The sequence below is a fragment of the Solanum dulcamara genome, chromosome 4 (genome assembly GCF_947179165.1).
Source record: "Solanum dulcamara chromosome 4, daSolDulc1.2, whole genome shotgun sequence".
NCBI lineage: Eukaryota > Viridiplantae > Streptophyta > Magnoliopsida > Solanales > Solanaceae > Solanum > Solanum dulcamara.
Genome location: NC_077240.1, coordinates 66,856,079 through 67,000,257, shown reverse-complemented (window position 1 = coordinate 67,000,257; position 144,179 = coordinate 66,856,079). Strand labels below are relative to the sequence as shown.

Genomic DNA, 144,179 nt, shown 5'->3' with positions numbered 1-144,179 from the left:
TAGCTTCTCATTGAAAATCATAGACATAATGCATTGTTCATGTGAAATCATGCATAATCAAGTAAAACAATATCAATTAAATCAATATAGAAAAGTCCCATGAAAAATTGACATGGAGCCCTCTTGAATTGGGTATAAATTAACTTGGAGAATTAAGATCTTTAGGGACCCAACTAAAACCAAGCTCTAATTAAAGTAGACTTAGACTTGATCTTGAAACCCAAGCATTTTCTTCCTTGAGCTTGAGATAAGATGGTAAAGAGAATATTTTTTATTGTAATAGGTTGTGAGGAAATGAGGAGAATTTGAAGGGTAGGTAGTTATAGGTCTTTAGGAGTAGGTCCAAAACAACATAGCTTAGTAATTAAATGAATCACAAATGAATGAAATACCCTTGATAACATAACTGTCGGGGCTTATTCAGCAAGGTCGACCGTGCTCGTTGTCCAAATTTATGACTCGTGCGATCTCTCCTTCTCCTCGCCAAAGTTGATGAATCCTGGTAGAAATTTTTTTTGAATATTTTTGGCAATAAATCATCAGCTCGCCGACTAGATTGGAGAGTTGCCATTTCCATACTTTCTCTCCAACATGGCTTCAATCTTGAGTGAAATTCTAAGATCTTTTTGGCGAGTTCCTTAGCTCGCCGAACTTGTTCGGCAAGTCGCCAAGGTCCTTTCTTCTCGCCAAAATTCTTTGTTCCCTGAGCCACACTTTCATAACATTTGGGCAAGCTCATGTGCACTTCGTTGAGTCTCCAAATGAGTCAGCGAGTCGCATCCTTGCCAATTCCTTTAAAAACGTGACCCAAGCTTAGAAATTTCTAGGGCGTCACAATATCTCCCCCTTGTGAACATTCTTCCTCGAATGAGACTCAAGCTAGCATAAATAAAGTAGGGAAAGGGACCATCAACCCAACATGAATGCAGTGACACATTTAAAATGCATAAACCAAGGAGTATTCAACCCCAAGCTAAAACATAACTTAAAATCAATTTCATGAATAGGCATGCATACAAAAGACATGGAAAAAGCTAAAATGTAGGAATTCGTAATAGTGAATCATGATGAAAATAAGTACCTCAAGATGAAACAGAGGGAAAGAGATAGGGATAACGTGACATTATATCATCCTCGACCTCCCATGTAGTACCCTCAACTTCTTGGTTCCTCCACAATACTTTAACAGATGTGACTTTCTTATTCCTCAATTTCCAGATTTGACGATCTAGGATTTTGACCAGAACATCCCCATAAGATAGGTTCTCCATCACACCCACACTCTCCAAAACCACAATAGTCTTAAGATGTGTAATACACTTTTTCAACAAAGAGACATGAAACACCAGATACACCGATGCCAATTTTGAAAGCACATCTAACTCATATGCTACCTTTCAACCACACCTCAAAATATTATATGGGCATATATATTGGGGACTAAGGTTCCCTTTATTACCAAAATACATCACACCCTTCATAGGTGAGATTTTCAAATAAACCCAGTTATTAATCTCAAATTCAAGCTCTCTTCTCCTTACATTTGAATAAGACTTTTGTCAGATATGTGCAGTTTTCAACCTCTCAAATGAGTCTAACTTTCTCCATAGTCTCATGAACCAACTCATGTCATATCAGGTGACTTCACCAACCTTGAACCATCCAATAGGAGACCTACACCTCCTACCATAAAAATCCTCGAATGGAGCCATTTGGACACTAGAATGATAATTGTTGTTATAAGCAAACTAAACAATGGAAAATGGTCTTCCCAATTACCTTTGAAATCTATCATATAATCCCTTAACATATCCTCCAAAGTATAAATAGTCTATTTGGCTTGTTGTCGGTCTGAGGGTGAAAAGTTGTACTAAGCTTAACTTGAGTACCAAGATTCTTTTGGAAAGACCTCCAAAACTGAGATGTACACTGAGTACTTTGGTCCAAAATGATAGATAAAGGAACCCTATGAAGATTAACCAACTCACAAATGTAAAGTCTAGCGTAATTCTTGGCTTAATAGGACCATGTTGCCCATGTTTCCCACGAGTACGAGGAGAACCTGAAATGAAGTTCATATTTAAATCTTCCCATTTCCAAGTAGGAATCTAAATGTCTTGAGCTAAACCTCCCGGTCTTTGATACTCAACCTTCACTTGGTTACAATTCAGACACTTAACCACAAACTCTGCAATATCCTTCTTTATGCCATTCCACCAACACATTTTTCTCAAATCATGATACATCTTTGTGGATCTCAGATGAAAAGAATACCGTGAACTATGAGCTTCGAACAATATCATTTCCCTCAAGCCATCAACGTTGGGAACACATAGTCGACCTCGATATCTAAGCACACCATATCCCCAGGGAGAAAGCTTCATGGATATTTTGGCAAACTCTTTCTTCAACTCAACTAAAGTTGGATCATTCTCTTGATTTGCATTCACATTCGACACAAGGGACAATTTAGAACCATTCTTCCCAATAATATCACCATCCTCAAAATCAACCAAGAGGACACCCAAATAAGCTAGTCTATGAACATCATGAACTAACTCCTTCTTTGCATCCTCAATATGGGCAACACTATTCATGTAAAACCTACTAAGAGCATCGGCAACCACATTTGCCTTTCTCGGACGGTAGAGAACACTCATATCATAGTCCTTCAACAACTCAATCCATCTTCTTTGGTGAAGGTTCAAGTCCTTTTGGTTAAATACATGTTGCAAACTCTTATGGTTGGTGAATACATCAACATGTACACCATAGATATAATGCCTCTATACCTTCAAAGTAAGAAAAACCCTCCCTAACTCCAAATCATGAGTTGAATAGTTCTTTTCATGTACCTTAAGTTTCCTAAAAGCATAGGCTATCACCTTACCATTTTACATCAAAACAAAATCAAAACCAATCCTAGAAGCATCTTGAGACACAATAAAATCATTGGACCCTTCTGGTAAAGTCATCACCGGAGCGGAAGTGAGTTGTCTTTCAACCCTTGGAAGCTTCTTTCACATGCCTTAAGATCATTGAAATTTCACCTTCTTTTGAGTCAAAGTAGTCAAGGGCGATGCAATAGAAGAAAATCCTTCCACAAATTGTCTATAATAATAGGCTAAGCCTAAGAAACTTTGAATATCAAAAGGAGATAAAGGTCTAGGCTAATTCTTAGCTGCCTCGGTCTTCTTAGGATCAACTTGAATACCATCATTAGAGACAATATGGCCAAGGAATGCAACTAACCTCAACCAAAACTCACATTTGCTAAACTTAGCAAACAATTGTTGATCCTGGAGAACTTGCAAGATAATCCTCAAATGATCGACATGATCATCCTCACATCGAGAATAAATCAATATATCATCGATGAACACAATAACAAACATATCCAAATATTGCTTGAACACTTTTATTCATCGGATCCATAAAATCTGTAGGAGCAATTTTTAGTCCAAAAGATAACCAAAAATTTAAAGCGACCATATCGAGTCCTCAAGGCCTTCTTTAGAATGTCATGTTCTGTTACTCGAAGGTAATGATAACCTAATCAAAGATCGATCTTTGAGAAATAACTTGCTTCTTAAAGTTGATCGAATAAGTCATCAATCCTTGGGATGGGATACTTATTATTAATTGTGACATTGTTCAATTGCCGATAGTCAATACACATATGAAGAGAACTATTCTTCATCATAACAAAGAGAATCGGAGAACCCTATGGAGAGATACTCAGTCTAAAGAAGCCCTCATCCAATAAATCCTTTAACTGATCTTTTAACTCTTCAAGTTATATTGGGGTCATTCTTTAAGGAGAGATAGAAATAGGCTGAGTATCCAGAAAAAAATCAATACCGAAGTCTATTTCCCTTTTGGGAGAAATACCTGTAAGATCATCGAAAAACACTTCTGAAAACTCATTAATCACCGATACTAACTCAAGAATAGGGGCTTCAGAATTTATCTCCCTAACCCATACAAGATGATAAATGCAACCTTTAAAACTTATTTTCCAAAATTTAAGGCATGAGATGAATTTCATAAAACATGAAATTACTACATTTCCATTCTAGAATTGGATCATTCAGAAACTGTAACTTAACCACACGAGTTCTACAATCAATGGAAGCATAATATGAATGAAGACAATCCACATCAATAATAACATCATAATTTGTCTTATCAATCTCTACAAGATTAACTAAGGTGATTTTACTGAAAAATGTGACTGGAAAAAATCTATAGACACCTTTAGCCAAGAATGAATCACCAATAGGAGTATAAATCAAAAAAGGATCTAATAAAATCTCGGGACAAACATCAAATTTTATGGAACATAAAGAGTAACAAAAAATAGATTAGCACCTGGATATAAGAATGCATAAATATCAAACTCAAAGAATCTTAGCATACCGGTCACCACATCAGGAAAATCCACCAAATTTTGTCGATTCTGTAGAGCATAGAACCTGTTCTGACGTTGAGTACCACCAAAACCTGAAGCGGGAAAAAATGGTCAAGAAAGGTATCTTTGAACTCCTCCCAATCAAGAGGACCCGCATCTCTAGGTCTTTCACCTTTCTATTAGTTGAACTATATTTGAGCCACACCTTTTAGTTACTAAGCATCTAAGTCCACCTATTCCACCAGACTAGTTCCTATAGTGTCCACAATTTTGTGAATGCCCTCTATAAACTCTTTCGGATCTTCGTCTGCTTTTGAACCATGGAAATCTGGAAGGTTCATCCGAGTGAAGTCAAAAACTCTACTAGTCACTATACCCACATTCGAATTCATGGGAGCAACCACATCTCAGTTGTCTTATGCCACCATAGAATGGGCAAGCACTTGGAAAGCCTCTCGGAACTCCATATGAGAGACTTGCTCGGCTAAGGGATCATTTGGATCTTGTTTCTACTCTTTAATATTCCCTCTTATGGGAGCTCATTATAAGGGCATGATTCTATAAATGAAAAGAACAAGTATTAGGAGAAAAATCTTAGAGTTTAACTCTATTGAACGACTCAAGAATGAAGAAAGAAGTGAATTTTCCTAAGTGCCCTCATATCCATAGATGTGGCGCGCTTCACACTCATGAACAAGACTCTACTCGATGCAGCATTTCAGAAAACCTAGGACTCTTGAACTTTTTGCTTTGATAGCAAGCTTTTTACAACTCAATGTAGGCCCTAGATGTGACATGATGCTTAGGATCTCGAGGGTCCCAAAACAAGCCTCTTAGCATAACAAACATAAGGTAAGTAACAAATATTGAAACAAAATCATAAATGCGGAAGATAAGTCTTACATAAAAATCTTGGTAGAAGAGAAAATTCAAACACAATGTCTGAATAGATGGAACTACAAGACTATAGTCTAACGATACCTCTACTATATTGGACGGGGGCTTAGGACAAGTGCTAGATCACACAAACACAAGAAACTAAAAGTCATGAGAGAAAACAGTAAACTCATAAGGGTTGTATCCTCGAAACATGAGGACTCACTAATAATATACTCAAGAGATATCCATAACAAGCCACATGTGGGAGGATGAGAGTCAGACCTTACATAATGAGACAATGTAGGCAAAAATATGTATTAGTACATGGAATGCAGTAAGTATGTGAGAACATGCGTAAGCTTAACATAATATCGGAATGAACATAAAACATGAAATGCAAAAGCAACAATCCTTTAAAACTTGAAAGTAAATCATAAATATGAAATAAAGTCAATGCATCATTTAAACGACACAAGAGAGCTTATAGTAGACATAGTGCATTTTTGTAGGGTGTTAACCTTAACTGACATTTAAGACCATGCGAGCTATAATATGAAATCCGATGTAACTCCCACACTGAGAAGAGAGAGGCTTATTTCCAAGGTAGAATCTGTATCATAATCATCAGCATGTGCTATATGTGGATCCTCTATCTAGGACAATTAAGAAAAATCCACGGGGGCACATTATTTAGGACTAGGGGTTGATAATAGATACTACCTTACCATGTCTCCACCATAAAGTGTTTTCGGTGCTAAGTTAATCCTAAAAAAATAATTAAATTTATCATTCATATTATTAGGAAAGCCAATAATCAGTATCAATCCATATCATAAAATATATCATAAGAATAGCTTCTTGAAAATCATGATTATAACATAATTCATGTAGACACTTATCTTTCTAAGCATCTAAAATCAAGATTCCTTTATATTGTGAGAAAACCTTTCACAATTCATTCATTTGTACTTGAAAACATACTTGAAACGTAGTTCATATATTTCATAAGACATGTGTAAAACCTTCATAAAATTCATGTTCATAAATCATAGCTTCTCATAAAAAATCATAGACATAATGCAGAGGTCCATATGAAATCAATTTAAAATCATGTAATAATGTAAATTCATGCATAATCAAGTGAAACAATATGAATTGAATCAATATAGAAAAGGCCCATGAAGAATTGACATGAAACCTCTTGAATTGGGCATAATTAAACTTGGAGAATTAATATCTTTTGGGACACAATGGATGAAAGAAATCTATTGGTGAATTGTCACATACCTTAGCTATCAAAGCCTAAAAGAAAGCTCTAATTAATAGAGACTTAAACTTGATATTGAAACCCTAGCCTTTTCTTCCTTGAGCTTGAGGGAAGATGGTAAAGAGAAGATTTTTTATTGTAATAGCTTGAGAGGGTATGAGGGGAATTTGAAGGATTTAGGTAGTTATAGGACTTTAGGAGTAGGTCCAAAAAGACATAGCTTAGGGATTAAATGATTAGAAACTACTAAAATAACCATGTTAACATAACTGACGGGGCTTACTCGGTGAGGTCGATCATGCCAGTCGTCCTCGGCGAGACGCCGATCCCTCCTTCTCCTTACCAAAGTTCATAAATCATAGGAGAAATTTTCTCTGAATATTTTGTCGATAAATCCTTAGCTCGCCGACTAGTGCCATTTCCATCCTTCCTCGCCAACTCAGATTCAGTCCTGAGTGAAATTCTTAGATATTTACAACGAGGTTTTGTAGCTCGTTGAAATGCCAAACTCCTTTCTTCTCTCCAAAATCATTTGCTCCCTAAGCCAAACTTTTAGAATATTTGGGCGAGCTTATGTGCACTTCGACGAGTCGCCGAATAAGTGTATGAGTTGAAGCCTTGCCAATTTCTTTAAAAATGTGATCCACACATAGAATTTTTTAGGTCATCACAGAATCAAATTTGTATGGTAATGGTATAATAGTTTTAAAAACTCAATATTGAAATTACCATACCAAAATTTTAAATACCGCACTATACCATACTATGCCCACCACTAGCCTCTTGTGTCATAATACTCAAGAGTTATAGATTTCAACTGCATTTACCATATCAGTACAAGTAGAAGTTGTAGTCCAGTATAGACCACAACGTTTGTTACCATAAGCCACAATCAAGGAAGCCTTAATGAGTTTACATTTTCCATCATCATTGGTACTAATATATCCTTCATTATTTAGAACACCGATAGAAATTAGGTGCAAACAAACATCAGGGTTGTGTTTTACATTATTCAAAACTATTTTAGTTCCAACATAGTTTTCAAACAAATTAACTACCCTAGATAAAATTTCATTACTCGTACTTATGGTTCCAAAGTCACCAAGAGTATAGGAAGAGAAAAAAATCCTTCATCGATATCACATAAGATACGGCACCAGTTTTCACAACCCAACTTGACTCATCACAAGTAATATTTATCAACTCTGCATCAAGGATGGTAATAATATCTTCAGTGGTGATGGTGGCTTGGCAATTTATATTGCCATCTTCTAAACTTTTCTCTTTGTATTTGTTCTCCTTCTTTAAATTCCGACAAAACTTCTTTGTGTGCCATTTAATGTCACAATGATAGCACTCAATATCCTTAAGTATGCCTCCGATTTGCTAATATTATGTTCTCTATTTTAAGAACTATGATTCTTGCTTCTTCTCCTAGAGCCAGTCACCGAGACATCCAATGAACAGGAACCTTGAGATTTTCTTCTCATTTCATTGTTCAAGACACTGCTATTGGCGAAATTCATTGTAATCACACCATCTGAAGAAAAATTTGACAATGAATTTCTAAATATTTTTCAAGAGTCTGGTAGGGAACCAAGTAAAAGCAAACCTTGAATTTCTTTATCAAATTTAATCTTCATAGGAAATAACTGGTTCATGATCCCTTGAAATTATTCAAGATCTGTCAATGGAGAATTATCATGGAATTTTAAGCTTAGCATCTGCTTTAGCAAGAATATTTTATTGTTTTCAGTCTTTCTAGCATATAAATTTTCAAAATTCTCTCATAGTGTCACGACCCAAATTTGCTTGTGATGGCACTCGTCTTAACCCACTAAGACAAGTCAGCTTAGAACCCAATGGAAAGTAAATACGAAAGTAAATAAAATGAAATCTAACTTAATCAAAAAGAGTTAATTAATCTCAAAAATTCCTCAAGATTGGTCGTCACGTGTGCAAGTCTCTAGACAATACATAGAATGCGGAAAAAAAAGTCTCAATGTCTTTGTCTCAAAATAGGACTAAAACTTATATTAAGAGTAAAGGTGTCCGCCGAAGTGATATAATAGCTGCCTCAATCACTCTAGATATTAGCCTCAAAGATGGATGGAAATAAGTAGATGTCACACAGATCCAGGCTCACAACCTACACAAATATAGAAGCAAGGGGTTAGTACCAACAACACGGTACCCAAAAAGTGCACAATTAAACATAAGAAAAGCTATATAGAACTCAAACATTCCTGCCACACAAATTGAACCTCCATAACTATTACCAGTAGCACAAAGATTACAATAGTTCTCAATCCTTCAATTAACCCAGTCAAGTGTCAAGGTTTATCAGTCACAATGATATCAAAGGGATAAATATGAATCCACAGACAAGAAATGAAATGCAATACAATGCAATAATGTGTCAAATAATATGATGCATGTCTGTCCTACTGGTACACATTCGCTAAATCTCAGTCTGAAACTCATGAGGGACATATATGTCCATATAACCTACCTCAAAGCCTATGGCTCGATCCCTCATATAATACCTGCCATGGAGCATGTGACCCAACCCTTATTTCTCATAATAACTGCCACGAAACATATGGCCCATCCCATATTTCTCATTGTTATCACATGTGTCTCATTTTAGTTATGCCATACAACCAGTACAATATAGGCATGATCACAGATATAGAAATATACAATGATAATCATAGAAACTCATGAGTCATATCAATATAGTCAAGGCACATTATCTCAGATAAGTCAATATCATCAATCATATCACACATAATGCTAGAATTCATCAAATTTCCTTTTATTACCCCATTCGTTATCCTTAAATCATCAAAAGTTAACAAGTTATTCCTAAATCCGATTCAACATTACTCACCAATACACATAGTAAGTATAGAATTCTACAAACTTAAACGAAGGTTTAGAAATACACTTGCCTCGAATTTGATCAAAACTAGTCTAAAATTGGAGTCTTGCTCTCACATCGATGCTCTAAATCAACAAAATCTAATCAAATATGAATTTCCAATAAGAATATGGGTCTAACGATACCCAAATCATAATTTTTAAAAATTAGACTGAAATCAACCCAACAACCGATTCTGCAAATGAAGGGTAAATCTATAAAATTTTCACATGAAAATGTTCCTTGAAGCATTGGAAATCTATTAGCAAAAACCATTTTGAAAAAGGAATTCAAATCAGTTTGGAATCATAAATAATCAAATTTTCAATGTTCTTGAAAAATCCCAATTTCTTCAATTGTAAAACCTCAAATTCAAGTTAAAATCAACAATTAATCAATGGATAATAATGACTTCAAGTTAAAATCACGTACCCAACTGATCTCACGCAAGAAATCCCCTTGAAATCACCTAACTTGAGCTCAAGAACTCAAAAATAGAGAAAATGGCTAAAACCCAACTTTTGGAAAGAGGTCATTGTTTGGGGGTAAAATACCCTTCGTGAACGCATAAAACTTACTCTGCGAACATGAAGGCGTAAGCCCTAACCCTTCGCGAACACGGAGGATCATTCAGTATCCTCTCCACGAATGCGATACCACCTCCGCAAACATGATTGCCAAAGAGTTGGACCTTCGAGAACGCGGGAAGGGTGCTACAAAAGCGAAGAATATCAGACCCTCGAGATTTGTTCGTAATCTTGTGCACACAAACCTTATATGCCACCCTACTAAATTAAATATTTTGGACTCAATAGAATCATCAGAATTTTAACTCAATGTCTCCTTGACCCGAAACCTAAAAAGTCGCAACTAAACTAATTTCAAGCCTCAAAATATCAAAACGAGCTCGAAACCTCTAAAAATTCAACCAAGACTACTCCTAGGCCTAAAATCATTCTCCGAATCCAACAGAGTCCTCAAAATATTATTCCGAGTATCAGAACTCTGAATGTTGACACAAGTCAACTCTATGATCAAAATTTCAAGAATTTCCAACTTAGCACGTCAAATTTACCTTAGGACCTCAAATTTACATTATAACTCCAAATCTAATTCCATCAAATCTCCTAGACCAAATTCTACATTTCAGAGTTGATGGAATCAACAAAATTCCATTTCGAGACTCGTAGTTTTTGTTGGTACCAAAAACCACTTTTGAACACTTTAAGCCTTTAAAAATCTCAAAACTTCTAAACACTCAACTTTTCAAAGAATTTCCCTAAAATAACACCCAACACTGATAAAAAATAACTTGAGGCAACTAATGGGGAGGGTAAAATGGTTATTTTACAAAAGAATTCAGAAATGACCTTCAGGGTCATTACACATGGGGTCCATGCATGTGTCTCTCCAAAAATATGATTCAACACATTGTCATCAATGTAGTCTTATAAATCCATAAATCTAACTATGCAACATATTTCACTTTTTATCTATTTTATTTTCAGGTTTTATAGTGGTAAAAATTGGTTGATAAATTTTTTTAACATAGAGCATATCTTCATTTGTTGCCTTTTCAGATGGCATAATTAATGTCATTCAAATTAATCATTCCACCTGTGTTGGCTTCCATCGTTTCCCCCAAAAATATAGATATTGCAAATCAAAGCTTTAACACCACCTTGTTGGAAATATGCAAACTAACACAAAAATATTCAAAGTCAAAATAATGGAAATAAAAAGAGAATGATAACACCAAGAATTGTACGTGGAAATTCTTTTAAATAAGGGAAAAAACACGGATAAAGAGGAGCAACTATAGCACTATAGTAAAGAATTTTACATTGTATAGTCACGAGTACAATACTCAAATTGAATACTACACACGAAAAATAAATAACCCTTTTTTGATTTTTTACCTTACTAAAATATCGCTCACACTTTATTTTTCCTTCATAAACTATTTTCTTGTATAGTCTATGATATACCTCATTTTGTTCTCTAATATTTATCTTTCTATTTTGGTGTGTTTACAAATAAGCAAAAGCTCTCAATTTATTAGGAAAAAATCTTCCCCTTTTAATGTAACTGATGACACCAATGAGAAACAAAATTTAATGTATTCATTGTGAAAGTGTTCATTTACAACTTAGTAGTAAATGAGAACTTTTGTTCTAGCAACAAATGAAGACTTGTTCCAACAATAAATGTGAACTTGTTCTAGCAGCAAATGAGGAATTATGTTACATGAGATGGACTCCCATGAAATATGGCAGAAACTCAAAGTGGTTAAAACATAACTAAAATGATAGAATAATATTAAATTCAAAGTGGTAACTGAGAAAGTGAAAGGATATTAAAACCAAGTTATAGAATATACTAGAGATTATGAGAAATCCAACAAGGGTAGCACCAAGTAGGCAGAATGAAAAGGAGTTTCAGGTACAGTTGGAAAAATGGAGCATGATTGAAGAGAATGTAATGGAATAGAAGTCTAGAATATAATGGTTGAAGTTGGGAGATACTAACACTGCTTACGTTTTTTGCAAATATGAAAATAGGATGGATCAAAATACTATAACAAGTCCCACAAATTCAATAGGCACCAAAGTATACATATGTTAGGATATAAAAAAAGAAGTTAAATCATTCAATAAAGAACTGCTTGGAGAGTCAGCACCTTACTAGCGTTAATATAAGACTTATGAGTGGTTAGACTTTAATGGAGAGCAATAGATGCAATTACCAGTAGGAGTAACTAAACAGGAAGTAGAACAAGATCGAAAGGCTCCTGAATGTGATGGGTTTAATGCCTATTGTTCCAAAAAGGCTTGAACAATAGTGGGAGAGGAGATCACCAATACAGTACTGCAGTTTTTTTAGATTGGAAATTGTACACTCCCATCAATTACACTTTTGTTACTCTCATTCCAAAAGTTGACCATCCCACTAGAATTGGAAATATAAATCATCTCATATTGCAAAATAGTGTATAAATTCATATCAAAAGTGATCACTACTAAGTTGAAGAAGGTGATGAGTTCAATAGTAGATGCTAATCAATCAACTTTTGATCCATGAAAAACAATCAATTATAGCATCTTGAGACATGAATTGGTTAAGGAATATCGTAGAAAAGTTATATTATCAAGGCATATGGTGAAGGTTGACATGAAGAAAATTTATGTCTCCTTGAAATAGAGTTTTTAGATGGAATCTTATGTGAACTTAAGTTTTCAACATTAGTAGTAAATTGGATAATGCATGGTGTTACCGCTATCACTTATTCAATCATAATCAATTGGAAAGCTTCTGCTCTTTTTCTGGTAAAGAAAGGGGTTCTGACCATGTAATACCTCACAAGAATCCTGAAGACTTTACATACAAATTTAAAATTCCATTATCATCCCAAATACAAAAAATAGAGAATAATCCAACTGATTTTTGTTGATTATTTACTACATTTTTGCAAGGGTGATGTGAAGTTAGTTAAATATCTTTATGAATACTTTCATATGTTATCTTAAGATTCAAGGTTGTTGGCTAATGTTGACAAAAGTAGCATATATTTGGACGGGTAGAGATGAATGTCCCAAACCACATAATTCAGCAGCTAAAGTTTGCTAAGGTAGAACTCCCTTTGAGGTATCTTGGAGTACCTTTAAGTACTAAAAGAATGTATATAGTCCAATTTACACCTTTTATTGATAAAATATTGGAAAGAATTACAAGTTGGATAACTAGATTTTTGTCATATGCTGGCCTTTTTGCTATACAAATATTTTACTCACAAATCTTTGCACTGCCTATGAAGATCATCAAAATATAGTCCAATTTACACCTTTTATTGATAAAATATTGGAAAGAATTACAAGTTGGATAACTAGATTTTTGTCATATGCTGGCCTTTTTGCTATACAAATATTCTACTCACAAATCTTTGCACTGCCTATGAAGATCATCCAAACCACTGAATTTATATACAAGAGGTTTTTATGGACAGAAAATGTTGATGCCTCTAAAGAAAACACTGATTGCTTGAGAAAAATTATGTTGCCCTAAATCCACTAGAGGTCAACTTCCTAGATGTATACATTTGGAACAAAGCTTCTCTTGGAAAGCTACTGTAGAACTTATGCAAGAAAAAAGAGACAAGCTGTAGGTGATATGGGTACATAGTTATTATGGGAGACAAAATTTTGTGGGAGGGCATGCAGGCTCAACAAGCCTGGATGGTTCTGAGGATCTTGAAGGACCATAAATATCTCTAAGAAGCTAGTTATTATGAATAAGATGTAATGAATATAAAGAGGTTATCTATCAAGGATATATATAAAAATATGAGGGAATATATAACTCAATTGAAATGGTGAAAACTAGTGTGATCTAATCATGGAGCTCCTCTATATTGGTTTGAATAGGAGGTCATTGACTAAGGAGAGATTAGCAAAATGAGAATTAACAAAAACTTTAACATGTCCATTATATCAAATGATGGATGAAGATATAAATCATGTGTTCTTTCAATGCTCATATGCTGCTAGTTTGTGGACAAAGCTATTGTTATGGCAAGGAATTCAAAGGCAAAGTATGAATTGGCACGAGTAAGTCAAATAGGCATTGAGGCATATGAAAGGAAGAGTAGCAAAGTCCAGATTTATAAAATGACACTTGCTAGAATAATCTACTGCATATGAATAGAGAGAAATTGCAGAAAATTCAGAATAGACAAAAGATAAATGAGAGTATTGTTAGACAAGTAATTCAAGAGGTACATGAAAGAGAATCATGTCAACCTAGATTATTCAGTAAATTACAAGAACTTAATATATATCCCTAAATATGATAGATAAAATTTAGCTAGGGTGCTAATGGTGGTTAAGGTGCTTGAGCAAGGCTTGGTGTTGTCTATCCACATTTGCTAGTTTATGGTTGTAATGCTCTTTTGTAAATAAAATTTACTTACCAAAAAAATATAGACTTTATAAGCTATCTAATAGTCATAATTGTATTTTGCACGATTAATGAAAAACTAAAATTTAGATGAGCAGAATATAGGAGTTGAAGTTCAATTAGAAGAGAGTGATATAGATCTTGACAGATTGTCCCAACATAGGTGTTGGAAATTCGAGAGACACCTAGATCGATAAGGAAAGTCACTTGATGATTCACTTAAGGTTTATCTTGATTATGCTCATGGTAGTAGTTTTAGCTAGTGTGTGTCAAAGGTCGTATGACTAAATCAAGAAAGAATAAATGTTTTTTGATTTGTTAGATGAACCACTATATTTTGATTATAGAATGAAAGTCTATATCATAGCCTTTCAGTATAATTATTTAGTTTCTATTCTTGTTGTTCTCTACCAGAGGTTAGTTTCATATCTATAACACCCAAAAAAATCCCCACTCAGAGCAACTAAGAAAAACCTATAAGAAAGTGAGAAAATTCCCTTAGAACTGTGAACCACGAGTAGCACCTACGGATCGTAAATGGAGCTATGGGTCATAGGTGGGGATCGTAGCTCACTCCTTAACTTAGGAAAATTTGGATTATCTCCCAAACTTTTCTATGGATTGCTTCTATGACCTATATGAGTTCCTACAAACTGTAGGAGGTGCCTGTAGTAAAAGTTCAAAGACTCAAAACTTTAAGTGTGCAGGACAAAGGACTTCTACGACCCGTAGAAAGGAATAAGGATCGTAAAAGGTCCCATAGACCCACCCTCAGACCCCTTTCCACGATCAGGGACTATGATCCATAGAATGGACAGTAGACCCAATACTGCAAAGACCCGAGTAGTTTAGTCAGATTCCTACGATGGGTCTTTTACGGACTTTTGAAGGTTCTACGATCCATAGGTCGACCCGTAGATGACCAAATCAACTTTTAATAAGGTATATTGTCGTCTTTTCTCACCCTTTCCAAGTCTAAGCCTTGATGTTTGGGACCAAATTAAGTCGCTTATCAGTATCATTCAACCATTTTCTTGCCATAATCACTTTCAAGACTTAGCACAAGGATTTAGGAGAGAAAATCTAGGGTTTTGAGCATATTCTTCGGTTCTTCAAGAATAAAATTTATCAAGGTCTGTAAGTCTACTCAGAATGTTAGACTTGGTTCGTCCTATTTACTTACATCTAAAGTCAGTCACTAAGAGTTAAGTAGGGTTTTAAACCTGATTCGTATTGATTTTTTGAATGAGTAATGATTTTTTTCATTGAGTTCTATGTACAATTATTGGGATTGTGTTTAATTATGTAATTCTGATCCTTAAATTGCCGTTCATGCTATTTTTGCATGAACCCTGATTGAGTCATTACATTGCTACATATTATGTATTATTTTTTGTTAAAGAAAGAGTATTTCAATTTATGAATAAAGGAAGATTTTTGAGGAAACTCGAGTGTCCCAAGTGCATTATTTGAATTGTGAAACTTTGCATTACTAATTATTATGCATGATTTTCAGAGTTGAGTAAGTTAAGGTATTATGCATTACTTATATTTTGAAAATGAGTTTGAGGAGACATTAGTAGTTCCAAATGCATGTTTATTTTGAAGAAACTATAAAGTGTTTGAGTAAGAGGTTTGAGATAATCAGAGTAAAGTTCAACGAGACTTAAAAGAAGCATTTTGAGTATTTTACTCATAAGCTAATCTATGAGCATAATGGCATATTTTTAATTTTGAGAGTAGTATTGAGCACTGATTTGGGTAAGAGTTCATATAACTCAAACCCCATAAACCACGTAGCCGGTATTTGATAGGATCGTATCATTAGTTCGAGCAACTCCTCACTTCAGTCCTTGATAAGGACTTTTAGATGGATCCATAAGTTGGGTTTTTGTCCTATACTCTGGAAAGGTATAGGATGGCTCTGGAACATGGGCAAGACATTGTATCCTCACGAGGCTCATAGAGATGGTTGTCAATTGGAGAAACTCCCCAAGAAGTAAACTATTTAATTTCAGATTCTATATATATATCACTTGTGGAGTTTTACGTGTTTTACTTTACATTCATGTTTCACATTTTAATCAAGTTATTATCAGTATTTTCCTTTCAGTTTAGTTGTTGTTTCATTAAGTTATTTTACATACCATACATTCCATGTTCTGGCATTTTTGATGCTTTATCATTTTATGATGAAGATACAGATGTTCGAGATCATCAATAGGCGCTTTGTTAAGATCACATCTTCATCATCCTTTTGTGAGGCCTCGTTACTTTTGAAGGACTCTTTCACAGTTATTTATTTTAGTATCAGTAGTTCTTCTGAGGTGGTCCTGGGTCTATCCCAGCACCTATTCCTAGTTATATAGGCTTCATAGATAGAGTTGAGATTTTCTAAACTTTTTTTAGATTATGTTTTAAACTTTAATTTTATTATATTCAAGGATTATTTCAGACATGCATGAGTTTACATTTAAGTATTTGAAATGCTCGCCCTTTTTAAATGTGTTTGCTATTGAGTTTAGTCTTCCGCTAAGTAGTCAGTCAAGCCAAGGGTTTGCTTAGGTCCACTAATGGTTTTCGAGTGCCGTTCATGCCTAGGCTGTAGACTCAAGAATGACAAACTTGGTATTAGAGAATGGAGTTTAAGTCTCCTAGGTTGTCTATGAATTCGTGTCTAGTAGAGTCTTTCTTATCGGTGTGAAGCACACCACATCTACAATAAGGATGCTATAGTACATTAGGAATTATATCACTTCTTTCATACTCCAGATTTGTTTGATAGAGTTTAACTCTGTAAAAATTTCTTTTAACTTGTGTGTTTACACATTTTAAGATCATGCCTTCAAAGAGTACAATCAGTTAGAGGAACATTTCTAGTACCGAGGTGCCATCTACTACTATGCCTCCACTTTTGAGGATGGAGACTAGGAATAGAGCTTAATTAGTCGATCAAGGAAATGATATTGGAACACGAGAGGTGCTTGTTAAGACTATAAGGGTTCCATAGACTCCTGCTACTCAGCCTTCTCTCACCTCTGGAGAAGAATTTAGAGGAGCTATTTCTATGTTTGCTCAGTTGATGGCTACTCAGTCAGGCTGTCAGAGCACTCCAGACCCTCACTCTGGTCCCCAAGAATCTTCAGCTGCTACGAGGATTAGAAATTTCTTGAAGATGACTACATCAGTGTTCACAGGGTCCAAGGTGAAGAAGGATCCCCAAAACTTCATTGATGAGATATTAAAAGTTCTTAAGGCTATGTATGCTATTGAGGTTGCAGGAGTTGAACTTGTTTCTTACCATCTCAAGGATATCGCTAATGTTTGTTATAATCAGTGGGAGGAGAGTCATGGTAAATATGTTGAATCAAATATTTGGGATGACTTTGAGAAAGTATTTTTTGGACCATTTATTCCCTCGAGAGCTAAGGGAGGCGAAGGTAGAAGAGTTTGTGAATCTGAAACAGGAAGGTTGACAATGAAAGAGTACATCCTTAAGTTTATTCAGTTATCCAGATATGGTTCTAGATGTGAGGTGTCAAATAAGAAAGTTTATCTCTAGTCTGGGTAAACATGTGAAGAAAGAGTGCAAGGCCACTTTCCTAATTTATGACATGGATATCTCCAAGCTTATGGTTTATACACAACAGGTTGATGAGGATAAAAATAAGGATAGGGAGGAACATCAGAACAAGTAGGCAAAGTTGGAAGGACATGAGCCTGATCACCCAAAAAAATAGAAACAACAATTGGTCATTCTTCTAGAAGTGGTCTTCTAGTCATACGCCATTGTCATCAAGTGCACTGTCACTAAATAACATAAATGGTTAGAGGTACTTGAATAGTTAAAACTTCATAGCTCAGGGTTATCAGTCCCATGGTAGTGTGGCACAGGGGATTTTGGACACCCACCTTATGGTGAGTGTGATAGGCCCCATTCGGGGGGTGTCTTATTGGCATAAATGGTTACTACAAGTGGGGTCAGATGGGTCATTTCTTGAAGAATTTTCCAATGTTGAAGCAGAGTAATGGGGGTAACAAGGCCCAATCTTCATCAGCAGCACCATTAGGTAAAGCATCCAAAGGGGTACTACATCAGGAATAAGCAGAGGTTCAAATCATCTGTATGCTATGGCTAGTCGCCAAGACCAGGAGAACTCGCCAGATGTTTTCTGGTATGCTCAAAGTCTTTTCCCTTGATTTTTATGCATTACTTGATCCAGATGCAAACTTGTCTTTTGTGACTTTATATATAGCCATGAAGTTTGGGATTGATCGTGAAAGTCTTCTGGAATCTTTCAGTGTATCTACTCCAGTTGGTGATTCTGTTCTTTCTAAGAGAATATATTGAGATTACACCATCTCATTTTATCATAAAGACATCATAGCTGACTTAGTCGATTCAAACATGGTGGATTTTAATGTCATTCTAGGCATGGATTGACTTCATTCTTATTATTCCTCAATTAATTATAGAACCCGAGTAGTCATGTTTAGGTTTCCTAATGATTCAGTCTTAATGGAAGGGTAGTCTAGATGTGACTATGGGTCATTTCTTTTCATACCTTAAGGCCAAAAAGTTAGTTTCTAAGAGATGTATCTATCACATTATCCGAGTTAGAGACTCTAGTGTTGAGATAACATTTCTTCAGTCAGTTCCAGTTGTGAATAATTTTTTAGAAGTTTTTCTCGAAGATCTACCTACAGTCCCTCTGGATAGGGAGATAGACTTTGGGATAGATATCCTTCCTAATACACAACCTATCTCTATTTCTCCATATAGAATGGCTCTAGTCGAGTTGAAAGAGTAGTTGAAAGATCTTTAAGATAAGCATTTTATTAGGTCGAGTATCTCACCTTAGGGCGATCATGTCCTATTTGTTCAAAACAAATGGTTCCCTTAGAATGCATATTGAATATCATCAGTTGAACAATGTCACTATAAAGAATAAGTAACATCTTCCTATAATTAATGACCTGTTCGACCAACTTTAGGGTGCCACTTGTCTCTCTGAGATAAACCTTAGATCTGGCTATCACTAGTTAAAAGTGAGAGATAGCGACATCCTGAAGATAGCTTTCAAAAGACATTATGGTCACTATGAGCTCCTTATCATGTTTGTTGGTTTGAATAATGCTCCAGCTGCATTCATAGATCTCATTAACCAAGTATTTAAGCAACATCTGGACATGTTTGTTTCATGTTCATCGAAGACATTTTAATCTATTCTAGTAATAAGGAAGAGCATGCAAACCTTCTCAAAATTATTATCTAGACTCACAAGGATCAGGAGTTATATGATAAGTTTTTGAAGTGTGAGTTTTGGTAAAAATACATGGCATTCTTGGGTCACATTGTATCTGAAGAAGGGATCCAAGTTGATTAAATAAATTAAGGCAGTAAAGAATTAGTCAAGACCAACATCCCCAACTGACATAAGGAGTTTCTTGGGTTTGGTTGGTTACCACAAAAGGTTTGTGGAAGGATTCTCATCTATTTTATCTCCATTGACTAAGTTGACCCCAAAGAAGACTAAGTTCCAATGGTCCGAAGCTTGTGAGAAACATTTTCAAGAATTGAAAACTAAATTGACTACTATTCTTGTGTTGTCCCAATCAAAGGGAACAGATGGCTTTGTTGTTTATAGCAACACATCCAGAGTTGGACTTAGTTGTGTGTACTGATGCAAAAATTTAATGTTATAGTTTATGCCCCTAGATAGATTAAGATTCATGAGAGGAATTACTCGACTCATGACTTAAGGTTGGCGATAGTGGTATTTGCTCTAAATATATGGCGTCACTATCTCTATGGTGTGCATGTGGATGTATTTATTGACCACGAGAGTCATCAGTATGTCTTCAGTTAGAAAGTGCTAAGCCTGAGGCATAGGAGGTGCTAGAGTTTCTCAAGGACTATGATATAAGCATTCTTTACCATTCAGGTAAAGCTAATATTGTTGTTAATGCTCTTAGCAAGTTAATCATGGGTATCTTTGCTCACGTTGAGAAAAGACAGGAAGAAGTTGGCTAAAAAAGTGCATAGGCTTGCACATTTGGGAGTTCACCTAGTAGACTCATATGAAGAAGGTATTACTGATCGAAATGGGGCTGAATCATCACTAGTGGTAGAAGTGAAGAAAAAGCAAGAAAAAAATCCTATCCTACTTCAGTTAAAGGAAGATGTTCATAAGTAGAAGGTGATGTATTTTTCTTAAGGGGGAGATGGTGTGTTGAGATATCAAAGAAGATTGTGTTCTGAATGTTGATGGTCTCTGAGATAAGAACATGGAAGAGGACCATAGTTCTAGATATTCTATTCACCTAGGGTTTACAAAGATGTACCATGACTAGAGAGAGGTCTACTGATGGAATGCTATGAAGAGAGATATTCCAGACTTCATTTCTAAATGCCAAAATCATCAACAAGTCAAAGTTGAGCACCAAAGACCATATGGTGTGGCTCAAAATATAGGGCTTCCCAAATAGAAATGGCAGATGATCAATATGGATTTTATCACAAGCTTACCATGATCTCACTGACAGCATGATTCAATTTGGGTAATTATAGATCGGATGACTAAATCAGCCTATGTCTTGCCAGTTAAGACTACAGATTCAGTAGAGGCCTATGCTAGATTGTACATCTGTGAGATAGTCAGACTTTATGAAGTTTCTTTCAAATAGAGGTGTTCAGTTCACCGCCCAGGTTTGAAAATCATTTTTAAAAGGTTTATGTTCGAAGATTAATCTTAGTACTGCATTCCCTTCGCAGATAAATGGTCAGGAAGAGCATACAATTCAGACCCTAGAGGATATGTTGAGGGAATGTGTTATTGATTTTAAAGGTAATTGGGATGAACATTTTCTCATCATCGAGTTTGCATACAATAATAGCTACTATTTGAGTATTCACAAGGATTCATACTAGAATCTTTATGGGCGAAGGTATAAATCTCCTATTGGTTGGTTAAAGGTTGGTGAAGCCAAGTTGATAGGGCTAGACTTGTTCATCAGGCTATGAAAAAGGTGAAGGTCATACAAGAAAGGTTGGAAACCCTACAAAGTCATCAAAAGTCCTACACTATGATTTAGAGCTTGAAGTGGATGATTGAATATATTTGAAGGTGTCACCCATGAAAGGTGTCATGAGGTTTAGGAAGAAAGTAAATATTATCCCCCTCTTACATTGGTCCCTATCAAATTTCGAAGAGAGTTGTTAATATAGCTTATGAGTTAAAGCTACCATCAAAATTAGCGGTTATCCATCTAGTATTTCACATTTTGATGCTTAAGAAGTGCTTATTATATCCTTCTCTTATTGTTCCTACAGAAAGCATTGGTGAAAAATATAGTTTGTCCTATGAGGAGATTCTAGTCCAATCCTTGACTGTCAGGTTCACAAGTTAAGAACCAAAGAGGTTGTATCAATCAAAGTTTTATGGAGGAGTCAGTTTGTTAAAGGCTACATGGGACATCGAAGAAGATATGAAAGTTAGATACCCTCATTTATTCATTCCTCCTAGTGTCGATGTTAAAGGTAATACTTATTTTCCCTATTTCAGATTCAGTGCCTATACATGAGTTTGAGTGTTTCAATTCTTGGATTATATTCGTACCTCGTATAATTTCCTATCTTGGCCATCATTCAAGGATGAATGATCCCAAGGAGGAGATATTATAACACCCCAAGAATCCTAACTCACACCAACTAAGAAAAGTCCAGAAGAAAGTGAAAATGATCTCTCAAAATTATGAACCACGATAGTACCTACGGATCATAGATGGAGCTAGGGCTTGTAGATGGGGCTCATAGCTTACTCCCTAACTTAGGAAAATTTGGCTTATCTCCCAACTTTTTTATGGATGTCTTCTACATCCCGTATTAGTTCCTACGAACCATAGGACCTACCCATAGGTAAAGTTAAGAGACGCAGAACTTCAAGTGTGCACGGTGAAAGTCTTTTAGGGTTCATAGAAGGGTCTATGAACTGTAGAAGGTCCAATAAACCAAAGTCCTAAGACTGATCCTCAGACCCCTCTCCAGCATCAGGGTCCACGATCCATAGAAGGGCCTATAGACCTAAAACTTTAGAGACCCAGTACTTCAGTCATCATCCTACGACCAGTCTTCTACAAACTGTGGAAGGTTCTATGCTTTGTAGGTCAACCTGTAGATGTACCAATCACCTTTTAATAAAGGGTATTTCGATCATTCTTTTACCTTTTTTCACGACCAAACCTTAATGTTTTACGACCAAATTAAGTCTCTTATCAGTATCATCAACCCTTTTCTTTCCATAATCAATTCCAAGACGTAGAGCTAGGATTCAAGGGGAGAAAAACTAGGGCTTTGAGTGTGTTATATTCGAGTTCTTCAAGAATCAAAATCTTCAGGTATGTAAGGCTACACAGAGTGTTGGACTAAGTTCGTCCTCACGCCCTACATCTAAAGTCATTCAGTAAAAGTTAAGTAAGAGTTTTAACCTAATTCGTATTGAGTTTTCGAATGAGTAATTATTCTTTTCATTAAATTTTATGTACAATTATTGGGATTGTGTTTAATTAAGTAATTTTGATCATTGAATTGTTGTTCATGCTATTTCCACATGAACCCTGATTGAGTTATTACATTGCTACATATTATGCATTATTTTCGGTGAAAGAAAGAGTATTTCAAGTTATGAACAAAATAAGAGTTTGAGGGAGCTCAAACGTCCTAAGTGCATTATTTGAATTATAAAACTTTCCATTACTAATTATTATACATGATTTTTCAAAGTTGAGTAAGGTAAAGTATTAGGCATTACTCCTATTTTGAAAATAAGTTTGAGGGGACATGAGTAGTTTCAAAGGCATGTTTATTTTAAAGAAAGCATAAAGGGTTTGAGAAAGAGGTTTGATCTAGTTAGAGTAAAGTTCAATGAGACTAAAAAGAAGCATTTTGAGTACTGTACTTACAAGTTAATATATGAGAATCATTGCATATTTTGGGAGTAGTATTAAGCACCAAATTGGGAAAGAGTTCAGACAACTCAAACTCCATAAACCACGTAGCTAGCATAGGATATGATTGTGTCATTGGTTTAGGAGACTTCTCACTTCAGTCCCTGATAAAGACTTTTAGCATCATCTCAGTTATGGATATTTACATGTTTTACTTTACATTCATATTTCAATCAAGTTATTATCATTACTTTGCTTTTAGTTTAGTTGTTGTTTCATTCAACCACTTTACATGACGTACTGTCACGCTTCGATTCTATACCCTAGGCATTGCCAATACTCAGAAACTATTGTTGGTTCCAAGCAAATTCTTGGTCTGATTGACTACTTAGCAGAAGACTTAACTCAATAAAAAAAGCATTAAAAATAGTGAGCATTTAAAATACTTTAATATTAACTCGTCTACTAGCTGAAATAATCTCTAAAATATAATGAAAATAATGTCAAAACATATTCTGGAAACCTGGACTGACTCAACTATATCTATGAAACCTCTATAACTATGAATAGGTACTAGGACAAACTAACAACTACCTCAAAGGAACTACTAATAATGAAAGATATAAATTGTAAATGAGCTCCTCCAAAATCAAAGAGGTCTCACCAAAATCTGATAAAAAGTGATCCTCAACGAAGAGCATATTGATGATCCCTAATAGTTGTGTCTGCATCATAAAAAGATGCAGCGTCGAATGACATCAGTACATGAAATGTGCAATATGTAATATGGCTGAATGAAATAAATAACTGAACAGAAAAATTGAACATAACTTGACTAAAATGAGACATAAACATGTAGTAAAAGCCATTTAAGCTTACACAATAAAATATGCAATAGAAGAAACTTTTAAAATAAGCTAACTTTACTTTCTTGGGGAGTTTCTCAAACTGACAACCATCACTATGAGCCTCGTGATGATATAATGTCTTGCCCACATTACCAAATCCAACCTAAACCTTGTTGGGATATAGGATAAAACTTTAACTTATGGATCCATCTAATGGGCCTTCACGGAGGCAATAGGAGTCACCCAAATTTTGGTACGACCCTATCCTATGTTATCTATGTAGTTTATGGAACTTGATTTTTCTAAACTCTTACCCAAATTAGTGCTCAATACTATTCCCAAAATATGCAATTAAATACTCATACTATAATTGTGAGTAGAGCACTCAAAATGCTTCTCTTAGCTTTCTTTGAAACTTAGCTCAGACTGACTCAAACATCATTTTCAAACTCATTCTCTAAATAGAAGTATTACATAATACATTAACCTAACCAACTCCAAATATTATTTACAAAATCTGTAATGCAAACTTCATGAATTAAAAAATCCACTTAGAACAGTCGTGTTCCCTCAAAAACTCTTCTTTTACTCTGAAGTTTTTATTCTTTTAATCTGAAAATCAATGCAGAATAACAAGCAATGAAACAACTCAATCAAATTTCATGTGGAAATAATCACGAATTAAAATTTAAGGATCAGAATTATATAATTAAGCACACTCCCAATGAAAGTAAATAAAACTCAATGGGAAGAACTAGAACTCATTCGAAAAAACTTAATATGAATTGGGTTGAAACCCTAACTTGAACTCTTACTAACTGAGTTTATATGTACGAAGTGAGGATGAACTTAGTCAAATACTTTGATTAGCCTTATATACCTGGAAGAACAGTTTTCTTGGCAAAACTTGAAAAACTTGATAAACACTATTGGAACCCTGGTTTTTTCTCCTCTTGGAACATTTCTCTAAGTCTTGGAAGAAATTATGAAAAGGAATGGGTCGAATGTTACTATTAAGGGAATAAATTTGGTCCCAATATGTCAAGGCTTGGACATGGAAAGGATGGGAAAAGACCCATTTACCCTTCACTAAAACTAATTGCGGCCATCTATAGGTCGACATATGGAACATAGAACTTCTATGGGATATAAAGACCTCTCATAGAAGGGACTTTAAAATTTAGGGGGGATTGGATTTGGGGTCTACCGACCCCTCTACGAATCGTAAAACTCTTCAATGGACCATCCTTCCGATTTGTAGGAAAAGTACTAAGAGAGGGTTCTCTGAAGTTGGGTCTACGAGACCTTTTACTGGTCATAAGAGTAGCTGTCTTGCACCCTTGAAAATTACAAGTCTCAGGACTTGGTCTACGGCTTGTATAAGCTTCTACAGTTAATAGACTTGGTCTGTAGTTCCTAGTCTAAGTTCCAGTGGCTGAAGTTCAACCCCATGAGACCATCTACGATTCGTGGAAACTTCTACAGGCCATAGATGGTGCCCACACTATCATACTTCAGTAAACCTTTCTAACGTTTTCATGGGCTTTCTATAATAAACTGAGTTAGGATTTTATGGGGTGCTACAATATCTCTCCCTTGGAATCATTCATCATTGAATGATGACCAAGCTACAAATTTACACAAGGCATGGATGCAATGCAAGAATTAAAACATTTAAACATACGAATAGACACTGAATTTGAGATTGGAAAAGGAATATTACCTTCATCATCCACACTAAAAAGAATGAATAGATGGGGGTATCTTTCTTTCATGTCTTCTTCGGCATCCCATGTAGCCTCTTCAACAAACTGATTCCTCTATAAAACTTTGCATGATACGGCCTCTTTGCTCCTTATTTTGTGAACTTGACGATATAAAATATGAATCAGAATCTCCTCATAAGATAAACTATCTTCACACCAATGCTTTCTGCAGGAACAATAGCGAAGGATCTCCTAAGCACTTCTTGAGCACAGAAATGTGAAATGAACAGTCGCTAACTCTGATGGTATCTCTAACTCATAAGCTACATTACCAATCCTCTTTCTAATTTTATAGGGACCAATGTAAAGGGGATTTAGCTTCCCCTTCTTTCCCAATCGCATAACACCCTTCATGGGTGAGACCTTCAAATACACACAATTATTTACCTCAAACTCTAAATATCTTCACCTAACATCAGTGTAGGACTTTTGATGACTTTGTGTGGTCTTTAATCTCTCTTGGATTATCTTTACTTTCTCATGGCTTGATGAACCAAGTTTGGATCTATCAACTCAGCTTCACCAACTTTGAACCGAATAATAGGTGATCTACATCTTCTCCTATAAAGAGATTCATAAGGAGCCATATGAATAACTGAGTGATATATATTATTGTATGCAAACTCTATAAGAGGTAAGTGATCATTCTAATTACCTTTAAAATGAATAACACAAGCTCTCAATAGGTCCTCTAGAGTTTGAACCGTACATACTGCCTGACCATCTATCTGAGGATGGAATGCGGTATTGAGATTCACCTTTGAACCTAGATCCTTCTAAAATGACTTTTAAAATTGGGCAGTGAATGAAGAACCTCTATCTGAAATGATAGCTAAGGGAAGTCCATTAATTCTGACTATCTCGCAGATGTACAATTTGGCATAGTCCTCTGCTGAATATATAGTCTTAATCGGGCTAATTTAGTCATTGATATACAATCATCCACATGAAATCATGTTGTCCTCAAGATCATTGTAAGCCTGTAATAAAATCCACATTAATCATCTCCCATTTAATAGCTCTATATTCTGAGCCACACCACATGGTGTTTGGTAAAATTCAAGCATTTAGAAACAAAGTTTGTAATATCTGTCTTCAAATCATTCCACCAATAGAATTCTCTCAAGTCATGCTACATCTTGATTGAATCTGGATGAATAGAATATCTAGAATTATGGGCCTCTTCTATGATCCTATTTTGGAGACTATCACTATTTGGAACATACAATCTACTTTGATATCTTAATACGTCATCTCCCCTTATACAAGAACCATCACCTTCTACTTGTGAAGAACCTCATTTAATTGAAGCATGATATGGTCTTGGTCTTACTTTTCCTTCACTTCTACCATCAGTGATGATTTCTCCCTATTTTGAAAAGTAGCACCGCCTTCATCAGAGTCCACCAAGTGAACTCTCAAACATGCAAGTCTATGCACTTCCTTAGCCAGCTCCGTTTTTCCTTCCTCAACATAAATGGTACTCCCCAAGGCTAACCTGCTAAGAGTATCAGTAATAACATTAGCTATACGTGGGTGGTAGAGAATGCTCAGATCATAGTCTTTGAGAAACTCAAGTCTCCTCTTCCTCATGTTCAACTCTTTTTGATTGAAGACATACTAAAGACTCTTATAATCAATAAATACATCACATGCCCTCCATATAGATAGTAATGTCATATCTTTAAAGCAAAAAACCATTGTTACCAACTCAAGGTCATGAGTTTGATTATTTCTTCCATGGATTTTAAGCTCCTGGAGGCATACGCTATGACTTTATCTTTCTTCATCAATACACAACCAAGTCCAACTCTAAATGCATTAAAGTAAACAATAAAACATTATGTTCCCTTGGGTAGGGACAATATTGGAGCAAGGTCAATCTGGTTTTCAATTCCTGAAAGCTTCTCTCACAAGCTTCAAACCATTAAAACTTAGTTTTCTTCTAGATAAACTTAGTCAATGGAGAAGAAATGGATGAAAATTCCTCTACAAAAATCTCAAAAAGTAAGACAGACTGCTTCAGCGGTTGCTACACTTGTTGAGAAAAATATCAGTAAGTAGACAATGTATAGCAGTCTGCTTCAGCACGTGCTCCACTTGCTGGAAATGTTTTCAGCAAGTAGGCAATGTAAGGTGGTCTGTGTTCTGAAAAATGGCATCGCCTTTATCTAAATCCATAAAGAGAACTCCTAAACGTTCAAGTTTATACACTTCCTTAGCTAACTCCTTTTTTCCTTTCTTAACATGAGAGGAACTCCCCATGGCTAACCTTCTAAGAGTATCAGCAACAACATTAGCTATACATGGGTGGTAGAGAATGCTCATATCATAGTCTTTGAGCAACTCAAGTCGTCTCCTCTACCTCAGGTTCAACTTTTTTTGATTGAAGACACACTAAAGACTCTTATAATCAATAAATACATCCAGATGCACTCCATAGAGATAGATATGTCATATCTTTAAAGCAAAAAACCATTTCTTCCAAATCGAGGTCATGAGTCTGATAATTCCTCTCATGGATTTTAAGATGCCTGGAGGCATATGCTATGACTTTATCTTTCTGCACCAATACACAACCAAGTACAACTCTAAATGCATCAAAATAAACAATAAAACCTTATGTTCTCTTGGGTAGGGACAACATTGGAGTAGTGATCAATCTGGCTTTCAATTCTTGAAAGCTTCTCTCACAAGCTTCAAACCATTGAAACTTAGTTTTCTTCTGGATCAACTTAATCAATGGAGAAGAAATGGATGAAAATTCCTCTACAAAAATCTCAAAACGTAAGGCAGACTACTTCAGCAGCTGCTATACTTGCTGAGAAAAATCTCAGCAAGTAGACAATGTAAGACAGTCTGCTTCAGCAAGTGCTCCCACTTGCTGGAAAAAATTTCAGCAAGTAGGCAATGTAAGGTGGTCTTCTTCAGCAACTGATGCACCTGCTGAAAAAGTTCTTAGCAAAGTAGAATGTCTTCTTCAGCAACTGTTGCATTTGTTAAAAACAACTCTTAGCAAGTAGGTTCTTTGATTCAACAATTGATGTAATTGCTGAAATAATTCTTAGCAAGTAGGTTATCTCATTGAATAACTGGTGTACTTGTTGAGCAAATTCTTAGCAAGTTATTGAATAATTTGATTGTGAATTGATTATATCAATCATGTTATATGATAAATGAATTTATTTAAATATATTATAGTACTTACACTTGATTTTAGTGGTGATGTTATAAAATTTCACAGTAATTTATTGACAACAGATGATAAATTGAGTAATTGCATGCGTAGTCAACCTTAATTAAATAATTTGATTCTCAATTGATTATATCAATCATATTAAATGATAAATAAAGTGATTTTGATATATTATAATACTAAGACTTGATTTTACAAATTATCTTATATAATTATAGAGTAATTTATTCATAATAGACGATAAATCAAGTCATTTCACGCTTAGTTAATCTTAATTGAGTAATGTGATTGTTAATTGATTATATCAATCATATTAAATGATAGATAAACTGATTTTGATATATTATAGTACTTAGACTTGATTTTATTAGTAATATTATACAATTACATAGTAACTTATTCATAACAGATGATAAATCGAGTAATTACATGTGTAGTCAACCTTAATTGATTAATATGATTATGAATTCGTTATATCAATCATATTAAATAATAAATAAAGTAATTTTGATATATTATAATACTAAGACTTGAGTAATTACATGTGTAGTCAACCTTAATTGATTAATATGATTATGAATTCGTTATATCAATCATATTAAATAATAAATAAAGTAATTTTGATATATTATAATACTAAGACTTGATTTTTCTAGTGATCTTATACAATTACATAGTAATTTATTCATAATAAATGATAAATCGAGTAGTTGCACGCGTAGTCAATTTTAATTGAGTAATTTAATTTTTAATTGATTATATCAATCATATTAAATGATAGATAAAGTTATTTTGATATATTATAGTACTTATACTTGATTTTATTAGTAATATTATACAATTACATAGTAATTTATTCATAACAGACGATAAATTGAGTAATTACATGTGTAATCAACCTTAATTGAGTAATTTGATTATGAATTAGTTATATTAATAATATTAAATAATAAATAAAGTAATTTTGATATATTATAATACTTAGACTTGATTTTAGTGGTGATCTTATATATAATTACATAGTAATTTATTCATAACAGATGATACATTGAACAATTGCATGCATAGTCAATCTTAATTGAGTAATTTGATTGTTAATTGATTATATCAATCATATTAAATGATAGATAAATTAATTTTGATATATTATAATACTTAGACTTGATTTTATTAGTAATATTATACAATTACATAGTGATTTAATTAACAGATGATAAATCGAGTAATTACATATGTAGTCAACCTTAATTGAGTAATTTGACTATGAATTAGTTATATCAATCATATTAAATGATAAATAAAGTGGTTTTGATATATTATAATACTTAGACTTGATTTTAGTGGTGATATTATATAATTACATAGTAATTTATTCATAAAAATGATAGCAAACATCTATATTGTGGTGGTAAATTCAATAACTTGCTAAGAATTCTCTACGAAAGTACAACAGTTGTTGAAGTATACTGCCTACTTGCTTAGAATTTTATCAAAAAGTAAAGCAGTTACTTACGCAGACTGCCTACTTACTGAGATTTTTCTCAACAGTAACAACAGTTACTGAATCAGTCTGTCCTACTCGCTAAGCTTTTTCTCAGCGAGTTCAGTAGTTACTAAAGCAGATGTCATAAGTTCAGCAATTGTTGAAGCAGATATGCTACTTGCTGAGATTTGTCTAATCAAATGCAGCAATTGCTGAAGCATACTGTCTTCTTGCTAAGATTTGTTTCAGCAAGTGCAACAATTGCTGAGAAAATACATAGCAAGTACAATAATTTCTTAGGCATAATATCTTACTTGTTGAGATTTGTTTCAGCAAGTGTAGAAATTGTTGAACCATACTTCCTACTTACTGAGAAAATCCGCAACAAATACAGTAGTTGCTGAAGTAGACTACCTACATGTTAAGGATTCAACAATCTCACATGCAATTTTTGGAGAACTGAAGCATTCAATAAGAAAATTGTTTAACACCAACATTATAGATTAATTAAAAAAAGTTCACTTACAACAAATGGTAGTTAAGATATCAAATCTATTCATATGAAGTATTTCAGTCCCAGCATATTATTCTTTTATGCCCAGCCCTTTTACATATGTATATTTATTTTTCTATGTTAGAAATGATTCTCATATTCCTTTTCATATCTTCTTGGTCCTTCTTCTCACCTTTCCTAGCTCAACATGCGAAGGATGTATTTTCCTCTCTAAAAATTCCATACGAATTTCCCAAGTATATTCGGGTGGCACAGATTTAATTTCTCCAAGTATGCAAAAAGGTATGTCTTTACCTTGTAATATGGAGATGGGTACTCATAAATTCGCCCTCTATAATCATCACCATATTGACATCAGAGCACTTTCATAGCATGTGGACATGATATATTTTCAAGATCAAAGACTCTATGGGTGCAAGAATTACATTGTAAATAGACCATTACAACTTGATTATGTTTGGTGACAATGTACTCATAGTTGGCAGTTTGATGAAACTATAGCTTGTTTCCAAAATTAACATATTCATAATTTTTCGTTCTATCTTAGGAACAAAGATGGTTGATGCGTTGATGAACATATTGCGCCTCTCATAAAAAATTTCTACATTTCTCCGATTTATTTCATCAAAAAAATAACGTGATATTCTCTTTCATCAAGAAACATTGAGTAAATCGACTCAGCAAAGTTTGATGTCATAATTTTGTACCTATAAAAATAAATAATCAAAACTATTAATCAAAATTAAAATTACTGAAAAGTCTTACACAAAGCAGCAGTTTCAACAGTTGTTGTATTTGTTTCAACTATTATTGCACTTTATCAATTGATGAAACATATGCATCAGTTGTTGTAATTACTGTAAATTCAACACACAACTATTTAAATAGATATACAACAAATTCAACACATGCAAATTTACCTGTTTTTCAGAAAAAATGCTTGCTCCATCTGTGAAATCCACATGCTTCAAATATGTGGCAGTCCTTGGAACCATATGTTATACCCCGTACTTTTGTACCTTGGAAGGTTCTCAAGCTTCTTGAAAGGCTCTTAAGTTTCTTGAAAGGTTCGTAGGCTTCTTAGAAGTTACCGTGTGAGCCGGATAATCTATAACGCTACCAAACAACTCTAAGGAAGGGAGAATGTGACACCCCATAGTAGGAAAGATTGGAAATATGATTATAAGAATCTGGAAGAAGTTGGAGGCTTAAGTAATGAGTCGTAGGACACGACTTATTTACGTAAGCTACCAACTTGAAAATCTTACATACTTAAACTACTTAAGTACATACCAAGCTTATGTAGCAAGGATTACATAGGTTCGTAAAGCAAGATGAGATTACGAACTCATGAGGAGGAAAAGAGGGTGACACGTGGAAGCAAGAGGGAGTGCCATATGGCAGAAGCTGGGAGTGCCACATGGAAGCAGCTGAGAGTTCCACATGGCAGCAGCTGCAGCAAGGGGATGGGTCCCACCTACCACGTCGCAGCCCAAGGGTGGAGGAGGGGGTGTGTTGGCCCTATGAGGGATTCACATGTGTCACCACTTAGGGGTTGACACGTGTCACCACTTAGGGGTTGACACATGTCACCCCTAAGGTGGCCTATATATATATATATATGTTTTATGACTTTTAATTTATCCTTATCCTTTAAGTTTCATCCTTATCCTTTAAGTTTCATCCTTATCAAAACAAAAATCAAGAAAAGAAGAGAAGAGAAACTTGAAGCTAGAGAGAGAGAGAGCTACGGTTTTAGAGGAGAAAAAGGTGAGCTCTCTGATTTCATTCCGTGAATTAATTATCTAGGGTATACCAAAAGGTTATGAGGGTATTATTAATATACATTTATGTCTTGTAGAAGCACCAAACGGACAGCAAATAACTACGAAGTTTCAGCCGCGCTAGAAGAGCTTCCGAGGTGAGTTTTGGCAAGTTTTGGGCAAGGTAAGGCTTTACCTTTCAAGTTGGAGTTTATGATTTTTTTAGGAGGTATATTACATGTCTTAAATGAGGCTGGAAGTTGGAAAATTGTATAAGGATGCTTGACATTAGAAACAAACTAAATTGAAGTCGTTATAGTTAAATCAGAGTCGAGTAGTGTGTTGTGATTGTGGTGTTGCGGATGAAGCTGGGTTGATTGTGTGTTTCAGGGCTGGAAAGTGTTCTAAAAGGGGTGTGGGTACTTCTGTTTACAGACACATGACCCTCCATTTTGTATTGTTAAATGTTTATAAAATAAAGGTTAAAAACTCTATTTTGGTATCGTAGTTTTGAGTTAGTGGTTTGGAGTTGTATTGAGTAATGTTAAAGTGATATAATTGTATATATAGCTGCTGGTTGTTGTTGGTAATATGTCTGCTAAGATTAGCTATTGGACAGGGCAAGTTATAAGGGAGATGCTGTCCGATTTCTGCCAACTTCGGAACTAGTAGTAATCTAGTCGAGGGAAATGGATAAGGAAATAATTCCTATGGATACTTGGTTGTGGATTTGGAAGTTGGATATTGGGAGGTTATTAATCTTAGTATTGCTTCCATGTTAAATAGGTTCAAAAGACGACGAGGCGAACGTGGTGAAAGGTAACCCATAAGAGGTATGTGAAGCCCTTTCTTCTTTTGGCATGTCTTTGGCATAAGTATGTGACGCTACCTTCTTCCTCTTGCATGTTTTTGGCATAAGTATGTAAAGCTACCCTTCTTCTCTCTTGATATGTCATTTACATCATTTATGATGTTATGATAAAATGTTTATGGTACCGAGTCCCTTGATGGGCCAAGTAGGATATATGTTACTATCTACGGATCAGGCCATACATTCCATGGCACATATGTGTATGACGACTATATGAGGGGAAGTAGAGAGTATATAAAGCTTATCTCTTCTTTTCTCTTGGCATGTCTTAGTCATAAGTGGTTGGTATATATACTGTGGGGATAATTCCATTCATAGAACCCCGAGTATGGTTCATAAATTTTATTCACTTCTTGATGTTAGAACTCCTGCAATAGTTGAGTTATTGTCTTGTAAGTCTTCTACATGACGAAAGGTAGTACACGTGAAGCCTATCCCTTCCTTCTCTTAAAATGGCTTAATATAAGTGAAGTGGTATACGATATGAGTTAGAGGTAAATCCATTTATAGGTTCCGGGTGTAACTCATGGCTTGTACTCACTTCTGAATGTTAAAGGTCCTAAAGTAGTTGAACTACTACCCTCGAGCCTTCTATATGTTGGGTAGTAACTGGATACGCAAGCTCGTATTCCTAAGGGCTCTAGGACGATGAATGTCTTTGATTGCATAAGCTATGTAGCATTATCTTGATGCACGTCTATGATGCCTGAGGCTCCACTTAATATGATCCCTAATGACCCTCAGAGGGTACTCAAGACAATTATTACCCGGATCTTCAAGTGATGGTTCACTTAGCTATTTTATGGAGTCTCAGATAATAATTTAGCTTGCATATGGTTACTCACTACTCTGCTCGTGCATATGGTTAATATATCTTCCACCGAGTCCCTCATAAGAGGGTTGGGTACGACTGAGTCCCATAAAGGGTCGGGTACGATATAAGATGATATAAGTATTCACTGAGTCCCATAAAGGGCCGAGTATGACCGAGTCCCATAAAGGATCGGGTATGATATATATATATATATACGATGGTAAGATGACATGATTATTGACCGGGTCCTATAAAGGTTCGAGTTCGGTATATATCGCATATGATGACATAATGATACATTTATAACACCGAGTCCCACAATGGGCCGGGTACGGAATATGACATGGAGATACATAACATCGTTTTACAAGATGCAGCTACAGTGATTTATTAATTATTATACTTGTTCAATGCATCCCTATGTCAATTGTGCGCTTCTTGTGATATTTTATGCTTTACATACTCAGTACATATATCGTACTGACCCCCTCTTTCTTGGGGGGCTGTGTTTCATGCCCGCAGGTATAGATACACACTTTGGAGATTCGCCAGCATAGAAGTCCCACTCAGCAGTTCAGAGGTGCTCCATTATGCTGGAGCCTAGACTTTGGTACTAACCCTTGATGTATATATTTATTTATTCACGGATACGGCGGGGGCCCTGTCCCGCCTTATGTTACTATTCTTACTCTTAGAGGTCTGTGGACATGTATGTGGGTTGTATATGTACGTGTGTATAGTTGGCCTATATGTCTTATGTTGTGGGTCGTTCCCTTTGTCGTGGAAGCCTTGTCGGCTCGCGTGTGTGTTCATTATGGAACGACCCTACATGTTATGATAGCCTCGTCGGCTTATACGTTGTGTTGCCTTGTATTATCTGTTGGTGCGTTATAACTCAAATAGGGGGCAGGTTTACTTATAGTTAGCAGGGGTACACATGAGTGTCCAATTCGGGCACCCGTCACAGCCCGCGGGTTTGGGTCGTGACACCATATCTCTTATTTGATTGAAGTGATCATTGAACTCAGCTACGCTATACGCTTTTGCTACCTTATAAAAGTGGTAGACAACTTTTTCATTGTAAAAGTTATTTTGAATATTTTCTACGATGTACCTCATGCATCAATCATAATGAGTCAAAGGAAACACAATTTTAGCCATCTTTTTAAAAATTGGATGTCTATCAGAAATTATGCACAATTCAGGGGTATCATCCACAAAGCTGTTTATTTTCTCAAAAAAGTAATGGTAGGAGACACCACACTCAGTTTCTGCAACACAAATGCCACCGAAAAAATATGATCCTTTGTATCTTGTGCTAGGAAAGACAATAACACTCCTCCATATTTACTATTGAAGAATGTCCCATTCATAGCTATGACTCTTTGAAAATGTTGAAAATCATGAATGGAAGCTCCATAGGTACTAAAAGGATACTTGAACCTATCATGTTCATCAAACTTCAGTTACATCTACTTTCTGAATTTATCATCGTAAGCATATAACGGTTAGCATCAAGCATTGCATAACCATGCTCATTTATTCCCCTTACGAAAGCCTCTCCAATCTTACTTTTCCTCCAAACTTTTAAATAACTAAACTTGCAGGCTAATTCAATATAGATTGAATTCTCAATATCTTTTGTAGAGGGGCCTTTACCTTTGGGAAACCTATCATTGAAGTATGCACCAACGAATTTTATCGTGGCATGTGAATTATGGCTAGTAAGATGTTGGGAACCACATTTATATAATTTTTTTATAATTTCTAATGTAAAATCTATCAGAACTTTTGGGCTCTACAGCTCTCAGCCACCACTGGCATTCGGGATGTATACATTTGACCCAATACATAATACGCAAGTTGATCACCTTCATCATTATAAAATCTTTCTTCACACAAGCAATTTTCAAGGCAATATCAAGCTCTTGCTTATTCTTGAATGGCATACTAATGTAAAAACCTAATTCGTCATCTTGAGCATGACTAGACTGTACTGATTATGCAGTTCCTGGTGTATTATTGGAAACTTTAGGAGTAGAAGTAGGAGTAGAAGTAGGAGTATGAGGAGAATTATGTTCACTGTTACTTTCTTTGTTTGGAATATTCATATTGACCCAATCACATTAATTATTTAATATTTGTTGGTCTTAACAATTCTTGATCAATTTTTCAACCACATATACCCTTAAAATGGGTTTACCTTCATCTTTCAAATAAGTATGCAAACTTATTAGATTTTTTATCCTAAAAGAAGTCATTTTTTGCTTTTCACTACAACTACGCATGTAGGTGATGACAAGATCTTTCAACTCACAATTTAGTTAACAACAGGATATGATTTTGTTTCCAAAATATGCATACATGACATCTTGATCCACAGTCATCACTATCATCTCTATCATTTCTTTGTTTTGTCAACACCAAATGTAACGATTGTTGGACTCAACCTATTCACTATAGCAATCAACTCCTATTGTTATTTTACCCCTCATTGATGGTATTGAAGATAAGTATCTATATTATGATTTTTTTAAAATGGTCATAATTTTTTTCTGGTTGTATTTGCAGTTGATGCAGCAATTGCTGGAAAATGTACAATAATTATTGTATCAATTGAGGTAGCAACTGGAACACCTACAAAAGTTGTTAAATATGTTTCAGCAAATCATAGTCAGTAATTGATATAGTAATTGCTACATCAAATGATGCAGCAGCTGGAGCACCTACATCAATTATTGAATAATTGATGAAGCACATTCAGCAATTATTGCATCAATTGCTGTAGCAACTAGAGCACCTACTACAACTGCTGAATATATATCAGTAATTTTTAAAATATGAGCAGCGATTAGTATAGCAACTGTTGAACATATCCAATAGCTGCATCTATATCATCACTTGCGGCATTTGTTTTAGCAGTTAATGAAGCATATGCAGCAGTTCGACAGAAGTATAGTATGAGTACCAAATGAATGATGCTCAGTAGGCATAGATCGACTGAGCTCCACAGATAAAGCAAGTATAATTCACAAGTAATCAGGCAAATATAGCACAAGTAAACAATTAAGATCTACCACAAAGTGAAGCAGGAAATAAGCGTAAAGAGGTAGGATATGTATATAACTATAGAAGATAGAGCCAAACAATGCACCTGCATGCGCAAGCCACAACTGTTCACAGAAAAAAGCACTAAAGGAGCCAACTAAATAAGGATGGAAACAATGTCTATCACAGCTAATCACATATCAATTAAGAACCAAACCAACTGAGTCTAATAGGAAAACCCCAACAACAAAAACCCAGACTAAGACACCCTTCAACCCAACTACAAGTACAACAAGAGGTGAGAACAAGTAAAATCAGATAATTACCAACCGAACGCCTATACTCCCAAAAAATACAAACAATAACAAGCATACTCTCGACCCTCATAAAACTAGGGACTACACCATACAAGTGTGCTGGTGATAGGCAATGCTAATAGATGCAAGTTTGTATTAAAAACCTGTGACATCATCGGTGGCTCTCAAAGATCAGCAACAACAACAAGTGTATAGACCCACCCCGGCACCTGGCCTGCCAGGTGGGACCATACGACTCCCTTATTTAGTTTAGTGGTGCATTGGCCAGAGGGGCCCATAGAGGATACGTGAGTATACACTGCATAGGCCCAAACTAGGTCTTAAATAGACATATAGAATCTCTGTAGTGGTGTAGGAGAGCGAGCAACCAACATAATGTAGAGAGGGAGATGTTGCGTCAGATAATCAATAAACTGAGCGTATTCTCGATGCCTCTAAAACTGTCAGTATAAAGGACCACGTCACCTATGCCTCATAGATCTCAAAACTGGTATCCAATATCCCAGGTGTTACGAGTCCCTTTAAAATCAGTTTAAAAGTAGTAAAAGTATGAGGAATCCTTCTCAAACACAATATCAAAAACCAATAAAATACCAGGATCCTACCACAAAATGAGTGAATATGCTCAATCAATGCAAGCATGTCATCACCAGCATCCAAAACAAGAAACACACAATATAGATAGTAACATCAAGCTAAACCACACTATCAGGCAAAAAAAGACTAACCTGGGATTAGTCACTCCTCGAACACGACCTCGGGCCCAATCAAAAGGTAATAGACAAAGAGGTATCCTAAGCTTACTACTAAACAAAGCGAACAATTGAGATATAGCTCAAAATAAGTAGGGGAAGAAATATCTCTAGGGTCGACGTCTTACCCCAAAATATGCCACCTCAGCTCCCAACGAGCACAGCTAAAACAAACCTATGGCTATGACGAGACCCAGAGGTCTCAGGCACTAGCATAAAGGGTATCATATCCATAATAAGCCCTATCAGAAGCTACGCCTAGCTAAAAGGAAAACAAACACATGATAAAGCACCTAAGGTTCAAACCTAGCCTAAGGCCATCAATATCAGTCCTAAACAAGACAATAATACTAAGTCAACACCACAACAAAGGCCCACAACCTAATCTAAGGATATTACGGGACTATTCTAGCCTAAAGCTTACCTGGAAACACGAAAACAGAATTGGTTGAGGAAAATGCTAAGCTCATCAAATACACACCTAAGTCACATGGAAAATATACTACACAATATCTAATAGAGTTCAATCAAAAGGGGGGAGACCGAAGCCTACCTCGAAGCCAAACATAAATGCTCCAACTCTACTTTTCGATAGCTTTTCACTCCAAAAATGACTCCAAATGCTTCGACACTATCAAATTTTTGATCTACACATCAATATGAGAATTTCGACACAAGGAACATAATTTTTGGAGTCAGATACAAAATTGGATCTAAAAGAGAATTGTGGGACCTGCGATGAAAATCTTGAAAATAACTCTGTGAAATGGTGCATTTGAGCTTAAAGAACTTGTGTTACCAATTACAACACATTCAAATGCTCAAAATTAAGGAAAATAGTCCATGCCTAATTTTCACCATTAATGGAGAATTCAAGAAAGAGGGCAGTCCCGTAGGGATGAAATTTACCTCAAACGACACTTCATCGAATGAAACTAATCACACCACAACGTTCCTTGCAAAAAAACTATAATTTAGCACCAAGAATCATTGAAAAAAATGTTAAAACGGCCACAAAATAGAATTTCAAATTTCATAGGAAATCTTGCTCAAAAATGAGAAGAATAGCGGATAAATTTGAGATTTTATCTCACAAACAACCCTCACCTCAAGATTCTGACCTCACCAATGGATTCCTCGCGAAAATCTCTTGAAGATAGACTCTTGAATGGCCAGACTTGGACTTGAAAAGCTCAAAAAACTGAGGTTCAAAGTTGAGAAAAAAGCTAGAAAAAAATCTACACTATACACCAGATTTTCTGGGTTTTTCTATATTTAAAGTCTCTGAACGGACCCTCGGGATTCATTCAAAACCTGATAAAAATAAACCAGATATTCTACCCCACTAAATTTGATATTCTAAACTCAATGGCACATTTAAAATTCTCATACGAGGTCATTTTAATAAAAAGTGAATCCCACACCCAAGTTTTATTTAAAGCCAAATTCCACAATGGGCCTCGATATTAGACCGGAAGACTTGGAAAGCAAACCAAGAGTCGCGCTAGACCAAACTCAATATTCCAAAATCAATCGAGTTGTCAGAATTTTCATCTGAACGTGTTTTCCAAAGAATGTAGATCAAAGTCAACCATAGGCTAACTTTCAAAGTCAAAAGAGCCAAATGGCCCCAAACTCACATTGTTTGTCTTGATACTCGTGCCGACCATGCTTCTAGTTCAATTTGGCCATTCTAGAGATAATGAAACCATCAGAATTTGAATTTGTGGTCTCCTTGATCCGAAACTCAAAAAGTCACAACTAAACCAATTTGGGCTTTCAAAATACCAAAACGGGCTTGGGACCTCTAAAAATTCAACCAAAACATCTTCTAGATCAAATACCATCCCCCGAATCTAAGAGTTGTCAGAATTCTATTTCGAGCATCGAAACTCCAAAAGTTGAACAAAGTCAAACCATGGCCTAAAATTCATCAAATTTTTAATTCAAGACCTCAAATCTTCGTTAAAATTCTAAAACTGATTCTGTAAACTCTCGTAGACCAATTTTCATATTTTGGAGCGGCTGAAATTGACAGAATTCCATTCCGCAACCCGTAGCTCTGGTTGATCCCAAATACCACTTTTGAACACTTAAAGCCTTTTAAACTCAAAACTTTCCAAAACTCATCTTTTCCATAAAATTCCCTAAAACCCACACCTGGTACAAATAAAAATGATACGGGGTAATTATAGGGAGGGATAAATTGGTCATTTCACAAAATTACCAAAAATGACTTTTAGGGTCATTATATCATCCACCACTAAAGGAACTTTCGTCCGCGAAAGTAAAAGTACAATCGCATCCTGGAGGCATGAAAGGATAAGGGTATTGGCCTGCATGCTCCGCTATACCCTCGGACACCATCTCGGATCGAACAATGCTTTCACAGAACTCGGGCTAAGAGGAAAATCCTCAAATTCCATTCAAACTCCCAAAACTCCTCCAAATCTCTTTATGGGCTCCACTCTTGCTCGTTTAGCCCAAACTTGACCACAAACACCGGGTTTCAACTAAGGTCGACCAAACTAAACTAAATCAGAATCACTAATATAAGCAATACAAGACCATGGCAGATACAACTCACTCAAAATTCCAAATACTTGTCGTATGCTTCCAAATCCCTTCCTCCAAGCCACCAAGAGCGTTCTACTGGTCTTTAACTATCCTGAGTACTACCAATACCATGTGAAACTTGCTTATCAAACTGCACTGAAAAACCTCAAGGAAGTCATATAACTCAACTGAACCTCAAAGGATGACAACAACCAAAACAGGGAAACTGAACTGGGCCAAAGCCCAAAATTCCAATCTTAACTTCAAAATCCAAAAACCCACTAAAACTCACCTTCTGAAACACTTCGATGGAAGTTTGATTTTCCCAGAATGTAAACACTCCACTCCAAAAGACCAGTTTACCCTATGAAGGACAAGATCGCATTGTGTCCATCTCCTCTAACTTATTCTTATCATAGGAACTTTCAGAACACCGACACTAGGTGCCCACAAACCACTCTTCTACCTTAATGAACACCACAAGAACACAAGCGAACCTCACACCCTGAATAAGAAATCAAGAGATGATTCCACGAATTCCTTTGACTTCATTCTGAAGGAGAATCATTTGAGAAATTCCATTCGCCTATGGAATCAAGGGTCTGAATTAGTTAAAGCACACCACAACAGAAGACCCAATTTAATAATCTGATTCTTTGAACCATCGAGACACATAGTGAAGCTTATCGATAGAACCAAGGCATGGCACGGAATGACCAAAATTGAAGGTAGTCCTAGTTGTAAGGTAGAACAAGCCTGTGACTGAGATTTTTAGAACATATTAACAAATCACCTAAAAGTCCAATAATCACAAGAGTGCTACAAGGCAATTTTAATAAACCATGGCTCATCAATATGAACGCTCTCTCCCCACAATCATTCTTTTTTGTTAATTGTTGGTCAGTCATAAGAATAAGAAAACCACCATTTGCATGAACCCAATAGAACCCTCATGACATGCCACTTCAAGCTAAAACATCACCATACTTAGAATAACCAGAGACAATTCATTCCAGTTTTCTCAACTTAGACATAGTCATCTGACACCGCATCACATAACTAGTTGAACCGATAATTAAACCATCAAACTTACCATAAAAAGACAACCCAACCAATACGAAGGGAAAACCTTATCTTCGCCACCTTAGAAACTAAGAATAGGAATTCGAACAAAGAAAGAATTAACCCACAAGATCTACAGTAGAATGCAAGGGCCACAACTACTGACACGCCCTTCTCTCAACAGCAACCTCACACAGCTAAGCACACAAGAGGGGCAAGCTAGGAAGGAAAAAGAACTAAGCCCAGAAGATCTAAAATAGCTGAACAAAGCCCACCAGAGCAATCAACTAATCTCAACATCCACAAGGTATAACTCTACCACTATTGCAACATAACACCAAAACCAAAATGATCCATTACTAAAAGAAATCACATATATAAGATAAACACATACACGTAGTTTCAAGTAAAACTATCATAGCAACCAATAGGCAAGTAATCAAGCTAAGTAAGCACACCCACATACGTCTAAGTAAAGAAATCATCAGACTTACAAGATGAAAATAATGGGTCAAGTAAGCAACAATAGGTACGAAAATCCCAACACCCAAGAACTACAAGCAAGGAAGGTCCTAGAAATAAAATTTATGCAATTTGTTTGATACTTAGATCCTCGACTTCAGACTGACTTGTGGAAGCATGGAATGGATCGTGAATGACCTCGGGCTGAACAACTGAAGCATCACCAGCAACCCTCTAAGCTTTACCTCTAATAAGATGTGGTATAAAACCTTGATACTAACTTGGCTGAGCAAACTGTGCACAAGTCCCATGTCGAGAACAATCTTTAGATTGATGTCCAAGCTCTCCACAAGTAAGACAAGATCCAATAACTTTGGTCTAGTGAGTATGAGGAGTCTAAAATATCAAATCTCGCTTAGGGAACTCCCAGGACCAGTGGTCAAGTGAACTGTAGTCAAAACACCCTAATGTTGAATATCTTGTAATCACCCGATTGTGATAGGAAGGGAGCGAATATGATCCTCTCGAGCGCTAGCCCGCTCAGGGGTAGGCTGCCAGAGGTGTCCCCTCCCCTGGTGGACTGCATTGGGGTCTTACGATGCTCCCTAACCAAGTGGCCTTCCTCACCAGCCTCACAACAATTATCACCAATAATGTCTCATTAAAAGGACCTAAATGGTATAAGATAAGCTCCAACACCTGAAGGCCCAATATGCTCACCCCGAAAAGTCTGACCTGAACCCTGTCCATTGTAAACCCCATATCCTTCTCAAAAACTCTTGGGACCTGAGGTACTATCGTTGTGGGCCTGATGGATCGAGAAGGAAGATGACCCTTACCAAACTGATACTGGCCTTGAAGTGGGATGTTATTGCCACTATGCTGATGGAGAGGCTTATTACCACTATCTTCATGCACCTCAAAGCATGCCTGCTCCACTTCCCTTACGTGGCTGACAATCTAGGAAAAGGTAGAATCAGTTGTTATAAAATGCTCTGATGCAAAATAAGGCAATAAAGACAACTCCCTAACAAACTCTCAACTCATATCTCGATCCATAAGGGATAATGTGGAGTTATTCCCAGACCATTTAAGAAATTCCATGACATACTTCGATATTGATGAAGAACCTTGCTGGGGAACTCCTAACCTATATTTGTCTTGAGAACCATCTGCCGAAACTCGGGTAAAACTGTTGACGTGCCGACCGTGTCCACTCAAAAACTTGCATTATCCATCTAGGAAAGAATAGATTCCAAATGATCAGTTTAGAGGCTATTCAAAGAAAGGACACATGATAAGGATTCAAGAACAGAATTATCTAAAAATGCCCCCATAGCCTCCCAAAGATAGGGTACGGACGTCTTCGCATCGATTCGTAGGACTTTACTAGGCATTGTCCTAATACCAACGATATCGATCACAAGTACGGTTTTATTATGCCATCAGCCCGCATCCTCTTTATTTGATCCCAGCTCCACATATTTTTATATATCTATATATTGTGCCCTTCGACTGAGTATGAGTCTAAAGCCCTTAGTTGAGTCGTTGCGTGTTTTGACCACAATTGGTGATTCTTTAGTAGTGGATCAGGTCTTTAGATCCTGTGTGATGACTATTCAGGGGCATGACACTAAAGTAGATCTCATCTTGCTTGATATGGTGGATTTTGATTTTACTATGGGCATGGACTGGTTATCTCCTCACTATGCAGTCTTGGATTGCTATGCCAAGACTGTTACCTTAGCCGTGCTTAGTAATTTATCGGTGGTGTGGCAGGTCTCTTGTAGTCACATGCCGGTTAGGGTGATCTTTTTTGTTCAGGCTTAGAGGTTAGTTGCTAGTGTATATTTGGCATACTTGGTTTTTGTTAGAGATGTGAGTAAGGAGGGCCCTACAATTGACTCAGTACATACAGTCCAAGAGTTTGCAGATGTGTTTCCTGTCGATCTAAATGGCCTCCCTTCTAACCGTGATATCGACTTTGCCAATGATGTAGAGCTGGGTACTCATTCTATTTCTATCCTACCATATTGTATAGCCCCCACAGAGCTCAAGATGCATAGTGTTCAGCTTCAGGATCTCTTGGATAAGGGATTCATTCAGTCTAGTGTATCTTCTTGGGGTGCCCTAGTTCTATTTGTTAAGAAAATGGATAGTACTATATGGATGTATATCGATTACATGCAATTGAACAAGGTGACAGTGAAGAACCATTACCCCATTTCTAGGATTGATGACCTATTCAACCAGCTTCAGGGTGTCATGGTATTTTTTAAGATTGATTTGAGATCCGGCTACCACCATTTGAGGATTAGGGTAGAGGACATCCCGAAGACTACATTTAGGACTCGTTATGGCCACTATGAGTTCCTTATGATATCTTTTGGGTTGACTAATACCCCTGTCACATTCATGGACTTTATGAATTGGGTGTTTAGGCCGTACTTAGACTCATTTGTTAGACTTTATCGATGACATTCTAGTATACTCGCGGAGTTAGGACGAGCATGAACAGCATTTAAGAGTAGTGCTCTAGAGTTTGAGAGATCAGGGGCTTTATTCCAAGTTCTCAAAGTGCGAGTTTTGGCTTGAGTCCAAATTATTCTTGGGACACGTGGTGTCCAAAGATGGCATTATGGTAGATCCGACGAAGATTAAGACTATTTATGTTTGGGCCAGACCCACATCTATGACTGAGATTCATAGCTTCGATAGATTGGCAGGTGTAACATCCCTCAAAAATGCTCACAAATACCTTAAGAATGCCTTGGGAATAGGCCGCTCATATAATGCATTATCCTTAATCTTTTTGAAAAATCCGAGTTCAGAATATCGATCAGGGGGTCAAAACCTGCGGGAAAATGGTCTCAGTGGATTTTTAGGACCCGTATATCAGAAGATAGATTTTCAAAGAATTCACAAAACAGAAGGGTCTGCAACAGGTCCGCGTCGCAGAACTGGGAGGGTTTTCTGGCCGAGTTGATTTTTTTAAGGGGCATTTTAGATCTTTCTCAAAGTATTAGTCAATGAACCTAGACTTTTTTAGGATCTAATTCAACTCTATAAATTAACCTAAACCTCTAATTCTATTCATTCTTCTACAATTCATCTATCAAATATTTCTCTCCTACAAAAAGGGCTCTCAAGGGTTTCCATTGAAGAATTCAAGTAATCTACTCAATTTCTTCATCAAACTCTCAATTTTTTCCAATTATTTGGTTTTCTCACTCAAAGTATGTGGGTATTGATTCATGAATCCTTTCATCCATGAAGCCCAATCAATTTCTCAAGGTTTTCTATCAAATTAAAGTATGGTATTTTATGGATTTTATGATCTCTATTCCTATTGCATGAATTATGATTTAAAGTATGATCATTAGTCTATTTAGATATAAATTGATGGTTATTGAATTAAATTGAAGAGTTTTTCCATGAATTCTCCTATTTTGATTTCTGGGTTTTATGATGTAAATTATGAGTATTTTCAATTATACTTCCTAATGATATTACCTATATGAATTATGTATGGGATGATATAAAGTTTATGATCATGCATGTTTTCAAATCAATTTCATGATTTCCAAGTCAATTGATCATACATTCATGTCTTACCCTAATTTCAAGTATAAGCTATGATCATGAATTTTCAAGTATGAATTATGATTATGTATTTCAATTATGATCATGAACTATAAGTATGTTTCGAATAATGAGTTCCTTGCAAACTATGGAAAGGGGGACTTAGGGCCCAATGTGGTGCCTTAAGGCCAAATGATATGAACTATGTAAATATGATTGTAATGATGAAAGAACAATTCTCACATTACAAGTATGTCATAAAAATGAGCTACTCTATGATTTCAAACCTATGATCTTGACTATGATATGTCATTGTGATTTCTATGTTATGTATGTATTCTGTGGGATTTGACTTAGCACCGAGTGGACTTGAAGTGGGGGCCCTACCAAAAGCCTTAGTAGCATCTTCATGTCCCATAAACTACCTGCCACCATAGGAACAAAGGGATTAGAGGTGAATACCCAAATCTCTAAGAGGTGAGTACCCGAAATATCAAGGTTTGGAGGTGAGTACCCGAATCTAAGAACTAGGAGTGAGTACCTGGTTCACACGACCGCTTAGTGGATCCACTTAGGCATATAGGAGTCTACCTTGGCAAAGTAGCCTCCTCCTTTTCGATGTGGGTATCATTGGATTCCATGTTATAGCTTGCATGGTCTTATTATCGGTTATGGTTCCTATCCCACATATGTATGATCTCTTAAGTATGCTATGATTTTAAATTATATTTTTTAAATGCTTTGGTCAATATGATTTTCTCAAGACTTTACCTATTTCATCTTATCATGTGTTTTACTTGATCTTTGCATTCCATGATTTACTTTGCATGTCACGCCCTCATACTTAGTACATTCCAACATACTAATGCATACTTTTTGCCTACATTGTCTCATAATTTAGGGGTTGAGGTTGAAGATTATACTCATCTACGTGGCTAGTTAAGCTTTTCTTTCCGGCGGTGGTTGTGGTGAGTCCTCATTGATCGGGGACTAGTTTCAAGTTGCTTACTATTTTCTTTTCAAAAGACTTATGTTTATGTTGTATATTGAGGGTGATCTAGGGACATGTCTTATCCCCCGCACATACTCATGTTTAGAGGCATCTAGTTGGACATATGTTCAAGTCTATGTTGTCATAAGACATTTTCAAATTTCTATTCATGTTTTAGACTCTCTTATGATGTTTCCGCTTTTACATTTCACCTTATGTATGCTTATAATATGTACAAGAGGCTTGGTTGGAGCCCTTCGGGTTTTCGATCATCATGTTATGACTAGGCCCTAAGTCGAGTCATGATAGCAGGGTACTACAGGTGCTGTGTTGAGGGGTTTTCTACTATAGAGGAACCTCTGACTCGATTGACTCGCCAGAATGTCCATTTTGTGTGGTCAGAAGAGTGTGAGAGAAGCTTTCTGAAGCTCAAGGAGTTTCTTACTACCGCTCATATATTGACTCTTCCAGTTGAGGGCGAGGGATTCACCATTTATTGTGACGCATCCGGCATTGGATTGGGTTGTGTACTGATGTAGTAGGACCATGTTATTGCTTATGCATTGAGGCAGCTTAAGTTGCACGAGCACAACTACCCCACTTATGACTTAGAGTTGGCAGCGGTAGTATTTGTACTTAAGATTTAGAGGCACTACCTGTATAAAGTTTTATGCGAGATTTACACTGATCACAGAAGCCTTCGGTATATTATGAGCCAGAGGAATCTTAATTCAAGGCAGCGCCACTGGATTGAGCTCCTGAAGGACTATGCCCTCTCTATTCTCTACCATCCGACATGGCGAATATAGTAGCGGACGCCTTGAGTTGGAAGGCAGTGAGTATGGGTAGTCTAGCCTTCTTTTCTACTATGGAGCGACCATTAACTTTGGGCATCTAGTCCTTAGCTAAACAAATAATTTTACTTGACATCTCTGATTTCGGTGTGTGTTAGCTTATGTGGGAGCTCATTCATCTCTGTTGGACCGGATTCGCAGCCGTCAGTTTGAGGATGAGGATTTAGTTGCACTTTGATATTAGGTTTTGGAAGGTGATGCTAGTCTGGCTACCTTAGATTCAAATGGGGTTTGATTCAGATGATCATTAGCGAGGCCCATGACTCCAGATATTCTATCTATCCGGGCACCGCTAAGATATATCGTGACTTGAGGCAGCACTACTGGTGAAGTGGCACGAGGAGAGATATTGCAGATTATGTGTCGTGTTGCTTGAATTGCTAGCAGGTTAAGGCCGAGCATTTGAGGCCTGGTGGCGAGCTTTAGAGATTACCCATTCTCGAGTGGAAATGGGAGCGGATCACAATGGATTTTATTGTGAGGTTGCCTCGCACTTCCTGCGGTCTTGATAGCATTTGGGTCATTTTGGATTGATTGACCAAGTTAGCACACTTCCTTCTCATTCATACTTCCTACAGTGCTAAGAGGTTAGCTCTTATCTGCATTCGGGAGGTGGTCCGTTTTCATGGGGTACCTATTTCTATCATCTCAGATCGGGGCTCATAGTTCACATTTAGATTTTGAAGGATTTTTTAGGAGGAGTTGGGTAACCGTGTCGACCTTACCACAGCTTTTCACCCGCATACTGATGGTCAGTCAGATCATACTATACAGGTTCTTGAGGATATATTGCGGGCTTGTGTTATGTATATAGAAGGTCAGTGGGATCAGTTCTTTCCCTTGGCGGAGTTTGCGTACAACAACAGCTACCATTCTAGTAATCAGATAGCCCCATTTGAGGCCTTATATGGCAGGCATTGTCTCTCTCCATTTGGTTGGTTTGAGTCTATAGAGCCCAAGCTGCACGGTACAGACTTGATGTAGGAGGCCTTAGATCATGTGAGGGTAATTCAGGATAGGCTCAAGACGGCTCAGAGTAGACACTGGAGCTATGCGGATCATAGGCATCATTTTTTGAGGTTTGTCGTGCATGATAGAGTATTCCTCCGTATATCTCCCATGAAGGGCGTGATGAGATTTACAAGGTGGGCCAAGCTTAGCCCCAGGTATATTGGCCCTTTCGAGATATTGAGGACAGTTGGCGAGGTTGAATATTAGTTAGCTTTGCCTCCATCTTTTTCAGTTACTCATCCAGCTTTTCATGTTTTGATGTTGCGCCGGTATATTCCGGATGAGTCCCATGTGCTTCAATATGACGCGGTTGACTTGGATGATCATTTGAGCTATATTGAGGAGCTAGTTGCTATTTTGGCTAGAGATGTCAGGCAGTTGCATTCCAGAGCCAATCCTGTGGTTAAGGTCCATTTGAGACATCGTCTAATCGAGGAGGCTACCTGGGAGACCGAGCATAAGATGCGGGCACAGTTCCTCGACTTATTTGAGCCTTCGGGTACTTCATGACTCTTACTATCGCGGATGAAAGTTCTTTTAATAATAGAGTTTGTAATGAACCTCCAGGTCATTTTTGAATTTTAGAATTCATTCCGTCATTTAAAGCATTTTTGTAGCAACCCCAAGTCATTTATGACTTGCTGGCACTGATTGTTCGGTCGCTTGGTTGTTCGTTTGGGTTTCAGGGACGTTTCCCTACTTTGAAGCTTTTATAACTTGAAAAGTTGACTTCGGTCATAACTTTAGGAAAACGACCTCAGGAGAAAATTTTGACGATTCCATCAGCTTTGAAATAAGCAAATTAGGCTAGTAGTATGGTCGGTACGAGTACCGAGGCAATCGGTACAATTTTAGAACCATTTGGTGCTTTTGCCTTTGGAATTTGGCCTATAGTTGACTTTGATCAATATTATTGGAAAATACGCTCGAATGAAAATTCTAACACTGCGGTCAGCTCCGAAATATCGAGTTTGATTTAGAACGATCCTTCGTTTGCTTCCCGAGGCTTCTAGTCTAATTTCGAGGCCCGTTGTAGAAATTGATTGAAATGGCACTTGGGTGTGAGACCCACTTTGCATTAAAATGACCTCGTATGGGAATTTCGAATGCGTCATTGAGTCCGAAAGATCAAATTTGGTGTGGTAGCATATCTCGTTTGCATGCACGGGGTTTCGAACGAAACCCGAGCACCCCTTCGGAAGATTTGGCATGCTAAGCTCATCCTTTCACCATATGGGTCTGGTGTCGTCGCTAAACCGAGTACCACTAAGCGGCCAGGAGCTCGCTAAATCGACTAGCCCTCTTGGGCGGGTGTCGCTTAAGCGACAGCCCTGTTGCTAAAGCAACCAGGTGTCGATAAAGTGATGCCCTCCTTTTAGGTGGTGTCGCTTAAGCGATCACGAGTGGTCGCTAAAGCGATATCAGAGGGTCGTTAAGACTCAATTTCCAAATTTTCTATCAAACTTTAAACCTTGTTTTCTCCTTCAATATTTGGGCGATTCAAAAGGCTAAATTATGTAAATTTTCGAGGAAAACCCAGTGGTGTGTTCAGAATTAGGAGTTGAGACTTCTTTTGAGCATGGCATATTTCGGAGGCCACTCGGAAGGGGAAACTCTATTTTCGTGAGCTGGAGCACGTGTGGTCAGCCTACAGGTAAGCTACTAGCTACGGTTTTCCCCTCTTGAGACTAAGAATATTTAGGCAATTGTATCTTGAATTGTATGAGTTGGAGGGGTTGGGCTGTCGAGCATCCTAAATTCCTAGAATTCATGTCCTAGGTGCTATTTTTGGAAATTGTTGGACTATTTAAGCATAATTCCTACTATTGTCGTCATCCACGGCTTGTGTTGTATGGTTTGCCTGTGGTTATATGTTTGGAAGCATGTTGGGCCTTAGTCTAGGCTTAGACTAGTGATTACCTTAGACTTTCACAATTTTGGTGTCGCTGGGCCTTAGAACATATCTGATGTCGTTTCGGATGGTTAGCTCCTTGTAGACTGGTATAGCAAACTTGAGCCTGATAGTCCGAGCTTTAGCAAGGCAATAACACACCTTGTGACCTTATCTCCATATCGCCCTATTCTCCTATCGGTCCTGTATCGCTTGGTTCTTGATTCTAGGAGTCATCATGACAATTCTGATTGTATATGGTTCGGGTTGGAGTAATATACTGATGGCACTCAGTTTGGGGGTACTCCCTGTGATGCTTGATTGGTCGCTAATTCTAATTCGGTTTGATCCCTTCGCTATAGTTACCCAGTTCAAGCTCACGGTCTAGCTTACTTGTGTTCGGTTCCTTAGCGATAGTTATCCGTGGTCTAGCTTACTTGTGTTCAGGCTCCTTAGCTACAGTTATCTGGTTGAAGTTCGTGATCTAGCTTACCCATGTTTGACCCCTTCACTACAGTAATCCGGTTGAAGTCCATGGTCTAGCTTACCTGTGTCGACACATTAGCTACAGTTACCCGGTTGAAGTCTGTGGTCCATCTTACACTTGGTTCAATTCTCGATTCCCTGATGAATCTTCAATTCAAGTCTTCATCTACTCTCAGCTTTGGGCTGAGGTATTAGCATTTGAGAATGGTTCGGTTAAAGTCAAGGAAATGGTGATATTATTGGAATCCTTTTGGCTCCATTTATTTTATGTCAGCTATTCTTGCACCTATCGGGCTTATGAGAATCCGTGCAGGTGGTTACCATATACTTGTGCACGAGCGTACCTATCGGATTTATGGGAGCCCAGCGGATTTAGTTAAATTATTCCTCTTTGATTATTAAATACGCTCGTGTACATACCTACATTTACTTCTTGCTCTGTCTTTGGTTGTGATCATTTACTGGCACTTCAGTGTACTTTTGCTTATCTTGCTCAGTCGGCCTATGATGTCTACTGGGTACGTGTTGTTTTAGTACTCATACTACACTGTGCATCTATTTTCGTTATGCAGGTCCGAGTATTAGCTATTGGCCTTGACTCAAGCTAGTTGCGGTCGTGATCGGAGGCGAGGGTGAGCTCATTGCCTCCTGGATTTATCCGTCTCCCTCTATATATACATTTTGCCTGTCTTTTGCTTTTTGAGACAACTTTGTTTCCGTGATTCACTTTTGAAACTTGTACTCTTTTTACTAGTAGCTCTGTACATGTGACTTTCAGGTTCTGGGAGGGATCCTTTTGTTTGTATATATTTAGTTGATTCCTCCCTTTTGTGTATGCTCTGATTATTTCTTTACTATTTTATAATGAATTGCTAGTCTTCTACCCTAACATCCCATTACTCGCAGTTCCGAAATATAGGTTGACTTGCCTACTAGTGGATCGTAGTGGGCGCCATCATGACCTGTGGAATCGAATCCTTATAGCTGAAACGAATGCAGCAGTGGTTGGAATAGTAGATAAACTCATATGAGCAATATGCACAAAACAACAATATTCACTTATCAAAATGGTCAAAATCACCCCCTCACCCCCCAAAGCAATGTCCAATGCTACAACAACGGAATTTAGTTCTAAATTGAGGAAATTTAATGGGTTTTTTTCCAAATTAAAAAAAATGGAAAAAGAAAAAAAGGAGCTCTGCTCTCTTCTTTTTAACACAATAACAACAGCTACAAGGACAACAATAAGACAACACCACAATATAAGGAGGAAGTAGTAGTAGGAAGATGCATAGTGAAAACAGATTCTCACAAAAATAGTGGGAAGCTTCCTAATTTTTCCATATAAAACAATTACTATTTTTTTCTTTTCACACCGACTCAATCAAAATATCGATGGAAATAGCCACGAAAAATCAGTGGAAAAATAGTGATTTTTTAATTGTCAACAGAAGTAACTGAAAGTAGCATGAAGATAAAACAAAAGAAGAGGAGATGGACACACCCAACCAGCATGCAAAAAAACACAATATTTCACCTAAAGCTTCACCCCAACCTTGAACATCAGGCCTGCCATTTGTTGCCTTTGGGCCATCAAACCAAGAGGTCCGCCGGTAATTGTGACTCATGAATGCTCGGGAAAGAGCTGGAGAGCTTGAGATTGTCCAGAAGTGCATTGTGTCTCCAAATGTTGGGATACTTCAGAGCAGCCAGATCCAGTTGTCACTGAATTATCTTTGTGCTCATCTGGAGAGACTTCAAAAGTTTCATTCTGTTCAAATACCAAGCATGAGGTAGCCTCATCTATTGCATCATCAACTCTCGGATCAGCTCGAGGTAGCTGTACAGTTTGGGGCTGTCCTGAAGAGCACGACTCTTCCCTGTGTTGGTAGCTTTGAGCTGCAGAAGAGCTTGGTGTTTCCATTTGTTGATTAGGAATAATACTGGTAGAGATCGAATCAAGACGTCTTCTCTTAACAGAAGCATTCTCCATTTTCTGGCCTTGGTCATCATTACATTCTCTAAACATGTCAGAATTTCGAGAATCAACATCATGCTGGACTGCAATGGTTGATTGATCAATCTGTTGAATTTTATTCTCATACACTAGAAGAAGTCCCCATTTTGTTGCAATGTCTGGTTCTATTGATGCCTCGAAGAAGCAATGCTCATTCAGAAACTTCTTCCCCTTCTCACTACTAGAAGTATGATGCCATAGTGGTGCCACAAAAGGTATGTAGCTAAAACAAATGGCATATTTACTACCATGAGAGAAAAACGTTTGGCGAGCAACAATCAAACATTTTTTCTGGAGTACATCATGTTCTTGCCTGTTATATCTTTGCACTAACTTAGCAGTAACCTTAGTGCATCCAAACCTACGACTACTTCCTCGTTGTGATTTAACATCTGAAGGTTTCAGGTTCTGACCAATAACCGATGGTACACGAAAGCATATAACAAATCCTTTGAATTTACTTTCATACCAACGTGGATCGAGTTGAGTAGAGAATCTTTTCATTTGTTCTTTCCGATAATAAGTGAAACCATTCCATCTTATATCTCCAGGGAAAAAAAGGCTAAATGGCAACCTTTTCTCACACTACATGAAAGAAACCGGTATAAGCTCCAATATATAAATGTAATTAGATAAGCAGAAAAATCACGAGAGAGAGAGAGAGCGGTATACCTGAGATGCCACACTTATTGTTTGGAGGACGAAAAGCAAGATATCAGTCAGTACACCTTTGTTCTCAATATGGCGCGTGAATGCAACTGAATAGAGCTCTGAATATCTGGTAAGAAAATCAGGGATGCTTTTCAAGATTAAAGGATCACATGCATATAACTCCTTTATGCATTGTGGAAGTTGAGGCAATGCTAGCTTCTCACAAAATGTTATGTCTAAGTAATGAAAGAGCTGATTGGTGCTTTCACTGAAACTAGTAAAATCATTTCTAGTCAAATCCAAGTGAGCCAAAGAAGATAAACCTCCAAGACCCTGAAAATGTTCTCCACTACATAGCCTGTTTTTATTAAGCTTAAACAACCTCAACGATGACGATCCACCTGATGCAGGAGGTAACAGAAAAGTTGCACCTTGTCTGTATCCAGACCAGCGAGAGAACGATAAAAAGTTTAGTTCACCAAGATCTGCAACTGAAGGTGGTATCTGGGAAATTGCAGTACCAGATACTACTAGCTTCTTTAACAGTTTCAAGTCACCAATCTTTTCTGGAAAATAAACTAGTCTTTTGCAGTTGTAGATCAGAAGAACTCTTAGATTCTTCAGACAACAAAAGCTGTTTGGAATGCTTACCAGATCTTTGCAATGACTTAATCTTAGTTGTTTGAGGGAACGAAGATTCCCAATTGATGCTGGGAGCTCTACTATCAGAACATATTCGATAACAATGTCTTGTAAACAGTGCATCCCATCAGGTGGAGGAAATGTCGTTACTTTTGGAAGACAAGAAAGTTTAAGAGTCTCAAGGGATTCCATATGATCAAAACTTGGAAGCTTCTCAAGGTTTTGACAGTTAGTCAGCTCTAATGTCAACAAACGGTGCATCCCCTTGGTTTCTGGCAATTCCCTCAATTCTGGAAGACAAGAAAGTTTGAGACTCTTAAGAGATCCCATTTCAATACAACTTGGAAGATTCTCAAGGCTCTGGCAATCAATTAGTTCAATTGAAGTGAGTTTCATTAGAACTCCAAAGGATGGGCTGACTTCTCTCAAACTCTTACATCCCTCTAGCTTTACTCTCTCTAAATTTGGCATCATATCAAAGCTTGGAACTTCCTCTAAGTGCTCACAGTAGCTGAGGTACAAAGTTTTAAGTTTGTCCAAGCCCTAAATAGAATAGAAAAATGCTTATAAGTATGGACAACATTCAGCTAAAATTTAAGTGATATGGACAACATTCAGTTAAAATTTAAGTGAAGATGGCAGACACCTCTACCACATAAAGAATATACAACAACATACTCAGTGTAGTCCCACATGTGAGGTCTAGGGAAGGTATGATGTACGCATCCCCTACCTCTGTGGGGTAGGGAGGTTGTCTCTGATAGGCCCTCGACTCAAAAGAAAAGTTATCGAAGCAGGGTTGCAAGAAAATATGACAGAAAAATAGCAAGATATAAAGCAAATGAAGTAATAGACAGTAAGACATATTGAAAAATAAGAAATTACACGACTACTAAATACTTCTACTAATAAGGAGGAGAGGAGATGAGGCTAGCCCCCTGCCTCTACCATATAAAGTACGACAACACTGGGCTACCTACTAACCTTCTTCTCTAATCTTTGACCTTCAACCCTAGCTAGGGTCATGTCATAAAGAACTAAATACGAATGATTAATTAAATTGAGAAGTGTGATATCCCATTTAAAATGATAAGAAGTTGTTCTCCTATTGTAAGTATATTGATTAAGATGGAAAAAGCATGAATAAGAATGCCAAAGGTAAGTGATAGTAACAATCACACCTTTGAAATTGACCAGAGCTTCTGAAGTGTAGTACTTTCAAGTATATCTAGACGAAGAAGCTTTGAAGGTTCAAAACTCTGTGGCAATGAAGTTAGAGGGCAACCTTCCCAATCAAGCCACCTTATGCTGCTAGGAAGATGAGTGATCGGATCAATAGAGCAGAAATTTGTTGCTCTAACTACAAGCATCCTTAATCTTTTCATTTTCCTGAATACTTCATTTATGTTGTAATATGATATATCCTGTTTTGGTATGTAATTCCTTGGGATCGATAGGCCCTCCACAGCATCTGCCTCCTAAAAAAGGGGAACAAAAGAAAACCTTTCAATAACACTATTTCCTGAAATCATCTCCACAGTCTAAAATTCGATTAATACTTGCAAGTAGATATTGACATGAGTGTTCAAAAGAAACAACTGACAACAAAAGAATGTGATTTATAGTAGAAAGAATACTCGGATCTCTGGGTGTGTGTGTCTGTCTGTCTATCGAAATGATTTATTTAAACATCATAAGGAAACAAAATTTGATATATAAAACTATTGTACTCGTCATGCACTTGTGAATAGAAAAATTGATCTCACTCATTGAACTAACGAAAAAATGATATGAAGTACTAAAAAGTGATAAGATTGACACAATTGAGAAAACAAAAGTACAACACTATTCTCTGTGGCAAAATAATTTAAGAAAGGGAAAAAAAAACTCGTACAAATAACCCAAAAGTGAATGATGGCTTCCATACTGTTCATATGTTTGAGATAATGACATATCTTACCAAATTTCCAGTAAACAAATCCTCGATGTCCTCAGGAAGCCATATTCTGCTCCTTCTTGTGTCACCTTGTCTCACGATATGCCAGGCCATTTCTTGTATCAAATCATGCATTTCGATTGTGTCATATGGTGAGACAAATAAGAGAGACTTTTCAATTAAGACTCTTATTGTAGATCCAATATCACAACTCTCTAGCATTTCCTCTACATAACTCCTCAATTTTCCTCTATAAAAGCATCCAATATCGAGAAATAGTCTCTGATCAGAAGAACTTAGTCCTTCAAAACTTATCTTAAGCTTAGCAAGAACATGATCCGGCATATCCTCAAGTCTGTCCACTGTGCATTTCCATTCAATCTTGTCTAGCCCGTAGAGAGACGAACCTAGAACTTTCAGAGCTAAAGGGAGAAAACCAGCATTCTGTACAAATTGATTTATAAGCTCCTCAAAATCTTTATCAGGAATTCTTTGCTTAAAAGCATGTAGGCTGAATAGCTCAATCGCTTCATTGAGAGTCATCAAGTTAACTGAATACACTTCATCCACCTCATGATTATGTAACAAGTGTTTATCTGTCGTTGTAATCAAAATTCTACTGCCGATACCAAACCAGTCACGCCCTCCAACTAACATTTCTAATTGATCTTTTTGATTTACATCATCAATAATGATCAAAACCTTCATTGAGCGTAGCCTCTCCTTTATGATTCTCATGCCTTCATACACACTCGCTATAGTTAAGTTTACCTTGAGGATTTTCGAGAGGAGAACACCTTGCAGATATTGCAGTCCACGTGTCCTTTGCATTTCTGCAACGTTATCAAGAAAACAAACACCTTCAAATTGGCCAGAATATTTGCCAAACACAGCACTTGCAATTGTTGTCTTACCAATGCCGCCCATCCCCCAAAGTCCAATAAAACGAACATCAGGTGATTCCATCCTTAGGAATGAACTTACTTCATGCATTCGAGATTCCATCCCCACCAAATCATTTCCAATTATTGAAATAACTTGACATAATTTACTCAGTATGCCTTCAACAACATGCTGAATGCAATTAGATTCATGCCTGTACATGAAATTGCAAAAACAACTTGAAATGAGACTTCACAAACAGAATGCATGCATGATTGTTATGTTTTAGTTTTTCTAATCCTTTCAAGATCATGAGAAAATCATTCATGTGGAAGTTATGTTAATACTTTTAATTTTCTAATTCTTTTGAGACCACGAGAAATCAGAAAATAACGTGGAAATAATGTGTTCAATCACTTCTCACATATTCCTTTTGGCTCCTCTCCCGACTCTTCGTCTCCAGTTCCAAAAGGTTTAATGAAGGGCTTTTTTCTCTGCCCACCATCCATGAAAAGACAGACTACATAGGGCAGCCCGCGCACCCTGGTTCAAATACCATTTTATCCTACCTTGCTCGCCGTCCCTCGGGATGTTAATGGTTGAATCCTTATTTTTCTCATTGAACCTCTTTATTCATCATTTAGAGAGTTATCCTTTGAGAAACGACCATATTGTTAAGAAATTAGACTTTCACATCTAACTTAACCCCAAACCCTAGTTCATGAGGTGAAAATTGATCAACACGATATGAGGAGACAACAACTCATATCCAGTGGCGGAACCAGGATTTTTAATAAGGGGGTTCAAAATCTAAAAAGGTAGACACACGAACTAGTCGAAGGGGGCTCGACATCTACTATTTATACATAAAAAAATATTTTAACCATGTATAAATAGTATAATTTTTTGCCGAAGGGGTTTCGAACCCCCTTGGATACATGCTGGGTCCGCCCCTGCTCATATCCATAACTAATGTCGGAATTCAACACCCAACCCCACCCCTCACACGTCGAGAATTAGACATTGGAGGGGCGTCATAACATTTGGTGATAGGAATGAATTTTAGGCCTAACTCAACTGCAAAACTAGCTCATGAAGTAAGGATCGCCCAAAATCAGATAATGAGAGAAAAACTCATACTCTTAACACACAACATATTTTTATTTTGAGCCCTACCCTTTCTCTCTCTCTTTTAGATTGCATAAGGATAGTGTAACTACTTTTAGTATTGAACCTATGATTTTAGTAATAGTTGTGCTGTTCAAACATAAGTTGGAGGCTATTATTTAGTCGATGATGAACTAAGTCTTTAAACTGTTTTCCCAATAACTCTTTAACATGGCTGATTTAGAACATATCTCCAGTTCAGTATACTCACTAAACTAAGTGTGAATTTTCTATATCATCAAATTATATTTTATGCTTACTAACAATGATGAATCCTCTCCATACTGAAATTTATAGTCTGCCCTAACTATTGGCAGGAGTGAATCCGCATTTATGAGTTTTGAACTACAATTCTTTTTATTTACTGAATTCTGAATATATTATTTTATATATACATAAATACAGGAGTTTGAGCCAAAGTTACCGAAGCTGTAAGCATTCATAGCTCTGCCCCTGACTATTGGAATTAAGGTATAGCTGACTGAAATGAATTTTAATGGTGCTAAAAGGATTGGGAATAAGAAACACGATGACAGATTTCTCAGATAGTCGTTCAATTAATAGTTCTGAGTCCATTTTTTTCAACAGGAAATAATAAGTATTAGGTGAGTGACCACTTGAGAAATCAAGTCGAAAAAAAGATAGGAAAGAGAGGCAATAGTACCCATCGAAGGCATTTGGTAAATCATATCCTGCTATTCTGCCTGCTTGACGAAATGCATCCCTCCAGCATAACACCTTCTCAACATCATCTTTCAAATTTTCCTCATGTGTGGCAAATGATTTAGCAAAACTTCCACTTTGCTTAGTTACATGTGATGGATCTACATCATAGAATATAGGTATCACAGTTTGCCCTAATTCTTTCTTACATTCCATGATTTTGCCAAGTTCATCCAAGCACCAAGTGGAAGATGCATAATTCTTAGAGAATATAACAATTGCAAATCTTGATTCTTCAATAGCTTTTCCAAGTTCAGGTGAAATGGATTTTCCTCTTTCCAACCTTTCATCATCTTTGAATGTATGAATCCCTTTTTGTTTTAGAGCATAGTAGAGATGACCTACAAAAGTTTTACGCGTATCTTCACCTCTAAAACTCAAGAAAACATCATTCTTCCAATTTTGAGTACTGGATGAACTAGAAGTAGAAGCCATTGTATGAACAAGAAAATTGTGTTCAATTGTAGTTGAAAAGCAATCTCTTTATTACTCTTCTTTAAGTCTTTGTTGACTTTGAGTAACAGATAAACAAGTTGAAAGTCTGTTTATGTAGGCCTATATATATTTTTAGTTGTTTTGTCACTTCTTGGTAAATTCTACTAAAGTACCTTGAAACTTCAGTGTTCACATTGTCAATACAATATTCATTCGACCGGATACCCATGTTTAAGAGAGAGAGAAACATCTTGAAATTTATAAAGTACAAAAAATCATACACTATATCATTCCATTAAGCATATTCTAATAACCAATACTTAGGTGGCACACTCTTTTAGTCCATCTTAAAGAAGATGTCACATTACTGAAATGATATATTGTCAGTTTATCACATAAATAGTCAAAAAGTATTTTGGACCACTTATTTTAAAAATTTATTTTCTTAAACTTTGTATTAAATTAAAATCTCACATAGATTGAAATGAAAAAACTACAATTTTTTATTATTTTTAATTATAAAAAAAATATTATTCTTGTTGAGAAAAGTGTGTGGCATATATTGAAATAGAAGAAGTAATATAAAACAAAGGGGAGTACAGATTTTTCTTCTAATTTTGGTATGGAACTAAAATTTAAGAGTATTCTCTCTCTTCTATATCTTGTTGAAGTGACCCTAATAATCAACCCGACGTCACAATATAAATTAAGGATAAGTTTTACAAAATACACTGTAGTTATTTTAGTTTAAAAAGTCGCTATATTTTTATTAATGCAATTAAATAGGTTACCTATAACTATCTGATTCATGTATAAATATATACTTATTAGAGTAGTATTTATTTTTTATATATTTTTCACCCGGAGTCCGTTAACTGCAAAGTAGTATTTATTGTTAGAGAAAAACATCGACTAATTCCAGTCTCTTTCAGACCATTTTCAAACAGAAAATAACAGAGAAAATTTAAAGAGCATAACAACATAAAGATTTAACGTGAAAAACTTCCCAATTGGAGAAAAACTACGGACCTCTCAAAAAAATATTCACTATATCAAAATTATTACACCATACAATATACAATATTTTTCCTCACATCCCCCAATTCCTAAAATATATTCCCAAAGAGATCTTCAAGAGAATTATCTCTAAATCTCTCCTCTAGTGTACAAGTTAGGGCTCTACAGGACAAATCGATAAACCGCACCAAACCGACAAACCGAACCAAACCGGAAAAAAAAACCGACTAGTGGTTTGGTTTGACTTGGTTTGGTGTTTGAAAAAAAAAACGACCATTATAGGGTTGGTTTGGTTTTAACTAAAAAAAGTCAAACCGAACCCAAACCGATCCGATTATAGATATACTACTTTTAAATTATGTTATACATACAAATATTTATTAAAATGTAATTTATAAATATTTTTTAATTTTTTTTCATAATTTTTGTTTTCTTTCTTACATTTAGATTTGGAATTGAGTAGCCCATCTAAATAATATACAAAAAAAACTTATCTTATACAGTTATATTATAAAGTTAAAACTTCAAACAGTGTTGTGCCTCCATCTTATATGTTGATATTTTGTACTAGAACTCTTTTTAAGAAGCACTGCTCTGTGCTTTTTATTTGATACTATGAGAAACCCGAAAAAACTCAAAAAACCCGAGAAACCCGAAAAACCCGAAAAAACCCGAAAAACCCGAAAAACCGAAAAAAATTGATATCGAAAAACCCAACTTTTATTGGTTTGGTTTGGTTTATAGATTTAATAACCCGACACAAATGATTTGATTTGGTTTGTAAAAAATCCGAACCAACCCGATCCATGTACACCCCTAGTACAAGTAATTGAATTTTTGGTAGTGTTCTAAAATCAAAGGAGCAAGCCTCCTTATATAGCCTCAAAAATCAAACATGTTTCTCTATTTTCCCGATATGGAATGTCCAATAGATTAGACTTTCTTTTTTCTTCTTTATCAAACCAACATGTAGAGTGTTTGTGAATAAATTAAATTTCTTTTTTTTTCACTTTTTTTTTTTACCATTCAAGCACCAAAGTTGTTAAAGCCTCTGGCAGAAATGCAAGGTAAGGCTGCGTACAACAGACCCTTGTGGTCAGGCCCTTCCCCGGACTCTGCGCATAGCGGGAGCTTAAGTGCACCGGGCTGCCCCTTTTTATTGTTATATTTAAGGGCTAAATATATCCTTTATATTATACTTTTAGTTCAAATATATCCCTTTCATTATACTTTGGTACAAATTCGCCCTTAATTTTAATAGAAGAACACCTGAAAAACTCAAAATTAAATAACTCATTCTCAATTTTAAATATAACCCTAAATCTTCATTTGTTTTATTCTTCAAAAGTTATTTATATTTTTAAAAATAAAAAAGGTGAGATGTGTCACTTCAATTAAAAAAAATAAGTTCAACGGGAGTTTACATTTTCAATTATCATGACTGTCTGATTACTAGGATGATTATATTATAATTTATGTATGTTGTTTAATCAATATTTTGAATAATATATTTTTGATAAATTTTGACACGCTAGCAGTGTATTCCTTGCGCTAAAGGAATTCTGCATCTATATTTTATATCTTATTAATATAGCCACATTAATATAAGATGTGAGTAAAAAATTTTAAATTTTGCAGCATTTTCTGTCTTATCCTTTTATAAGAAAAAAAGACTCAAATTAGTACTTGAAAATTTTATTTATTCCAAAAAAATTAGATATTTAAAATTGGGAATGAGTTATTTAATTTTGAGTTATTCAAGTGTTCTTCCGTTAAAATTAAGGGCGAATTTGTACCAAAGTATAATGAGAAGGATATATTTAAACCAAAAATATAACATGAGGAGTATATTTAGCCCAAAAATATAACGATAAATATTAAATTATTTTCAATAGTACAGAGATATATTTAACCCTTTTCCGAATATGAAAATACGAAATGAACCACTCATATGTATTCCTCCATGCAGCCTCTTTGATACGTTTGTCCAGAGTTTGGGAGTCACTCAACTGATTTTGTTGTAATCATTTAAAATTTATTAAATATAAATTTATAAATGATTTAGATTATATTAAATTCAAGATATATTAGTCCAAATAAACATTATGGATTAATTATTTAAATTCAATAAATATGGATTTAATTAGTAAACTTTACATAAATCCCATAATGGAAAAGTCTAATTACTATACATCCCTCATTGTACCAAAATTACCTGATTTCCCCTTTTTTTAATTTTTCTGATACATTAGTGATGTATCTGATACATTAATTTATCTGTAGAATAATTAATGAAGATCATCTATTTATGGATAGTATCTTAATATAAGGTATGATTGGTTCTTTAGATGTAGAATACTTAATGCATATCAGCTATTTATGATTAGTATCTTAATGTAAGTTATGATTGGTTATTTAATTGAATCACTGATCTAATTAATGGGATTAATTTATTAAAAAAAGCAATTGCTATGTTCATGAAGATTCAAGCCAAAAAAATAGAGCATGTCTCAAATGGAAAAAATAGAGCATCAATTCAAACCGAAGTCGATTTTCATTATTTTTTCAGTTTTGCTGATACATAAGTTATGTATCTGATACATCAACTTTAACTATAGAATAGTTAATGCACATCAGCTATTTATGGACAGTAGATTGAGATAAGGTATGATTGGCTCTTTATATCAATTACTGATCTAATTAATGAGATTAATTGGTTAAAGAAGGCGACAGTTATGTACATGAATTTTGAAGCCATAAATCAGAGCATCGACTCCAAGGAAAACAATAGAGCATCAATTCAAAACAAACTTAGCGTTTCATCAATTAATCGATATGAATATCCCGATACTACTGAGATATTCTGGAGTTTGGCAATCCGATGTTAGTTATGAACAATACAAAAGTGATGGAATCATTGTCGGTGACAATGTAGCTTACTCAAATCTAAAAGCAGCAATCGCTGCTGAATTGAGTGTGGATGAATCAGAGAAAAATATTAAAATCCGATACATAGTTGAAGGTAACTCGTCGCCAATATATATTCATAATGATATAGTGTTAATCTTTACATAGAGTTGAAGAAGAAAGAGCCTGGTTTCATAAATTATCCTCTGTGCATATCAAGCTTTGATATAAAAAGACGTGAGATAAAATCATTCGACGGTACATCTGGAGCAATCGTTTATGTCGAATCAAATGCGAATGAGTCCCAAATTTTTGGTTTAGAAGAATCTGGTAATGTCGCAAATTGTTATATAGCAGAATTGGATTTGACGAACTACATAGCTGATACAAATGGTGCGGAAGTGAAGGAGAATCAATTCTATAAGGACAAAGCAACTCTAGTTGACGTAATGGTCAAATACAAAATCAATAATGAATTTAATTTTAAGGTTAAAAGATCCTACAGTAAAAGGTATGCCCATATTCTGCATTTGGAAATTTTGGTTTTGGATATTATCAAACAGTATGTATCAGATACATATGAATGTGTGTATTTGTTACATGCTTAAAAAAATTATTTTTTCCTGTCATGATACATCAAAACTCTATTTCTGTAACTCAGTTAAAAAATGATGGTAGTTATACTGTTAAAAAATATTGTTGTTAGTATGTATCAGATTTATATGACTTTGTGTATCTAATGCATTTTTATTTTTTGTTCATGATACATACTAAGAAGCATGTATCAAGTACATGCGTTGACACACTTTCTATCAGAATGTCACTTTGTTTGGTGATATTATATATGAAAAAATGTTGGTATGATACATGTCATTTTTTTTATAAAAATACAGTTATGTGTTAGTATGCTTTTCAGACGATTGTTGTTGGAGAATGAAAGCTTCATGTTGGAAAAAATCCGATATATTCAAAGTTAGATATTTTAATAGTGAACATTCATGTGCACTGAGAGATAGAATTTTCAACAAAGTTCATGCTACAAAGGCTTTTGTTAGTTCATTCACAGCACCTAAATTGGTTAATCATAAGAGAATTCTCACCCCTAATGATATACGAGAGGATATTAAATCAGCGTATAGAATTGATATTACCTATCAACAGGCATGGCGTTCAAAAGAGAATGCTTTGGAGATGTTAAGGGGAAAACCTGCTGATGGATATAGACAGCTGTCTGCATACCTACATATGCTAAAAACCGTATATCCAAATTCGTACATAAGTATGCACAAGTCATCAACTGATGAGTTCATGTATTTGTTCATAGCGTTAAGGCCTTTGATGAGGGGGTTTCAATTTTGTCGACCAGTAATTGTTGTTGACGGTGCGCATCTTGATGGACCTTATAAAGGGACGTTTGTATCAGCTAGCTCACTTGATGGGGCAGGTATTACTTTTTGATACTGTTGCTTATTGAATAACAGTGTGTCGTCTCATTTGTCACGTTTGTTGTGAATCTAATGAATTCTAATAACTATTGTATCGCTATTATTGATTTTTTAGGTTGCATATTGCCGTTGGCGTATGGTGTTGTTGATACAGAAAATGATGCATCATGGACGCGGTTTTTTCAGAATTTCAAGAATGCATTTAATGAGAGGGACAATATGTGTGTTGTATCAGATAGGAACGAAAGCATAATCAAGAGTGTAAGCATGGTATTTCCCAATGTTCCTCATTTTGCATGCATATGGCATATATGGAAAAATATGTGTACTGAATACAGAAGGAGCAAGCTATACTAAGTGACATCTTCTATTCAATGGCCAAGGCATACCGAAAAGATGAAGTCGATAAATTAATGGCCAAAGTTGAAAGAATCGATCAACGGGTGGCACAATATTTAAAAAATGCAAGATACGAAAAATGGTCAAGGGTTCATGCCAATGTCAACAGGGGTAGAATGATGACTTCTAACATCGTAGAATGTATCAATGGATGTCTTGTTGAGGCACGAGAGCTGCCTATAATTGACTTTTTGGAGCAAACGAAAATGTTATTTGGTGCCTGGAACTGCAAAAATAGGGAAATAGCATCTTATACAAAATATACTTTGGGTACAAAATTCGAAGATATCCTAGTTTCAAACACGATCAAGTGTTCGAGAATGAAGGTACACGACAGTTATTTTTAAGTAGATAAGTACTTGATACATAGTTATTTGATACATTAGTTAGGTATAACGTTTGCTAATTATATACTAATACATCATTTCTTATACATCAGTTCTATTGTTGATACATCGACTGTGATACATATGTGTGAAGTTTATTTTCTGCAGGTTTTTGATACATCAATTATGTATAAACTATGCTAATTAAACACTGATACATAAATTCTGATACATCAAACGTGTGAAGTTTGTTTCATGCAGTTTTTTGATACATTAGTTAGGTATAACCTATGCTAATTAAATACTGAAACATCAGTTCTGATACATCATTTCTGTAATTGATACATACTTTCTGATACATATATGTGAAATTTATTTCCTACTGGTTGTTGATTCATCAGCTATGTATATCATGTGCTAATTAACTAATGAAACATCAATTATGATACATAAGTTCTACAGTTGATACATAAGTTTTAATACATATATATAAAGTTTATTTCCTTCAGGTTGTAGATTAATCAGTTATGCATAACATGTTCTAAATATATACTGATACATCAGTATAGATACATTATTTGTGTAGATGATACATAAGTACCAATAGATATATGTGAAGTTTATTTATTACAGTTTGTTGCTTCATCATTTAGGTATAGTCTGTGCTAATTATACACTGATATATCAATTCGGATATATCAAATGTGTAGTTGATACATAAGTACTAATACATATATGTGAAACCTAATTCCTGCAGTTTGTTGCATCATCATTCAGGTATATCCTATGATGATTATATACTGACACATCTGTTCTGATATATCAGATCTGTATTTGATACATGAGTTTTGATACATATATGTGAAGTTTATTTTCTGCAGTTTGTTGCTTCATCAGTTATGTCACACCCCGATCTCAACAGGGTGTGATGGGCACCCGACCCCGTGCTCGGAGCCGAGCAAACCCGCTGCTTCATAGTACATACTTAATCTCTTAGACTCTTACATCAACAAGAAATGAAAAACATAACTAAGCTTCGTGAATTATTTTTTTCCAAAATCTATCATCCCATAAAACTTATAACATATGACATAATAACATATCGGCTGGTGACGCCACTTACAAGGATGACACTCTATACCCACGACTCTGTCTGCAAAGTCTCTAACTTCGAATGAAACATCATAGCGCATATACTCTGACTCGGCAACACTCCAGGAACAAGTGGAGTTGCTAACCCCGCTGGAACATCTTCTATAGTAACTTCTACTTGTCTGTGTGTACCTGCGTGGCATGAAACGCAGCCCCCAAGGAAAAGGGGGTCAGTACGAGTAATGTACCGAGTATGTAAGGCATGAAAATCAGCATAATAAAGAACATAAGGTATGAACAACCATATCGTAGAATCATAGACATATAGTGAGATAAGAGAGTAACCTGTACATATGAGTGCCCTTTTAGGCCAGATGCCATGCATGCTTGTCTTATCATATAAAACATATCTTTTTCATATGCATAGAAAATAGAAGTCATATCACCGAACAACATCGGCGTGCCCACATATCTCCCGCGTCCGGGCATCCCGCGTCCAGGATAAAAATTACTCCAACTGATCAGGTGGGAATGCGTCTATAGCGCCACATATACACCTCCCCATATCCCCCATATACATATACATATAGACAGCATGCAGGAGAGCTCAACGAAAGTCATGTATCTATCGGAGTGACGGAAGGTCGGTAACCTCCGATTATCTTATGAATTAATCACGGTCGCTTTGTCTCACCTTGAAGGAACAATTATTATAGGATGAGACTATCAACGAAAGATAATATTAAGAGAACGTAGAATAAGGTCACAATCTTATAAGACGCCAAATCGTATACATATCCACATAGGACCAATTTTCAAGACTCGTAGAAAAATCAGAATGAGCTATGATTCAAAATCAAGATAAGAGTCATGTCAAGTACCTTTCGAAAATTACCATGGATTATATCAAAATAAAACTTTTGGAATCATATACGCGTATCTAAGCACGAGAAAATATCCTTTGGAAACTCAAGAAAATTGTCCATCCTAGTGGCTCTACGAATAAGACTTCCTTGAAATTGTATAAAATGCCATATACTTGTTTCATAAAAATCATGCCAAAAAGAGAGAGTAGCTCTATATATTTATGTCAAAACATGCCAAGAGAAAGGAGAGTAAACATTACATATATGAAGCCGTTCTTATCATATCCATCATAGACATATTCTCATCCTCGACATCATCAATGTCGTTGTAAAACATATCCATCGTCGTTGTCATAAAAGCTTGTAATACTGTAAACCTTTGTTTTGGGAAACTATAGACATTTTGGAAAACATTGACGGGTTATAAGAAAAGTAGTCATTTCCTTGGGACCATTGACACCTAGCTTTTGAAAACAAAGAATATATGGAAGCACTTATGAAACCATAACATCGGAATCATGTCTTGAAAAAGAAGGGTAAGCCTTACATACTTATGCCAAAGACATGCCAAAAGAAGGAACGGTTAACTTTACATACCTATGACAAAGACATGCCAAAAGAAAGAAAGGTTCGCTTTACATACCTGTGCCGCGCCTTACTAGCTACGCTTATGTCCAACTTGTTTTTCTACATTCAAGAGAGTTGACATAGTCATTAGATTCATCACCATATACTTGTCTCAATCCTTCAAACAAATTAATTTCCAATCTGCCGAAATTTCGGCAGCATCTCCCCTATAAATACACCATCCCCGAGATTTCAACTCGGCCACCATGTCAACAACCATATCAACAACAACAACCAGCAGTATATATACAATCAAATCACCTCAACTTTACACAACACAAGCTCCAAACAACTAGCATAAACTACGATACCAAAATAGAGTTTTTAACTTTTATTTCGTAAAATCTTTAACCATACCAACCGGGGGGTCGTGTGGCTGCAACCAGCAGAAACCACACCCTTTTTAAAACACTTTAAAGGCCTGCAACATAAAATCCAACCAGCTGCACCCGCAGCGCCACAACGACAACACACTACGCGACTTCGATTTAGCTACTACGACTTTAATTTAGTAGTTTCCAACATCATGCCTCCTTATACATTTTCTCTGCTTCCAGCCATATTTAGGACACGTAATACACCTCATAACAATATCATAAACTCCAATTTGAAAGGAGAGACCTTACCTTTACCGAAACTCTCCAAAACTTGCCTCGGAAGCTCTCCTAGCGCGGCTAAAACTTTGGGGCTGTTTGGTAACGTTTTTGGGCTGCTACAAACCATAAATTTACGTTACCAATACCTTAATAACATCTTGGTACACCTTAGATAATTAATTCACGAAGCAAAATCGGAGATTTACCTTTTTTTTTCCTTGGCCGAACCTATTCTTTCTCTAGCTTCAAGTTTCTTCTCTTCCTTTCTCTCTAGAACTCTCTTGAATCCTCTTGTTGATAAAGAAAACTTAATGGATAAATATGACTTAAAAGTCATCAACATATATATATATATAAGCCACTTAATTAATGGGCTAAGTTCCAAGACTTGGGCCCTTTCCTTGTGTTGGGCCTCTCTTATTATTTTGATTTCTTTCCAAGCCCAATCTCTTGGCCCATATGTTTTCATAAACTACATTTTGTGAACTTCCAACTTATATATATATAAATATTTATTTATTTTTCCTTATTCTTTTTTTTTTTCAATACTTCCATCTCCAAAATTCCTTAACCAACTTATGTATCAAACAAGACCGAAACGTACCATTATCCTTCACTTGTTACAATTATTCCAAATGTCCAAATGTACAAAAATATGGGTTGTAACAAGTTATGTATATCCTGTGATAATTATTACCCTTTTACATCAGTTCTGATACATAGTTGTGTATGTGATGCATAAGTACTGATACATATATTTGAAATTTAATTCCTGCAGGTTGTTGCTTCATCAGACTTTCTTTATTCTGTTTACGAATTAGGTATAAGATACATTGTGTGTCTAGAAAGAAAAACATGCACTTGTGGTAGATTTCAACTAGACGAGAAACCATGTCCACATGCAATTGCAGTGTTGAAGAGCAAGAACATTACTGATCTGCATTCATACTGTTCTGATTACTACAAACCAGAGGCGTTGGAAAATACTTATGAATTACCAATGGTTTCAATGCCAGATCAGAAAGACTGGTCTGCTCCGAAGGAAATTTTGAAAGAATTTATCTTGCCATCAATATACAAAAGGACGCCAGGAGACCAAAGAAAGGGAGAAAAAAGTTCGCTAGTGATAAGATAACAAGTAGCACAAATTTTTGCGGACGTTGTGGCCATAAAGGCCACAACAGAAAGACTTGTAATTTCATTCCTAAATAGATATGATGTTTGTGGTATCTCGGTATACATTCTATTTGAATCATATAATTATATCTATTTTTATATTTTATATTTGAGTTTGACACATGACATAAACATACAAATCTTTTTCAGTTGATATGTATCAAGATTAGTACATTCGATTCTAATACATTAAATATAATGTATCGGGATACTTAAATCAGCAGTTACATTTAAAATATTTATAATTGGTGAAAAATAAAATTGTACAATGTATTGCTATAATTTTTTTAAAAAAAAATACACGACGTCCATCGGTTCTCCTTGACTTGGAAAAATGAAATCTCACATGGGTTTTTTTTTGGATCATTATTTTCCCAAACATAAACATTCTTGTCTTTTTGACAACCATAATTCCACAAGAGTTGTGGGTGATACATAAGATCTTATTTGATATAGGTTGTAGATGTACTATATGCAGTAAATCTTGATACATGCGAATCTGATACATAAGCAAGATGTATCATAAGCATTAAATCTTGATACATGAAATTCTTATGCAAAAAATAAATGTATCGGAATCACTAAATATTGAGAAATGAGAATCTGATACATGTGCATGATGTATCAGAATCAATAAATCTTGATGCATGAAAATATCATACACAAATAATATATATCAGAATTCGCAAAATGTGACACTTATGAATATGATACTTGATACAAGTTTGATACACTAGAATATGATACATAAACTTTTATTTTATATTCGAGTTTGACACCTGATAAAAACATACAAATCTTTTCAATTGATATAAGGAAAGATTATAACATTTTAGTTGCTTACTGATTCTGATACATTACAGTTAATGTATCAGATACATTAAAAGTGGTAGATACATTTAAAATATTTACTATCACAAAAAAAAACTATTGGACATCAATCAGTTCTCCTTGGCTTGGAGAGATATCTCTCCTAGGTTTTTTTGGATCGTCTTTATCGCTAACATAATCATCCATGGCCTTCTGACAACCATATCTCCACAAGAGTGCGGCATATCTTGAATGGAAGAATTCAGCATTTAGTCTAGTATTTGGAATAGAAATTCCATCACTAAGATATTCAGCAAAAATGGCCAGAAAAACTCCACAATCCCTGCAAAGAAAGGAATACACAAGTTTAAAAAAAGTAAAATTGACATATTAATGATTTAGGTATACATAATTGCTAATACTCACAAGCTGTCACTTCCCTGTTGCGCAATTCCTTCAACGTATTCAACTACAAATGGGTGATGTGGTTCAAGCATGTTACCGATTGATTTGTCCTTGTATGAATCAAGCGACGACCAATCAGTACGTTCGTTGTTGTCAAAGAAACCACTGTCTTGCAGGTATGTTGGTAGCATTGCTGCTATCTTTTGGATCTCTAGGGAAGGGTTGTTACTTCTTCGTCTAGGCGATAAATCATACACATGTATCAACCTCTTTTTCAACACAACTACCGTAAGAACCCAATGAAAATCCCTATCGCAGTTTACTGGAATGTATACCTCATCTATCAAATGTCAGGGCAACCCGACTGGTATTGAGAAACCTCTTATTATGTTCTTCACGGATCTCTCGTGATGAGTTGTAACAGTGGCCCTTGCCATATCTTCTTGGGTAGAAATATCAGGTGGAATGTGATAGTAGCGTGTGTGTGCATATTCGATGTAAATTTTGAAAATGCAGTTTGTCATTGTGTATCGATACTGATTGCTCAACTGCATCTTTGATTTCTTTCAAAGGTAGTAAACTATTACATCGATGTGCTGAACATTTTAAGAAAGTGTTAGTTATATAACAACAAACATCATGTATTAGATTATGTATGTATCAGATACATTAATCTGTATGTATCAGATAGTAAGTATGACTTGTATCATATTCTTTATGATGAAATTTTTACCTCATCGTTTCAGCATCTGTTTGGCTGTGACATTAGGTAGAACCAGTTCTTATCTTTAGGAAATGTCACTACAAAGTCCATTTTTTCAAAGCCGAATGAAGAGCACTTAGATCTGTAATGATCCTCCTTCGGTTTCCTAAATGGAAGCTTGTAGTTAAATAACATAACAAATATAATACACAACTTGTATGGATATAAGTTGTATATATCATACTTACTTGTTGCCATGTGATTTTAGTAGTCATTTATTTATCCATTGAGAGTAGTCTATGAAAAGCTCGGATGGGGGATGATAGCATATACCAAAACCTTCAAAAGAGTGTGTCTGATGCTTAACAGATGACAATTTTTCCTTACCCTTTTCACTAGACCCAAAGTTTGAAAGATACGGCGATTGTAAGATCTTTGAAGGAATCCTGCTTCTTCGAAATAGTGTCTTCGCATCATCAGACAATACATTGGTTTTGATGGAAGAGTGGTTGGTAGCTGGCTATCACGTAATAGACATTCATCTTGAACTACTTGCTCATGACTAACAGCGGTCAATGGCATGGCTGGTAATAGAAGTCTGTATATTAGAGCATCTATCACTCCAGAGTTTCGCTCGAAAACGGTGCTGAAGTATTGGATTCTGATGTGCTTGGCTTGATTTTTTCTTTTTCAATCTCCTCAACTTGCTCTTCTACCTTGTCAGTTTTATCAATGGCTACTCTTCCATCTTTCTTTGCAGTGTTCTACATGTAATGTATAACGTCATTACAAAACTTATTAATGTTGGCTTTATCTCAATAATGTATCTGATACATTACTTGTAATGTATCAGAATCAGTAATAAGCTGATCAATATCTGCTCTTTGTGGTTTCATTTGGTGTGCTGATACATCCTTCAATTGTGGTGTAAAAATTAATGTTTCTGGTTCCTACAAATGTTAAAAAACAATTACTTAATAAAAAACTGTTAATATCATACATTATCTTAATTAAATTTTATACTGATACATTACTTTTAATGTATTTGATGACATATGCTGATCAAATGATTCTACATCAGCTGCTACAATGTTATGTTCTGATACATCATCCACCTTTTGTATCTTGACGGTTGGTTCATCTTCTTGGAAATATAATAATATTTACTTATGATATATATGTACTAAATGTCTAGATATCTATATATTTAAAGAGGTTGAGCTTATACAATATATATATAGCATCAGATTGGTCATCAATTTATTTTTGATACATTACCTTTAATATATCAAAAGAAACATACTGATCAAATGATTCTGGAATATCTGATGAAATGTTTTGTTCTGATATATTGTCCACTTGTTTTATCATGGTGGATGGTTCAGGTCCCTGAAAACATAATAACATTTATATATGATACATGACAATGAAATGTATCCAGAAGTTTAAAAACAAAAATATCAAATATTACGTGATGTATGTACCTTAATATCTTCCTGGATATTAGATTGGTCATTTTGTTGGGGTGGGTCAGATTTATTTGCAAAATTGTGCACCTCTAATCCAGTAGGTGCTTGTTGTTGTTCAACCACATGGAATGTTTGATCAAAATCATCTGTTTTAAGTTGAGATGATGTGCCAGTCATTCGGTTCGTTATACTGTCGATGGCTTTCAAAAGATCAATATAATTTGAATCAATTTTATTCTCCAAACGCTTGAACTTTCGGTCAACCTTGATACAGGTATATGAAAAATCAGAATGTATCACCTAATTAAAAGTATATTGTAAGTGATAGATCTTAAAGTAATAACTTACGTATCTCTTTAGAGACTTCTTTATGGACTTCTTCAATGCTTTGAATTGCATATGAATAATTTAATCTGAATGATCGGAAGATTCACCTCCTACCGCTGACTTCGCCGCTGGTACATTGTCAGGAGAAATAGGCTTTTCTGATTCATTTGGTGGTATGAAATTCTTATGCATGTTGGCTATTTCTACTTGAATTGGCTCTTTAGTAGGGGAAGTCTTCATTCTTTTGGAAGGATATGGAGAAGATGTATCAACGACATGACTGGATCTTTTTAATAATTTTGTGGGTGGTGTTGTTGAAAAGTCCTCAAATCCGAGGACTTCATGAGGTTTTCTGAAATTGACCTTGGCAGCTGATGTTGAAGCTTCAGGTTTCTGTTGACTGCCATGAATGATAATAGATTCCATTTCATGTTGAGATTGGACAATGTTGGAGCATCGATACTGCAAAAAAGATTGATTGCTTGTCAGAAAACAAGTGAATAATTGATACATGTTAATTCTGATACATAAACATGATGTATCAGAAACATTAATCCTTGATACATGAGAAACTGATAGAAAAACAACATTATCTGAAGTAGTAGAATCTGATACATAAATGCAGATGTATCATGAGATGTAATTCTTGATACATTATAATTTGATACATAAGATAGAGTTTTCATGAGCTGTAAATATTGATAAATGAGTTTCTGCTACATACAATTATATGTATCAGAAAGGTTATAGCTTGATACATTTTCATTTGATACATAAAGTAGATGTATCAGATACATTATATCTTGATACATTTATAACCTGATACATAAATATAGCAGCTGATACATCTACCTTATGAATCAAATTATACTGTATCAAGGTCATGAATATATAATGTATCTTATATGTTATGTATAATGAATCAGTGCATAAACGAATAATCTTCAATGCATGTACCTCACTGAAGATGGTAGACATGAAGGTCTCAAATTTTGGCTTCACGGCAACAACACGCCAGTTAAGAATTCTGGGAATTTTATTACCCACTCTTACAGCAATTTCAGAGGGCACTTGAGATGCACATTCATATATCCATGCATTCAGAGCGTATGGCATGCCGCCTAGACGATACATTTGTTTGGCATTTGAAAACTCCTGCCGCATTCCTTTTATCAATTAGGAAAATGTTATTTTCCCCCATGGGTATTGCTCATACCTACCATCTTCTACCATCTTAAATTCATCAACAAATATAGGTGCATCACCTAGTTGAGAAAAAATAAAAGTGTGGATGAAGTAGAGAATGACCATCTGAACAGCGTTTTCATTTGTTTTCCATCCTCCAACCAGAAAACGCTCAACGAAATGAGCTTTGTTGACCCCATTTTTGGCATCAGGAAAAATATAAAGATAATAATATACTTATTGGGTCATCAGAGTACCGAAAGTCATTGATATTACCGGTACATCGCAAACCAGTAATGATAGCAAAATTATTTATTGTAAATCGTAGTATATTACCCTGCACGTGATGAATGTGCAATTCTTCTTTATTTTTTTGCTCTACCTCAAGAAGTAAGAGGCATTTGATGATTTGCCCTTGAAAATTGCAGTTTGGCATATCTAAGCAGTGACCAAATATGGATTGCCTATATAACTTTATGCCTTCTTCACTTATTGATGATTCAAAATCATCAAGAAAATTAGCCCTATATGTCGTGCCGAATCTCAATGGGTGGGACGGGATCTTCTTGATGATGTATTTCATTCCATGCATTGACATAAAAATTGTTAAATACAACTTGAACTTTATACATAAATACGATGTATCATATGCATTAAAATATCTGATACATGAGATGAGATTCTGATACATACAGAAGATGTATCAGAAGCAGTAAGGCTTTATAAATTATAATCTGATACATAAATGTAGATATATCAGAATCATTAAAACTTGATACAATAGAAACTGACACTTAAACACGATGTATCAGAAATAGTAAATCTCCAAAAAAATTGCATTTAAAAAAAGACACTATGTATCAGAAAAGATAGTGCTTGATACATGATAAGCTGATACATAAACGATATGTATCAGAATCAAAAAACCTTCACAAAATTTTCATTAAAAAAAACCTTAATTGAACCCATACCTTTGGGAGATTAGGGCGTGTTGTAACCCCTTCAATCTTGTTGTCTATTTCTTTGGGTGCATGTTTAACAGTAGCTTTCGACTTCAATTTCTCACGTAGCTTATCCATCACTGCTGGATCGTTACGATGTTTGGATCTAACCTCGTCGTAACCTTCCCAAGATGAATCAGAATCAGGTGAAACAAGAATTTCTTGATTTTTATTGGACTGTTTGAGATCATGAACGGATTCCATATGTATCATTGAAGGTATGAGATACAAAAATAGAAAGATTTACAGAAGAAAGCAAATGATAATAATTTTAGATGATTTTTCAAAGATTTATAGAGAAATCAAACGATACAAATTTTCGGAGAAATCATATTGAATGAGGATGAAGTGAAATTCCATATAAGGAAAGATTAAAATATACCTTAGTTAGAACCTTGAAATTGAGTAACAGATGTACTCATAAATTCAAAATCTCAAAAACTGTTGAAGAGGAGCGAATTAAGGCGAGCAAATTAGGGCGAATATGTAGGAGGAGGCATGATGTATCAGTGAGGTAGAGAGAGTTAAAGGAAAAAGAGGGATTTTGGAAATGTTTTGGTGTAATAGGGAATAAAAGTAAATATGGCATCAGAATATGTGTAAAAGGGTAATTTACCCATTTAATTAAAGTTCAATTTTATTGGGCTAGTCCATTGATTTGGGCTACAAATGATAAGCCCACTTTGCTAAGCTCAATATCATATCATTCTATAGGCCCATTTTGGCGTCACTTGTCAAGTGACATGTCATGCCAAGTCAAACAAATAAGTCAATAGGATCATGCCATGTGTCAAGATGACAAGCCCACTTTGCTAAAGCTCATTTGCCATGTCACTTAAATTTGATTGGCCGTAGGAAAACTTGTTCCTATCATAACTCCTCTATTCCACAACTATAAATAGGGGTCTTTATAATTCATAAATGACATCAGAATTCTAACAAGAAGCCACAGAGAGCTCGTGGATCAAACACTGCAGATTTCTCTACAAGCTACAAGTTTAAGAATTCAAGATCAAGTTCGTCAAGTTCAAGAACAACTCAAGATCAAGACCACCAGATTCAAGAACAAGCCCAAAAGCCCTTGAATTCAAGTACAAGTCAAGATCAAGTTCAAGAACAAGTGAAGATCAAGATCTTCAAGTTCAAGAACAAATGAAGCTCAAGATCATCAAATCAACAAATCAAGATCAAGACCACAAGATTCAAGATCAAGCCCCAAAGCCTTTGAATTGAAGTAACAAGTCAAGATCAAATCCATCAAGTTCAACCAAATTCAAGATCAAGATCAAGAGCCCTTGATTTATATTCGAAAAGACGAATCAGAGGATACATAGAGATTGTAAAACACTCATATTCAAAAATCAAATACTACAATTATTGCGATATTTTCTGTTCTTGATTATTACTTTCTCGATGCGAATTTTATTGTCCACAGTAGCGTTAACCAAATTTCTTTCTACTTTACGTCTTTTTAACAAATACAACTAAGAGATCTGAAATGATTAACATACAAGCAATCTTTGTAGAATCATTATTTTTATCCTCAACATTAATTACTTGTTCTCCAAATAATTTCCAAGATCTAAGTTTATGCATCAATTAATGAGTATTTTACTCATTATTTTTTAAGAAACATACAAAGTCCAAAGTAGACAAATAAATGTAAAAGGAGAATTGAATTCAAGAACAATCAATCAGAATTTTAATGCTTTACTAATTCCAGAGAAAAATGTTAGAATGGTTGATTGATAGTTGAAAAAAGCCATGGGGAAGCATGAAGTATTATGATAAAAGCCAAAAAAAAGCGTGAGAGAGAAACAATCGTGAATAAAAAGCGCGAGAGAGAAACAACCGTGAATATTTTAAGTTTAAATTGTATTAAGACTCACAAATTTGATTAGGTCAAATATATTCAGATTTATTAAGAGACATTTTCTATTTAAAAAAATGCACTTAATGAATTGAGGTACGAACCATTCAGGGTTTTGAGTATAGGATAGCAAGGCATGGAAGCTTTATTCAAACGATCATTACGTGCAAACAGATAGGTCTAAATCTTCGCCAACCGTTCATTTCCTATCCATCCAAAACACAGTCAACTATCCTTTCTCCTCTTACCCTGTGCTTTCCATAAACGTAGTATACTTCATACTAGAAAGTCATTCTTGGATCCCCAATTAAAGCCAAATTTAAAAGGCAAATAATTCATCTGTAAAATAAACGCTTGAAACAATGAAACTAGACGAAGTGAGAGATAATTTTCCAGCAGTCTAGGTTGATGTATAAGAAAGAGAACCAAACACATCACATATTGTTCCAGGCAAAGTTCCGACTAAACTTTATATCCATATCAACAACAGTAGCTAGGTTATGATCAAAGGAACAGCAAACATGTAAAGCAACGAACCCAAGAGAGAGATCGAGCACATTAAGGATCTCAACAAATAAATGCATCAAAACCGAGATACTCTAATGGCAAAAACATCTTAGCTACTATTTTCACAAACCCAGAGAAAAAGAGATAACAGCCACAGGGGGGATATACTCCCCAACGGTAAATACAGCAAAGCTCATGGACCCAACCTCCGCAATTCTTCTGCTCCATGTGCAAAGTGGCACTTCTCTCCAAAAGTGCATGAACTTTTGGTAAAATTCTCACAAATTTTTGTTTTATAGTTACTTGTTGCGGAGGAGCTGGTGTTCTTCATTGGGGGTGCTGCAGATGTTGTGACACTCTGAATAAGCTCACGAACCATTCGACTGGCTTGTTCAATCTGATCAATTGAACCTTCAAGTTCTATATTCCTCAAGCTAGGATCCGACTCGTGATCCCTAATGGAAAACTTGGCTCCGGTCACACGACAGATTTGCTTTGAGTTGACACCACCTTTTCCAATAATACGTCCAGCAAGAGAGGCATCTACACTAATCTTAGCAGTCGCAGAGGACCCAAAGCTGGCAGCTGCTCCAAGGCCTGCAGGATTTGACTCTGGTCGACTACCATACCTTCCATGCATCTGGAACATACCATGGGATTCCTCATGCAAGGGAGCTGCTGGCCTTCCAAGCTCCCAGTCCCCGTGTGCAAAACGACATTTGTCACCAAATTTGCAACCTTCAGCAGTGTTGAATTTGGTGCATAAACGAGTCTTAATAGCTGGAGAAGATGATCCGTCAGGGAAAGATGGTGGAGCTATTGAATTTCTAGAAGCTGCTGGAAGCGCTGGGTTGCTGCCAAGCATCTGAGTCACAGCTTTAAGGCCTCCAGGCACATAATGCAAGAAGTGGCATCCTTCACCAAATGGGCATCCCGAAAAACTGCAGAAGAATTATATCAACACATTAAACAACTATAAATTTGGAAAAACTAAGTTGCATCATGAACCATTAAGATCAAACTTATCAGCAAGAAGATCAATAACAGCAAAATCCTAAATCATAGCAACAGCAATTCTGAGTTTCTTAACATATCATTAATATGGCTCTGTTTCTTAAATTATTGATTAAGGCATCAAATAAAAACATTTCAAGAAAACCCTTTTGTTGTCATGAAAAAAAATGGCCATCCAACTAAATGACCAAAATTCAAGCTCTGGAACATTATGAACCAGAAAGAACAGCACATTATCAAAGATCAGTCAAACCTCAATAGGTCACCTACTATAAGGGTAACTGCACATTACTAATCAAATTAATCCTAGAATGCTTTTGCAAGTCATATTTGATATTGCCCAACCCTTGGTTATCAACAGGAAAAGAAGGTTGCTAGGAATCAACAGAATAATCTCACACGAACCAAAGGTGATCAAACAGCATTTTTTAATTAGACAAGCACCAAATATGCACACATACTTCTTGAAATCCACTCATTGCGTATTCACTACTGCACAAGCAGCTTTTGACAAGAAACACAAAACAATAAAATTAAGTGAACAAATATCATCTAGCGCAATTTTCCTAGCTAAATCTCCCAAAAATGATCTCAAGAGTTGATCATCAACAACAATTTCACTTTCTTATGACATCATTTAAGGATCAGCAATATTTAGCAATTTAGCCTATTTGGGCGGAACAAATCTACCAATGCATTAATTCCAGTTAGTAAGAGGGATATTAAACTAAGAGATAGACCCTAGAAGCTAAAACAGGCAAATAATTTACAGCATAAAGGATTTAAAAGGGACGATTCTCAGATCAAAATGCTCGAAAAGCTTGACTATATCTAATATAAATCACCATAACCCAAACAAAAGAAAAGAGGGGGAAAAAGTTTTGTTTCCTGTTGGGAACTTTACTCAAATGGATATGGATTTCTCTTTTCATGAAACTGACTCCATGTGGATGAAAAGAGAACACTTTACGACAACAGGCATTGAAGTTTTCTCATTGACATCTCATCTCCTTGAAAAGTCCTCTTTTCATATCACCTCAAACAAAAAAAGAGACTCGAGCCAACACCCGAAAATTTATTCCTTGAGACAAATCTCTACCCATGAACCAAAAGCAAGAGAGATTCACCGACACCTTTATAGTAAAATGCCAATCATCATGTCTATGGTCAGTTTCCACCAATCACAGGATCACATTTTTCACATAGTATCTATGAATGTATCCTCATTCCAAGTCTCTGTGAATGCACCCTCATCCGAAGTTTCTACTAATGCATCCTCATTCCAAATCTCTAGTAAATATAGTACTACATGAAATAACCAAACAGATTTCATCACCCATTATGATAGTCTCTGAGTGTAGCAAGACAGGTGTAATCTCCAGAGCATCAACAATGTAATAGAACAGCAAACCAGATGAACACCATCTCTTTAACCATTAGCTGGAACATTATCTAAGAAAAATTTACAATCAATCTTGCACTTCTCTCTCCACAAATCCAAATCTCCATATCCGAGATCAACACAAATTATACTGATTATTCGTCCAAATAAGTAAATTCAACTTGAAAAGGGAGATGTATAAGTTATAACACCTTCGATACAATCAAACTAGAAGCGGTTTGGTCCAAAGACAAATTATGCAAGGATTAGTTATTCAAGGATCAATTAGGCAGGATTTAGTTATGCAAAGATTAGTTATGCAGGGATTACAAAGCAAGGATTAGTTCTTAATGGATGTTTGGTTTGTTTCATTAAAAATTAGTATATTATACAATTTAATGTATGTGTTTTCATTTTATATATATAAAAAAAAAGTTTGTCTAATTTTAAGTGTGAAGTGACGAAGGGTTTTCTTATCATTTTGTAAATTCAATCCATTTATTACTGATACACATTTTTATTCCACGGTTTAACCCGCATAAAATAATACAAAGATTACCTCACAGCTTATGCAGGTATCATTTATAAACAGCAAAAAAGACCAAATATAACAACTATGCTGATTTTGATACAAGGTAACAACTATGTTGGATTTTACACAAGGTAACCAAACAATGTAAAGAGGTATGCTAGTTTTAAGATCTAATGATTCCCCATACATCAGTCTTAACAATCTATTTCTCTCATACATATCAGTTATCACCAAACACTTCCTTTTATAATGAATAACAACAAAACCACACTTTGTGCTAGTTCCAAAATTCATAACATACTGAATGATGACAGAAGAAAATAAACTTAGTGTAACACGCACAGCCTATTGATTCCACTCAATTTTTGTTTTAAATAACTGAATCACAAGGAAATTGAAATGAACTGAATGGTGCAAACCCCAGTTGGAGGGGAAATTCCTCAAATAAGAACACAACATTTGCACTTATTTTATTTGTTTGAAAATCGTAAAGTTGTATTACTCAGTATTAAGGACATGCTGGAAACCTCCAAAAAGTTGCTAAAAGAACCTAGATTACTTACAAAGAGCCTAAGAAATCTACTAATTGTTTTGCTTACAAGATTCTTTATACCAGAAGTAAAAAGTTGCAATACATCTGTCTTTGACTTTCTGAATGCTGTTTTTATTTTGTCATCGGCCTTGTCCAATTTTTTGTTTTTTCGATATTTATGCCCAGCCCTTACCTTAATCTGATTCACAACTTTGATGGGGAAGAGGCTGTGTTTCCCATACACTGCTTCAAAAACAATCAGAATGACCCTAATGAAGATAATCTATTCTGCCTTTGCCTCTCAAAAAACCATTGTATCATCTGCATAGAGCAACTGGCAGACTTCCATCTTTTCTCATGTCCTGTTACAGACTTTAAAGCCCTTAATCCAGGCTATTGCTAATGGCTCTCCTCATCATACTATCAAGGTCCTCTATGGCTATGATGAAAAGGAAAGGGGATAAGAGATCACCCTGGCTAATTCCCCTTTCTGAAGAAAAAAAGCCCACAGGTTCTCCATTGACAAGTATGGAGAACCTAAAAGCTTTCATACAAAAACCAATACATATAAGCCACGTGTCACCAAACCCCATCTGTCTAAGAATGCCAAGCAAGAAGTCCCATTTTAAATGGTCATATGCCTTCTTTATATCCAATTTGCACATGATGCTTGGGTCATCCCCTTTCAATCTAGTGTTCACACACTAGCAATGAGTGCTACATCCATTATTTGTATGCCTTTTATGAATGTCATTTAATGTTTGATCATCAGTCTCAGTCAGAGTTTTGGCTATGATTTAATACACCCCACTAAATCAAAATTGATTTGTTTGTAATCTCTGAGTCCATTGCACCATTCTTCTTAGGAGTGAGGGCCACATAAGTGGCATTAAAGCTTTTTCCAAAGATTTGGTGGGAATGTAAGCGGTGGAAAGTGTTCATTACATCCTCCCTCAGGAGCCCAGGAGCCCTATCACCTGCACACAATCTGACAGAATTTAGGACTTCTTCTTCCTCAAATTCCCTTGCATTTTGTCTTGTTCCTCCCCACTAATAACTGGGGTATCCTGCAAAATGAAATCAGGCCTCCAGCTTTTCGTTTCCTTACACAATTTGAGATAGAAGTCTTGAATGTGTGATTTGATATCTCAGGGTCAGTGATAGTGCTGCCTTCTACCTGTAAGACATCAGTGACATTAAATCTCTAATCCATTGTATCCATTCTATGAAAGTATTTAGTATTCTTATCCCCACACTTAAACCACTGAATCATAGATCTCTGTCTCCATGCTATCTCTTCATTTTTAACTGTTTCTTAAAGTTCAACCGCCAAGTGAACTTCTGCAGCATTTCATCCACAGTTACTCTCCTCAGATCTTGTAAGGACTCTATGACAGACAATATATTCAGAGTCTCCTGATGTTTCCAATTGCCCTTGTTATCCTTGTTTCACACCTTCAGCTCCTCTTAAGCATTTTCAGTTTGAAGCAAGTATGAATGCATCCCCTCACATCGTTGTGAGTTAAAAATTTCATCACTGTAAGGGAGGCTCCCTACCAGACACCTATAAAGAAGGTTGTTGTCATCTGGAGTTGGAGATGCATTTAGTTTCTCCAGCCTGTGGTCTCCAGCTCCACTCTCTCTTTGATTCCATTGTTTATGTATAAAGCTTCCTTGAAGCTCCCTTCCCCTTTAAGATACTGAGACTTGCAGTCTCCAGAAATAGATGTGGCCCCATGCATCCCTGCACCTCTATTAATGAAATGATCAATTTTAGTAGCAAAAGAGCTCAACCTCCATTAAAGTTGTTTTCTAGGATGATAATAATTGTTCTGGCAAGCCCATTAACTGTGATAACAGAAAGAAATCTCCAATAATTTTTGAACTTTAAAGAGTAATAAATGTAGGTGGAGACATCTCTGAAATTCCAAGATTCAAAACTTTTGCTCTTAGCTCTGTATCTTCCTGTAACCTTTTGCACAAACCATAGGGGAGTGCTCCTCTACTCAATACTATCCTCCTCATATAAAGCTTAAGAGCTTCCCAGCCAGTCATACCATATCTCAGATCTTTGCCTGGACTGTGTTAAATCATAAGATTTACCCCCTTACCTGAAGTAAATGTGACTCTCCATGAAGAAAGAAGGAGAACAAAGGAAAACCAAGGTGAAGAAAGAAAGATGGTTTACGTAAAAAGAAAAAGGTAATAGGATAGTTCCGGTGGTCGAGTAACACTGGAAAAAGGAATCCTAGAGATAGGTCTTCAGATGATTGCCTCAGGGAACATGCCTGGGAGCATCTATTCACGACACAAATGGTTACAGATTGTCATTCATATTAACTGAGATTTGGTTTACATTTGCAATTATAAGACTACTTAATGGAGAATACTGCCCATTAAGGTATCATGGTATGTGTAACGCATCAGGGAAGGGGAGGTTGAGCATCCTTTCTAACAAGTAGAATGGGGAATTGTATATTGAAAACGACATTGCATTCCCATTCCAGTGTTACTAAACAAGTGTAAGTTAAAAATCACACTTTTAAGTGCAATCATATCCATCATAATTATCAAACATTTAGTTTCAGATGTCTAGATTTGACTTTGTGCACTTGTCAGATTATCTATTAAGATCATTTCAGTAAAAACGGAATCAGATACTAAACTTTCAGCAGCAAGTTCCAAAATTGGACCACAAAAGATTACCCATTTTACCTCTATGTGCAACAGGCCCAACAAGGACAAGATACAAAGCCTATTTCTATGAAGCACCCAAATACCTTAATACACAAGCAACCAACTAGAAGGAAACCTTTCTACCTTTTGAAAGATACACCCATCAATTCCTTTAAGGTATGTAAAGGGGATCACTTCACAAGTATCATGAGAAAATAACTTAGATTTATTCGAAAATTAAAGAAGTAAAAGAGAACATGGCAAGTATTCTCTACCATTATCCACTAAATGATAGAAATGCTACCTTACACTGATTTCAATACAAAGAAAATTGTATGCAAGCTTCTCTTCAGCGCATAATATACATTTTTAAACACCGTCTTTCGGTACCACTACTCCTCACAAACCACAAGAAAGGATCTAGAGTCAACTAAAACTTTTATGTTAGCTTAAAATATATCACGCCACTTCTTTCCTTTCGATTTTTGGTCTAAATAACCGAAGGAGAGGGAAATTGAGGTGGAGAAGTAGTCGTACAAACTTCAGTTAGAAGGAAATTCTCCAACCAACAGTAATATCTGCAATTCTAAAAATTGATAGAAAAGGTTTTTCACAGATATTAATCATGGCATGTTTAATGCACCAAAAAAGGGCAAGAAGACAGAAATGTCATACAATCAGATGTTTATTTCCAGATCACTACAATTGACTCTTCGCAATTGTCAAATTATCTCCAAGATCATCAAGTTTCAGTTAAAACAGACACGGAGGAAACACGCTCAGCAGCAAGATTCAAAATTCCACCAACTGATTTTTCTATTCCCATCAGTTCAATGAAAGATTAAAATTTGCACCTACCAATTTTTCTATTCCCAACAGTTCAACAAAAACAGATTTAAAGCTTATTACCCTGAAGCAACCAAACATCTCATATGCAATCAGCCAACTAGAAGAAACTCATGTTCTTTCTATCTTTTGAAAGATACCAAACCATGCACTTTACCTATACGGACAATTTCAAATTTGAATCTCCTGCCCCTTCAAAATTTACCCATGAGTATAACAATCATCTAACTTAAAAGAATTTGGCAACATTCTCCTTTTCAAAAAAATATGCATCAGGTGATTTCTTATCATATGACTTGAAGGGCAATTTTCTGCACAGAGCATAATTCACCAAAACAGCCACAGAAGAAATATATCAAAACATGGTACCTGGTTCATGTCAAGCATGTAGTCTTCAATAGACCCAAAACAAGGCACCAGTAAATTCTTCTCACAAATTTGGTGCCTGTAGACAGAGAAAAAGCCAAAGCTTATTACTTCTGTCTCAATGTAGTCACTGATAAACTAGGGACAGTTCTGCAGCCTTTAGACCACCCTCTAAAACATAAGAAAATCCAACTATTATATCCACTTTCATGTATGCTTTAACCAGCTCCATAGCAAAAGCAAAATCTTAAATTGTTCATCAAAGTTCTCTTGACAAGTTACCAGCTAAACTAACCCATATCCTACTTTATCTTTCCACCCTAAAAACCTTGTCAAATTCTTGCATCTTCAAACAAAGACTTTAAGCTCATAAAACTGCTGCAAACTTGCAATCATAGTGTATATGCAGTATAACTGAACTGTTGCAATCATGGCAGATATGCAATATAACTCAAGTATGGATAACTTCATAAAAGCCCACCTAGTTTAGGACTTTTTCTATCTTTTGATAAAGAAGAGAGCACCAAAATTTTATCAGAGAGATTATAACCTTTTTGATATATAAAGTGAATTACCAGCATGATTATATCAATGGCAGTCCTCAAAAAATTAAAATAGAAAAATTTCAGCCCATGCTACCATAATAAGGCCATATGATTCCCTTTTGCAGCTTCTTTGGACTTCTTTTCTTTTTTAAATAAAAAAACCGACGTGGCCGCATTTTTTGGAAAAAAAAAGGCTATATGTGATCCAATGTGAACATTGCCTCCAACCAAAAATGCAACTTTGAGGCTTTGACCAATAAAATCCCTGATAATTATTTTAAACTCATACTCCCATTACATGACTTGACCATATAAATATGTCTGACCTCACAATCATCTTGCACAATTAACTTTGATGCCTCAGTGCCTCTTAACAGAAACCATAGAGAGCTCAAAAACCATAGAGCAACATCATAGTCCTAATCTTCAAACTTCCACGTGATTTCTTTTAGTAAGTAGACTCATCCAGGAGAACAGAACTATGATCCAATTTTGTAGTTCGGCTATCTTATATTGACGTAATTCTTGAACTAGATGTTAATATGCATACAGTGATCTGATAACTACTTTTTTAGAAAACTGGAACAGAATGGTCGAGGTAGCGAAAACTGCTCCCTTCACCATGAAGAGTAATCTTGTGATCTTCCCACGCAAACTTCAAGAGTTGGGGTAGGGTGGGGGAAATAGTATACTATCTTATTATGTTGTTGTTATATTTGGATGATTGTACATCCGTACTATTTTATGTTTTGTCACTCAACATTTTATAAATATATGTTGGCCACCTTCAAAAAGGAACAAACTAAGAAACAATTTGCTCCTCTCCGTCTCAAAAATAACTGATGAATTAAGAAATAATATCCTTGCAGTTGATACATAGGCCAAAAACTTAACGATGCCTAATATCACCAGCAGTGATACAATTATCAAAAAATATCACCAGCAGTGATACATCACGCCTAATTTTGTAGAAAAAGTAGGTACATAAAAGAATCAACTTAACCAATGAATTTATTCCTTTCCAACCAAAGGATAAGGATCACATTACTTTGGATGGTACATGCTGATATCAAAAAGAAAAACAAGTTACGGTAAAACCAAAAACATGTTTTTTCCTTTGAAGTTAACCCCATCCATTCATAGAACTCCTTGAAGAAGTAATTCTCTTAACTAGTTAGCCAGAGACATCCCAAGAAACTTAACCAATTGAGACCTAGTATGTCAAGAGCAGAAGAGGCTTAGAATGAACACATTAATGTAGAAAAGTTGGGAGGCAGCTAGTGAAGTCGCCCGAGAAGTATGATTTCTGAGAAGATTCAAGATTTTGTCATCTTGAACATGCTTGAGACACTTTTAACCAAGCACGAAAGCGACATCAGACATTTTGAAATCCTACAGGATGAAGTAAACAGTATAGTCTTAAAGCTTTGGTGATTCCAGGATACTTATAACACACTATTTCTCAGTTTTAAAAAAAGTGAAAACCACCACAAGTGATAAGGTTCATGGGGCTTGAAGTGAAAAGGGAGAAGTAAAGCACACGTTTCTTTACAGTGAAGCACATGATTTTTATTTTTTTTTAAAAGTACCATACATACATGAATTAAGTTCTAGAATAATTAAATTCAATTTAAAATTATTAATTTCAACACTTTACATACAATGGCGTTGATATTAATCCAACGCCTCAAAATATCCAAAGAAAGATTGTTTCTCATAGAAGCACTTTTTGCCTCATTGTTTAAAACTTAGAAGTGGACACTTATGTGAAGCACATTGCTTCGCCCATGAAGTGGAGGCCCCTCTAGCTTTAAGCAACAAAGAGATGGCTTTCTAATAACATGCTATTTCTAAATATAAATGTGCTTAAACATGTTTGCCCAAAAAATAGGTGATTCTTGAGATGCAATAGAAGTGGCTCGCAATTTACTTGAATGATCACAAAACACAAGTTTTGTGTCCAACATGAGAGAATCTCTAAAGAGTGAAGAACGAACCTATTAATTGGATTCTCATGATTCCATACTTAGTGTCATGTACATTTATCCGCCTTGTTTATCTTTTATTGTGCTTCAACCAAGGTGCATTGAAGGCTTTATTAGTCTTGGACTAAACATAGATATTTGTATTTTTTTGTTCTCCATTTGTGCCTTTTTTAATTAAAGCCCATGCTTTATTTGCGCTTAAAGCCCCAAACAGACCTTAGAGCTTTTTTGAGCTTTTAGCTTTTGATAACACTGCACAGAAGCTCAGTGTTGAAATAGCTGAAAATTCTAAACTTGATTAAACATGTATCAAACATGAACTAAAAGCGTAAAATGAGTACCAAACTGGAAACTCCAATCATCCTTTAGAAGATGATTGTGCTACATAGCTTAAAAGGTATCTCTACAATAAAAAAGCTATGTACTTTATGACGGTGAATTACTTGTGTATCCCTTCGTTTTCCTATGAGTGAAGTCCTGTAAAATGTTTCACCGATAAATGGCAACTACCCACTACCTTGACTTAACTTCTTTATTTAACCTACGGTTTACTAATAGCCTAGTTAGCCCAAGTAAAAATAACTCTCTCTAGTTAATGTTGACTAACAAAACCAAAGAATCCAATCTTACACAAAATTAAACCTTGAAAATCCATATTTGGAACTTTAAGAACAACAATGACTATTCCACACACAGAAAATAATGTGTTACTGCATAAGGATATCAAATTTAGACAATTATGCATACATCCTAAATGACCTTTCTCACTTAACCCTGTTGAACGATACTTTAAAAAGATTGTCCTGTCTTGTCCATATCAAACTCTGTATCCAATACAACACTTATATAAATATAAATAGATGTCTGACTGACTGACCAGATGTAAACATTTCCTCACTTATTTGACAATGGCAGACAAGTAACATTTAAATATTCATACTGTCCAAGAATGAACAACTTTCCTAACAATGGTTTCTCTCAGAGATCATTTGGTAGGATGTATAAGAATAGTGTTGAATATGGTGTATTAGTAATGTTGGTATACGTTATCCTTGCATTAGTTATGCTGAGATGTTGAGATTATTTCTTATGCAATGTTTGGTTAGGGGTATTAAAAATAACATACATTGCATAATTTCTAAAAAAAAATATTTGTTTACAAAGATATCCTCCTCTACAAACATGGTGGAAACAAAGCTATTACATGCATTATTTTTTGTAATGCATCCCACCAAACGACCCCTTAATGTTTTCTCAAGGATGCAATGAACAAAGTCATATTCGAAAACATTTTATTAACAATCTAAATGGAGGAAAAGATAAGGAAGAATTGTTTGATGACAAATCACCTTCTTGAAATTGGAAGAATACACAAGTATCACTTTGGTCAATAATAACATCATCATATTCTTAAATCAGTTCATATATTCACGAATAACTTTAATGAATACAACAACGACCGTAATTGCAGCTCACCAAAGTTTCTCACCAATTCATCTATATTCCACTTTGTCTAAATAATTTCACCGAAGTTACTCACAGAATTATATAGGAACATTTGCACTGCATTTACTTGTCAACGTGATATAGTGTAGCACAATCATTATACTGGTTTATGTAAAGGCGGTAGAGATAGAAGTTTTACCCCGCTAATCAGTTTTGTCATTACATAACCTGGACAAGTTTTTAATTCAATATTTCTCAAAATCATCCCATTTCATTTCAACAGTTTTTTTCAACTTAACAACTATTATTCCTGTAACACAACTTTAGATTACCAAATCATTAGTCCAACACGGATTTGAATCATTGGAATAACTACAAAACACTCTTGATTAGAATTTGAGAAGTTAGAAATAAAAAATAAACCACACTTAAAAGTACTTATTTTAGATGAGTTAAGATTAGAACCTGAAAAACTTTGTGCACGGCTTCGATTTGCTTCCTATACCAGTTGGAATTGACTCCAGGTCTGTTGCATAACATTAATCAATTGTTTTACAGATAAATTTGTGTTATTAACCTTCTATTTTGAAAGATATCTACAAGCCATTTGTCACTAGTTTACATTATCACTAAGTTCTACTTTTTGTGATCAATATAAAACCATGGAGTTAATAAACAATGATGAAAAGCATTATAAATTCAACTAAAATCCTTAAGTTTATCAATAAACCTTTGAAGTATTGTATAGTATAACCAAATTTTATTTTTTGATGACAAGTATAACCAGATTTTATCTTTCTCCATAAACAAGAACTTCCACTTTTTAACAAGTTTTTAACTCTTCAAACTCACGGGGGGAAATTGAGATAAACTCTTCAAACTCTAATTCATTTAGAGGTGAACAGGGAACATATTTTACGGCAATTTTACCAACACGAACTTGGTTACAAGAGAATTCGAAATCAAATATAGTGCCATCTACCAGACCATGTAACAATTTTAAGTATCACACATTATAAGAAACTCACTCAGATTTAGAACTTTCAAAATTTAAATTCATTTCACTATTCAAACTTTGGTGGGATTACTCACTATCAAACTATATATACAAGTTACAACCACTACTAAACTATTGTCATCCACCACAACTGACAACAAAATATACTCCGAAAAGAGCCCTATTAGTACACACCATCATGCGTTTCAGGAAGATTAAAAATATAATGAACACATGAAAGCAATAAAAAGGCAGAGGAAAAACCACTAAAATCATAACCAAGTGAAAGTCCACTTGAAAGCCATAAAAAGACAACGCCAACAATGATTGATATGTATTATCATCAAATTCAAAAAAAAAAGGGAGAAGAAAAATTAGCAAAACCTAGATTTGACAGCACATATAGATAATAAACAACGAATTCACTAAGAATCAACCAAAAAAAGATTAGAAAAGGAGGATGAAATGCAGCGAACAGTGTAGCAAAAAAAGTTACCTTCCTTAGATTTCTTGAAGCCGCCATTGCCATTCGTAGGGCCATGTGGCCTTCCTCTTTTTCGACCACCACCGAAATCCATTGAAGCGGCAGAAGAACTCGAATTCGCAGAAGAAAAAGGGAAATCGAAACCCTAAAATCCCAGAGAAGACGAAGGGCAGTACGAGAGAGAGGTGTGTGTGCGTATCTGTCTGGAAAAGAAGAGGTAATTATTAGTTCATTTTTTTATTTATTTCAGTGTTGATATACTCTTAACTTTCCAGAAAACAAGAGAAGAAATTCACGTGCACCGATTTGGGTAAAATTTGGATTTAAATTTCAGGATGGTATAACATTATTTGGTCTCTCTATTACAATTACAAATTACAATAAATTTTAATTTTTTAAGAGCAGGTCTAAAATAATTCTTTCACTATATATTTATTGGATTTAATTATTTAACTATTTAAAAACTTATCAAGTTTGGTCTCTTAACTCTATACTTAGCGATTTTAGTCCTTTAAGTATTCAAAAACTTATCAAATTTGGTCTTTGTCGATCCCTTTATACGGATAACTTAGATTTATATTAACAATAACATGTTTTCGTAAAAATAAATTTTTAACCCATTTGTCAATTATTTCTCTCTCCCCACTACTTTTTCTTCAAATTACTCTTATGAAAAGAATAATAACTTCAACAATTCAAAATTAAATTAATGAGGAAACAAGATATTAGCCCTAATTTTATTCAATGGAGAATAAAATGAAGCATATTATTGCTTCAAATTATCATGAATTCTTTTAATTTTATTTTTCACACAAAAGAAGAATAAGAGATTTTATCTTATTACTCAAATTTCTTTACGTAAAATAAAACGAATAAAATAATAAAATCAATCTATTTCAAAATTAAGAAAAAAAAACTAATAAAAGCTGCAAATCTATCATTCTATAAATTTCAACTTCTGAAAAATTAAATAAATTTCCTTTAATAAAGTCATTGGAGTACAAAATTTGGAATCAAAACATGTGAGAATAGAACTTTTAATTTTATTCTCATTGTAATAAATTCGTTTCTATTAAATACAAATAAATCTCTCTCATACTTAATGGGTAATAATTTTTTTTTATAATAAATTTTAGCATATTAAAGCCATTAGTAGCAATATTGTGCTTCATTTTATCCTGTATTGAATAAAATTATAATATATATTTTCTTTCCTCATGAATTTTATTTTGAATTGTTGAGGTAAGATTCTTTTCATAAGAGTAACTTAAAGAAAAAATAGTGGGCAAAATGAAACAACTGAAGAAATAGGTTAAAGATTTAATTTCACTAAGGCGTAAATTTCGTTAATATATACCTAAGTTATTTTTATATATATAAAAAAAAATAAGAGACCAAACCTAATAACTATTTAAATACTTAAAGGACTAAAACCTGTAAATGTATAACTAAGAAATCAAATTTAATAAATTTTTGAATAATTAAAGGATTAATCCAGTAAGTTAATATATACCTAAGTCATTTTAGACTTCTACTCAAGAGTCCAAATGTTGCCTGAAGGCCCAAACAGTAAAGACACATCCCTTCTTCGCCTTATCCGGTATGACATAATCTACCCACCCCAAAATATGTGCGAAATCAATAAGGGAAAATTCGAAGCACCGACAAGAAAATATCGATAAAAATGGTAATTTGATTCCACCATTAAAAGTTACCCTATCTATGTTATTTACATTTTTCTCTTTTTATCTCAAGTGCAGCATGAATAATATTTTTAAAAACAAAATTTTACTACCTAAAGATTTTGAGAAATTCTTTAGCAATTCATTTCCCTTTTTTGATGTAGTAAATTTCTCTGTAAAGTTAAAAATTTTATTGTAGATGACATTTTTTTTTTCCGAATGATGTTAGATGGGAATAATTGAATCTGCTCATTATTGAGTTTATTTACAATCACTTGTTTTTGGAAGTCTATTAGAAACAATCGTTCTATTTTTAAGATAGTTAAGTCCGCATACACTCTCTACCTTTCTATGCACCAAATTACGAGACTGCACTGGATATATTGTTATTGTTATTTGAATTTAGCTAATATTTCATATTACATTTATCAGTGAATTTAAACTGAGATTTCATAGGTATTGTAGTTTATCCATGACTTTTTGATCAATCTATCATTATTTTTTTATCGTACAAAGTGAAAATAAAATAGCAATTTGAATTTATATAGGCATAATTATAGTGTTTTATCTTCATAATCTTACAACTTGATTGTTAATATTCACTCCGTAATAGACTTTAAATCGAAAGAACAGACAAAAAGACTTTGTTATAATATTTTATTCTCTATAAAATAAGCCTTACGCAATATGCAATGTCTTCATTATACATTCTACAATAAAAATGAGGTAACTGTCAATTGTTCCCCTTGTCTCATGTCGACAAACGCCATAACTATCATTGATGATGGTAAAATATCACAATCAATCACAACGTACACGCCATTGAAAGTTGTAATTTTACAGGTATGTTAACAACTTATTTTAGTATTAAAAAAATAGCTTTAGTTCCTATTGTCGTGTGTTGTTTTGTTAACTATTTCTCCCTGCGTTAATATTTCTTATTTTTCTCTACTCTTACTAAATAGTTATTACAGTTTACCATGCTAATTATTGCGTGTATGTCATTTTCTAATTAATCTTTTTATCCTTTTTTAATTTTTAATTTTTAATTTTTCCTAATAGAAAATAAAAAATGAATGTGTCTAATCCCTATGCCTCTTCACACTCATTAATATGATTTTATACATATACATTATTTAGAGAGCTTAATTAGTTACTTGAGCATATAGTAACTTGCTTTTAGGTGGCTTATGAAAATGGAATTATTTTTTCAATTCTGAATTGGATTCTAAATGTTAGTGTGTAAGATGTGGATTTAGTCTCGAGAGGTAATTATGGATATGATTTTTATATTCGAGAAGTTAGTTTATAAATATTTTACCCTTTTTAACGTATATGTTTGGACACTTGTAGCTTTCTTTTCTTTACATATGAATGTGTAACATTCCTCATAATGCCCACAAGTGCCTTAAGAATGCCTTGACAATAGGCCGCTCACGCAATGTATTATCCTTACTCTTTTTGGCAAATATGAGTCCAGAATATCGATAAACCTACGGAAAAATGGTCTCGCTGGATTTTTAGGACCCGTATATCGAAAGATAGATTTTTCAAAGAAATTGCGCAAAACAGTAAAGTGTGCGGCAAGTCCGCGTCAGTGCAATTTTTTTCGAGTCAAAAACTGGCTAAAATCTAATTTGCTCAAAAATTGCCTATCAGGAAACACCTCTGCTTCACGGACCTAGGCGATGGTTTTCGTCCGAAATCAGTTTTTAACTAAGGATACTTTAGACTTTTCCCTACTTGTTAGTTAATGAACCTAGACGTTTTTAGGACCTAATTCAGCTCTATAAATTAACCTAAACCACTAATTCTATTCATTCTTCTACAATTCACTTACTCAAATATTTATGTCTCTACAAAAAACTCTCAAAGACCCCATTGAAGACTTCAAGTAAATTCACTCAAGCTCTCCATCAAAACTCTCAAGTTCTTCTAAATTATTTGGTTTTCTCACTTAAGGTATGTGGGTATTGATTCATGGATTCTTCCATCCATGAAGCTTAATCAATTTCTCAAGTTTTCTATCAAATTAAAGTATGGTATTTTATGGGTTTTATGATCTCTAGTCCAATTGCATGAATTATGATTCAAATTGTGATTATGAGTATATTTTAATATAAATTAATAGTTATTGCATTGAATTGAAGAGTTTTTCCATGATTTTTTCCTATATTGATCTTTAGGGTTCATGTTATGAATTATGAGTATTTTTAATTGTACTCCCAACGATATTATCTTTATGAATTATGTATGGGCTGGTAGGAGGTATATGATCATGCATGTTTTCAAGTCAATTTCATGGTTTTTAAATCAATTGATCATGCATTCATGTCTTACCCTAATTTCAAGTATAAGCTATGATCATAAATTTTCAAGTATGAATTATGTCTATGTATGTATGATTTGTAATGTGGAAGGACAATACCCACATTTCACTTATGTTATGAAAATGAGCTACTCTATGATTTCAAATCTATGATCATGACTATGATATATGTTCATTACTATTTCTATGCTATGTATGTATTCCATAGGATTTGACTTAGCACCCAATGTGGACTTGAGGTGGGGGCTCGAAATATGGGGTCCTTATATAAAGTCTCTTATCGCATAGTAACATACCACCGTAGGTTGCCTTCATGGCCTAGCTATTGAATCCACTATAGCGTACGTATGATCCGCCTAGCGGGGTAGAGTCTACCTTGGCAAGTAGGTTTCCCTTTCCTCCGATGTAGGGGTAACATTGGAATTCCATGTTATAGCTCGCATGATCTTATTGTCGGTTATGATTCCTATCCCACATATGTACGACCTTATATGTATTTTCATGATCTAAATTATGCTTTTCTAATGCTTTGGTCATTATGACTTTCTCATGACTTTACTTATCTCATCTTATCATGTGTTTTACTTGACCATTGCATCCCATGATTTATGTTGCATATCATGCCCTCATACTTAGTACATTCCAATGTACTAATGCATACTTTTTGCCAACATTGTCTCATAATGTAGGGGTTGAGATTGAAGATCATATTCGTCCACGTGGCTAATTAAGCTTTCCTATCGACGGTGTTTGTGGTGAGTCCTCATTTATCGGGGACTAGTCATCGAGTTGGCTATTATTTTCAAAGACTTTTGTTATGGGTCATATATAGGGTGAGATAGGGACATGTCTTAGCCTCCGCCAATGTTCATGAGTAGAGGCATCTAGTTGGACAAATGTTTCAAGTCTATGTTGTCATGTGACATTCTTCATATGCTATTCATGGTTTAGACTTTCTTATGATATTTCCGATTTTACTTTTTCTTATGTATGCTTATAATATGTACAAGAGGCTTGGCTGAAGCCCTTCGGGGTTTCGATCTCCGTGTTACGACTAGGCCCTAGATCGGGTCGTGACAGAATACATGCTATGGTAATAAGCGAAAAGTTTCAATCTTTGGGTGGATTCTTTCAATCTTTTACAAATTGTAATTTTTTATCCTTCAATTTACATTTACATAAAGTTTAAAGATTTTCTTGAGATTGTTATTATTTTTTTCTGCCGACAAATTTAACAAACCCTTTGAATCCACATCGCATGTTTTAGAACTCAATGATGTGCCCTTAAATCAGGAAAACTCATCTACTGATAGAAAATTTAATGACTTTTGAAATCTTCAATGTATGAATTTGAACATTGAAGGCAGAATCTTCAAATCCTAAACAGATCTCACTTGAGGAAACTAGCATCAAGTGCCCATATAAATGCGAAGTATCGGAAGAAAAATCAATTCCAGACCACTACAGATGATACCAATGTGATTAATTTTCTTTTTCGCTAAGTTGTTGGATTTTAATTTTTAACAAATAATTGTATTTTTATGTATATACATCAAAAATTTAATTGAATATTTTATCTTGAATAGATACACAACAATATCAATTTATTACTAAATTTATACTAATAGTATACCTTATGCATAAATGTCATGGTTCATGACCTCGTGAAGCGTGAGTTTGGGTTTTTTAAGGTTGTGGTTTTGATTTGTTGAAATAATATGTGAATGGGGACACTAGGACTGTGGTGCATTTGTTGTTTAAAATCGAAGGATTAAAGAAAAAGGGGTCATTACGCTTGTTTTGTTGTGCTTTAGACTGTGATGATCACTAACCTTGAAGTTTTCTTAGATCGAGGGTTTTCTACGGGTCGTAGAAAAGTCTACGTGTCATAGTTACCCTTTGTAAACAAAGACTTCAAGATCAGTGCTTCAATATTCTCACCAATAAGTGTTACGAGTCTTATTACGGGCCGTAGAACCTTCAATGGATCATAATTTGGACTCGTCAAAATAAAATAATAAAATTCCAGTAGCTAGGTGTTTGGACACTCAACTTTCATGAGTACATCTTACGAGTCGTAGACTTGTCTACGACCTGTAGGGTTGACTCATACAAGTAAAGTACCTAAAATCCAATGGCATGGCACTGAGTCTATGACTGAATCTTATGATCCTTAGAAACTTCTACGGATCGTAAGACCCACTTGTAGAAAAACTTCAGAGACTACAAACCAGGTCTGATTCTACAAGTTAATTCTATGAGCCATAGACTCTTCTACGACCCGTATATTCACCCTCTTAAAACTAAAAACAGTTACTGCTTAGTTATGTTTTTTTGTTTTGCTTTATTTCTTGTTATGTTTGTGTCCGAACTCTCCCTCCATAGGTACAATGCCTCCTAAAAAACACCGAATAAGGGTGGTGGCAATAAAAACCTTCCAAGAAGGAAGTCATGAAAAACTTTAAACGACGCCTCAATGATTTGCCAATAGACTCCGAACTTAGTACTTGCGAGGAGGAGTCTTCTCATGAATCAGAAACACCCTTGGTGAGGAAATCAAAACAAATCGTCTCAATGTTAGACTAAAGTGGAGGCTCTTCCCCTCCACATAAATCAGCAACATCTACACCCCTCCAATCTGGAGAAGTGGGTTCAGCAAAGGCGGAGGGGAGAGATGACGACTCAGTACCCAAATTCGCTTCAGGATCAGTGTCCTCCAAGGGCAAGTCGACACCCAAGCATCCCTCCATACCAGTCCATATAGGAGGACAACCGAAGTGGTGGTATGTTCCAGGACTACTTGACTTCTATAGAATGGGGCAAGAGAGGAATGATCACCATAACTTACGGAGGCCCATTACTGAGGAGCCGCATATGATCACAATCAGGTTGGAGGCAGTCACAGATATCCATGCTTTGTTTCGTCGCCACAGACTAGAGTGGATGGAAGAGCATCCCGGGAGCTACAGCAATAACATGGTCCGCAATTTCTATGCTTCATACACGGCAACGATCAAACAGATAGGTCCTTCCAATGCAAAAGAGCTGGAGCAGCCGATGCTTTTGACCACACTGATCTGGCCGCATATGATCATAATTAGGTTGGAGGCAGTCACAGATATCCATGCTTTGTTTCGTCGACACAGACTAGAGTGGATGGAAGAGCATCCCGGGAGCTACAACAATAACATGGTTCGTAATTTCTATGCTTCATACACGGCAACGATCAAACAGATAGGTCCTTCCAATGCAAAGGAGATGGAGCAGCCGATGCTTTTGACCACACTGAAGGGTCTTTTATGGCCTAAACTTTCCACCGGTAGCCTCGACGGGCGAGTTTGATAAGAAAATTAAGGTGGTGCGAGATAAAAATACTATGAGGGATCCGGTGCAACGTGGAGAACTACTTAGATGGGTAGCGGGTTATATAGCTGAGCAAGGAATAGCAGCAGATTGGGTATCACACCCAACTCCAATCAAGAAGGTGTTCCTAAATTTCAACTCAAAATTTTGATGGGCCATTGGCCAACATCGTCTCTGCCCGACAAATACAGACAACCATTTGACTCTGGACCTAGCTGTGATTGTAGCTAGTTTGATGGCTGGGTATGAGGTTTATTGCGTGAAAATCATCATTTTGAAGATACATGAGCGGGCTATTCGACAGAACACTACAATACCGTTCCTATGTCTTGTGTTTTGCATTATGTCTGGATGTCATAGTTTCGTTGATTGCAAGGGTTGACTCGTTGATTAGAGTGAATAGGACTATAGACCCGGAGCTCATTAAAGATGATACAAACCCAGTCAGACAACAGTATGCTCCCCTACCAGCAGTGCAGCTACTTGATTTTGAGCATGTTCAGCTACCTGTGCACGCTGATTCAGCAGCTGCTCCAGACCTCGAGACACCTCCCATAAAGCCATCTGAGGCTACCCCGACTGCCTTGGCAGTCCCGTCTACTAGTATGCTGCATCCATAGAACACAAGCTTAGTCACCATCTCGGCCGAAGCCTTACATACTTTGATGCAGCGGTAGGCAGAAACTTAGGCCCAATTGGGTCAGTTGACTCAGCAGCTAAAGCCTTGGGTTAGAAAAGCCATTACTGAATCAGAGGAGCGCGTGGCGTAAAAGTTTGAAGCTACATTGGTTGATTGAGAGCGATAGATTCAGGCGCATACTGATGCTTTTGAGCTGAGGGTGAATGCGAGGTTATAGTCCTCGTCTAGTTTTGACATTGCTTCCATTCAGACAGAGCTTGGAGCACTACGTGCTGAGGTCACAGCTTTGGCTACACTATCCCCTATACCATTCTCTTTGCCAGTCATTCAGCCTCTGCACTTGTTTAATTTATTTGTGGATAATGAGTCCAAGGTGGTCCGAGACAAATGGCCTAGTATTGAGGATGACACTTCGGACAGGGATGAGGCAAGGAAAAGAAAAAGGAAGGAGCACCATGATATTGAGGAGGCCACTCGGGCATCTAGAGTGATCAAGGAGATACGGCGAGAGGAGGAGAGGCAGAGTGCTATTGGAGCTTCGAGCTCCCTAGTTGACACTCATGATGACTCACAGACTGCTATGGTACCACATGCTGGTGCACCGATATCCACACCTTTGGACCCGAATGCCATCATATAGACTTCGACGCTTATGCACCACAAGTTTTTTCTTATCCCCCATACTTTTTACTTTTTGTTGTATTGCATTGAGGACAATGCAAGGATTTTCAAGTAGGGGTAGGATGGTTATGAATGAATGCACGAGTATCTAGGCAAAGTCTGAATAACCTAGACACTTGATTAAATTCTTGGAATTTTCTTGCCTATGTTCTTTTCCCCTATAGGATCTTTTTAATTTATGTTGAACCAGCATGTTTAGGATGTAAATGTGAAATAAGAGTAGGGATCTGTGGTATAATGGCTAGAAGGTTTTAACAAAAACAAATAGGCCTCTCCAAAAATTTACTTGAAATATTGTGACTGTTTCTTTGATATATTGACTATATAGAATTTTTGTGTGACATGATGTAAACTGGTATGATAACACATGAATTAGAATGAAACATGAACCAAAGATTGATGATTGACAATAAAACTTAATGCCAAGTGTGTGTGAGGTATTTGTGTGTTCAGACTATTTGTGTTAATCTAGAGCTTGCCCCGTTGGTCATACTGTGATAATCAAAATGTTGATTAGGAAAGGATCATAGGACATTTTTGAATCAACCCACTTAGCCTTAAAAGAACCAACTAAACATTGTTTTACCCTTTGAACCAAAGATATGAGCTTTTAAAAGACCTTTTTGATCAAATAAACGTGTTTTAAAATGTCCCTAATCCTAATTGTAATCTCTTATTTTGACCCTGGTCCCTACTAGGATAATGTGAACCTCAACTCAGGCTAAAAGCCTAAGTTGAGGGTGGCTATTATGAGAGGAAAGCAAGAAGAGAAGGTGTATGAGAAAAGAAAACCAAAGAAAGAAAAGGCTTGAAAATAGATGTGTAAAAAGGAAGAAAAAGGTATTTTGGCTAAGACAAATAAATGGTTTAGCAAGATTTAGCATTGAAAATTATAAAGAATAAGAAAAATATTATGAAACGACCAAACAAAAGCCACACCTAAGGCCAAGGCAAAAAAATAAAGAAAAAGAGTGAAACAAATTGCGGGTTGTAAGATGTGGACTCAAGGTTAATGTAGTGTTTGAGGAGGACCAGAGTTCACTAAAATCTAAATGTACCACACGTGTCCCCGAGCCCACGTTACAAGCCAAAAAAGTCCTAAAGTGATCCTAATTCAATGATTCAAGAGTCTAAGTATTGAAAATAAGGGCAAGTCTATGGTATTGTGCATAAAAGTCTGAATTTCTTTCGTGAGCGTGAGTGTTTTCCACGTCCCTGAGTTTAAAGAATATTTTGCAAATTATGACTAAAAAAATGGACTTCTTTTCAGTGAAGGCACAAGTGGCATTGTCGAAATAGTCATGAAAATGGTGAATGTTGTTTTGGCATGTTAATTTGTCTATTGGTGTTGAAGTGTCTAGTGTTGATCCGCATAAGTTAATTTGATATGAAATAATGGTTGCAATGGTATCATGGATGGTAATTGGAAAGGGTTGGAAGTTAATGAGCCAATGATTGTTGTACATTCTTAATCTTGTTTTGCATTGTGTCGTTGTAGTATAGTAGTATCGCTTGAGGACAAGCAACCATTTTAAGTTGAGGGTGTTGATGTACCATGGATTTACAGTACTTTTAATTCTTTAAACTTAAAAATGTGCATGTCTTCTAAGTATTTGTTAGCACATCTGATGTTAGTTGTGCTTATTTTGTAGGAAACTAAGTTGGAGAGTTGGTTGCGGAACCACATCAAAAGGTATTTTTTATGTTTACGAACTCATCCTATGACTTGTCATTATTTATACGAGTCGTAGGTATCAATCGTCAAAAAATAGAAGAGAAAAATAAAAGTATAATTAAAGACTACGACTGAAGTAAACGACTCATTTTCAACCACACGGGTCGTCAATAGAAGTCTTCAAAGTAGAAGTGAAAGAATGAGGGAAAAATGAAGAAGACGAGTAATTTCTGCGGCTCGTCTATGTTTCTACAAGTCATAGATCACACTTATAGCCTGAAGTTATAGATGATGAAGCGAGGATAGTGTTCAGGACCCCAGTTGACGAGTCATCCTTAAAGTTATGAGCCGTAGAGAGTGGTCGTGAAGAAGAAGAATTCCTCAGTGCAAAGTGAAGATTTACGAGCTGTGTCTACAACTTGTCATAGTGGGTACTATTCGTAGAAATGAGCCGTAGACCTGAACCGACTTAAAGTTTCCTATGTTCTCTAAATTCATATTTACTTAGGATTTTTTTTATCTATAAATACACTTCTTAGATTTAGTTTAGTTTATGCATGTTTTTGGGTTTGAGAATAGTGCTTGAACTACTTTTGGACTTTTATTCTTGAATTCCGATTTTTGTTATCGATACTTTACGTTTGGATTTTATTGAAGATTTTGGATTCTCAAAGTTACTTTGTAAGTTCATGATTGCTTTTAACATAAACAGTATTGATAGTGATCACGTAATTATGAGTAGCTAATTCCACAACTAGGGTTGTGGAAACTATGAGTAATTAATGACGTAGAACTTAATAAAAAGTAATTCTTGAATAATGTGCATACATGTATTGTTTTTCTCTTTGTTTTTATTGGTTTTTAATGGTGGCCAACGTTAGAACTCGTCTTATCCTTATTTGCCGGATCAAAGAGGTAACGAATGGGAAAATAGATTAAACAACGAGATTTGGGGCTAATCATCCTCATCTAACTAGCTTGAAAGGATCAAAGGATAGCTAAATATGGGATCATTGGTAAGGGTTAGTAAAGCATACACTCGTAGACGGATCAAGTTGCGTAGTGAAATTTACTTATTTGCCGGATCAAGGACATAGGTGAAATTAACTTTTCGATTCTACATGTAACACACTAGAAAAGAATTATTAATAAAAAAAGTCTACTTAGTTAAGGATGTTGACACCCAATTTTGATCCTTCACAAATGTGTATTAATTATTGAGATTCTTCAATTTTAAAAAATCTGAAGTAATTGCTTTTATAAAATACCAAAATATTTTCAAGTGTATTTTTAAAGAAATTTTTATCATTCTTATAATTTTTAATAATATATATATAGTTCTATATAATTATTAATTTCTATAAATATTCAAAAAATGATAAAAAAAAAGAGTTAATTTTTATTGTTTCGTAAACTAGTAGCTTGTATTTTTGAATTAATTAGTTTATAATTAAGTTAATTAATTTATTTTGTTAGAATTAAGAAGCTCATTAATTAATTATTGTCGATTCGTCTTATCTAATTTTTAGTTGAATTCACAATTAAATCAGTATGGCTATTTTGTTAAGCTTAATTGGCTAAGTTATCAATTTTCGTATGACTATTTTTCTTACAAATCCAATTATTTTTTTCACTCCACCTTTAACCAAATTTTAAGTCATTTTTAGCTTAAATTTGGGCCCAAAGTCATCCCAACCCAATGTTGTCATCTCACTCTCTACAAACCCAATAACAACAACCTACACTACTACGACATACTAACGTTATACACCTAAAACCCAATTCTTATAATAATTTTGGCCCAATACCAACTCACTACAATGCATATATATTATACTTATACAATACTAACCCCAAGCCTTTCTTCTTTTTCCTTTTTCACCTCTCAATCCCACCTAACCCCTTTTTAAATTTTTTTTTCCAAATATCATCATTCTCCTACCCCCACCCTTTTCCTTTTTCCCTTTTTCACCCCCACCAAATTCATCATTAGTCAAAAAACCCATCATTACTACCACCAACTTCACTTTTTTTTAAAAATCCATTCATTTTCATTTTCTTCATAAGAAAGGAAAAACAATATCAAAAAAAGAATAACAATTAATCAACTTTCACCATTTTTCATCAAGAACACCAAAATATATTCAAGAACACAAAAAAAGGCAAGAAACAAAATAAAAAAAATAGAAAAGAGAAATAGGAGGTGGATTTTACACAAAAAATTAATAAGAACAGAGAAGCAACATTTCTCTTTTTTTTTTTTAAAAAAATAATATTCCTATAGCTAAAAGATTTTGAGTCAATTTATTTTTTAATTCAAACTTTCATCAAAACTCCATTTGTGGTGGAGAAGAAGCTTCAAATTCGTCGTCTCAGTCGCTGCCCGGAAAGAACTAAAATCTTTTCTCAGTTTTATTTAATTTAATTATTTTATGTTTTCTATTTAGTTGATTCGTAATTATTTTTTTTAGTTAGCATGTGTTACAATTAATTAACTTAATGATAGAAAATTCTTTTCTTGCTTGAAATGTAGTGATATTTTTATCAAATATCTGAAAGCTCTTAGTTTCGTTCATTATTTTCCCAAGTAGTTTTCTTTGACGATATAGATTTTCATGTTTTTGTTTTTTTTCTTTTATCATGATTTAGATAATAAATAGATGTTTAAATTACTAATTAGTTAGAACTTTCATAGCTTAATTGATTTAAATCTTGCTTTAAAATTTGAGTTAATATAATATATAAGTTAATTTCATGTTCTTTAATTACTTGAATATATTTCTATATACATATTTTTTTTCTACATGTATGCATGTTGTTAGTGAGTATGTTATCTTATTATGTTCATATTTGATCCTTTTAAGTGTTATGCATATATACATGTGTGTTTTGATATTTCATTCTGATGCCTCAAGTACTCACCATACCAAGTTGAATTTAGTGGTAATTGGATCATGAGTTGTGTGGTCCCTATTCATTTAATGTGAAGTTATAATGCATATGTCATATATATATATATATATATATATATATGTTTGTTTGTTAATATACAGTAGCTCATATTTGTATTATTAAATGTTATGCATGAATTAGTCTCTTAGTACAACACATGATTTATTAGAATTAATGAGGTATCTCGTTCTTAGATGCAAGTTTCATATTGATTTTCTTTAGATCCTAGTGATTGCACTTAAAATGAGATGTCTAAGTATCCTTTATTCAATTAATAAGAATCATATCTCAATTATTTTCTCTCTATTCATTTACTAATTTTATCCTTTTGTTTATTATATGAACCATCGCCCGAGTCCAATGTGGACTTTCTCCATTATTTGTATTTCGACGTTGAGCCACGAAAGCCCAAATACCCTTTTTGTTTGAGTCATCCTCTTCAAAAAAATGGAAAGGGATGCTGATTTACAGGTTGCTGGAGCTAAAAATAGGTTATATACGGTGTATATACAGTCCGATATATATATATGAAAATAGTGTTGTATACATTGATATACAATGTATATACATCCGCAATATACAGTGGAATTGAGTCTAAGACCCAAAGCGCAGGTGACCCAATAACTTAGTCCAGGCGTATACAAACTAAGTGTTGGGCCAAATTTTCATACTTTATTCATTTATATTTAATCTGGGTTGTAATAATTTATTTATTTATTTACGTTTATTTATACTTGCGTAGAAATTGATTTGGTTTGGTTTAACTTAATTGAATTCCCCTAAAAGAGAAACCATTTTTTTGTTAATTTATTCTTTAAAAATAATTTTATTTAAGTGTTTTCTTTTACTTAGATATTTCAACAAATATAATTTTCTTCCAAATTATCTTAAAGGTTTTAAGTTGATGTTCTTTCAAATCAATTGAGTTTAAAGTGTCTTTCTCTAAATTGATTTTTCCCTAAATAGCTCAAGTGATTTTCCTTATTTAATCAAAGTCTTAATTGCCTTTAATTTAGTTAAAATACATTAGATCTACTACTTCTCTTTAAAAATATTTAAAATTTATTTACTTAGTCATTTAATAGAGTATATTTTCTTGATAAATTATCTCAAGTATTTCAAGTTGATTTATTGCTCAAATAAATATATTTATCTTTACTACTTACAAGTAATTTTTCCAAAGTTAGTCAAATAATTTTTCAAATCGTCGGATAACGGCACGTTAGCGGCCATTTTGAGTGCTAACACCTTCTCAAATTGGAAATTTGAACCCATACCTATTTTCTCTAATTTTTAAGACTTAAATCTATTAAGGTCTTTTAAATTAAGTTTTTCTTAATTTCTTTAAAATATTAAGTGGCGATTCTTCTTTTTCTAAAATTAATCTTTTTCTAAAAGTTAAAATTAATTTTAAATCGTCTTTTTTTGACATAACAAAGAATTCATGGGGAATACATAAAACCCTAGTTTCACTTGATATTGATTTAAACCACATTAAACCGTACTTTTGTTCGTTAATGCTTGTTATTTGTTCATTAGTTTATAGAAATCCCCCCTTACTTTACGGAAATAAATTGGTTACTAAAACAAATAATAAACGATTGATCTAAAGTCTAAACCATATTCCTCGTGGGATTGACCCTCACCTTCGTTAGATTCTATATTTGATCAAGATCGCTTTATACTTCTTTAGGGAGGTGTAATTTGAACGTATCAATTTATATAAAAAATTCTATAGAAAATTATAAATTTCGTCCAAAAAAGGTGAGAAATATTTATTGAGTACAAGCTAATGTCGTTCTATAATGAAATAGATGAGCAAAATAATAAAAATAATTTTATCAATTCTAAAGAAATTTATAATGTGATAACCTTATAAACATATTTCGATACAAGTATACAAAAATCATTGATAAGAGTAAAAATATATTTCATAACAATTTCTTAAAAAAATTATCTATTTATATTGTAGATAAAATTTAAATTATAATTTTAAAAATATTTCATTAATAATAATCAAAATTCGTTTATCTATACAAATAATAGAGAATAAGAGATAAAAATAATAGATAAACGTGTCCTTTAACTTGGATTCAGCTAGCATCTAATCCTAAAATTTTGGAAGTGCACAAGTAGCCACTTAAATTTGTATTATGTCATGTGTAGAACATGTATATCTATTTATTCAAGTTTATACATGTTTCTATGCTTACTTGTACATACCCCAAGTTGGAGGATATGGATGCGAACCACAAAACTCAGATTTTTTGAAGCGGACCAATCTTTTGTAGCCCCCCTTACACTCTCTCTCTCTCTCTCTCTCACACACACACACACACACACACACACACACACACACACACACACACACACGGGCTTTTATATATATATATATATATATATATAAAAGCCCATGTGAAGAGCTAAGCCCCTAATATCGTGGTGAAGGTTAGACCTCAAAACATCAACGAAGCTAAGGTTTCATACGTGCTAACTGGGGTCAAGTTAAAAAACATATTAATGTATTATTTATAAGAGATAAGTGAAATTTAAATAGGTATATAATATAAAATAACAATCATAAAAAAACTAACATTAGATTTTGCAACAAACTTATAAAAGAATTATTTTACTTATATTGGTGTTAATAAACTTAAATAAAAATTTATAAATACCTAGGTTAACAAATAAAATATCGTATATAATATAAAAGATGTTACATAAATGAAGGATTAATTATGACAATGGTAAAATAGACTTGTACAGGATAAAGGGAGGAGAATGACTATTTTTTGAAGTTGAGGGAAGAGTATGATTTTTTAAAACCAAGTTGGGGTGGAAATGATATTCACCCAATTTTGATTTTGTCCTTATAATATATTATTAAATATATTTAATTTTTAATTAATTAAAATATGTAGTTTTAGGCTCTTATACAATAAAACCAAGTTTTAGAGACTATTTGTATTGACTTATTTTTAGTGTTTTTATGTCCAAATAGTTTTTTGTCACTTTTATAGTGTTTTTAAGCAATTGTTTTAAAGCCAAAATTACAAAAATAAATTTAAAGTCATAAGTTAGAAATCCTAATTGATGATTTTTGGCTTATAAGCTTTAAGCTCATCCAAACAAACTCTTATTAGACAATTTAAAAAGAGAAATTTACATAAATGTACTACATTAAAAAAATATTTACAATTTATAGCAATAATATTTTTTTCACTAAACACTTATAATACAATTATAATACATATTAACGAGAATAATTTATAAAACTCATATAATACAAGTTTTATTCATGGATAATATATTTATCACATACTTTAATACACTTATAATACATTATGTCAATTTCTTACCAAACAAGTATAATATATTTTAAAACACTTATAATACATTTATATTGCATGCATAATTCACTTTTAATACATAGTAGATATATCATAATATTGCTATAAATGGTAATAAATAAAATGTATCGCTAAAATCAGTAATTATTTATTAAAAAGTGTTTTTCCAAGTAATTTTTCCATTTAAAATTATATTGACCTTGAATATATAGTAATAGTAAAAATTTAACATAACATATAAGTAATTAAATGGTATATAAGGATTAATCATTCGATAAGTTTGTAAAGAGTTACAAGCAAAGAGATTAAAGTACATATTTATGTGAATTAAGGTTAAATATGATTAATCAATATCACAATAATCTGAATAAGAATTTTTCAATATCTAAAGGATTAACAGTACACATTTTCCTTGAATCTACTACGTGCAGCTCATACTTATTTGGTAAAGGCAAAACACATAAATAAAACACCTCAATTAATAGGAATTTTTATTTAGACACTTAAAATTTGTTGATGTGGCAAACGACAAATAAAATAAGGACATGCCTCTTTATAAGTAAAAAAGAAAGAAAAAATTGTTTAAAAAATATATTTGATAAAAAAAATAACATTTTCAAAAAGGAAAAAAAAACTTAATTTGCACTCAATCAGAAAAATGACACATTATTTACAAAAAAAAGGACACATCACAAATTGTGGAAATCAATAATTATCTTTGGTGTTTTTCAACATTTTATGTGTGTTCTTCTTTCGAGGCATAATTTTAATTTGAAAATTCTATAGAAACTCTTCCAAATTTATTATAACTTTAGCTAAAAATTCCCCACGCAAACCCGAAGACAATCCCAACATTAATTTCTCAAAATTTAGTAATTATTTTAAACCTTCAAGCTGACAATCCCAACATTAATTTCTCAAAATTAAGTAATTAATTTTAAACCTTCAAGCTTTCTAAAGATTCCATTAATGATGTTTCAATTTCAAATGAAGAACACAATCTTACTTCAATTTCAATCTACATGAACAATTGTTGGTAATTGGAGCAATGGTGAAGGCACAACAATGGTGAAAGTGGGGAGGCAATGGTGGAAGTGGAGGTGGAGAGGGAAAAAAAAGTAAAAAATATATTTTTTGACTTAGCATACGTTATATAGGTGAAATTCATTATATATGTCAATTCAGCAAAAAGTGTCTATTCAAAAAAATATTGCATATTGTAAGTCTTGAGTTTTAAAAGTGTGAATGGAAAATGAAAGGTTGTGACATTTACGAAAGATTGTGCCTTTTCGATAAACCACAATAAGCACCTATTCACACTACCATTTGTTGTCTATAAATAGAGAATTTCCCTCTCATTTTTAAACATTGAATTTCTCCCTCTTTTGCATTTATTTTCTTACAAATAAAGTTGAGTCTTTGTGTGATTTTGTTGCTGCCTTTTGAGTTCGCTGAAATTATTGAAGTTTGAGGTACCGCTACTTGTTTAATAGTTTATCCGTTTTATCTTGGGAGGAAATAATACATAACCTCGGGTACAATTATGAGATTAAATTCCTTAAGGACACACAGTGAATTCTGCGAACTCGGATACTATTTTTTTTTATTATTTTCATCTTTATAGTTTCAAGTGGTCAATAGAAACAATTCCAAATTTAGATGTCTAAATAAAAAATCATACCAACATTAAGTGTCTTCGTATATGTTTAGCATTGGGTTCATCAAGATCAATTCGTCTTGGTGTTGAGTTGGATTATTGCATCACTTTTGGAAAGTTGTTACCTCAATTGGTTGGACCAGTGATAAGTAGTGATTTTACCATTTATTCAGTATCATTTACTTATATTTTGTAGTTCTTTTAATATGTATTTGGACTCAATCTTATGGAATTTTTATTGTGCTCCAGATATGAGGATCAAAAAATGTGGTTAGAAATAAAATAATGATGATAAGAAATAAAAAAGAGACAAAATGATAAAATCATATTCGAAATCAAAAATTGTGAAAGTTTGTGACGTGTCAGAGACCTCTGGGCCAGTAGAGGGTTACCTCTATTATCTAGTAGAGAAAGTCAATTAAATATACAATTTTAGAGATATAATGATATTCAAAAGGCGCATTTGTATTATGATTAATACTTTGTTCATTGAGAATTTATCCATAAGTTATCTTCTTTAATTTGAGAATTCTTTTATTTATGCTAACGAAGATTCACAATTTTCTACTATATCCTTTTTGAGATTTTTTTTTAATTATTTTACTGCCACAATCACCTAGCCAACGGTCTTTCGTTGAATTTGTCCTCTTCCACAAAACATACTACTTATGATTTGGATCTTTTTCTTGGTAATGATACTACTTCGGCAAACACTTATTCCTTACCTCACCAACCTAACACACACAATGTTAACATTAAACCTTAATAAACAACATTTTTCTACTCCTCAGTTCGTCATGCTGCTTCTCCAAACAGATATAAATACTCAACAAGTGAATATGATTGATATTATGCCTTACAAACAACTTTGAATTTTATAGTTGTGCCAAAATTTTATATGCATGGTAATTGTTAAAAATATTAAGAGGATATAATGCATTAAGAATTAGCTATCCTTGAGGAGAATGATACATGCAATATAATGGATAGACCAACAAATGCAACAATTATTGATAGTAACCAACATCCTCAATCATCCTCAGATATTTATGATCTTGGCTTGGTCTTTGATGAAAGTTGTTCTATGCCGCGAGCTTTTGATTTTAGTAGAATTTTCTTTGAAGATTGTGCAGTGTAGCTCCATGGAGGTTGTGGCAGTAGGATTTTAGCTGCATTTTGAGTTTGTGAACGTTCATGTTTCGAATGTGTCTAGCGAGGTAAGAACTATATTTTATCATTTTATAGTTATCTTAGGCTCCGGATAGTAATTTACAAAAAAAATCTGTATTGGTTGTCATAGTAATTTTTATCTTTATTTGTTAATTGAGATAACCCATTATTGTAGTATCGTAGGGGTGTGGTAAGAGGTATCAACATAGTAATCATAGCCACAATAGGTGTTGATGGAACTGGTATATATATATATATCCTTGTAGGGATTAGCCTTATTTAGTTGTTGCCACATGTTAAAAGCAATATAAGTATCTTCTCGTATAAAATGGCATTGCTTAGTTGACTATTGATAACTTGTTGCCTTGAAAATTCCTCAATGTCATGACCCAATCCACCGGGCCATGAGGGCACCTAATCTAACACCTAAGTAGGAGAAATCTCAATCCCATAAACAGAAATAACATGTAGAAGTTTAACAAAATACAAATAATATGTAGAAGTTTAACAAAATACAAATTCAAGTCTAAAAGAATTAGGAGATCGCTATATGTTAAATTAAAAGCTCTCCAAGATTTATTACAAGAACACTTTAACACCCCAAGGATACTAGTCTAAATAGGTATAAGAGCATCTAAAAGTACAATTTATAAATAAAAACCAAACACAACTCCCATCATAAGGAGGGAAGAGTAGAAACTGTTGGATACTCATTTTCGTCTTCATCTACGAAACATCACTGACCCTGCAACTAGATTATGCCAAGTGCATAGCAAGAGTAGTATTAGTACAAACAAGTACTGGTAGGGATCATCGGTCAACCCGATACCCATCGCATAATATAAATAAATCAACATGAAGAAAACATAATCTTAATGAATATCGTCAAACCTTTATGCACAAACTCGTATCATTCTCATTAACCTCATTAAAGTAGTTCAAGACTAACTCTCATCCCTTCTAGTTGGTCCGCTGCCAACTCTAATATAGATCAAGGCCTAGCCCTTTTATCACATAGATGAGTTTCTGAACTATGGGTCACTACTAATTCTGTGTAACCAGTCTACTACTTTTAAGCTTTCACACCAACACTTGGCGCTAAAATAATTAACATCTCAATTGAAAGAGACAAACATTTAGGTGGACTAAGGCTCCTCTTGTAACTGTAGTGGATCTTCCATGGAGAGACTTATTCTCCTCTGGCGGCCTCGCCACAACGAGATGCCTCCCGTTAGGGCGGCTTGCATGAAGACAGAATCTCCAAATTCTCTCTCAATTCCTCTTTTTTCACATGTACCAACAGGACACCATCAATATTTGACTCTAAGTCACTGATCTTACTAAACCACACATCAAATGCTCTCCACTTGTTTATCCACGACCTCATACCTACGATAAGGACACATCTAGCCATCATAACATAATTCGAACAGGCATTAACAAAAGCAAATTATCAATTTACCATTTCAAGAGCAATATACAATTTTACAATGTACATCTCAAATACAACAGTCAATATGGTAACACTTGGAACTTCAGTCCTTTTATATCAATTGTTACACAGGATGTGCATGCTCAATTATAAATGGGTCACTTTCTCTATCATCACCCATATAGTCAAGATCAATTCACAAATGATAGCCACATAATGGTTCCCTCATGGAACCCATATCCAAACTATATATCTGTCAGAATATGATATCCTATCTAATATATGTGTCGGAACGTGACACCTTGTCACGACCCACTTTTCATCAGGTCATGATGGCACCTACTATAACCCTCTAGTAGGTAAGCCAACCCGTCAACCCAGAACTTCAAGTAATGTGTTTGAAGGCAAAAACTATATAAGAGCATTGAATTATAAAAGTAAACAGAATGAATAAGCGGAAGTAAACCAAAACATGTTTTAAACAACTAAAGATCCCTCCCAGAACCTGGAAGTCACAAGTACAGAGCTGCTACAAAATAAAATATGAGTACAAGTCCCGAAAGTGGACCAAAAAGATATAAAACAACTGGCTAGTCTCAGAAGGCAAAAGACGGGCCATCCATTCTGAAGGAGACAGAAGTGATCCAAAAACGCCAAGTTATCACCCTAGTCTCCGAATCTGACTACAACAAGATCGATCTATTCGTGACAGTAGCTGGTGCTCGGTCCTGCATCACGAAAGTAGATGCAGAGTGTAGTATGAGTACCAAGACAACATGTACCCAGTAGGCATCATAGGCCGACTGAGCAGAAAAGGTGAAAACAATATGAAAAAGAGGAATAAGCCTAAATAGGAATCAACATAAGCATCTAAAGTGAAAAGAGTACTATCTACGAGAGCTACAGCTAACTATACCCAACTGGGCCCCCATAAGCCCAGCGGGGACACTCGTACGCAAGTTAAATAAAAACCCGAACGAACCCCCATAAGTTCGCCGAGTACACAGAATAGCTACAACTACCAAGGCTAGGAACCAAGAATATGCGATGTCAGGAACCGAAGTACTGTATCATTTCCAAAACCCAGAATCTCCAAGAGTCAATCGATCTAGGGGTGACTTAGGGGTCGAGGCCGGGACTGGGACCCAGAGGCTCGCCCGAATATTCAAAGTGGCCAAGGCCGGGACTGGGTACCCGAATGCTTGCCATAATACATAAGTGCGGGACTGGATACCCGGATGCTTGCCGTAATACATCGGTGCGGTCGAGGCCGGGACTGTATACCCGGATGCTCACCGTAATACATCGGTATGATCGAGGCCAGGACTGGATACCCGGATGCTCGTCATACTAGCAAGTCGGCGGAGGCCGGGACTGAGTACCCGGATGCTCCCCGATAATTCAAAACGGAGGCCGGGACTGGGTACCCAGATGCTCATAGATAATTTATCCCATGGTTTCGAATATATCCTTTCCAACTAATCAACAACAGTACCGAGAATTTCCTCCACAATGTGTCAACTGATATGTCGCCAAAACTTGAACCGGAGCCGAAGCCAAACGATCATGAATTCTAGTATTGCCAACGCATCTCAAAAGTTATGACTATACCGAGTTATGGGTGGGAGTGTTATTAAGAGCAAGGGTATCGCCTAGCTAAGGCCAACTACTAGGCACTAGCCCGCTACACCATTCTACAGGGATCTAAGTCCACCGGAGCGACGCCGGGCATATAAAGCAAGTTTACATCCTATACTAAGGCCAACATACTCCATAGTATCAACAACATGCTCATTCAACTCTCCTTATAATACTAACAAATAACGATAAGATACACATGCTTCTAAATACCTGAAAAACCTAATAACAAGCCTAAAGCATGATTTCTAACACCTATACTAAGGCCAACATACTCCACAGTATCAACAACATGCTCATTCAACTCTCCTTATAATACTAACAAATAACGATAAGATACACATGCTTCTAAATACCTGAAAAACCTGATAACAAGCCTAAAACATGATTTCTAACACCTATACTAAGGCCAACATACTCCACAGTATCAACAACATGCTCATTCAACTCTCCTTATAATACTAACAAATAACGACAAGATACATCTGCTTCTAAATACCCGAAAAACCCGATAACAAGCCTAAAACATGATTTCTAACACCTGAGATATACAATTAAACTACCCAACCAAAATCCCAACTATTTCAACATGCTTTCACACATTCCAACTCAATCTAAAGAAAGGTAAACCGTAGCCTACCTGTAGGCCAAACACGCGGGCTCCAAATCACTGTGCTGGAGCTTTTCCCTTTCGAACGGCCTCGGAACGCTGCCAAGCTGTCAAAAATAGAACCACAACATCGATACGGTCGTTTCGACACTAATTTCATAATTTTTGGAAATGGACCAATTTTTGGGTCGAAAACGGGAATTGTGGGACCCACATACGAAATTCTGGATTTGACCCCCAAAACAGGTTCTAAACGTCACCCCAAGCTCATAAATCAGATTTATAACACAATTCGGGGTGGGAAATTACGCAAGACGATCAAACAACCAAACCTCATAAATTCGGACTAAAGGACCAAAAATGGCAGCATCAAAATCAGTAAATTATGGAAATACGAGACTCTTTCAACCCAAACAAATTGCACTATGATGATCCTTGTGAAAAACCCCACAATCTAGCCTCAAGAATCACTCAAAACGGAGTTATATTGACTAAGATACACTCTTTCAAAATTCAATAAAATTTCATTCCGAAAATCACTAAATCTGCAGCTAAAAATCAATTTATTACCTCGAACGACGTGCCAAAAACAGATTCTAAAACTTCCACGATGTTCTCCTTAAATTTCCACGCAATATAGCCTCTGGAATCACCCAAATCGGATTTCTATTGGTCAAGAAATAACTTGTCAAAGTTCTTCAAAAATCCATTCCGGAAATGGACACTGCTGCAAATAATATCACGATTTTTACCTGAATCGAATGCTCCAAATCAGTTTCCAAGCGACCCAATGCGTTCTCCACGAAAAATCTCACAATTTTGCCTTTTGAATCACCCAATTTGGAGCTCTAGAACTCAAGAAATGAGGGTTCAAAGTTGAGGAGAAAAATCTGAAAATCTGGTGCAAAATCTGCACTATTGCACCAGATTTTTCTGGTTTTCCATTATTTAAAGTCTCCGAATGGACCCTCGGAATTCGTTCGGAATCCGATAAAAATAAACCAGATATGCTACCCTACTAAATTCGATATTTCGGACTCAATGGCGCATTCAGAATTCTCATACGAGGTTATTATAATAAAAAGTGGGTCCCACATCCAAGAGTCATTTTAAGTCATATTTCACAGCGGGCCTCGATATTAGTCCGAAAGTCTCAAAAGGCGAACGAAGGGTCGTTCTAGACTAAAATCAACATTCCGGAACTAACCGCGCTGTCAGAATTTTTATTCGAGCGCATTTTCCAAGAATGTTGACCAAAGTCAACTATAGGCTAAGTTTCAAAGTCAAAAGCGCCAAATAGCCCCAAACTCGTATCGATTGACTCGATAGTTATTCCAACAGTGCTACTAGCCTAATTTGGTCATTCCGGAGCTGATGGAACCATCAGAATTTGAATTCGAGATTTCGTTAGCCCAAAACTCAAAAAGTCGCAACTAAACTAATTTAGGCCTTTAAAATACCAAAATGGACTCGGGACCTCTAAAAATTCAACCAACACTTCTTCTAGACCAAAAACCATCTCCTGAATCCAACGGAGTTGTTGGAATTCCATTCCGAGCATCGAAACTCCAAAAGTTGACCAAAGTCAAACCTTGGCTTAAAGTTGCTCAAATTCTCAACTCAAGGCCTCAAATCTTCGTTACAGCTCCAAAACTGATTCCGTAAAGTCTCCTAACCCAATTTCGACATTTCAGAGCTGCTGGAATCGACGGAATTCCGTTCCGAGATCTGTAGCTCCGATTGACCCCAAATACCACTTTTTAACACTTAAAGCTTATGAAACTCAAAATTTCCAAGGACTTAACTTTTCATAGGATTTTCTAAAAATCAACACCCGATAACAATTAGAAATGACTCGGGGCATCTAAAGGGAGAGGTAAAATGGTCATTTTACAAAAATTCCCAAAATGACCTTGAGGGTCATTACAATATCCACTACTAAAAGAACTTTCGTCCGCGAAAGTAAAAGTACAATCACTCTCTAGAGGCACGAAAGGACGAGGGTTTTGGACCTGCATGCTTTGCCTAAATTTTAGACACCCTCTCGAGTTGAACAACGCCATCACAGAACTTAGGCTGAGAAGAAAATCCTCAATTTCACTTCCAACTCCAAAAACTCCTTCAGTCCTTTCTTGGGCTCCAACTCTCACTCGTTTAGCCCGAACTTGACTCAAAACACTGGATTTCAATTGAGGACAACCAAAATAAACCAAAACCACCGAATTGAGTAATACACGACCATGGCAGATACAACTCACTCAAAATTTCAAGTATTTGTCTTTTGTTTTCAAATTCTTTTCTCCAAGCCACTAAGGGCGTTCTACCAATCCTTACCTATCTCGAAAACCTTCAACGCAATTCAAAAATTGCCTATCGAACCATACAACACCAACCTCTAAGGAGTTACATACTCTACCTGAACATATGAGGATGAAAACAATCAAAACAAGGACACCCCGCGCAAAGCCCCAAATCCCAACCTCAATTTGAAAAACCAGAACTCAAAATGAAACTGATGTTCTGGAACTGAACACTCCTTAAGCTTCTGAAAACTTGACTCACACTCCTCGGACCAAACAAAGGGAACATCCTAGTGAGTCAAATGGATCAATGATGTTGCAATGGTGGAGAAACCCTGGATGAATCGTCTATAATACCCAGCCAATCCAACAAAATTCCGAATCTCTATAACAGATATGGGCCTAGCCCAACCACGAATAGCCTCAATATTCATCGAATTTACCCTGATACCCTCTCTGGATACCACGTGTCCTAGAAATTTCACAGAATTTAACCAAAACTCGCCCTTTGAGAATTTAGCATAAAGTTGTTAGTCTCTCAAGGTCTGGAGGACAAACCTCAAGTGCTGCGCGTGCTCCTCCCTACTCCACGAGTATACCAATATATCATCGATGAATTCAATCATGAAGCAGTCAAGATAAGTCCTGAACGCTCGAGTCATAAGGTCCATAAAAGCTGCGGGGAAATTGGTAAGCCCAAAAGATATCACAAGGAACTCGTAGTGGCCATAGCGAGTCCGAAAAGCAGTCTTAGGAATGTCGGCTTCTCTAATCCGCAACTGGTGGTAGCCAGACCTCAAGTCAATATTAGAAAACACGGTCGCACCCTGAAACTAGTCGAATAGATCATTGAAACGAGGCATGGGGTAACGGTTTTTCATCGTCACCTTGTTCAGCTGCCTGTAATCAACACACATCTGCATAGTCCCATCCTTCTTCTTAACAAATAGGACGGGTGCACCCTACGACGACACACTCGGGCGAATAAATCTCTTACCTAAAAGATCCTCAAGCTGCACACTGAGCTTCTTGAGCTCTGCGGGGACGATACGGTAAGGTGGTATAGAAATAGGCTTAGTGCCCGGCTTCCAAATCTATGGAAAAGTCAATATCTCTCTCTGGGGGTAGACCAGGTAGGTCAGTAGGGAAGACATCAGTATACTCCCTAACCACAGGAACTGAATCAATAGTAGGGGCCTTGCTGGACACATCACGGACATAAGCTAAGTATGCTAAGCACCTGGATGCAACTAGCCGTCGGGCCCGCATAAAGGATATGATCCCAGTCAGTGAGCGACTATAAACACCCTGCCACAAGACCGGGGGAATACCAGGCATGGCTAATGTAACGGTCTTGGCATAACAGTCCAAAACCGCATGATAAGGGGATAGCCAATCCATGCCCAGAATAACATCGAAGTCCAGCATATCAAGTAAAATAAGATCTGCCCGAGTCTCATGCCCCTGAATAGTCACCACACAGGATCTACAAACCTGATCCACTACTAAAGAATCCCCTACCGGGGTCGAAACATGTAACAGGAGCTCAAGTGACTCATAAGGAATACCCAAACGTGGAGCAAAATATATAGACACATAGGAATACGTGGAACCTGGATCAAATAAAGCTGAAGCAGTCTACTGACAAATAAGGATAGTACCTGTGATAACATCATCTGATGCCTCAGCCTCTGCCCTCGCCGGAGCAGCATAGAAGTGGCCCTGTCGGCCTCCCCCACGAACATTCGCCCTACCACCTGACCTACCTCCCCGGGAACCTCCTCGAACACCCTGTTGACCATCGCCGCAGCCGTGGCCTTGATCTATACCTACTGGTGGAAGTGGTGCTACTACCAACGGTCTAGCCCGGCCGGGACATTCCCTAGCCCAGTACTCTAGTGAGCCACAATCGAAGCATCCTGAAGCTGAGCGACCCTTGATAACTCATCCGCGGTAGGAAGAAAGCAGACCTGATTCCCTCGAGCTCTGCCCTGTAGTGGAACCCCCCGAACGGGGATGACTACCCTCAACTGCTGGCAGGGCGGCCTGAATCGGCCGGCTGGACTGACCCTACTGGTACCTATCCTGCTAGAATCGCTGGCGGGGCCTGTCATAACTATCATGGCCCCTAGATTAGGACCCATTGTAGCTACCCTGATGCCTGGGTCTCTTATCGCTTCCCCCTTGGGCCTGACGATGAATAATATCGATCTTGCGGGCATGATCCACCACATCCAGAAAAGAGCAGCCCACAGAAACCAAGTGCTCAGTCCCCACCCTCAGGTAAGGTCTCAATCCGCGCAGAAAAACATCATACCCGCTCCTCCTCAGTAGGTAGAATCATAGTGGCATGTTGGGAAAGCTGATAAAATCTGGCCTCGTACTCCGTAATTATCATGTGACCCTTCTCCAACCGAGTAAACTGATCCGGAAGTCGGTCCCTAACACTCCTAGGGATGTATAGAGCCAGGAAAGCCTTTGAGAACTGGGCTCATATCAATAGTGGTGACCCAGCTAGCCTGGACTGCAAATAAGAGCGCCACCACTGTCTAGCTGCCCCTCTGAACTGGTGAGCAGTGAAGTCGGCGCCTCTGGACTCCACAAGACCTAAGGAATGGAGCTACTCCTGATAGGTAGTCAAGAACGCTATGGCATCCTCGCCAATAGCTCTAGAAAATATCGGGGGTGACAGCCTTCTAAATACCCCTAACATCTTCTGATCCTGTAATGACATCACACCCTCCAAAACTATTGGCGGGGGTGCAACAACTGGTGGAGGCGGCTGAACCTCAGGTGCTGACTAGGTGGACGGATCCCGCGGTGCCGGTATGCATGTTACTGGGGTCGAGGCCTGTGGTACAACCCCTATAGCTGTGAGGAGCTGCACAATCGCTGCCTGCAGTGCTGGGGTCATAACTGGTGCAGCTGGGGGCTGTGCTGGTGGTGGTGGTCCCTCTGGCTGAGTAGGAATAGGAGCGTCCTGATGCTCCTCTACTAGCTTTGGCTCTATCTCCGGGTCGGGAGCTAGTGCTGCTCCCCTGCCTACTCTACGGGGCCGGCCTCAAGGCCTACCCAGAACTGGTGGGTCATCATCTCCAATAGTACCGTGCGTACGAACCATTCCGATGAAAGAGCGAAACAAATGAGATTTCAGGAAACCAATAAGACACAAGAATGCACGAAATGAAGCAACATAGAGATCGTTTCTAATGACATCCTGTAGCCTCTCGAAGATAAGTTACGGACGTCTCCGCACCCATCCGCGAGACTCTACTAGACGTTAGCTCTGTACAAGTGAGACCAACGAACCTGGGGCTCTGATACCAACTTGTCACGACCCACTTTTCATCAGGTCATGATGGCACCTACTATAACCCTCTAGTAGGTAAGCCAACCCGTCAACCCAGAACTTCAAGTAATGTGTTTGAAGGCAAAAACTATATAAGAGCATTGAATTATAAAAGTAAACAGAATGAATAAGCGGAAGTAAACCAAAACATGTTTTAAACAACTAAAGATCCCTCCCAGAACCTGGAAGTCACAAGTACAGAGCTGCTACAAAATAAAATATGAGTACAAGTCCCGAAAGTGGACCAAAAAGATATAAAACAACTGGCTAGTCTCAGAAGGCAAAAGACGGGCCATCCATTCTGAAGGAGACAGAAGTGATCCAAAAACGCCAAGTTATCACCCTAGTCTCCGAATCTGACTACAACAAGATCGATCTATTCGTGACAGTAGCTGGTGCTCGGTCCTGCATCACGAAAGTAGATGCAGAGTGTAGTATGAGTACCAAGACAACATGTACCCAGTAGGCATCATAGGCCGACTGAGCAGAAAAGGTGAAAACAATATGAAAAAGAGGAATAAGCCTAAATAGGAATCAACATAAGCATCGAAAGTGAAAAGAGTACTATCTACGAGAGCTACAGCTAACTATACCCAACTGGGCCCCCATAAGCCCAGCCGGGACACTCGTACGCAAGTTAAATAAAAACCCGAACGAACCCCCATAAGTTCGCTGAGTACACAGAATAGCTACAACTACCAAGGCTAGGAACCAAGAATATGCGATGTCAGGAACCGAAGTACTGTATCATTTCCAAAACCCAGAATCTCCAAGAGTCAATCGATCTAGGGGTGACTTAGGGGTCGAGGCCGGGACTGGGACCCAGAGGCTCGCCCGAATATTCAAAGTGGCCAAGGCCGGGACTGGGTACCCGGATGCTTGCCATAATACATAAGTGCGGGACTGGATACCCGGATGCTTGCCGTAATACATCGGTGCGGTCGAGGCCGGGACTGTATACCCGGATGCTCACCGTAATACATCGGTATGATCGAGGCCAGGACTGGATACCCGGATGCTCGTCATACTAGCAAGTCGGCGGAGGCCGGGACTGGGTACCCAGATGCTCATAGATAATTTATCCCATGGTTTCGAATATATCCTTTCCAACTAATCAACAACAGTACCGAGAATTTCCTCCACAATGTGTCAACTGATATGTTGCCAAAACTTGAATCGGAGCCGAAGCCAAACGATCATGAATTCTAGTATTGCCAACGCATCTCAAAAGTTATGACTATACCGAGTTATGGGTGGGAGTGTTATTAAGAGCAAGGGTATCGCCTAGCTAAGGCCAACTACTAGGCACTAGCCCGCTACACCATTCTACAGGGATCTAAGTCCACCGGAGCGACGCCGGGCATATAAAGCAAGTTTACATCCTATACTAAGGCCAACATACTCCATAGTATCAACAACATGCTCATTCAACTCTCCTTATAATACTAACAAATAACGATAAGATACACATGCTTCTAAATACCTGAAAAACCTAATAACAAGCCTAAAGCATGATTTCTAACACCTATACTAAGGCCAACATACTCCACAGTATCAACAACATGCTCATTCAACTCTCCTTATAATACTAACAAATAACGATAAGATACACATGCTTCTAAATACCTGAAAAACCTGATAACAAGCCTAAAGCATGATTTCTAACACCTATACTAAGGCCAACATACTCCACAGTATCAACAACATGCTCATTCAACTCTCCTTATAATACTAACAAATAACGACAAGATACATCTGCTTCTAAATACCCGAAAAACCCGATAACAAGCCTAAAACATGATTTCTAACACCTGAGATATACAATTAAACTACCCAACCAAAATCCCAACTATTTCAACATGCTTTCACACATTCCAACTCAATCTAAAGAAAGGTAAACCGTAGCCTACCTGTAGGCCAAACACGCGGGCTCCAAATCACTGTGCTGGAGCTTTTCCCTTTCGAACGGCCTCGGAACGCTGCCAAGCTGTCAAAAATAGAACCACAACATCGATACGGTCGTTTCGACACTAATTTCATAATTTTTGGAAATGGACCAATTTTTGGGTCGAAAACGGGAATTGTGGGACCCACATACGAAATTCTGGATTTGACCCCCAAAACAGGTTCTAAACGTCACCCCAAGCTCATAAATCAGATTTATAACACAATTCGGGGTGGGAAATTACGCAAGACGATCAAACAACCAAACCTCATAAATTCGGACTAAAGGACCAAAAATGGCAGCATCAAAATCAGTAAATTATGGAAATACGAGACTCTTTCAACCCAAACAAATTGCACTATGATGATCCTTGTGAAAAACCCCACAATCTAGCCTCAAGAATCACTCAAAACGGAGTTATATTGACTAAGATACACTCTTTCAAAATTTAATAAAATTTCATTCCGAAAATCACTAAATCTGCAGCTAAAAATCAATTTATTACCTCGAACGACGTGCCAAAAACAGATTCTAAAACTTCCACGATGTTCTCCTTAAATTTCCACGCAATATAGCCTCTGGAATCACCCAAATCGGATTTCTATTGGTCAAGAAATAACTTGTCAAAGTTCTTCAAAAATCCATTCCGGAAATGGACACTGCTGCAAATAATATCACGATTTTTACCTGAATCGAATGCTCCAAATCAGTTTCCAAGCGACCCAATGCGTTCTCCACGAAAAATCTCACAATTTTGCCTTTTGAATCACCCAATTTGGAGCTCTAGAACTCAAGAAATGAGGGTTCAAAGTTGAGGAGAAAAATCTGAAAATCTGGTGCAAAATCTGCACTATTGCACCAGATTTTTCTGGTTTTCCATTATTTAAAGTCTCCGAATGGACCCTCGGAATTCGTTCGGAATCCGATAAAAATAAACCAGATATGCTACCCTACTAAATTCGATATTTCGGACTCAATGGCGCATTCAGAATTCTCATACGAGGTTATTATAATAAAAAGTGGGTCCCACATCCAAGAGTCATTTTAAGTCATATTTCACAGCGGGCCTCGATATTAGTCCGAAAGTCTCAAAAGGCGAACGAAGGGTCGTTCTAGACTAAAATCAACATTCCGGAACTAACCGCGCTGTCAGAATTTTTATTCGAGCGCATTTTCCAAGAATGTTGACCAAAGTCAACTATAGGCTAAGTTTCAAAGTCAAAAGCGCCAAATAGCCCCAAACTCGTATCGATTGACTCGATAGTTATTCCAACAGTGCTACTAGCCTAATTTGGTCATTCCGGAGCTGATGGAACCATCAGAATTTGAATTCGAGATTTCGTTAGCCCAAAACTCAAAAAGTCGCAACTAAACTAATTTAGGCCTTTAAAATACCAAAATGGACTCGGGACCTCTAAAAATTCAACCAACACTTCTTCTAGACCAAAAACCATCTCCTGAATCCAACGGAGTTGTCGGAATTCCATTCCGAGCATCGAAACTCCAAAAGTTGACCAAAGTCAAACCTTGGCTTAAAGTTGCTCAAATTCTCAACTCAAGGCCTCAAATCTTCGTTACAGCTCCAAAACTGATTCCGTAAAGTCTCCTAACCCAATTTCGACATTTCAGAGCTGCTGGAATCGACGGAATTCCGTTCCGAGATCTGTAGCTCCGATTGACCCCAAATACCACTTTTTAACACTTAAAGCTTATGAAACTCAAAATTTCCAAGGACTTAACTTTTCATAGGATTTTCTAAAAATCAACACCCGATAACAATTAGAAATGACTCGGGGCATCTAAAGGAAGAGGTAAAATGGTCATTTTACAAAAATTCCCAAAATGACCTTGAGGGTCATTACACACCTGATCCTATATATTTATCGGAATGTCACACCTGATCCAATATCATAATCACAAACACAATCACAGTACACAAAGAATAGTTCATATACTTGCACAATCAAGTAACAGGTTCATTGCATGCAATTGTTCATAAATAGTCATTTTATTGGATTTATTTTATCTTTCCCTTCATTAACAATATTTCATCAAACCTTCTTTATTCAAGGCATCACTTTTGGTAGAGAAAGTTGAAGATTATGAATTTCACGATCTTGAGATTGTAGACCAATCAAAACAATATATCAATCACTCAACCACAATAATTAAATGCATGGTAAATATCACAACATTACTCAATCACTACTAAGAGTCTCTCTATGATATAGACTAAACCATAACCTATAGCCACATGTAATCAAATAAGTTCATGACATAAGATCTATCAATACTAAGCCATTCACATTCACCCTTTATTTTATAATTCACATTACTCAAGTAATTCACAAGAAATAATCAACATGAACACACATAATTATTTGTATAACCACATCCCTCTATATACCTCAATAACCCATAATACCCAAAGTCTCAAGATTTCGTTATGACCCAGCTATTGTCTACACTTAATCTCACAAGAGTCATTGGCCTTCTAAACAGTTTCACCAAGGTTAACATTCAATGACCGAACCTTTAACACTAGTCACATAATAATCATGATCCACAACATACATTCCCACGCTAAACAATAATTGACAATCATTTAACCATCCAGATAGGGAGCTCCAATTTGGGTGATTTCAATTGCTAATTGTTCATTTTTGCTGGGGCTTTGAGTTAGGGTCATTGGGGGAGCATTGTGGACTCTTTATTGAGGTAAAAATCTTTTCCCAAAACCTTCATCTAACCCCATTAATGGTGTTTCTTGAATTCTTGAGTTGTGGGTTGCTTTATATTATTTTAGGGCTCGAATTGTGCCCATATTTGGGGTACAAGTTTCTTAAGATTTTGGAACTCGTTGATGGATAGAGTTTTGTAATTTGCATGTGGGTCCTATAGGCCTATTTTTAACCCAATTTTGGACATAAAATATATTATGGCAATATGGGTATCGTTCTTCTTGTAGTGATGCATAGTTTATGATTATGATAGAGTGACAGCTTTCGAAGGCATTTTATAAGGGTAAATCTCCTATTTTGTGGATTTAGAGTGCGCATGATTGATTTCAAGGTAGGCTACAGTCTACTTTCTTTTAGATCGTGCTATATAAGATGATGCTTAATATAGATTGCATATGGGTTGGGAATGTATGTGACGGGCTTAGGCTTTCTTTCCTTATTCTTACTTTCTTTATTCTCATAAGGGCCTCAGGCTAGTGTAGTGTTACAAAATCCTTAGTCTAGAAATTAGTTGCTTATGGCTTAGTTATGTGTTGTTACCTCTTTGAAGTTGAGTTGGAGGCTTTAGAATAGTTGGTGACTTAGAATGAGTTTTTATTAACCTTTTAGTTAATATGGTTGTTCTGTGTAGAAATTTCTATGGTTTGGTACCCTTTGCTTATGCGTGAATGTTAGGGTTGCTTTGGTATTGTGGACGTTCACCCTTATTAGACTCGTAGACTTGATATTGATCCCTCATTTGGGTTAGGCTTTAGAATCTTAGATGCTTCTTATAACTATTGGTTGGCATTAGCTGGCTTAGTGTTCCTTTGAGAAATATCTTCGGGTAAATATGGATTATTTTTGGGCCCGAGACCTTGGTCGAGGACCAACTGGATTCCAGGTTAGTGTTCTATGCTCTAGGATCAAGATGCTTTTGGTTGTGTATCTTAGGTTGTTTAGATGTAATTTTTTGGATGATAGTGATAAAGTGCATTATATTAGAACCCATTCTCACGTGTTTTGTAGTACGATCCCAGTGCATGCATTGGTTTTCACTATCATCTTTGAGAAAGCAGGGTTTTAGCCATTTTTACTATTAAATTTGTTTTAATGGAAGTCGTTCTACCTTTACTACTTGACAAATGGACTTTTAAGATAAATAGGCATCGAGGATGTTCTCACTTTTTAGTTGATCGGTCGGAGAGTTGTCGACCATTTCTATACTATTTTGGTACTATATATATTTGGTCTTTATGACGGATGATCTAAGAGGATTGATAGGAAAGTCTTGGATCGGGATCAGACAGGTATATATAGGTTTCCCGAGCCCCATATAGATTCCTCTATCCATGTGATCTACTGAACAAAAGTAGAGAGGCGTATGAGTCCTACTTAGCATGCCGCAGACAGGAGGTAGGTTTATATACTTAGTAAGAGGCACTTGGAACTATGACACTAATAATTTTATTGCATAGCTTATATTCATATGCATTATCTATCACATATATAATTGGTTATTGTTTGTACCTACTAGTCATATGGGGGGCCAACTGGGTTAAGTTTGTTGTTGTGTACCTCTCGGGCATATAGGGACTTGGGGAGGTTATTGTTTGACTTATTGTGTAATTGTGGCTGTATGAATGTGGTGTTATGATATGGTAGATACTGCACTTGTTTTTCTCTATTTGATACTTTTAGACTGAATTGGTTTGGTTTGCCTTCATTAGTTCTTAATGGTGTTTTGTGGTTATCTTCAATTAGTAGACTTCCTTAGTAGAATCTTGCCATGAATAGATTTGGATTAGTGCCTCCAGGTACGTTTCATTATTTCAGTCATCTGTTCTTTTATTATGTTCTGTTATCTCTGTTACTGCTATTGCTCATTCTCTTTTCTTTAGCTGCTTGTAATATATATTCCTTTCTTACCTACTTTTTTATACTTGCATTGTCCTGGATCTCAATCAAACCATGCCTACTGAGTATCATTTGCTTGGTACTCATGCTACACTTTTGCACCTTATAGATCATAGTACGAGTTCTTTCCTTTGACATGTGCCTCGTGCTGATTAGCTTTTGGATTTGGAAATTTGGGTGAGATTCTGGCATTTGAAGTTGTCATTCTCCCTCTGTTTGACTGGGACTGATCTTTATTTTCTATTCGGAGATGGTTATGTATATATTTGTATTTATCTTGTACTCCTATTATAGTTAGAAGCTCGACTATCGACTGATACCAAGTCTTATGGGGGGTATTTATGTATATTTACGCCTATTTCTTCTCATGTTGCTTTCTATATTTATTCTCTTTTTTCTTTCATGTTGGCTTCACTCCTTAATTCCATTTACTTTCTCTTCCGCGTGATAGCCCGTTGCTTCTGTTTCTGAATTATGAGTTAGGCGTACCTACTAGTGGGATGTTAGTATGTGCCATCATGACCTAAGAAATGGGGTCGTCACATCAATGAACCACTCAACAATAGTAAAATACACTAGAATTTATTTGTGTATAAGAAGAAGTTCAGAAATTTTATTGTTAGAAATGGCAGAAAACCCCTCTATTTATAGACCACAAAGGTAGTATGAACACATACTTATTGTGCCTAATAAAAAAGATCACAACCTTTCAAAAAAGTCACAACCAATCAAAAAATTCACATATGTTAAGAATAGTCACAATCCTTTAGAAAAGTCACAACTCTACAAAAAAGTCACAACCTTTCATTTTCCATTCACATCTTTTAAAACCCAACAATCTATTTATCTTGTATCTACATTTCATAAGAAAATATAAAGTAAAGTGGAGAGTATTTTCAAACAGCAAGAGGTTGAGCCTTCAATTGCAAAGAAAATGAGTCCATACAAGTGTACTTAAATAAAAATATGATGATGAAAAAAAGTATAAATAACATATAATCTTTTATATATATATATATATATATATATATATATATATATATATATATATATATATATATATATATAAAACAGAATCTTAGGCCTGGTGATGTGGCGCTTTCTAAGGCCAAGAGCTTCTTTTTAACAGGAATGGTATTTAACTTCTGCCACAAAATAAAGGAAAAAAAAAGAAGGAACACTTCGGCAACTCAAATACACCGCTTTCCTACATCTTCTAGATTAGAATAAACGCCGCTTTATTGCCTCATTATCTTCCGTTAGAATGCTTGTCTGTCGCTTCTTCTTCTTCTTCAACGATCTCTTCGCGCCCAAGGTAGATTCATTTTACTGCCTCATTGTCTGCCATTACAGTTTTCCCTTCGCTGCTGCTGCTTCTTCTTCTACGGCGATCTCTCTGCCTCCCAAGGTAGAATCCTTTTTCCAAAATTTTAGGTTTACATTCATGATTTACTTTGTGTGATTAGCATGTTCTCTTTCAAACCTCTAAAATTGTAACACTTGAAAACCTTAAACTGATTTATTCATTGTTTGTTGCGCATTAGTTAACGTATTTTTTATAATTATCTGAAATTTGAGTTTTTTATGCCCTGAAACTTAAGTTCCCTCAATTCTAAGACCAGAGGCAGAAAAAGTTGAAAAGTTGTTTATTCAATTCAAATAAAGCGTAAGCTTTTTAAAAAAATCAAAGTTTTGAAAGGTTAGTTGCAAAGTTTGTCCACTCATATGTTATGGGTTCAATTCAAATAAAGTCTAAGCTTTTTAAAAATCGAAGGGTTAAAAGGTTATTTGCAAAGTTTGTCCACTCATTTGCTATGGTGACTTGCTTGTAGGGTTGTAGCTTGTCTTTTAAATGTTAAATACGAAAAATATGTGTATACTCATGAGGAACAGTTGGATATTATATTTGCTTTTGAAGGCCATTGCCGGGATATACCACCTAACACCCTTCGACGTACTAATAATCATATTTTTGCCTTTAGTAAGTTGCACGATTCTTTAATAGTTTTGTTATAGTTTGAAATAATAGATTTTTCCCTTGCTTTTATTACTTTTAGCAATCAAATTTGTCTGTCTTTGAATTCCCAATTTTCATTGCAATGCTATTACTTTTTTAAAATTTAGCCACTTCTGCTGCAATAGCATGATCAACAATGTCCGATTTGAATGTACAAAGGCCACCCTCATTATGGTAAGCCACTTTTTCCAAAGCCTTTATACTTTATTGTTCAGGCAATTTATTGTGTCTCAAATTTATTTATTCACTCAATTTATGATGTCTTAGTCTTGAGGTAGTTGAGGTCAATTATGTAATTTTATGTTTGATTACATATTACATCTTTATGGTTGTAAGTTATGTGAGTGTGCTAAACTCACTTTATATCAAAAACATTATACAGTGTCTTGGAGAAAGGTTACCCCGCAATAGCTTATTTTTCAGAAAAATCCCAAAACATGTATAGCTGTAGGTGTTCATCACTAGAAAATATATGTTCAAGTCAGCTAGAAAGTAAATTACTTTACCGGCTTTATAAGTAGCAGGTGTTTTTTTTTTGCCTTTCACCACTCTCATTTGACTCTTTTTCCTTCTCTATGAATACTTTTTATTTACTATTGTAACAGACGGAGGTAAGAAAGGGTTGTAAGTGCAATGAAGGATTAGACTAAATGAGGATACCAAAGGGTAGTTATATAGGAGTCAACAACAATCCCCTTCCTTTTTGCAAATTGGTTGGGTTTCCTTCATACTCCTTAAACATCATGTAGCTCTTTATGATGCTTTGAAAAGAATATAGTCCATCCTGGACCCATCTAGAGTTAGGGGGTGTTTACATTGACTTTTTAAAGGTGACTTATAAGCTAAAAATCAAAAGTCATAAGTTGAAAATACGTAACTTTTCACTTTTGGATTTTTTTTTGAAGTTTTTCAACCTAAAAGAAAGTTCTTAAAAACCCTTATTGTGTTTTTCAAACACTTCCAAAATTAAAAAATAGCTTAAAAGTCAAAAGCTACTTAAATAAGTCACAATCTGAACACCCAATTAATTCATTCTCCCTTCTTGTGGCCGATAGTAGGATTCTTGTGTTGGTTTGACTTTTCAAAATTATGTCCATAAAAGGTTCTAATTATGAAGCTTATAGATTTATTTATTTCTTCACAGATGGTTGTTGTTAGTTATCTATTCTTGTATTTGATGTACATCTCTTGTGTAAGTAGTGTTCAGATTATAAATATATTTGAATGAGATTATTTAGATTAAATTTGAACTTTTTGGCTATTAACAAGTCACTTGGACAATTCATTATGCAAGTTGAAAGAGCTATAATGGTTTGACTACTACGATGTTAACTGGGACAAATCAAACGGGCCTTTTATACGAGGGTTCTGGTTTTCTAATTGTTTAGTAGTAATTTCTTAAATCTATAGTTGCTGTGTTTTCAATCTTTATCTGAGAAATTCTTTATTACGCATACTGTTGGAAACCCAATTAGTTCAAACGCTGAAAATATGTGTGATTCTATGCCGACAAGCTGCAATTGAAAGAAAAGGCATCTAAGGTTATCTGCTCTTGTCTCCTTACTTTTTATAAAAGTACTAATTAATTACATATTTTATTATGTATCTAGATTTAGAGGCGAATTCAACAAAAAAAGGGACTTATAGAATCACAAATTTAGAATCCAGTTTCATATCTATTAGTTACTCATTAATATATTACTTATTCTTTCTTTGGCAGATGTAATTACCAAAACCTACACGAGATCAAAAAATATCAATGAGACGATTTTACCGTTTTCACGATACAATAAAAACTTAATGAGATGCGCACTCCTACAAGTTGGTGGACCATTGCAGCGGTATTGTGGACTATTACAAGACAATATAGGAAGAGAACTTTCGTTATTTTCGGAATACTAAAAAATAGAGTTAGAGCCCGTTTGGATAGACTTAAAAAAAGTAACTTTTATGTATAAAGTGCTGAAAGTTATTTTTATAAATAAGCAGTTGAGTGTTTGGATAAAAGTGCTTATGATGTGAATTTTAGGGTTAAAAGAATAAAAAAATGTAGTTTGAGAATTTAGTTAAAATATAAAGGATATAAAAGTAATTTCCATGGTCAAAGAAAATGACTTTAAGCACTTTGAAAAAAAAAGTTAGAAATCCTAACTTTTCATTTCTGACTGACTTTAAGAACTTTATGGCTTAAAGTCAGCATTTAGGCAAACACGTCCAAAAGCTAAAAACCAACTTAAAGCCAATCCAAACGGGCTCTTAATCTTTTGTCTAGATTGATGGATGCTATTGTCCAATTGTCCTCTTCATGTATAACAGGCCATTATGGGAGGATCTCTTCAGTTCATTGTTGGAGAGAACGATGCTAAATTTAAGAACATTGCTCAAAAGATGCGTGAAACAATGAGCCAAAGCACAGAGACTACGAACGTTCCAGAAATTGTTGAAATTCCATATTCTGGTCCTGCTGCACATATAGAGAATCTTCTCACTGTGATCAATAAGTCAGTTTATCAGAGAAGTTGAGTTCAAATCATAATCAAGTTCATTTTCAACATTTATCACTCACTTGAAAGAACAAACAATATTAGATCGAAGAAATATTTTCATGGTTACTATGGCTTCAATTGGAGTCTGGTTCTTTCTCCTGTCATATTTATCCACAACTAGCATCGTCTCTCCGGAGCAAGCAATGTCAATAATGTAAACTTCGCTTCCTGGAAGATAGACTTGGAGCGTACTGCTGTCTGGAAAGAGCGTCATGGGCTCATATGGCTGATGAATATTCAGATCAGAGATAGAAGAGTATAACATTATCAACAATATGTAGGTGCACTGGATATTTAGATTGTTCTTTACACCGTCCACGTTTTGTTTGTTTGTTGAATCTATTGATAAGATTTTGTAAGAAAAAAATAAAAATTGTACGAATACATCACAGTTGTTTTTGCTATATCTTTCTATGTTTTTCTTTTTGTGTTTCTTCATCAACCAACGAACTAATGCCAAATTCTCATGGTGATCTGAAGGCGGAGGACTATTGGAAGTACACAACATATTTGTTTTTTTTTTCTTTTTTTTTGGGTTAAATTTTGGTATTTTATTGATGAAATAATGAGAGTATAAAACACCTCCTTACACCACCTCGAGCAAAATCCATTCCATACATGACCCAATCTACTAGGAAGAAAATAAATAAACAGCCAATAAAAAAAATAAAACACTTAACACTTTGAACCTCCCTATCCCATCTGTCCCTTTGCTGAAGTTACTCTCAAATAGGGACATTTTCGTTTATCACTGTTAATGATCTTTCTTCCTGCTACTTCTAAACTGCTGAAATTTTGATAGCTACACCCTCCTTTATCGATTGCAATAATTGCCTAGTTGATTTCCTTTCTTGAGAATGTGTTGGAATGTATGTTGTTTGTCCTGTAAGGATGTTTTGATTTCTGTCACCATCTCTGTGATTATCGAGGAACATGACTATTTTCCTTCTAGAATCTTGTACAATAGCATAGAGTTTGTTCGAATGATTATATTATTGTTCTGTTCCTGCCTGCTATGCTTTCATGCTTCTAAAATTGCCTTCGCCTCTGCTAAAATGTTAGTGGTGTTTTCAACAGTAACTCACTCTGCATATAGTAAATCCCCTCTTTCATTCCTCAAACAAAAGGCATAAGAGCTTATACCTGGATATTTGGTTTTCTTAATTATAGTGATGATTAATTATAAGAATTTTTCAGATCATGAACTTCTTGAAAACGGGTATAAAGTTGAGCAGTTGGATATTCTTTACTCTTGGTTTGTGAAACAAATGCTTGATTAATTTGTAAAACATCAGTCAATATTGAGAAGCAATAAACAAATGTTACAATTGAAAAATGTGTAGAAGATAAAATTGAACAAAGATGAAAACTATTTCAAGTATTCACTAAAGTTCTTGAGATATATGATAATTTTTTAATTTTTTTTGAAATACTTTTAATATCTCACTTTTTATGAAAATTTATATTACATTTATAACCATGCGAAGCGCGGGCAAATTACCTAGTTATTTGATTATATTTTGCAAGTCGGTAGATACCCAAAAAAAAGTCTTAAAAAAATAGTTTGAAATAATCTTTTCATATAAACATTTTACCATCAAAACTATCCTGAAATCTGAAAAATTAACGGCAACATGAGGTTTGATTTTTTATTAAAATATTATATCTTACCTTTGCGGTCAACTTAATTTTTAAAAACTAAATAGGTAGATGTTCTTAAAACGGAAAGATACCTTTCAATTTAATTTTTTTTAGAAATGATTTTTAACACTTTTACATTTTTTTAATGACAATAATTAAATATATCATCACATATTTCCCAATATTAGATTTTCTTAATCGTAACATTTTTCCATGTGGAAAAAAAGAAAGAAAAAATCTATACCAAAAATATCATTTTCAAATAAAGATTAAGTTGATATTCTTATAAAACTATAGTCTTTGTGCCTAATAATATAAATATATATAATTACAAATATTATTATCTAATAGTTATCGTAATGATTGAGACCGACAATAAATAAGGTGCAAAACACGTTTACCGAGACTAGTTGTTTTGAAAATGTTACATCACCTAGGTATGCTATATTAAGAAATTATTTATCATTTATGACAATATAATTTTTGAACAAAATATAACTTTTGATTTTGGAATTAAAAACAACACAACACTCCAAAGCTGTCACGATCCGAATTCGGATGTGATGGCTCTCGTCCTATCCCACCAGGACAAGTCAACCTAAACCCAATAATTATAAAAAAAATACTGCAGAAACACTATATATATCAAATAAACAAAAGCGGAAGTTTTAAATAACTAGAATAACCTCCAATATTTGATTGTCACGTGTACAAACCAATAATACATTATCGAAGTACGAAAGAAAATACAGTCACAATGTCTTTGTCTCTAGAATAGGACTAAGACATAATAAAAAAGTAAGAGGTGTTCACCAGATGGATGTAATAGCTACCTCAACACTCGAAATGATAGCCTCAAATGTGGTAAGTAACATTCGGAGATCAAGCAAGTCTGGGCTCACAACCTACAGAAGTGTAGAAGCAAGGGGTGAATACCAAACAACACGGTACTCAGTAAGTGGACAACTAAAACTAAGAAAAGCTCAATAGATTATAAGTACTCCTGTCATCCCAACCGAACCTTCTTAACTACAACCTGCATAAAAATTAGCCCAACTCTACACTTTGTACAATAATAATAATACAGTTCACAAATACTCATCAATAGTCTCATCAAGTTAATCATATCAAGTTGATTTCAGCATATACAGAGCAAAAAAGGGTAAATACGAATTCACAAATATCGAAAAGGTGTGATGCAATGCAATGAAATGATGCATGTCTATCCTATCGGTACATATCCGCTGAATCACAGTCCAAAATCTATAGGGGACATTTCTGTCCATGTAATCTGTCACGGAGAGTGTGGCCCATCTCATCAATATACATATCCTGTCACGGAGCATGTGGCTGGACCCCTTTGTTTCATATCATTTTCAGTCTCAGCACAGTATATCAGAACCAATGCAATCAATTCAAGTTCATATAATTCACGATAATAACATGATATCAACAAATAGTTTTCAAATTTCATATCAATATAGTCATTTCACATGTTCAAGATAAGTCAATAATCTTATCACACCGATCACACCAATACACGTTATTAGATTGTCATTTTATATCCCTCATCTCCATTTTTAATGTCAATCATACAGTCAATAACCAAGTCCAATTCTTATTACTCCCCAACATGCATAACAAGGAAAATACTAGCATCTACAAGCTTAAACTGAGGTTTAGAAGTTCACTTGCCTCAAATAATCACGAAATCACTCCAGGACTTGAGCCTTCCCTTTTCGTTGGACTTCCAAATCAATGTAATCTAATCAAATAAATAATCACAATAAGATTTTGAAACTAATAACACTCATATTACTATATGTCTAGCTTAGACCCAAAACTCACCCAAATCTATAGTCAAATTCCTAATTTTGATGTCAATTAGTATATCAATTCTCATAGCCTTAAATTTTAAACCTAGGATTAAGTCTTACTTCCTCCGAAAATATAATTCTAATAGTATTCATATAATATAATACACCGGCTATTTAATTATCCATCTTAATATGTCAAAACTTAATTGGTAACATGATAATCAAAAGTAAAAAGAAATAATCTAATTTAGAGACAAATTGCACTAGCAGAATGTTGTTCGATGGAGTGCAGATGTAACCCACTCTATAATTTAATTTGTACCTCATTAGTAATATATGAAGCCATCACTGAACATCACCAAACATTCATCCACAAAAATCCAATTCTTTTTCCAAGTCCAAGAACGAAGCCACACGAACAAATTGTAAAAAAAAATTAACTTACAACTCCAAATTCCCTTCTTTTCTTTCACAACCCCACATAATAATAATATAAAATCTACCCACATATATAATACAGTAATTCAGGGTTGGTTACCTGAAGAAGTACGAACGCTTTATGCAGTTTCACGCTGCAACGGGTAAGTCTCCTCGACCTATTTTTTTCTTTCTTCTATAGATAATTGTGAACCTAAGGTAATCAACCCTACTACTTATTTTAATAAATAAAGTGGTATATAATATTAAATAAATAAACAATTTAGCCTACCAATTAAATTAATTATCTAAACCACCTGTCAATTAATTAACTGTAGTTATCGAATAGTCCCAAAATTTCTATTTAAAATTTATGGAAATGGTATGTTATGAAAAAGAGAGGATTAGATCTCAAAATGACCTAACGGGTCATTACAAAAGAAACCATCTTCATCTTTATATAATTTTTGAACTAAATATAACATTTTTTTTTGAAACTAAAAACAACACAACACTCCAAAGAACCCATCTTCATCTTTATCCGTCTGTCTCTCTCTTTCTCTACTATTTTTTCCTCTCACATCCACAATTTCTCTTCTTTTCTTAAAATATTTATCCACAAAACTATTTTTAAATATTCATATCTTCAAATTGATTGCCGCACATGTTTCATAATTTTCACCCAAAACACGAGAAGGTGAAAAATACAAAAACACAAATTTTGTATAAAATCGTGTGCGAAAGTAGGGATTTCAAATCTCTAAAATTATAGCAGAAAGGGTTCATCATTGTGTCAAGACCCAATTTTTCAAGTCATGTGTAATTACCCACGAGGTTATTTTTCTGTAAATGCCTTCTTTTCATCATTTAGAGCATTTCTATAGCGATCTCAAGTCATTTATAACTTGCTGGAACTGAAGATTCGGTCGCTTGATCATTCATTTGGATTTTATGCCCGTTCCTTGTTTTGAAGCTTTTGAAACTTGGATAGTTTACTTCACTCAAAACATTAGGTAAATGACCTCAAAATGTAAATATGATGGTTCTATCAGCTCTAGAATAGTCATTTTAGGCTATTAACATGATCAGCTTGAGTCCCGAGGCTTTTGATGCAAATTTGAGCCATTAGGAGTTTTAGCCTTTAACCTTTGGCCTAAGATTGACCATGTTCAACATTCTTGAAAACTCTACTTAGATGAAAATTCCTTTAGCGTGGTTAGCTTTGAAATGTCGAGTTTCTTCTAGAATGACACTTGGGTATGGGACTGACTTTTTATCGAGATGATCCTGAATGGAAATTATCATTCCGTCGTTGAGTTTGGAACTTCAAATTTTGTGGGGTTGCATAGTTTGTTTGTGTGCATAGTATTTCGAACAAATCCTGAGCACTCGTCGGAGACTTTGACAATGCTAAGCTTAACTGTTGTAGCTAATGCTAGTGCCCCCTCTTTTGTGGCCCTAGCTTTGCTTTAGCATTCAGGTTCTTGCTTTAGCGAGGCCCGCCTTTTGGGCCCCTGTCTCTTTAGAGACATTAATGGTCGCTTTTGCGACACCAGGGGGATCCTTTAAGAACCATATTCTAGATCAATTATCCAACTTCAAAGTGTGATATCTCTTCTATCTTAGCTCCAAATATGGTGATTCAAAGCCTGGGTTGTGTGGAATTTTTGTGTCAATGTATTGGAGTGGTTAGAAAGTATTGGGGAACTTTTGTTTGAGGTAAATACCGCATTTATGATGCTACCATAGTTGCATTTTCTTAGCTTTAATGGTGAAAAATTGCATGTAATATTGTGGGTTGTTACGATCCTTGAATTGTGTTCCATTTCAGTACATAAGTTCAGGGAGATTATTAAGACCTTTTTATGGAGTCAATTCTGGAACTTCCAGTGCTGGTCCCATATTCTTATTTTTAGACTCCAAAATTAGTCCGTCTCTATTTTAAGTGTTCTTAGTGTCTAAACATCCGTAAAAATGTTGTGATTATATATTTGATAGCATGGAAGAATTCTGAGGTCATAAGGAAGGGAAAAGCTCTAGAGACTTGATTTTGGAGCATGTGATATCGGCCTAAAGGTAGGCTACGACTTCCCTCTCCTTAGATTAAGCTTAAATATATGAAAACATGATGGTTAGTTGGAATTTGGGTTGGGTAGGTTCTTGATCATGCTTAGATAATTAGAAATCATGTTTTAGGCTAATTTTATGTATTTGGGAACTTCTTGATAACTTGTTTAGTGATCATCCATACCTTGTGGCCTGGTTATTATTACTATTTTCTGATGATGTTAAGCATGTTTGGCTTTAGTCTATGATTAGACCAGTGCTTACCATAAACTAGTAATATTTGGTGCCTTTTGGCCTTATTCTTACTCCAACATTGCTTCAGACATCTTAGATCCCTATAGATTGGTATAACTGACTATAGTCTGGTAGTTTGAGCCTTAGATTAGGTGTTGCTTCACCTTTGATGACCTTCTACCCCTTCTCCTTCTTCTTATGTCCCATATGTTGATGACTTGAGATTCTAGGGTTCACTTGGAGATTCGGGATTGGGTATGGTCTGAGCTTGGAGTGCTTAGTTGATTATCTGAGAATGGAAAGCGTTGCATGATGGTTTTACAATAACGAGTTGAAATGATATCATTTGACATCCACTATCGTCGCAGATTCAATGTCTAGTCATGTCGCTCTCTTATCCTCTTCGAAGTTGATTCACATACGCTACGCATTGTGGCCCCTTTGAGACTCATCCGCGGTTCGAGGTCTGAATGCTGGATTTATTAGCTAGAATACTACCATTAGTGTCTTGGAGCCTACTATTGACTACTTTGAGATTCATCCACAATTCAAGGTCTGGGCCTTGTGCTCCTTTGCTAATCAACATTCATTGGTTACTTGGAGGCTATTCGTAGTTCAAGGTCTGGGCTATGCTTCATCGACTCTAGATTCACTGTTATATATTCTTAGTAGGCTATGATTTTCTGGCTCTGGACTCACCGTTACATATTCCTAGTAGTCTTAGCTATTTTGTGTACCTGTGGGGATTATGGGGGTCCCTTTGGGTTTTTACGTAAACTTGCGCACGAGTGTACCATATGGGCTTATAGGGTTCCACTTAAGTTGAGTTAGCTGTACTTAGTTTCTTCTTGTTGTTGTCCACTCGCCTGCATCTTCTTTACATTCCATTTGACCTCTATTTTTCCTAGATTCTATCTTTTCATATTGCTTTTACTTTTCAAGCTCAGTCGGCCTTGGTGGACACACATTTTTCTAAAAAATCTAAGTCCCACTTCATGATAGGGACCACAGCCCGTATAGGCAATCACGGGTCGTGGTGAGGGTCTGTTTTGGGTTTTGAATTCAGTTTTAATGAAAGGTAGTTTGTTCATTCGCCAAACTTTTATTAATGAATGTGGATGGTTTATGAGACTAAATTCCTACCTATTAATTACCCTAAAGCTTTCTAACCCTCTCATTCACAAAATAACTCTCAAAACCCCCAAAGCATTCTCTCCCAAGTTTTCTCTCTAAGGCCTCTTCTTCCTCAAGCAAATCAACGGATTCATTCAAGGTCAAGCTTCCATTCTTTTCAATTGAGGACTTATAAAGGTCAAGGTATATGGGATTTCATCCGTGGGTACCTTTCACCCATTGAATCCCTAAGATTTTTTCTCAATTCTCTTATGAATTCTTCAATTAAAAGGTCCTAATTTCATGATTTGCATTGGGTCTTCTCAATAATGATATATTTTAATGCTACTAGCCTAATTGTGCATAATTCACATCATATTGGATGATTTCAACTTGAATTTCAATGACCCATGGTATATGCTAGTTTCAAGTGCAATTATGAGATATGATCATGGTTTTTAATATTATTTTAATGCAAGCTTTATGAATGAGTTTAAAGATGATTTATGCAAACAAGTTTATGAATGCCTTATGAAAGGTTATGAACAATGTTTTTTTGATGTTTCAAGCAAGTTTGATGAAATAGTGACTTGAGATACTTGAAGGTGAATTAAAACTCTAATAATGGAGTGACTTAAGATCCTAGAAGGTGACTCAAGACCCTAATTAAAGGGTGACTCAAGATCCTTAATGAGGAAGGTGACTTAAGACCCTAAAGATGTTTTGTGGAAGGCCCACACCCAAATTAAATGAATTACAGAATAATGAGCTATTCCTATTAACAAATTTATGAATTATAATTGTGAAAAATTTATGATTATTACAAGTATGATTTATGATTATGATATGATATGTATTCTATGGTATGATATACTTAGCACAAAATGGACTTTAAGGTAGGGGCTCGATCTAAGCCCTAGTAGCAACCTCTAGTCTCTTAAACTATGTTGCCACTATAGGATTGCCAATATGACCTAGCTAGTGGCTCCATATATATCACATGATAATGATAGTAATTGGATGAAGCCTACCTTGGCAAGTAGCCTCTCCCCTTCTTGATGTGAGAATCATCGGATTTCATGTAATAGGTCACATAGTCTCAATGTTGGTTACGATTATCTCCTATATATGTAAGTTCTTGTGATGATTATGATGTTTTGATGCATTGCCCAATGAGATAAATATTTATTGTTTTCATGACTTTACTCATATTTTTATGATATTGGTCTTGCATCCATGATACATATTGATAATGTCTGATTTTATTGTTCATGCATACTCTCACATACATAGTTCATTCCATGTACTAACGCATACTTTTGCCTACATTGTATCATAATATACGGTCTAGGGATAATGTTTATCCTCCTTCCGTTCGTGGCTAGAGTTCATTACCGTCACTTAGTTGGTGACTCCTCATGTTCCGAGGATGAGACATTTAATTTCTTATTAGTCTGTGGCTTCTTTTATCTTTCTTATTGGGTGAGATAGGAGATTTTCTCACGCCCCCATCTAGTATTAGAGGTATGTTAGAGTTTCATTGGAGTCTATGTTGTCTCTTATTTCCTCATTTTGAGTCTTATGATCTATTTGAGATTTTTGCTTCTATATTTTGATTTGGTTTTATTGCTTATTACCTTATGTATGCTCTTGAATGTTATGCTAAGAGGCTTGGTTGGAGTTTTTCAGAATTCTAATTGCTGTGTTATGACTAAGCACTAGGTCGGGTCATGACAAACTTGGTATCAGAGCATAAGGTTTAAGTGTTCTAGGTAGTCTAACATACCGCGTAGAGTAGAGTCTTGTTTATGGGTGTGATGCATGCAATATTTATGAATAGGAGGCTATACATCATCTTAGGAAACACTTCACCTCTTTCACGATCTCATCGTGCTATAGAGTTTAACTCTAAGGTTTCCTACCCTAACACTTTTTCTTTGCAATTTCAGAATCATGCCTCTATGAAGATACCCCATCCGAAGGAATGTTTAAGAGGAGCCACAAGATCCAAATTCTCCTTTGAATGAGCAAGTGACTAATGCAGAGTTCCACACCGCTTTGCAAATTCTAGACCAAGTCGTTACTACTTAAGTGAATCAAGGGATAGATGCTCCTCAAGTTATGACTATCCGACTTCATGTCATTTTTAGACCTAGGGCCTAGTCATAACACGATAATAGAAACCCCGAAGGGCTCCAACCAAGACTCTTTACATATTATTAAGCATACATAAGGTAAAGTAAATATAGAAATAACAAAGAAAGAGTCTAAATCACAAATTAAAAAAATAAGAATGTAACTTGACTACATAAAAACTATAACATTTGTGCAACAATGCCCTTACTACTCTAAGATAGGCGGGGGATAAGAAATGTCCTAAGTCACCCTCAATATGAATATAATAAAGTCTTTGGAAAAAATGTAACAACTTATAGCTAGTCCTTGATAGATTAGGACTCACCAAAACTCCGCCGATGAGAAATCTAAACTAGCCACGTGTAAGAATGTGATCCTAAACCCTTACATTATTAGACAATGTAGGTCATAATATGCGTTAGTACGTTTGAATGTACTAAGTGTGTGGGAATACCATGCAATGTAAATCATAGGATGCAATGATCGAAGAACATACATAATAAATTGGATAAGTAAAGTCATAAGAAAACCATAATGATCATAACATTTAAGGGACATAGTTGAAATAAAAAAAAATATAAGAAAAGTATACATATGTGGGATAGAAACCATAATTGACAATAAGATCATGCGAGCTATAACATCAAATCCTGATGTCTCCCATACAATGGAAAAAGGGGAATCTACTTGCCAAGGTAGACTCTACCCCGCTAGATGGGTCATATACATACGCTATATGTGGATCTACTAGCTAGGCTATAAAGGCAATCCGACGATGGCACATAGTTATAAAAAAGAGAGTTTATATAAGGACCCCGTAGGTCGAGGCCTAACCTCAAGTCATCATTCGGTGCTAAGTCAAATCTCAGAAAATACATAACATAGGTAATCATACTTAACATATGTCATAACTTGTTCATAACCTTCATAATTCATAGAGTAGCTCATTTTCATGTTATCCTTGCAATGTGAGTATGAGCCTTTGAACATCATAGTAACATACTTGCATAATTCATATCATTGGGTTTCTAGGTCACCAATTAAGGATCCTAAGTCACCTTTATTCATAACTTGCATGGAATTCATAACTAGAACATAATTGTAATCCATGATCTTAATTCATACTTGAATTTAGAGTAAAACTCATATACATAGTCAATTTGGATGAAAACCATGAGAATACTTAAAATCATTGAACCATATAATCATATTCATCATTGAAAATAGTTTTATGCATGGGCATTCATAATTCAACTTGAAATCATGATATTAATGTAAAATCATACTTATAATGATCATTGACAACAATTCAAAACGTAATTGAAACAGCCCAACACAATTCCTCAAAATTAGAGTTTAAAGATAATGAAATTTCATGACATTTTTGAGGAAAACCTAGGGACACCATGAGTGAAAGGAACCTATGGATAAATCCCCACATACATTGGTAAAATCGACTTAGAATTGAAAAGGAACCTTGATGAACTTGAAACCCTAGCTTGAATTTATAGGAGAAGCTTAAGAGTGAATTTAGAGTCTTGCCTTAGGGAAATTTTTAAGATTTAATTGAATAGGAAGGGAATTTGAAGAATTAGGTTTATATAAGACATTGAAGTTGGCCATAAAAGTGTCTAGGTTCATTGAGTCAAATTTTGGAAAAGACATGAATACCCTTCATTAAAACTGAACGTAGACTTATGGGTTGGACTCTACAACTCGTCCTCAAGTGTATGACCCATAGACTTGAGTCATCATGTAAGTCCTGAATTTTTTGGGATTGTGGGAGCCTATGAAGTTGTTTCTATGAGTCATTTCAATGACTCGTCATCGTGATTATGAGTCATCGATCCAGCTCATCCTAAGGTCTGAAAACCGAAAAATTTGAGGGTCTCTGAAGTTTTGGTACAAGTCATTGTTACAACTAGTCAAAAGGTTTACAACTCATCCTGATGAGTCGTAGGGATTTTATGAAGTTTTACCCAGAACAAGCACGAAGGCTCCCTCTATGAGTCATCTCTAGAAGTCGTAGGAAACTCTACGAATCATAGAGTGACTCGTGGTTCTTGAAGTCAGTCAACATTTTGAGAATTTCTCCTTAGTTCAAACTTTCTGATTTCCGGGATCTTAATGTATCTCCTCCTTGGGAACATTCATCCTCGAATGAGATTAACTTAACATAGGAAAGACATGGAACGAGGACTAGCAATCCAACATGAATACGATGACACATATCAAAGCATAAACCCTGAGATTTTCAATTGTAACATAAATCATGACTTTAAAACCAACTTCATAAACATGCATGCATATGGAAAACATAAGAAACTGAAACATAGGGGTTTAATCGATTTGATCATGAACACTTAGTATCTTAGGCTTGACCGGAAGGAAAGAGATACGGATAACGCTTCATCATGTCCGCTTCCTCTTTGCATGTTGCACTCTCTACTTGTTGATTTCTCCACAACATATGAATGGACACAATCTCTTTGTTTCTTAACCTCTTCACTTGCCAGTATTCAAATTCTCTTCAACATTCACATTTTCAAATGCCACAATCGAATTTGGATCACCTACAAATTTTCTCAACATGGACCCATGAAATATTGGGTGAACCATAGCTAACTCAAATGGTAAGTCTAAATCGAATGCCACTTTACCAACACGTTCCAATAATCTATATGGTCCAACATAGCTACGACTCAATTTCCCCTTCTTACCAAAACACATTACACTTTTCATAGGTGAAACCTTCAAATAGACCAAATCATCCACCTCAAATTCAACTCTCTTCTTCTAATGTCCGAATAAGACTTTTGACGACTTTGAGCCGACTTCAATCTTTTTTATAAGCCTTACCTTATCTATTGCATCTACTACCAAATCGGGACCAATCAATGTCATCTCACCTACTTCAAACCATCCCACCAGGGACCTATATATTCTCCCATACAAGGCTTCTAAAGGAGATATTTGGATGCTAGAGTGATAAGTATTACTGTAGGCAAAATCAATCACACATGCCCTCAACCTATCCTCCAAAGTTTGGATTATTTTTTCGCTTGTCCATCAATTTGGGGATGAAACGCGGTACTTAACATGAATTTCATACCAATACCTATTTGAAACGACTTCAAAAAATATAAAGTG

At 35.5% G+C, this 144,179-nt stretch overlaps 4 protein-coding genes and 3 long non-coding RNA genes across 7 annotated transcripts; 3 read left to right on the top strand and 4 right to left on the bottom strand.

Annotated features, from left to right (window-relative positions):
- Positions 1-53,061: 53,061 nt before the first annotated feature.
- LOC129887507 (disease resistance protein Roq1-like) lies at positions 53,062-60,178 on the bottom strand. The gene is made up of 5 exons (XM_055962621.1): positions 59,606-60,178; positions 56,917-57,988; positions 56,138-56,434; positions 54,336-55,499; positions 53,062-54,248 (listed from the first exon to the last, which is right to left on the bottom strand). Exons 1-5 carry the CDS (start codon positions 60,097-60,099, stop codon positions 53,271-53,273), a joined length of 4,005 nt encoding a protein of 1,334 aa, XP_055818596.1. The 5' UTR covers positions 60,100-60,178; the 3' UTR covers positions 53,062-53,270.
- Positions 60,179-63,951: 3,773 nt separating this feature from the next.
- LOC129884323 (uncharacterized) lies at positions 63,952-67,038 on the top strand. Its single transcript, XM_055958641.1, has 5 exons — positions 63,952-64,138; positions 64,426-64,534; positions 64,917-65,467; positions 65,584-65,689; positions 67,020-67,038. The coding sequence occupies exons 1-5, from the start codon at positions 63,952-63,954 to the stop codon at positions 67,036-67,038; spliced, it is 972 nt and encodes a 323-aa protein (XP_055814616.1).
- A 6,047-nt stretch (positions 67,039-73,085) lies between these two features.
- LOC129884322 (uncharacterized) lies at positions 73,086-75,428 on the bottom strand. The gene is made up of 6 exons (XM_055958640.1): positions 75,222-75,428; positions 74,379-74,726; positions 73,953-74,237; positions 73,747-73,857; positions 73,308-73,418; positions 73,086-73,232 (listed from the first exon to the last, which is right to left on the bottom strand). The coding sequence occupies exons 1-6, from the start codon at positions 75,426-75,428 to the stop codon at positions 73,086-73,088; spliced, it is 1,209 nt and encodes a 402-aa protein (XP_055814615.1).
- A 3,348-nt stretch (positions 75,429-78,776) lies between these two features.
- Positions 78,777-91,880, bottom strand: LOC129887506 (zinc finger CCCH domain-containing protein 31-like). Its single transcript, XM_055962620.1, has 3 exons — positions 91,644-91,880; positions 90,616-90,676; positions 78,777-79,768 (listed from the first exon to the last, which is right to left on the bottom strand). Exons 1-3 carry the CDS (start codon positions 91,723-91,725, stop codon positions 79,021-79,023), a joined length of 891 nt encoding a protein of 296 aa, XP_055818595.1. The 5' UTR covers positions 91,726-91,880; the 3' UTR covers positions 78,777-79,020.
- A 2,107-nt stretch (positions 91,881-93,987) lies between these two features.
- On the top strand, positions 93,988-96,607 carry LOC129885057 (uncharacterized). The gene is made up of 2 exons (XR_008766042.1): positions 93,988-94,156; positions 96,332-96,607. It is a non-coding gene; the product is annotated as an uncharacterized LOC129885057 (long non-coding RNA).
- A 23,990-nt stretch (positions 96,608-120,597) lies between these two features.
- LOC129885056 (uncharacterized) lies at positions 120,598-122,956 on the bottom strand. Its single transcript, XR_008766041.1, has 3 exons — positions 122,910-122,956; positions 122,370-122,446; positions 120,598-120,864 (listed from the first exon to the last, which is right to left on the bottom strand). It is a non-coding gene; the product is annotated as an uncharacterized LOC129885056 (long non-coding RNA).
- A 5,255-nt stretch (positions 122,957-128,211) lies between these two features.
- On the top strand, positions 128,212-131,995 carry LOC129887505 (uncharacterized). Its single transcript, XR_008766418.1, has 3 exons — positions 128,212-128,449; positions 129,166-129,232; positions 130,779-131,995. It is a non-coding gene; the product is annotated as an uncharacterized LOC129887505 (long non-coding RNA).
- Positions 131,996-144,179: the final 12,184 nt, after the last annotated feature.

Bases quoted from the DNA above. Each gene is read 5' to 3' on its own strand.
- LOC129887506 (XM_055962620.1), bottom strand. From the start codon at position 91,725: ATGGATTTCGGTGGTGGTCGAAAAAGAGGAAGGCCACATGGCCCTACG. The intron at 90,677-91,643 runs GTAACTTTTTTT...GTTATGCAACAG, and splicing joins CTTCAAGAAATCTAAGGAAG to ACCTGGAGTCAATTCCAACT. The intron at 79,769-90,615 runs GTTCTAATCTTA...ATTCTTCTGCAG, and splicing joins CCGTGCACAAAGTTTTTCAG to TTTTTCGGGATGCCCATTTG.
- LOC129884322 (XM_055958640.1), bottom strand. From the start codon at position 75,428: ATGCGGCAGGAGTTTTCAAATGCCAAACAAATGTATCGTCTAGGCGGC. The intron at 74,727-75,221 runs GTACATGCATTG...TCTTTTTTGCAG, and splicing joins TGTCTACCATCTTCAGTGAG to TATCGATGCTCCAACATTGT. The intron at 73,233-73,307 runs GTAATGTATCAG...CATTACATGTAG, and splicing joins CTGATTCTGATACATTACAA to AACACTGCAAAGAAAGATGG.
- LOC129884323 (XM_055958641.1), top strand. From the start codon at position 63,952: ATGAATATCCCGATACTACTGAGATATTCTGGAGTTTGGCAATCCGAT. The intron at 64,535-64,916 runs GTATGCCCATAT...ATAAAAATACAG, and splicing joins AAAAGATCCTACAGTAAAAG to TTATGTGTTAGTATGCTTTT. The intron at 65,468-65,583 runs GTATTACTTTTT...TTGATTTTTTAG, and splicing joins TAGCTCACTTGATGGGGCAG to GTTGCATATTGCCGTTGGCG.
- LOC129887507 (XM_055962621.1), bottom strand. From the start codon at position 60,099: ATGGCTTCTACTTCTAGTTCATCCAGTACTCAAAATTGGAAGAATGAT. The intron at 56,435-56,916 runs GTAAGATATGTC...CCCCTTTTTTAG, and splicing joins ATTTGTTTACTGGAAATTTG to GAGGCAGATGCTGTGGAGGG. The intron at 54,249-54,335 runs GTATACCGCTCT...TCTTTCATGTAG, and splicing joins CAATAAGTGTGGCATCTCAG to TGTGAGAAAAGGTTGCCATT.